The sequence below is a fragment of the Simochromis diagramma genome, unplaced genomic scaffold (genome assembly GCF_900408965.1).
Source record: "Simochromis diagramma unplaced genomic scaffold, fSimDia1.1 OVJJ01000816.1, whole genome shotgun sequence".
Taxonomy (NCBI): Eukaryota; Metazoa; Chordata; class Actinopteri; order Cichliformes; family Cichlidae; genus Simochromis; species Simochromis diagramma.
This window is the reverse complement of record NW_024386908.1, coordinates 11421997-11566175: the sequence shown is the minus strand read 5'-3', so window position 1 is coordinate 11566175 and position 144179 is coordinate 11421997. Positions and strand designations below refer to the sequence as shown.

Here is a 144179-nt window from a genome sequence, read left to right as displayed (position 1 = left end):
TAAAACAGCTAATTAATTGCAGGCATTGCAGTAAATTTCTTTTTTTGGTTTTGTGTGTCTTTATCCATCTACAACTTCTTTAAAGTAAATAATAAGTGCAAATTTATGCTCTATGTATGAGTGTGGTAGGCTGGAAAAGAGTAGGGTGGTCCCAAAAACTCTGAATCACTAAATCTAAATTATATCAGCAATTCTGCATTAAAATCTAAGTTTTTATATATAATTTCTATCAATAACCATCACTTACATAAGGTAAGGGACAGCACCCCTTTATTTTGTTTTGTTTTTTCAATTTTTGCACGCTTGCACTTTATTTAGTCCTCTGCTAATTGTCTGTTACATGTTATATGTAGCACCATGGTCTTGGAGGAATGTTGTCTCGCTTCATTGTGTACTGTACCACTGCATATGGTTGAAATGACAATAAAGGCACTTGACTTGACGACTTGACTAGATTTGACCTTTAAGCCAGTTTAGCACATCGTTTGGTGAAATGGTTCCACTTTTTTTTTAATCTCCATTGACATCTATGGTGTCCAAAGAGAGGATGCTACTCTTGTGCATTACCTTTGGTACAGCATTCCCCAGCTCTTTGCCTCAGTGATCCCCAGGAAGTACCTAAAAATAGGAACAATCTGCCCAGTCCCAGAGCTAGGAAACATAATTTCCTGAACGGTTTCTGAGTAGACCTGCCTGAGATGAAGCCCCATCCCCAGTGTCACCCACCAGCATGGGCAAGAAAGCCTTAATAGCATATCTGACCTTGGCTCTCCTTGCTATTTTTAACCACCTTCACTTTACCCTGGTTTGATCAAAGACCAGTTTCCTTACAAGTACTTACTCTACTTAGAATTGCATTGTTCTATTTTTATATCAAATATATTTTTCTGTACTCTGTTGTTCTGACCTCCTGACCATATACTTTTAGCCTACTGTACTGTGTGTATAATGAACTGACAAAGCAAATGCATCTTCCATGCTAAACTGGACTGAGGAAGAAGAAGCACACTGTATACTGAGTACTAATACACACTTTTGAGATGGGTTCATGTCATACAATCTAATCATTTTGTAAACACTGTAGATGCTAGTGCTATGTAGTGTGCAGTTTAAGGTTTTGCTTCACAGAAATTGTCTGACATTTCTGTTGGACCTTTAAAAGTTGAGGTCAGCATGTTTGAAGTGAATAAGAAGCCAAAATGTTGAATGCATAAGTCCGATCTCTCCTTCAAGTTGATTTTTATACTCTGTCTGGGGCAGCTTTAACAAGCTTGTATGTGCATTCTAACACATAGTTTTTCTTTTTTCAGCCTTTATTCATTCACATTTTTGTGTTGTTGTGTTATATCTCCTTTAAATTCTCTTACATCATGCAAATAAACAGCTTTGACCTCAAAGCAAGACAATAGTAACTAAAAAAAACAACAAAAAAAGAAACTCATTGCAATCAAGGTTTGCAGAAACCATCCTACTTTGGCAAACTGTCCAACAGTTTATGCACATTTCTGCTGTCACACAATAATTCCAGCATAAATTTAAGTATGTAGGATGGTTTGCCACTTAACTTTACCCATCAAAGTATACTTATAGCACATATTAATGAAGGCAGGACGGTTTTCCACTTAGTTTTACCCATCAAAGTATACTTGGAGCTCATACTCACAAAGATATGCGGTTTGCCACCTAATTTTGTGTTGTGCGCATACATAGCACATGCGCAGAAACAACTGGTAGGATGGTTTGTGAGGTAGGATCACATTAAACCTCGAAGCAGATGAATTACATCAGCAGAAGACCACACCTGCACCAGTCCTGTCAGCGAAGAACAGTAAGTCGTGTAGCAATGGTTTAAATTAGTTGTGGTAATGTAAGGGCAGGGAGAATATTTTCTTGGCTCACTTTGGGCCCCTTAGAAACAACCGAGCATTATTTAAATGACACAGTCTGCCTGAGTATTGCTGCTGACCATATCCACCCCTTATCACCACAGTGGATAACACTCCATGTCACAAAGCAAATCTTGACAAATCTGCAGCAACTAAATGAGGTTCTAAAAATGTCAAAATGAACCAGAATCTCCGAGGAATGCTTCTTGAATATAGGGAGTGCAGAATTATTAGGCAAGTTGTATGTTTGAGGAATAATTTTATTATTGAACAACAACCATGTTCTCAATGAACCCAAAAAACTCATTAATATCAAAGCTGAATGTTTTTGGAAGTAGTTTGTAGTTTGTTTTTAGTTTTAGCTATTTTAGGGGGATATCTGTGTGTGCAGGTGACTATTACTGTGCATAATTATTAGGCAACTTAACAAAAAACAAATATATACCCATTTCAATCATTTATTTTTACCAGTGAAACCAATATAACATCTCCACATTCACAAATATACATTTCTGACATTCAAAAACAAAACAAAAACAAATCAGCGACCAATATAGCCACCTTTCTTTGCAAGGACACTCAAAAGCCTGCCATCCATGGATTCTGTCAGTGTTTTGATCTGTTCACCATCAACATTGCGTGCAGCAGCAACCACAGCCTCCCAGACACTGTTCAGAGAGGTGTACTGTTTTCCCTCCTTGTAAATCTCACATTTGATGATGGACCACAGGTTCTCAATGGGGTTCAGATCAGGTGAACAAGGTGGCCATGTCATTAGTTTTTCTTCTTTTATACCCTTTCTTGCCAGCCACGCTGTGGAGTACTTGGACGCGTGTGATGGAGCTCTCTGCCCTTTACCAATCCAGCCACGGGCCCATCCATCTGGCCCATCAAGACTCACTCTCATTTCATCAGTCCATAAAACCTTAGAAAAATCAGTCTCGAGATATTTCTTGGCCCAGTCTTGACGTTTCAGCTTGTGTGTCTTGTTCAGTGGTGGTCGTCTTTCAGCCTTTCTTACCTTGGCCATGTCTCTGAGTATTGCACACCTTGTGCTTTTGGGCACTCCAGTGATGTTGCAGCTCTGAAATATGGCCAAACTGGTGGCAAGTGGCATCTTGGCAGCTGCACGCTTGACTTTTCTCAGTTCATGGGCAGTTATTTTGCGCCTTGGTTTTTCCACACGCTTCTTGCAACCCTGTTGACTATTTTGAATGAAACGCTTGATTGTTCGATGATCACGCTTCAGAAGCTTTGCAATTTTGAGACTGCTGCATCCCTCTGCAAGATATCTCACTATTTTTGACTTTTCTGAGCCCGTCAAGTTCTTCTTTTGACCCATTTTGCCAAAGGAAAGGACGTTGCCTAATAATTATGCACACCTGATATAGGGTGTTGATGTCATTAGACCACACCCCTTCTCATTACAGAGATGCACATCACCTAATATGCTTAATTGGTAGTAGGCTTTTGAGCCTATACAGCTTGGAGTAAGACAACATGCATGAAGAGGATGATGTGGACAAAATACTCATTTGCCTAATAATTCTGCACTCCCTGTATATATGACAAAGAATTATAGCAAGCAAAGGCAAAAGGAGGTCCAACACAAAATTAATATGACCGTAAACCATATTTTGTATAAGACGTGAAGATGTTTCTCTGGCTGCCTGGAAATTTTAAGAGGAATTCTTAACCATACTCTACAATTTTGCTTCTAGTTAACTGTAATCAGAATTTTTTTGTTAAAAGAAATTAATAACAATAAAAATTGTGTAAGCTCAGATTATTCCTACTTTGTCCATTGTTGTTACATCTTTAAGTGTCTGTCAGTATCCCGTTATGATACCGAAATACTCTTCCTTTTCCAATTTAAGATAACCTCTCAGCATCATGTACTTTTACACATATTCCTGTGCTAATGATAGTGACCTTTAGTGTGTTAAAGGGACTGGTTTGTCTCTTTCCAAGCCTAGCTTGTGTCTTAAAAACACTCAAAATTCAGCGTGTTATGCATGTAACTGCAAACCGAGGTCCTCTCCTTGACCAGTCTGCTGGCTCCAGCAGACGGAAAGTGCCGGACAATAGCTATTTGTGAGAGTCAAAGAAAGTTTCTTTGTCTCGTAATAAAAGAAAACAATTGACACTCTGAGTAGTTTAGAGGCTCTGCCATCTGCACGGACCCAGCCCAGGTTCCTTGGTGTGTTTACACGCCAAGATCAAGATCTTAAAGCTCCCTAAACTTTTAGTCACATAAACAATTACTAAATTTAGATTTTTGAACTTGTGCTTATTTTGCTAAAAGAATGTTTTATGTGTATTTTGTTACCATGTTTTTAGCCCGTCTTTGATAATAATGCTTCACATTTTTCTTACTGTGATCTGCAATTCGCTGAAATAAAAAAAAAAAGACAATGTGAGGAACAGCGGGAGTCTTGATGAAGTACAACTTTTGAAATAATCCATAAAGACAATCTGACTGAGGGAAAAGTCCAATATAAAGATGCCCAATATGCAATACAACCTATAATCAAGCTCTCTGTGTGGGTGTGGGTGTGTGTACAATCCTCATGTGTGTTCTTATGATGTTCACAGTTTTTGCTCCAGATTTGATATGGCTGATTAGAGCTGTTAGATGAGCATCGGAGATGACCTTGGCGGACAAATCAACACTCTTTGCTACAAGCCTGTGGGATAAATAATGTGTTATCTTCACTTTTACTGGAGCGCTCACAGAGTTATAATGTATGCCCTTGGCAAAGCATTTGGGACAATCAGAAGAACATCAACAATTTAAAGCTCGCTTAAAGTGAAGCAAATGAAAAACGTATTTATTGTAAACAAATTGGTTGGGACAGACTAGTTAGCAATCAATTTGTGCCAGTGTGATACCTCAATCACATAGATGTCTGCAAAAGACTAATGTAGTCGAAGGATTGGAGGTGAAACCAGTGTAATCAGGTTGATTGGATAGAAGTTTGAAAATACCCCAAGTGCTCATTGCATATATTGCTAAAATCATTATTTTCTTTCTTTTTATTAAGGCCGGTGGCAGCAGGCACGCTCCATTTTGCGTTACTATTTTTAAATCCCGGTAGCACTGCAACCACGTAAGCTAGTGCAATAATTTGTTTTGCATATGAAACCGGAGGAGTTATACTTACATCTTATGCCATCAGCTTGTCCTAGGTCACGGTTTCCTTCCACATATAGCTTTGCAAAAACTGCATAAAATGCACTTGCAGCAACAAAAAAAATAATATTCCAGAAACAGCTTTACCGATCTGATCAGCTGTTTGTAACACTTTCTACGTCCATCAGCGCAAACTATCGCATGTCCGCCATGACCTGCCCGAAACCGGAAGTGACGTCATTTTGTGGAAATGTAGTTTTTTACCATCAGGGCCTTTTGAGCCCTGATGGCCTTTTGAGTTTTTAAAAGTTATGTTTGACTTTATGACTTTCTGTGTCGTTTCTGGGATGCTTAGGACTCATATTGCACTGCTAGAAATAGTTTATTTTGATGCATATGCTGTTTTCTTTGCAAATTTGCATTATAATATTTACTTTCGTTTTTCCTGCAGTATATAAAAATTGGTGTATTTCAAAAATAAAACTATGAAGACACTTAAAATAAATTTCCTGTGGTGGGAAACTATTTTGTGCAACTTTTTTGTATTTACAGTTTTGAGGGTTAAGCCTCTTAAATTCCTCTAACTAGAAATATATGTTTAAAAAAACAAAAACTATTTTCAATTGTTTTGTAGTTTATTGCACTTTTTTGCAATTTATGTAATTATTATGCACTTAATGCATACATATTATTAGAATTTGGACTATAATGGTTGTATTGATGTATATCAACTTGAAATGCTCCCAAAAATGGCACAACAACATGTAAAAATATAATATAAGCTCTGGCGGACTTGGTTCTATGGTTAGTTTGTAACAAGTAAAATAGATAATAATGCAGGCTATGTGTTACTGATTTGTCAGTCAGATTCAGCCTTGCTTGCTCTCTGCATGGTTACAGTTTTCCCATTAAGCAGGGTATGTTTCATTTTTACCAGCCAAAACTTGAATCCCTACTAACGCGACAGCTAGCTAAGCTATCTAGCTTGTGTTAGCATTAGCTAATCAGGTCTACTCTTTCATGCACCATCTGGTTTCAAAAGTGCAAGATGGAAGCAACCAAAGATGCTTACTGTATACTTGAAAACAGTAGTCGCTGTTATCATAGTGTTTTGTACTTCTTTATATACAGTCTGTATTCAGGCTGTTTCCAGAACTTTTAATTCTCCCATTTTAGTGTCATTATCAACCAGACTACTTTTCCTCCTGGAGCCAGATAGCTCCATGCGCCATCTGTTCACAACTTTTAATCTTTTAGAATTCATATGCAGTTGCACCCATTCCAGAATTCAATTTACATTTAATGACAACTGATTTTATGGACACTTGAAGGCACTGCAACAAAGCAAGTGTTAGCAAACACTTAACAACCTGTCTGAAGATAAACAGAGTATTTTTTTAAAATGGTGAAGTAATATAAAGTATAAGCAAACACAAACTGTTTCGTTGCAGCTTGTCTCACAGTATGCCTGCTAGGCAAATGTACAATGGCTGAAAGACAGGACAGGAGGGGAAAGTGAGAGATTACTTTTCAAAGGTAATGGCTGCTGATAGGGGTCAAGTTTAGCTTCATGTAACTCACTATCATTAGCAACTGCCTCACACTAGGTATTAGGTAGTATCAAGTATTTGGAAGATTTCCTGTTAATGTTTTGACTTTATAGTTTTTCAGCAGATAAATTAACAGTATAGTCTACAGATTTAAAAAAGAAAACACACACACAAGCAAAAACCTTTAAATGGATAATTTTTTTTTGCTGTACTCAGTGTTTGCTGGGTATCTGTAATCAGTGACTGTATGGTTGGAGATTTAACATGGTTTCCATACCAGTGAGGAAGACTGATCCCATCAAATGTCCTTGGTTCTTGGTATGTAATTGGTTAATAAGGACAGGTGTCTTACATCGTAACAGTAACCATAACATCCTTTGGGCATGGCGTGAATGCAAATCACAGTCTTCAAGAATCTTGAAAGCTGGAAAGGCCTGGGTGGGAGAGTGAGACTGATGGAAATTAAGGAATGGGAAATAAAGGTTCATATTGTTTAACACGGCTTTCTTGGCATAATTAATCATGGATTAAGTAACACAACTTGCACCATAAAAGTAGCAACAAATATGATCATTACACCAGTCCCCTCAGGCCTATAGAAAATTTTAGCATCTTTCAGCTCATTGGTTCTGTTGACCATAACTTTAATGTTTGTTTCACCCTTATTACTCATTGACTCATTACCCTGCAGCACGCGTGTGTGTGTGCGTGTGTGAAAAATACAGGTTTCCCTATAAGTATTCAGTTTGCTTAACTCTGCGTTGTTTTTCTATTGTGATTGTTTAGCTTTGAATGATGTTGCCACGTGTTCATACCTACTACGAGTAAAAGTGCTCCTGGGTTATCCTCAGATAACGCTTTGCGTTAAAATCTGGACGTTCCACAAAGCCAAAAACAACCCATGACAGCGATGACTGAGTGAGGGGACTAAAAGGAAAGGGCTTGGAGAGAAAGCAGGAAGCTGCAACGGAATTTCCACACCCTGATGTGGGTGGACGCCTCCAACCCAAAGAATAGAGAGGGCACATTTTCCCCTCTCTTCACTCTCTTTCTTCCTCCCAACTTTCTGTCTTTGCTCGGACAATAGAGCCCATGGTGAAACAATTCAGAAAGGGAAGGCCAGGAATCTGTATGGCTGCAATAGGGGGTGGTCCTTGCAAACTTCTTTTTATGTGTAGGGAGAGTTTTGGGGAGGGGGAACATATAGAAAATGAGCAGGAATGGGGGGGGGTCCTAAGAGGATGTCATTAGATGGGAATGAGAGGTGTAGGGTAGATGGAGGCCAGCTAGTGATGAGAATACCACAGACACATGGCCTGGGGGGTGAGGGTTATGTTTTTGTGGGACTCAAACATTTTTCTGCCTGACTGAGCCTGAAAGTGATCGTGCTGAGGCAGGAAAAGCAATGCAGCCTTTTTCTGTTGCACACAAGTTTTCACAAACAGAGCAGAAATTAAAACTGCATTAATCAATATTTTTATATTAACTATTGAGTGCGAGTCATTTGAAGTCAGTGCAGTTAATTGAGTAGAGAATTATAAGTCCAATTTGTTGTTCCTGACGACTCCTGAAGGTAATTTCTTTCTTATATACTGGAATTTAAATATATATTTCAGCTCATTGACCTTTGGGGCCTACAGCTTCACTGTTTTGGTTTCAACTCCAGTCACAGCAGGCAGCTTTCGTTTCAACAAACAAACTCTAATGAAACCACGTGCTGCAGGAATAAAGAGTCTATTGGGAAAATTAGGGACTAGCTTCTGATCACAGGCATATATTTAGCAAAATGAAACTAATGTTGCTCCATGTTTGCCTTCTGTATAAGCAGACAACTGTTTGCTTACTTGTTTGCCAAAAACAAGAGAGCAGTCTGTAAAAGTGAACAAAAATCTTAAATATTATATTATTATTTTGCCATCAGATGAGAAACTCAAGTATTTAGTTGAGTGTGTTTATATTTTTGATATTGAATAGATTTCTGGTGTTTCTGCCATTCTGGAAGTTATTCCAGTCGTTGAGGATGAATGAATTTGTTTTCTATTTACATGGACTATATTTACCACCCTGCTCTGACTGGTTACAGTTATGTTAAGGCAGCATTTTCTCACATTGTTTGTTACATGCCATTCATAGCCACTTAGCTCAAAGGGACAATAATGATCGGAATATTAGAGTAATCCACAAGTAAACACACCCAAACCAGGGTTTCAAACATAAGCAGATATCCTGGAAAATTTAAAGGTGTTGTAGCGGTGTGTGTGTGTGTGTGTGTGTGTGTATGTGTGTGTTAATGGGGCAATAACTGTAGGAAATTACCTAAAACTCACTCTGCTGCCTAACAGAATGGAAATATTTGATCATAAATGTGACATTTTAAAATTACCTACATATAAAGCACTGTCAGAGGACAGCCATGGCTCACTTTCTCTGGAATCCCCATTGAGACGATCTCAAATGTAAACTTAAAGTTAAGAACATAGACTCAGATTCTTGAACTCTACATAATTTTGAATTCAGGCATTTATGCCTGAGTTTGGTATATCTGTTATATTTTGTGTAGATAAAACATATTTAATACTGTCTTATTGTGCAGGATGTAACAATTTTAATCTGGAAGCTTCTTAAAGGATGAATTACATCAACATGTTGCTGACATAGCTTTCTAGATTCTGGAATTCCCCACTGTCTAAAATAGCTCTACACAATTAGATTTTGCTGTAAGAACAATTTGTCGTAAAGAAAGGCAAAGACGACAACACATAATAAACATATATAGCAGGTTATTCTGAGAAACATGGAGGAAGAGGATGGAAATGCAGGGCACACAGAGAACAGAGTTAAAGTTTAACGTCGAAATAATTATAATTAAAAAAACAAAAACAAAAAGCAGGCAAAGGTTATACATGGGGAATCATATAATGTAGCAAACAATCAAAATGATGAGCAGGCAAAAGCTAAAGTCCCTGACATAGTCCAGAGGTCACACTCACACACAAATTAACACACGGGAGGGGACTTTCCACAGTAAACAAATTAAAACTGGGAGTACATTTATTCCCAAGTGAGCAATCAGCTGATAGGGAACAGGTGAGGGAGACTAAACTCAGGTGACAGGTATTGAGGACAAACGATCAGAAAAGGTGGAAAAAACAACAAATACAGGAAGCAAAACTGGCAAGCGTGTAAACGGACTAAGAATTGCAAAATTAAACATGAAAAATCCCTAACAGGAAACTAACATCATGACACACACTTACAACTAACTGTGCACAACATGGAGCTACCGGGAATATTTAATATACTATAATACAACCTTTTTGCCGTGTCAGTGCCACCCACTGCATCAGCACAAAGCTGTTTCTCTGAAATCTATGTGGCTCTCTGGCTCCATCTCGTGGCCCCTCAGACGTTTTGGAGTTAACTGGTTGGTATGTCAGAACAAATAACCTTGTGGATTTCTGTGCTTCCCTATTTAGCCGCATGAAACCTGTCTGGTCAGTGTGACCAGGGCATGCGTTATCGCCACGGGATCCAGGTGCACTGAGCCCTTGACGCTATAAATACCTTCGTGTTCCGATGTTAAAGGGTCAAACAAGAATTTTTATTGAACGCCTCGTCTTATATTATTCATCACTTATAGTTGTTGCTTTCACATTGTGTCTTATCCGTTAGGCGATCTTTTATGCGCTTTGTTTCCGCTCGTTTGATGGGACCGAGCAGACGTACTGCAGCACGCGGACAAGAAACCGCTCACGGAGGACTGCGGGAGTTAAAGGGGCGGCAAGAGCCGGTGGAAGAGAGGCGGACTTTTGACTGTCAGTCAAACATCCGGGGTTATCCGTTGCTACGTTATAACGCCTTAGCAGATCTAAACGACTCTCAGAAGTAATTTTTTTCAGAATACCAGGAGGAGACGGACACACCTAAGTCTCTCAGAATGGGAAACCTGCTGTTCTCCACAGGGTAAAATATAAATATATACATATGTGTCTATCTATATATATGTAGACAGATACATCATGTTGTTTTGGCATTACTTGTGCATGCCCTGCTTACTGCTCTTTGCACGAATATCCACTGAAACAAAGGTAGACAAAAGATGTGACGTGTCCTCGCGTGACCCAGTAATGCTCTGAAATTATCCCCCAGGATTCACTTCACTCAGTGCATGCGTTGGTAAAAGCAGCAGAGATATAAAGCAAGCTGTAAAGCTATGTGTGGATCATTTTTCCTTAAGTCTGTTAATCACATGTTCAAACAATACGGTAATCAGTGGATCGGCGTGGAGCTCTATGTGTGCGTCAAGAACGCAGTAAAAATATTAACAACCAAGGTCACGCATTCGTTTTGCCAGCGTGTCGCTATAGAGCACCACCAGTAAAGAGCCAAGAAAGATGGTGCAAAATTGACTTAAACTACGGTTTATAAAAGTCTAAGGTGTTAAAAAAGTACAATTACAAGGAGGTGACACAATAAAGCCAAACATATAGCTAAATGCCATGCGTGAAGTTTTTGTGATCACGGAAATGGATCCATCGATGAAATGAAGGGGTGAATGTGTCACTTTAATCAGGTGTTTTCTGTGTAGGTCAAATTAACAACCTGGTAAAGTTACACTGATTCAGGTGAGGCGAGAAGATGGTTTACAGCTGACTTTTCCTTTCCGTCATCCATAGTAGCGAACAACCTCCAATTTGTTATTTGATTTCTTGTATTATTTCCTTTAAAACGACATAATTTTACACATAAAATGGGCCAGACTCAAATAGGAAGTGCACACTGACATGCAAAAACCTTGGCCTGCTATGCATCTCAGTTGCATGTAGTCCACTAATGATGATTACATGGCTTCAGCATCATCATCTAGAAATAAAACTTAACACAGTAAACCCGTTTCCAATATAAATTAAGTCTTTTAAAAACGCATGTAAATAAACAGTCTGTTGAGTCTAATGCATGGAAAATTGATCATGTGAACCACTGCACTCACAGGCTATGTAAGATAATGTCATTAAAATGGAAATGATGGCATTAAATACGGTAAAATGATTTTACATTGAAGTTAAACAAATGGCCATCTGGCACAATAAATAAACTTCCTTCCAAATTTAAAACCATACTGATGACTTTATTATAGTCATTTTGTTTGTCCATAATTTCAGTCCTACGATGGGAATTAAAGTTAATTTAACCTCAAAGAATTCTCCATGAATTACTGTTTGTGGTGACAGTCACAACAGATAATGACAATAATCAGTCTTTAAGTTCTCTGGGTCCTCTGAGGATATGTTTGCAAATCCTTAGCCAAGTGAATGTTATAGTCTGTTGTTCTGTGCTGTTTCTCTGGTGAACTGTGGAAAGTATTCATGTTTCAATCTGGCCTCTTTTTCAGCCTCATAAGGACTGATGCAACCAAGTCGGATAAAGTTAACGGACGACATTTAATAGCCAAAACGATCTGCAATGGCATAACCTATTATTACACTCCACTCACTGGTACAGGTTGCGAGACAGAATGTCTTGCCAAAAAATTTCAAGATTCTGCAGCTGTTTGCCCCACGTTCCCTGTTTCACCATCTGCAGAAGCCTCCTCTACACTCCTCTCAGATTCACCGTCAAACACATCTGTCTCCTACCAAAAACAATCATATTCTTCGTCCACTTCTCGTCCACTTCTGGTTTTCTTCTCCTGGCTTGGAGCCCAACCAGGGGGAATGGCTAAGTACCGGGACCTTTATCTGGACCGTGGCATGGATGTCCTCCTGGTTCAGAGCAGTGTGATGCACTTCCTGTGGCCTCGATGGGGGCTCGAGTATGGATTGGAGGTTCTGAAAATTCTGGAGAACCCTCCCTTCGCAGGGAGGGTGATGCTGGTTCATGCTTCTTCCATCGGTGGCTACACTTTCACTCAAATCCTCACCCACATTGTCCAAGAACCAAAAAAACATGGAGGCCTGGCACAGAGGATGATGGGACACATCTATGACAGCTTGGTGGTCGGCACACTGGACCACATGGCGATAGGTGAGTGAGAGTGATCTAGTATATTGGGTTGCAGTTCACTTTTGTGTTGGATACGTGTGTCAGATCTTTACATAATTTATTAGCCGATCGACCCACTGCTCCAGTTTGTCAGGAGTTCTCTCTAGCTGCTTGTTTTAATCTGCTTTAGGGCTGTGTCTGCAAGCAGTTTATCCATTTAACATCTGGGATTTTTATCAGGTTCTAACTAAACCGCTAGTTCTGTCTAGTTTTCTAAAAAAAATAAACTGGCATTCACACTGTGTAGTTACTGTACTACCATCTAAAACCTAATTTATTTAAATTAAAATAAATTCAAACATGTGCACCCAATTCTTTTCTTTTGTTTTTTTGAAGTCCTTAAAGATTCCAAAGAGGAAAAAGAACATTTTGAAGAAATCAAAAGTCTGTTAGAAGTGCAAAATTTCCATCAAATTCATGCCCATGATGCATGTAAACTTCTGACAACATGGACACAAAGCACCTGGTAATTAGAGTTAGGTTAGGTTACAAAGAAAAAGGCTAGAATTGCAATCAGAAGAACTGCAGCACAGACTTGTTGGTGTGTTTCACTACAGGGTAAGCCATGACATTACTTGTCAGGTACTGGATTGGATCATCAACACAACAAAAGCACTAAAAAGGAGGTAATAATATTTGATTTTGCCCTACAGCTGGCCATTTTAGGACTTAGCTATATAGGTCTAGGTTATTTTTGATACACGGCCTACATAAGAGTGTGTACATGTAAAGCTTTAAAACCCTAAACTATTTACTCTCTTGTGTTTTTTTTTTATTCAGGCATTGGTAGAACTCTGGTGCCACGTTTTGAGAGCTTCGTCAAAAACACTGCCATGCTTTACTTCTGGCTTTTCAAAACCCACACGGCAGACTTCTACGAGACCAGCATCCAAGTGTTCCACAACAGCCCAGTTACCGCTCCCGCTCTCTTCTTCTTCAGTGAAAACGATGCAATGTGCAACACTGCAGTGATGGAAAAGCTGATTGACGTCTGGAGACAGAGAGGAGTGGACGTGCACAGCAGAAAGTGGAAGAAGTCGATACATGCGGCCCACTTGCGCTGCCACCCAGATGATTACCTCTCCACCCTGCAACACTTTTTGAACTCGCTGCCCATTTCCTCCTGTAAAAAAACAATCTAAGTGGGGGAGGTAAAAATACACCACCACCAAATATTAAAAAACAAAATAAGTTTTATGATTTAAAAAAGAATGCACTTTGATTTTTTTTTTCCTTTAGCTTTGTTATTAATTAAAATGAGAAGTATTTTTTCTCTCTTTGTTACGACCCCCTCTGCTAGGCGACAGGTGGGGAGAAACATACACAAGCCCACTCACAAAATCAGAGTAAATAAGGGGTTTTATTGCAAACGTTAAACTAAAAACCGACGGGGCTGTTCAACAGACCACCGGGCAAATAATTAATACACAAAGAAAAGAACAGGCAAGAATAAAAACTAAGGGCTAACTAAGCTGAGCCAGCAAACACAAGACTCTAACAAAACTAAGGTCAGCTGTATATCAGAGTTTACAAACGGAGTTCAAATGCTAGGCAGACGAGGAGGACACTGCATGTTCACGTCAGCGCAGCAGTTCCCCTCAGTGTGAATCTTCAGCGTTTTTATACTCCCAGGTGCAGACAATCAGCCAGTCAGTTGGTCTTGGAGTGTCATTGGATCTCCAGGCAGCCAATCGTCCACGCAGTCTGGCACACTTTGATCTGCATAAAAGAAGGCTGGCACAGGACTCCCAGCAGCCAGTCACCCACGAGTCCTAGCACACTTAGATTTGCATAAGCAAAAGGGCAGTCTCACTTCCTCCAAGGCCCAGGGCCGTAACACTCTTTTGCATATTCATTGTTTCAATTTTTGTTGCTTGCTGTTAAGTAAAGTTGTATTTTAAGTTATTTAAAAAAAACTAACTGATGTTATTTACCTGTGTGCTTATGTTATGGATTATTTTGCACTTTAAACAATTCAAAAGCTTTAGTTGATAAACTGTTGGTAGGGGAGACCGGGGATAGTTGTAACGTGGGTCAGTTGTAACACTTCCAATTTCTCCAATCAGGGCTAAGTTTCAAATGATGTGACTCATCCTGTGCATGCCCAATTCAGTTCTGCTATCACATGTGAAAAATCAGCACATTTCGTCAAACACAGACAATTTAACATGAAAAAAAGTAATTTGTATGCCAAAAAGTAAGTTTTTCTACTTTATTTCAATTTCTAATAGCATTATCTGCTTTGCAGTTAAACTCATCAAACTTAAATTATGTTATTTGTATGTCTATGGGGATATATTCTGTGTAGGTCTTTAGTGCTAATGTTTTAGCCGTTGGCTGTAATGTTAGCTAGTTCATGGCTATAGGAGTCTGGGTCAGTTGTAACAGCAACAGTCTGGGTTAGTTGTAACAATAATGCAGATGTTACAACTTACCACACTATTACTTTAACTTATATTAAACAAGTTGGGGCAACGACATCAGCAGAGAGAGGTTCACTGGTCGCATTTGTATATGCGGTTAATGCCATTAGCAACACAATTACTTCACTGTTTGTGTTCCCACACATACATTATGCAGACCACTGTGTCAGAGATGGACCAGTAGGAAGTACTGGTAGTGGAAATAAATCAGGATGGGTGCAAGAAACAGATTTCCTCATCTTTCTGAAGCACTTTGCAAACCACACCAAGGTAAGCCATGATAAAAAGTAATGGAATTGCGATGCTGGTGAACAACTACATTTTTTCAGCTTCATTGTTATGTTCAAAATTGGTGCAAGAGTTGTAGGTTATAATGCCCACTGATCCAATGAGGCCAAACTCAAGGAAGACCAACCAAAATTAATGAAATATTCAGTTGCAGAAAATTCCATAATTTGTCTTTTTTGGGGGGTTGGAATATGTTCAAAAGTTAGATTTCTGCATTCTGTCACACACACACACAGCTACATAAATGGATGTAAGTGCATTCATGTGTTGAATAAACAAAGATTACATGTTAATGTTTTGTCAGTACCCTTATTTCATTGTGTTACATTTTACCCCTGGATATGTTACAACTAACCCAGACTAGGGAGTTAATTGTAACATTTCACTCTTCGTGTTTGAGACCATCAGTGTTGGGTAAGTTACTTTAAATTAGTAACTTAGTTACATTACTAGTTACTTCTATCAAAAGTAACTCAGTTACTTCAAGTTACTCGTTACTTTCAAAGTAACTAGTTACTAGGGAAAGTAACTTTGGTTTTACTCAGAATTCTCTTGTTAATGTGTTGCTTCCATAACTTTGCCAGTCTTCTAGCTTGCTTACTTGCCACAAGTGCACTGTGCCACCTACCAATAGAAAGGAAAAGATAATGTGCATATTTCCACGAGACAAATCCCACGCCTGGACCGTCATTGACTACTGCCATGATTCTAGCCTACGTCACAGCGTCATGTGCGCCTTTTACATCCAACACAAAAACCGCAATCGTAGTGCTTTCGATTGTACTCAGAACTCTGAAATTCTGCCTTCTGAATAGGAAGATGTAGGTAACACCAGACTGCAGATGAGCTGCATACAGGGCTGGACTGGGACAAAAAATTGGCCCGGGCATTTTGACTAGAGACCGGCCCACCATTATAGGAAAAATCTTAAAGCTTTTGAATGAAAACAAACGCTGTTGTGACAGTCATGTACACTGACTTGATGGTATATATGTATCAATTTATCAATCGTTTGTTGTAAGATTCAGATAATTATTTTTTAAAAGCTAGACATTTTAAATGAGAATAAGAAAGAAAAGTATTTCCTTGTGCCCACCTCTCCCTGTTAATGCCCTACCTGGCCCCCCTGGCAAAACTTTGCTAGATCCGCACCTGCACAGTTACCAGCTGTCAGCTCCCTAAAAAAAGGATCCTGGTGTTATTTGTCTCTCAGAAACAGTTCATAACTTCCCTTCAACTCATTCATGTCACCTAAAAGGTAAACCTGTTTCTCCATCACCTGTTCAGCTCTGATGATTCAGTAAGGACATCTCCTGGTTTCATCTTCATGTTTCCCTCTCACCAGATAACCAAACGATATCATGACCAGCAGCTTTTTTGCAGCTGTGGCTCCAGCAAACATCAGCTGATAGTAGAAATTAATATTAAATAAATTCTAACAACAGCTGATCAAGCTTAAACGTGCTGCTGTTGTTTACCGCGACATCGGCTGGTTTCCTCTTTCTGGCGCAAAGTGGGCGATAAACAAACAAGAGAGAAAAGACGATCAGCTGATCACTGATCAATTTCAGGATTGAAGTAGAAACAGGAGAGGGAGGGGGGAGAATGAAAGAAGAAGAGGCAGCTGTGCAGCAAAGACACAGAATAACTCCAGCTTTGTGCCTTTTTCATTGTAGCTGAATTACGGGACAAACTGTTCCTTTTCACCTCAATAAGAAACGCGTAATATTTTCTCTGAATACCAGACGGGACGGTTGGCAACTCTAATAACTTATGAACAAAATAAAGTTCAACATCAGTATCATAGCACCCACCCAGCTGTATAGAAACTCCGTCATGCTAGCTAGTACGCAGTACGGAAAAAGTCAGAATAGCGAAAATAAACTCCACCTAAACTTGGTTCATATCTGACCCAGAGAGACTGCAGGTCATAACTTCTTACCTGAAGTTCAGTTCACACTTGGACCAGCGGTCGCCTCGGGTCTCTTTTCCTCCTGCGTCCCCTTTCCCTCCTCCACCTGCTGGCCTCCACCACTTGCTAATGTTACTGAATCTGTGGAAGCTCCGCAATAGCCACCACACGAAGTAACGAGTAACGACCCTATCTAAATCCCAGTAACGACTAACGCGTTCCTGATTTTGGAATAATAACTAGTTACCGTGCTCGTTACCACAATAATAACGTAGTTACTGTAACGCGTTACTTAATAACGCGTTAGTCCCAACACTGGAGACCATACCATGCAATGGGTAATTGTGCTGCAGAGAAAATAGCTGCACTATTTAATAGCAGAGACATGTAAATACTTTGCATTACATTTTGAATCCACTACCTTAAAAGAGCTCCAATTTACAGACAGAAATGTCAAAAATGTTACAACTATCCCCGGTCTCCCCTACTCTTACCAGAGATGTGGTTGCTGCACATTGAGTGAAATAAAATATTTCAATTGCGCTGCTTGGAACAGGACTTTTACTTGTGAGTTTTTTCCATATAAAAAAATTGCCAACATGGTCTCACTTCTATTAAGAACTTCTTGAAAGTTGGCGCTGGTTTAGCTCAGTGCGTTGAGCGAGCGACCACATGCCATACGGCTGAGAACGGCCGGCCTGGGTTTGAGTAGCACCCGCGGCCCTTTGCCGCGTGCCTTCTCCTCTCTCTCTGCCCCCACCTCCCTGTTGTCTATACTGTGTCCATCTAATAAAGTTAAAAAAGGCCAAAAAAAGAATTACTTGGAAGTCTTGTAACTGGTTTATCATTTAAGTCATTTTAATTACTTTTATACACATATACATTTGTTTATTTTATTATTATTATTATTATTATGATATTTAGTCTATCTGATATTTCTTTTCCAAATTTTTCATTTTAATGATGAAACTGGGTACTTCATAATGTGGAAAAAGGATAGTTTTCTTTGAATGTGAATGGGTGGACCTGCAAGTTAGTGGGAAATGTATTCCAAGTTGAAAAAAATACAATATATAAATGGGTTTATAATGTGTGTATAAGTGCAACCAAAGGCTTACTGTTAGTCTTTAACTAAAGGAGGGTAGCAAAGTTAAATCTAATACTAAAGAAATGCTGAAAATATATGTGCTAAAGCAAAAATATTTTTCTTACCCCAAGCATATCATCTTAGCTAGTTTAGCTTATCTACACATGTTTATTCCAACCATATCTTTTAATCTATTTTAGCAATTTGGACTTACAATAACGTTTGCTTAGGATTAGACCTGTTTTCTAGTCTTTTCTGTTTTATTTTCAGTGTAATTCAAACATTCACATGAACTCATGTTATGAAAGCACAATCACTCTTGGTAAGTAAAACATAAACTCCATAAAACCTGTGTCATTTAACTTCTTTCCAACCATCGTTGAAGTCGGTATGTCTGTTTTCAACCCTTGCTGTTTATTTTAGGAAAACACAAAGATAAACATTTTGAAAACTTTAATATTTTTAGTTGAATTTCTTTTTTAAAATTTCAGTCTGCAACCCTCTCTGTGTGAAAAGGAGCTTATGATGGTGTTTTGAGGTCTCTTCATTCACTTCTGTGTGAGTTACATTTGAGGAATGATATGTACTGCAGTTACTCAGAGTTGTTCATATATATTAGGACCACTCTCACAAGAAGTGAACCAGAAGTGCTTGATTATTCCCTGGCATTGTTCATAAAACTATGTTCTACATCATCCCAGATGTTCTCTGATAAAAAGCCATACTGTTATTCACTCTTATTGTAGTATGATCTTAATAGCTTACAGTTGTTGCCGTTGTTGTGTAGCAAAGGCACATTAGACCAGATAACTAAGAAACTTCAATGTAACGTTAAGAATGCCTAATAATTCTAAGCACTAAAAAAGAGGTCCACAGAAGTATATACGTCTTTTCAGTACAGCTGTTAGTAGTAACCCACTGTTTCCTCCCTGCCACTGTTATCTAACACAAAAATAACCCTGCATTTCCTCTCTAATTACAGAAGCTTCTCTCACGCCAGGAAATAACAATTAAACGCTCTATTAGCACGGGCTAATGTATGATTCATAAAAGAGAATTTTACTAAGTAATCAATGGAAATTTAATAAATAAGTTAATAGAATAAACATGCTTTCAAACTGCTCTCAAACACCTCCATATCACACAGATATTTCTGGCAGTCATTCGTCTTTCAGAGGAAGGCCAAGTGTAGATAACTGTAAAGGCGAGGAACACCAATAAGTCTATATTAAAAAAAAAAATCTTAATCCTATTGTGTTATCGTTAGACTTTCTTTGGACTCTCATGTAACTCAGCTGGAATACACAAAAAGCAGACTTACCATAAAGTGCTTACAAGCACCACCTCTTGTGTGTTTAGTCACTTTAGGTATGTAGTAATATTTTATTGCATGTCTGAGTAGTATGAAGAATTGACTCCCTACTGTATATTACTGTATACTACTATTCTTATTGTATATATTGTATATCTTATTCATCTGTTCCTCTGTCTCTCCTGCTGCTTTGAGCATGTACATGACAAAAGAATTTCCCTCGGGATAAATAAAGTTATTCTTATTCTTATTCTTAGAATGTAAAAGAGTGGATCTGTAAGAATTTACTGTTGATTTACCTTGTAAAACCTTATCAAGGTTCTTGAATTTCAACTCTGTTTACTTTTTTATGTTAGCGTTTCACACACACATACACTCGTGCTGTGATTATTCATCATCGATTTGTGGTGACTTGTGTTACATTTCCATTATAAGGTACAGAGTTTTTAACATTTTCAAAATGTGTAGCATACTCTGCTTAGTTTTGTTTAATGGCCGTAAAATTAGAGGGTTAAATTTTGTTTTTCTGTTTGTTTCTTCGAAAGTGGCTTTTGGATGAGAAGTGAAAAATCTTCAAAAGCCTAAAAGAAGTCCTGCTGACTTCAACTCACACACTTCAGACAGTCGTACTAAGAGGCTGCTCTGTAGTTCCTCATTGCTGAACAGCTGCATGTTATTAAAGTGTCTTCTATTGCTTTTGTAGTTCACGGGTAATCAGTAATGAGTAAGTTAGTTTCTGTTTTTGTGCAGTTTGGTGTTTAGATTGGAATGTGTCTCATGAAGAAAGTGAATCATTAGATTGAATTTTGGGTAATTGTGAACTAATTATTGCCTAATGATATATGTTTTGTTTTTTTTTTAAATTCAGTTTAGTAGAAATTCTTATATAAGAATAATCATTTTTTCTTTAAAGTTTAAGCAAAGGATTGTTGTTGGTTTTTTGTAAATATATTATTATCATCCGAGTAGTCAGCTTGATGTGATAAAATAAAATAAAATAAAATAAAGCCATGATAGCTGAAAACTACATTTTATAATAAAAAACAAACTTAATTCTTTATGCTGGTTAAAATGCTGCTCCCAGCATATGATATACATTAATGCCATTATTGTAGATTATTATATATGAAATTTAAATTTATTATATCTATTGGCTTGTTTTATTTTATAAAACTGTATCATTGTACCATTAAGTTTAGCTGTATTTTATGTCATACATAATATTTTTATAAAGATTTTAACACAAGTGAAAAAAGTCTTAAATGCATGACTTAAATCTTTGAAATTTTAGAAGAGCATCAGTCATGACAGAATTTGTTATTGCAAACTTTATTACAAAAAAATTACACATTTCATTTTTAAACACATCCTAATAACCTTTTGCTTAATGGTTCTGCTCAATAGACCACTGAGACAAGCATCCACTAAAAAACAGTTAAGATTGCACAGTCATCAAAAGGTCTTATATGCTTTCTCTGGCAATAGTTTCATAGCACCATGCAATTCTTTGCATTAGTTTTATTTACTGGCAGAAATGACCACAATCATGCTTATTCACACAACCTCCAAGTACTATGTAGTGTCTCAGTTTTCCCATCCTGACCCTCAAAACACACACCATGTCAAACATGTGTAAAACAGTTTGCCATATAAAATATAAAACCCTATAAAACATTTGTTGTATGAAATAAAAGATGCCCTTTATAGGTTTTTTCAATTTTTTGCAAATCGCTGAATTATTGGAATTAATTGCATGCTTTTAACGACTGACAGTTGTCCACGTAGTAATTCTATGTATAGAAAATATGCATCACAAAGACAAATTAACCTTTGCCTACACTGGGTTATTTGTCCCGATACATATAGCAAGTCCTGGCTTACTATATATGCATCAAGCTTAAATTTGTTAGCAGAGCTTGAGTTTGCCCTTGTTGAGAAGAAGTTCCTCTAGGTAGTGCTGCACCTTTGTCACTGTCATGTAAAGGTGGCTGTCTGGGAACACACTCTCATCCATCTGTACTGCTGGTTTGGGCTTAAGGGGACACTCCATTGATAAGGCGAGGGAGCGCACCCTTCCTTCCAAGCTGGAGACATCAGCCTGAATCTGGATGAGGAAAGGGTGCTGCTGCAGTTCATTATCCAAAACTCCAAGCTCATGGCTTATATTACTTAGTCCTACAATGGAAGGAGGGGGAACACCTATCGGTGAAGCCAGCAACTAAGAATAAAAAAAATAATACGTAAGCTTAGTTTAATATTGAATAAAAACATTCCCCAATGAGAAAATTTAGGCAGAAAACAGTATACGTTATGAAAACAAACAGCAAATCGCATTAACATAAAAATAATCAATATATTGGTACCTTTAGTTTCTTAATGTGGACAAGGGTTATCTGAGCAATGTTTACAATGTTGTGTATGGTGTTTCTGATTGATTCTCCCTTTGTGAGAAGACTAGTGCTCTGATGAGCTGCCATAAGAAAGACGCAGAGAAGGGCCAGAATGTTACGCATCCTAAAAAAGAAAAACGAATTCATTAAATAGACAAAAAGAAAAAAGACATATAAACAAAGACATAATAAAAACATGCAGAAAAAAAATAAAGTATAAACTTAATAGCGTCTTCCTCTGGATATTTTTTGCATTTACTGTGGGGGAAAAGAATCCAATCTCTTACCTGTATTTCTTGAAATGTGCTCCTCTAACTGGCTTCGTTGCAGGTTTCCAACATTTAAATAGTCTGCCCTGAACTTGAGTCTTGCCTCGGTCTGTTCTCCTCCTCTATCCCCCCCACGATACATCTTAAACCTAAGTCTGACCCTTGTAGGTCAACTTCTTAACATGCACTGATTAAAAAGGAAATTCCCATTAAATATCAATAAGAAAACAGATCACTCTGACTCAGACACACGTGTTCTTATTTTTTTTCCCCCCTAAGATGATCATTAACAATGTTAGTATAAGCCAGTTGTTAATGTAACACTTTAATCTTAACTTTGAGTTACTGGAAAATGTGTAGGCAGACTGGCACAGTGCAGAGTGCATGCAGTACAGCTGTTTAAAAGAAAATGTGTATGTAGTGCTATTTGAACTCTTCTTGTTTAGTATAAGTGAGTCATCCTATCAGCTCTTGTTCTAATATTTCTGATAAACAGTTGTGAGTTGCAAAATGTCTGCTGGAAAAAAAATTTGATGCAGTATGGAAACAAATAACGGTATATCGGTATGATTTTGAATTTTGAATGTTGTCTTGGTGTTACTGTGACTCATCTGCGTGTATGAAAGGGAGTATATTCTGTTCATTCTTTTTATTTTACCATTATTTGTCTTCAGTCAGAGCTTCACTTCATTGAGAGTTCACTAGCCGTGATCAGGAATGGAATCAGTAATAAAACCAGTGACGGCATGAGAGTTAAGTGGAACAGTGTGGAAGATCCTTGAACACTGAAACCTTTGAATCTGCCGATGACTGGAAAACCACTAAAATCTTGGACTTCAAACCTTTACAGGGTACCGTCGAGGTAAATAGACCGTTTTACCTGATTGCTTCCGTGTTTGTTTTCTTTTTTGATAGCTAGTTTACATGTTGACAAGCTATTTTCTGGGTTGTCTGTTTAGGTTCTCAGTTAAGTTCTCAGGTCATGGCAGAACGTCTTTTTGTAAGGCAGGGATAACATGTCTGTAACTAATTTAATTCACAATAAATCGGGTTCTCTATACATGTAAATATACCTATACCTATACTTCTTTTTATGTACCACACAACAGAAGCTTAAAACCGAAAAAGCAAGAAAATGCAACAGAACACACTTTTTGTAAGTCAGATGCGTCATTGCAGGGATAGCATGTCTGTAACTAATTTAATTCACAATGAATCATTTTCTCTGTACCTGTAAACAATCTTCATAACATACATATGACTTATTCCTAATGCACTGAAAACTTCTCTGGCTGACCAGTAAATTTGTGTACGGGGGTATAGAAAAAGAACTGAGCAATAGAGTGTTTCAGATATTTTTTTAAAAAGCATTTGATATCTGCTTTAGTCTAAATATTTAAGTTGCGAGTTGGAGCAGAACTTCCCGGGTTTGCAGGTTTAGGAAAATGTGGGTAATAACAATATCTTTATTCACCCCTGTCCTAATAAAACCCTGCTAAACCTGCACATTCACTTTAGCTTACTTCTTAAAACATCCTTAAATCATCCTTTGTTGGTAGAAACTTTCTCTGTCAACAAGAAGAAAAATATTACAGTGAAGAAAATTACAAAGAAAATAACAAAAAGGGACTTTTTTCACTGGACTTCTTATATTTATATATATGTATATATATGTATATATATCTATATCTATATCTATATATATATAGATATAGATATATATACATATAAATTATAAAATTACAAAGAAAATAACAAAAAGGGACTCTTTTCAGTGGACTTCTTATCTATCTATCTATCTATCTATCTATCTATCTATCTATCTATCTATCTATATATATATATATATATATATATATATACATACATACGTGTGTATATTTATATGGAATATCTTTGTGAAGAAGGTAATCAGTCCTTAAGCTGATCATGTTGACAGCTTATAATAATAAATATACTATAGTAATTATGTTTATTATAATAATAACAACCACAATTAATCTGAGCTGGTCTTCAAATTAAAGAGACTGAGTTCTTTGGAAAGATGACAGTCACAGATAATGAAAGCTGAAAATAAAAAGAAAACACAATGCTCCATAATTAAGCTGTATTTATGCAACTTTCTGTCTTACTATCTAACAAATTTGTGATATATAAAGGCAATTTTTCCCATCTTTTCCTGACAGAAAAGTGTATAATTTATATGACATATTCCACTAAACAGATTCTTCTTTTTTGCTTTGTTCACTTTTCTTTTCTTTTCACAAGCACAGCTTGGTTGGATTTGTCATCATGCATCAATCTCCCCTTAAACTCAGAGGTCATACCAAGCCGATCCTATAGTTGCTGATGCCCATAATTTTAATTTTTGTAGGTAATATATTGAGATGGTACGTATCATAATATGTACTCCACGTTGCTCCTTTGTATTACAGAAATAACATAGTGCAGATGGAAATACTTTGTTTTTGAAGTAGATGATACATTGAGGCAAAAATGGGCAAGTGGGAGGAGAAAACTGGAAAGTGTATTCAGGTCACTTCCAGTAAGTTAACATGACAGAGCACCAAGTGAATTTGACCTTTACCACCCATACTTGGCTTTTTGAAACCAAGTGACTCGTCTACAAAGGAAATAGTTGTGGTTTAATACACATGACTAAAGCATTATTGTATGATTGCAGAGGATTTAAACCTCCCAAAAGATTAGTCATCGCAGACAGGATTCACAGGACTGACATTTAAAAAGAAATCAGCTATTAAAATGAAATGTTCTGGCCTCCTTTTGTCAGCTTTATATGTGATATCACTTACCTCACTTAGCTCACTTTCAACCTGCTCTTTGTAAATCACTTTTCCCACAGTTTTATATACATTTAATATCATGGTCCTGGGTCTTTGACCCAGCGTTTTGAGTTTTGGGATGTTTTGAGTTTTGTTGCGATCTTGTGATTATTTCTTCTGCATTAAAAGATGATTCAAGTTTATACTTTGTACTCTTTAGTTAGTTCTTCATAAGTGCCTCTGAGTTTGTTATCTAGATTCCTTTATCATAGTTTCTTGTGTTATAATGTTAGTTTTGTGTCTCAGCTTTGTCTCTGTGTCTTGTCCTCTGCGTCTGCTATGGAACATTACCTCTCTGTCTAACCAGTCGTGTCCCTATTTGGTTTCTTAGTCCTTGTCTCAGTGTTTGTTACTTCCTGTTTTATTTTGATAGGCTCTTGTCTTGTATGAATTCTTAGTTTTGCTTCCCTCGTGGTGTTAGTCAGATTCCGTTCATCTGTGTTCCCCGCTGTTTCCCATCTCCCTAATTACCTGGTGTTTACATATAGTCTTACTCTCCATTTGTTCTTTGCTGTGTTGTCCCTCTTAGTTGTGTCTCTCCGTGTTTTGTGTTTTTAAGCAAGTATTATTGTTTTGTGTTTTGTTAGGGCTTACAATAAAGCTGTTTTTGAGTTTTACGCCTCGACTTCCAAGTCTTGCAGTTGGAAAGCAAATGTTAGTTCCATCAGCCTCAGCTATGCTTTGTGTTGGTTCCAACACCATGTAGTAGTCAATGTTAGCATGCTAAACATCATCACATGTTAGCATATTAGCATACTAAACATCATCACATGAGTGCAGTGCAACTGCTGTGGTTACTAAACCTCCTTTAGTATGAGTTCCTGCAACATACTAAAATTTACTTCAATTTGTTTTAAAAAGCTAAAGCTTCACTTAACTTTACCTCTATTAATAGATAAAAATAAATGATCAAAGATCAGTAGGAAAAATTGGCCTTGTCATTTAAATTTGAATATTTCTCTGAAGTATAGAGTCACGAGAAAGTACCCCCACTTTCAATTGTAATGTTTTATGTATCAGGACATAATAAAGATAACCTGGTCCTTAGAAGGTCATGTAATTAGTGAAATACAATCTCAGATTGTGCTCTATAAAAGCACAAGTTTTGCTAGTTTGGTCAGTAGCATTCAGGTGTATGGTAGCACAATGCCAACGAGGAAAGACACCAGTAAAGATCTTAGAGAAGCAATTGTTGCTACAGTAAGAAAGAATATTCATGAGTGGAACACATTCAAGACAGTTGGCAATCTGCCCAGGAGTGGAAATCCTTGCAAATTCGGCCTTGACTCAAGGTCAGCTTGTCCAATGCTCAGAAAAACTGCAAAAAACCCAAGAGCTAAATCATGGACCCTACAGGCCTCTGTTAGCATGTTAATGTTAAAGTTCATGACAATAACATTAGAAGGTTTGGAAGCGTTGCCAGAAGAGAACCCTCTCCTTTAAAAAGAATATGGCAGCACAGGTTAAGTTTGCAAAGCTGCCTTCGACCAAACCACAGGACTTATGGAGCAATGTCCTTTGGACTGATGAGACCAAAGTGGAGATATTTGGCCAGAACGCACCACACCACATTTGCAGAAAATCGAACACAGCACGGGTCATCATAAGGACACTGATTTCAAAACAGCAAATCATACAAAAGAATAAGTGAAAAAGAAAATATTTAAGATGTCTCAATGGCCCAATCAAAGTCCAAATCTTAACCAGATTGAATGAAAGAATAAATGAATGACTGCAAACCTCAATGAATGGAAGCAACATAGTAAAGAAGAGTGGGACAAAATTGCTCCACAATGATGTGAGCTACTGATGAAGTCATTACTTTAAGTTATTGTTGCTCAGAGTGCTTCTACTTCCTATTGTATCATGCAATCCCCTTAGTTTTTCACACATTTCTGCATTCTTCATTCTTAGATTCGTTTTTGTTGACTACATTATGACAGAGTAATACATGATGTGATGTTGTTCATCTGAGGTTGTATTTACCTACTTTTAAGACCTGAAAGAAAGCTGTATATGTAAATATTTTTTAATTTTGTTCTCCCATTTAGAACAAAAGAAATATCTCTTTTTTTCGTACCTTGATAATATGTAGCTCTCAGTTTCAGATATTATACCAAAGTTACAAAGTTGTGATCCACTGGCGTGTAATTTTCTTGTCTGAAAACAAGATCACACCTGTGTACTCTATGCATACATTTCTTCCTAACTCTACCTGTGGTATGTGTCATGGTCCCTGTGCCTCCCGGGCCAGCCCAGTGTGGCCACAAGTGTTTGTTGTTTTTCTCTCTCTCTCCTACCTGTCTGCCTGGGTGGAGCTCTGATTGGGCTCCCGCCCTTGGCCCACGCACCTGCAGCTGATCTCGAGTGAATTGCAGTTGATCTCTGGCTCTTCTTAAGGCTGGGGCTCTGAGCTATTCGTCGCTGGAATATTGAGTAACCCTCGTCAGTATTGCCTGGCTTCATTGTGAATCAGTTTTATAGGTTTATCTGGACCTGCCCGTTTTGACTCCTCGACCCCGTGAGTGTGAGTGGGTTGCTCGTGTGAGGAGTGTTTGGACAAGGAGCGGAGCAAGTGTGAAAAAGTGTGTTTCCCCGGCCTATTGATCCCCGGGACCCTGGTGGCCCCCCCCCCTTCACGTGTACATAGCGCACCGGAGTGATTAATAAAGTCTGTGCCTGAGTCCGCCCACCACCGTGACAGTATGCACATTTTAATTACATTTCATGTAACTACATTTGTGTGTTCTGATTTCAGAAATCCTAAACTACAGAAAGATAATGATTAAACTGCTAAAGACAACTAACAGATGTGCATGATTCTTTCTTTTGCGTCATTTCCAGAGGTTGGAATAACAATAATTTTTCCACTCCTGCCAGCAGCACAAATACATGGATTTCTTTTCTGCTGAGCCAACTCACAATAAATGAATAGTACTTGGCAAGATTGAGAATAAAAACACAGACATGATCTTTGAAAGTATGTTTTGGTAAATTAAACAAGGCATGAAAGTGTTCACATTTACAGCCTTTTACCGTAATCTTGTGTTGAATACCTCATAGGGAGGAGACTGCCAGTATGCATTTGGACATTTAACTGAGTAAGGTTGCTATCAACCCTTAATCCCTGTGAAAACATTTCAGGAAGAAACTTTACTGTTAAGAATTATTCTGTGCTTTTTAAAATTCTTCCGTTAGTCTTTGTAACAGAGATCCATGTCTTGCAGTTCTCAATCCATCCTCTGGATGGCTATACTCACCCAGAGATGAGCGGTTTCCCCGTTTGTTTTGACTCTCGGCACAGTGTAAAATTCTTCCCCTGTTATGAATTTTCTTTCGAGCTTTAAATCTTCTATGAAACACAACATCGCAGCATTTAAGGCCTTGAATTTTTAAAGGGTCTTATTTGTGAATTACAATAAACTACATTTCAAACAACTGTGTGGTGTTTTCCAGGTATTTACTTTAGTTAGTTTGAATGTATTTCACTTTAACCTGGTATTGGGGTTTTTTACCTTTTATGCACACTATTCCTATGTTATGCTATAAAATAAATCAATTATCTCTGCAAGAGGATATACATTTTAAACAAAAAAATGTAACAACTATGTAACAACCTAGCAATTTACTATTCCTAGATAAATCTCACTTTTTATACTTATCAGGTCCAACTAATCCCAGCTACATAGGATACATTTTATCCCAAACTAGAGTTCATGTGTCACCAGGTTAACTTTTCTATGGCACTCGTTTCTAAACATCTATGTTAACATCTTTTTGTAATTGTGCAAGTTTAGGAACTAATTTCAGTGTCTAATGTATTGAAACTTAAATCTTTACATGTAACTTTTAGTCTTTATTGAAGGCAAGAGTAAAATTACTTTATGGTTCACTATTGTAAAGACAAGAATAATGCCACACATTTACTTTCCAGGCATTTTCTTCTGTATATGATTATCCAAAGCTACTGATATAAAGAAATATGTGTAATACCAGACAATAAATAAATAAATAAATAAATAAATCCCTATCTACCATCTCTTGCCTGTGGTTACCAATTCAATTTACTCCATTACAACTGAAAGGAGCCAAAGTGCATCCACCAACCTACATCCCTATCATGGATGAGGCACTGCTCTATTTCCCAAGGCTATGCGTGACACACAAATTTAACTGTGAATCTCTAGCTCCAATCAGAAGGTCAGTCAGAGACTTGTTTGGTCATTTAGTAGTTGCAGAGGCCCTTGTGCAAAAGCACGTCACTCCTATTAGTCTTTTTGATACTGTAACAACCCACAAGGCAGGACGAGTGGATGACTTCATCTGGAATTTGCTGGCGTTGTTCTTTCAGGCTTAAAAATAGAAATAAAATGAAATTCTTGATATTTTTAGGAGCTGGATTCTTAAACATCACTGATACACCTTGTGAAACAAGAGTTAGAAATCACAACCCATTCATTCATCAATCACCAACAGAGAAACAAGTGTAGTTTAATATCCTGCACATATGAATATGTTGCTGAAATAACTAATCAAAACTACGCAATGCTTACAGTTTGGACACTGGATTGACAAAAACACAACACAATACTCCATCAAAATTTTATTTCAGCTTTATTTAACAAGGCACAACATTTAACAGGGAACATTCACGTTACTACAAGGAAGCTTCTAGAGGTTTTGAAGGGAAGAGAAAGAGAGAGAAATAGAAAAGTGTCAAAGGAGTAGAAGGGTGCAAAAAGTTGATCACTGCCATAACCATAAGGGACAAGCTCATCAGCATAACATCACTTAACATGTGCTCCTAATTGTAATTGCTCATGATACCGTAAAGAATGCCTCATGCACCCTCGTGTGCTATATGCAGGCATAAAAACGCTCCCCAAGCGATGAAGTCACATGGCCAGTGAAGTGCACAGAAAGTGCCTCGGGTTTTGATGTATAAAAAGTACATTGTGAAGGCTTGTGGCATTGGCAGGATAAATAATCATGTTTATGTAACACATAGAACGTCAAAGCCTTGGAGCTACACAACAATTTCCTCTTAGCTTATTTAGTCACTATTTACATCCTGTTAATGCAGTTTCTGGGGTTACATTTTAAAATGTATGTCTCAATGAGAAAATGCCATCCTATTAGTTCCTTCTACGATAGTACACCACTATACGGTAGCATCAAAATATGAGGATGGCATAGATGCACTTGGAATACACTGAAAGTGTACAAAGGATCAGACAGTCATAAATGCCTTACCCAATCATGTTGTATTTCTCTATGCACTTTCATAAACAACTGACTGGGCAGAGACGATACAAAATCATGGAACGTGTACAACACAGTCTACATAGGAATGTATGAAGACAGCATCTGTTGTAAGATTTTTCTAGTAACATCCTATAAGTGCCAACATATGTAAAAGAAATAATGCATTATTTGCATTGCATGACAAAGAAAAAGCAAAAGTGTTCCACATTAATGAGATATGACAGATCTAAGTGGGAATTTTTTGGGGTTTTTTGTCAAATCTGACAAAGTAAGACAAGTTGCTACGTGGATTACACTGCCTGGTGTGTCTAAACTGGCACACTATAAGATTTTTCCCAGAGAGAAATTTGATATTAAAGCTCACTTTGGAAAGTGGAGCTTTACCAGACTGATGAATAAAGCTGGTGTCTCTTTCTTGCTGTTTCTTACTGTAATAAGATTCTTTCCGATCTGATTTTTCTCAGGTTGCAGACATGTGTTGTGCCACATCCTGCATTAAGCTTCTAAAATTCTTCCAATTTAAAAAGGTAAGTTCTTCTGTTTCGAACCAATCAAAAGCCACACCTTGCTTAGGTTCTTAAAGCAACTCAATGCAATCAATATATAGTGTCCTCATTTCAAAACTCACAGGGAAGATATGCAATGATTTATCAGAAAGAAAAAAGGGTGATTTCTGCTTCAGATGCCAGAATCCAGTGCAGATACTTTTTGGGGTAAGGGCTTCCTGGCTACTGCCTTAGGAACAGCAAGCCCAGACCGCAAAAAGACCCACAAAGGACAGTTTTGATCCTTTGTTCCCTATGAGAATGTCCACAGCACCTAGAGAAAGACATAAAAACCCAAATATGAGAGAAGACTATAAGACACATCTCCCTCAAAAAGTGCAGTTTCTGCATAGTAACCAAAAAATCTTTCTAATTGTTCTTTTAATTGTCTTGGAATATTGTGCAGAAAGCAGAACAACTGTGGGTTTGTGTCCACTAACAATAAACTGTGAATTGTTGATTTTAGACTTGCATTTCAGAAATGACTTTAACACTCCACGGTGTGGCTAAGCAAACAGCAGTTAGCAGTTTCAGTCATCATGGTCGGGAAGACCACTGCTCGCACGCTCTCTGTTTAACAAGTCTTGGTCAGAACGCAGACTGACGAAGAAGTGGTTTGGATGTCGTGAATTTATAAAACATGTGTTCGTGTTTTTAAAGGTGGTTGAAGTAAAAAGCCCTGAATGATGGAAAATGACAAAGAATATGACAAAATGTAGAGTCGATGTCTTCCACATTAGTAAAGCATACAGGGAGATAGAGCTGAAATAAGCCATTCTAGTCTAGCTCTACATTTCTGTATCAGCTTGATCAAATGTTAAACTACTAGCTGAATTTGCCTATTGGTCAGTTCTTAATCTAATCTCTTCTGCTTTGGTAGCAACACAGTGTACAACCAACACTAACATGACTACATTTAAGAGGGTAAGATTCAGTGTATAACTGGACATTTAATGTATGATTTCTTTTTAAATAGGTAGCTGGAGATCTTGATAGATGCAGAATCCTAAGCATGCAAAGGTTATGGATGTCCACTGTGGAAATTTTATACTGCCAGGTTTAGAGTTTAATAGAGTTTAATTTAAAGAAAATTAAGTAGCCATCTTTTTTTTAATTTTAACATAAACAAGGGGGCCAGGGCGCACTGGTAAAAAAAATACAAGTTCTATATATATCCTCCTCTATAGATAGATAGATAGATAGATAGATAGATAGATAGATAGATAGATAGATAGATAGATAGATAGATAGATAGATAGATAGATAGATAGATAGATACACGCACACACATAAGTTAAAACTATATGCATGTATTTATGTACAACCAGAAGCTTTATATGGCTTTAGGAATGAAACAAAAGGGTTGATCACAAGAATCTTCTTCTAATAACACACAGTCTCTCCCTTATTCTATCAGCAAAAGATCAAAAAGAAGTAGCTGTAATTTTTCCTCAGATGGAGATGACAGATGGAGAAAGGTTCAATATTATGCAGACTTTAAGTTGAGAATTCCTGATGGCACTGCAAGAGACGAAAAATTAAATGAGCTTTTGACACCACCCCTTCACTTCAGTGCAAGCAGGGCAACGTGGCACCCCAGTGGCTGAAAATTAGGTTGTCATTCACACAGATGTCGCAAGGGACAGGAACTGTAACTGTGGACCTGGCGTGGTCTTTGATGTTCTTGGTGCATTTTCAAAGAGCAACATTGTCACCGCTTAGTGATGATGAAACTGGTGTGCAACCATCTTGTACTCCACTAATTCTTTAGCCCTCTGGCCAAAAAGGACACGGGTCGGCATATTTGCTTGGTTCTTTCACCTGATAAGTCAAGTCTTCATTGTTGGCCTTCAGCGCCACATAACTTTTGACTAATCTCAGCTGGACACTAGTGAGCTTACATAGTCCCGTCCTTCAGGGAACAATGGGATCTCTTTTTCCTCAAACGAATCCCACTATCTCCACATTCAAGATCTTCAGCTTTCGATAATCCCGCACATGCCTTTCCAGGAAATGAAAACATTCACGTTTTCCTTATATTTAGAGCAAAAAGTTCAGTGAACATCGCTTTCTTTTGAGTTTGGTTTCTCAAAACGAAGGTCAGCGTTTATATAGCCGCCCACTAACAGAATGTCTGAAGTGAACATTGTTATGTAGCCTGATCATAAAGACTACAGTCTAGTTTTGAGAAAAGTTTATTGTTTAACATTACATTTCTGTCACACGCAGAAACAATAATAGCTCTTTTCTATCCCATGTGACTCACAGAAAAATGACCATCACTAATAAATCTCTGATTCAGCTTCAATCAGCTGCAAATGTGTCAAACCTCTCAGACCAAACTACCTTAACAAACTATCAAAAAGCTCTAAAAGGCTAAATTAGACAAATAAACCTCAGAGATATAAAAAACCTATATGAAATATAATACAGCAGCCACCATATTATATCAGTATGCCTTACGATGTGAAGGCGACAGTGGTAAAAGTAATAATTTAGCTGCATTTTTTGTACAGTGGTATTCAGCTACACAGGTAGCTGATTTAAATATGCCACACTCTTTTTGAAACTAAACAACTACCTGCAGAGCCACCACCTGCTGAAACTCATAACTGCTCCTGCTGAAGGCTACAGATAACGTGGTGCAACAGGGCTAATCGCATAAACTTTTTATATACAGTCTCTTGGTCAACGTTTGGTTTGATCCTCTGGTTTTCAACATTTACTAACAACAAAACACAATGAAATGCTGTTTCACACCATTTTTGTTTAACACTAGTCTTGAAAAAAAAGCTTCATGCTGTAGTCAATTTCATTACCTATAAACACAGTGAGACTTTAGTTTGAAAAAGTAAGAAATAATATAAACACAATATGAACAATTCACACAGCTCAAATTATGCAGACAGCATTGCCAGTTTCATGAATGTAGCAACAATAATAAGAGTAATAATAATAATAATAATAATAATAATAATAATAATGATGATGATGATGATGATGATGATAATAATAGTAGTAGTAATAATAATAATAGTCATAATAATGCATATTCATCAAAGACTATGGGAAATATTTTGAAGATGTGCATGCAATGATCGGTACAGGAAATATTCTTGGATGTGCAGCATGAAAAAATGATCTGAAATAAAGATCCACCTCAAATCTAGAAAAAACAAAGAGAAAGTCTAGTGAGACAGTCCACACAAGCTAAACTATGAGTCTAACTCCATAGACCATAAAATTTCACGCTCCAGTAAAGAACAAGTTCATAAAAAGGGGGTGGGGGTGCTTTAAAAACGGCTTTTGTGGTGTGTACTGAGAAGGCACGAACAGCACACGACCACATCTGGACGACAGGGCCTTTGCCTATGGGTGTTACATCAAGCCCAGGGCGGATAGGGACCAGCACACTGGACCATCTGCACACGTAGGCATCTGCCACACTTACCTCACCACATGCGTCATATGTGAGGGGGGGAAAAAGTGTCACAGTTTCTGCTCTTCTCTAAATATATCTTACGTTCTCCCAACTAATCTCATATACGATTGAAAGCGATGGAAGATAGGGCGTTCTGATCGTTTACTTACTTAATGAATGCAACGATGATGGCTTCACTGGGCTCCATTCATCTCATTTTCGTAGTGTCGGTTGCGCAGGCCCTCAGCCACTTTAGGATCTCCTTCTTAACAAAAGTTGCAGAGGCAAGCCGACCTTTACAGCAAAGAATGACTAGTCCAGTGTTCACAGAAACGACAACAAAACCCCACAGCGCCTAAAAACGATGGGTGAAAGAAGAGCGCTCTCCATGGTCCTGAAATGTACAAGTGATCTGTCCATGGTGCTGAAACCAGCTCTTCCCCGCGTGGTGAACGCCCTGCACCGGAGCTCAATTTGTGGAAAGACTGGAAAGTGGAGTTGGTTAAAAACGAGGCTGAAAAACACCCCACACACACCAAGGATCAAAACTAAAAAAAAAAAAAAAAGAAAAAGAAAAAGAAAGAGAGAAAGAAAAAAGAAAGAAAGAAAGAAGAAGAGAAAAATAAATTTAAAAAGGCAGGCAAACAAGAGCCAACATGTCGATTTGTAATCTGCGGGACGAACTGATCGTGCATGAACTGGCACTTGTTGCCATAACGCATTTGAAAGCCGGCAAAGTGGGCAATATTTGTATGCGTGCGCGAGCGCGTGCATCGGCGGAAAGGGAATCTTTGCTATTCCGAGCCAAAAAAAGAAGTAACGTTACTTATTCTAGGTTCCACGCGCACGACTGCCCCCCCTTCCCCCCACCTACACACACACGCGCGCGGCTATGAAAAGTAGCCTCTTGGTAAACGACGATCAGCCAGCTCAATTTCTATAGATAGCTCGATCTTAATGAAATTCGCCGGAATCGTTTACATTCACTCTCCAAAACTGATGCAAGATGTTGGGTGACTGGCATTGCAATTAGACCGCTTGCAAGTATCGCATTGATCCTTTTAATGGTGTTTCCAGTGTTTGAAAGATTACGGCCAGTCGTCGGAATTGTAATTATAGATAGTAAAATGTATTTCCTCCCGGTGCACGCTCTCTGTCAGCGGTGAATATGTGCAGAATTGCTGTTGCATCGGAATAGCAGGACTGTAGACAGAGCACGTCCACCGTTGCGGTTAATGATAAAGAATTGCAATCAACTCGGTGGAAGTCAACACGAAGACACTTTTAGTTTAATATCTTTTCCACCACCCCCCAAGCCAACCCCCCACCTCTCGCTCCTATCATCACACATCAACACGTCTCCCCTCCGGAGGAAGCACCGGCCACTCACGCTTCACCATCAAACTCTAGGGAGGGGGTGGTGGTGGTGTAAATTTCTCAATGGCTCTGTACACAGCAACACAGTCGATAACCACGAAAACAGAACGGCAGGTTGTTGTTTTACTCACTTCAACAATAAGCAAAGAGGATATAATAAAAATAGAATGGGCTCACCCAGTCATCACCGATCCGAGGAAGCGTGCATCATTTTTCTCTCGCCCTCCCGCCCCCCTTCTTTTTTCCCTCCAATAATCCCTGGGAATTTGAACGGCACCCATTGATATGCAGCAGTAGCCCCCCCCCCTCCCTCCATCCTTCCTCCTCCTCCTCCTCCCTCCACCCCCCTCTCGCCCTCCCTCCGTCATTTCTCTCGCCAGACGTCAGTCGCATTGCCTCCCATTCATTTTCGCTCTACATTTATTTTTATTTCTGTGCATTTCTTAATCTTAATCCATTTTGGTCCTCCTCCCTCCTCTCCGGAAAATGCTGCAAAACCTCTAATGGAAGCCACTCAATTCCTCCAGTCTGCTTCTTGCTGGTGACCTGCATTGACGTCATTGCGTCATTAGGTTTCCCCTGGAAACACGGGAGAACCAAAAATAGAAGCACATTAATTCAGACCCCAAGCTGGGGGAGGGAGGAGGTTGGGGTAAGGGGTAGTTGGAAGGGGCTGTTTTCGACGACTATTTCGTTCAAATAATCCATATTCTGACCCTCGCTGGACACACACACACACACTCACACTCACACACACACACACTCTTTTCTTGGCTTTCTTGTGGAGTCCCAAGATAAGAAATTAAGATTTTTTTTTTTTTTAAAAATGTATTTGGTCAATGCCCACCTTTTGGAAGCAACGCACTGTTTGCAGCCTTTGTCGCATTTCCAGGACACAATGTGATACACTGGGGTTATTTTCCTTTTTGATACAACCTCTGTTTTTTCTGTATAATCTTCTGCAGTGAACCTGAGAAGCTACAATAAGTAAATAAAGAGGTCTTTACATCTACATAACGTTAAAAATCGTGTTTGTTTTATATATTTGAGGATTTGAGGATTATATATTTGCTTAAATTTTCTCTCTCTCTCTCTCTCTCTCTCTCTCTCTCTCTATATATATATATATATATATATATATATATATGTAATTGAAATTAATATTTTTCATATTTCTGTTTTTGTATTCTACCGGTTGAAATATATTCATATGCTACATTTGTTTTAATTTGTCTGTTTTTTCCAACTGGTATTTCAATGAGAGATGCCACAAATATTGCTTGAGTGACAATAACAATTATTATGAACATGAAGATTGTATGTTTGTTTTTCAGTCACATTTACATCACATGGGTGGATGCCCGTATCACAGCAAAAATGGTCAAAATTTAATCTAAAGCTCTGGTGTCAGATCCCTCTAAACGTTCGCTTTATATGGTTTATTCTACTCTTGGCTCTGTATGATGTCATTGAGAGGGAATATCCCATAAATGACCATTTCTGACACATAGCTCTAGCTGTGAGCACAGCGGCCCCACCCATAAAGGGAGGGTGGCCTTAAAGGGGGCTTTTTATGCTGATTTCCAGCTCTGTCTTTTTATTCTTAGGTTGTACTAGAGTAGCTGTGGACAGTTTATCCGCTTTATGAAACAATTCATTTTATCTCCAAACCAGTGTTGTTCTAATTCAATGAGCCTCACAAATAGAAGGCAGGTGGGGCTTGTGTACTCAAAGTCAGCTGAAATGATCATATTAAAAACACCCCCTCCCATCCCTTGGCTCTTTATGGGATCATAAAGAGCAAAAGACAGAAAAAAAAACCTCCTCTGAAATTGAGCTGAACTTTGGTTTGCAGGGGTTGCTTGTAAGACCCACTGACATAACCCCAACCTTATGTTTTGGTGAGAGCCAACACCAGCAAAGGGAGACCTAAATGTACAGTATATGCAAAACATACATTCACTGGCCACTTTATTAAGTACAACTTGCTGAATGAACCCGCCTTCATTCTTAATAACATATATTCAACAATGTACTGGAAATATTTTTGTCCATACTGACATGATAGCATCACACAGTTGCTGCAGATTTGCGGCTGCACATCCATGACAAGAAGCGCTTGTTGCACCACATCCCAAAGGTGCTCTATTAGACTGGAATCAGGTGACTGTAGAGGCCATTTGAGTGCAGTGAGTTCATTACTATATTCAAGAAACTAGTATGAGATCATCTGAGCTTTGTGACATGCCATATTAATCAGTTGGAAGCTTTCATCAGCAGACACTCTATTTAGCAACAATCCTCAGGTAGGCTATGGTATTTAAATGATGCTTAATTTATAATAAGGGGTCCAAAGAAAATATCCTCCACACCATTACACCCCCAGCAGCTGTGTGGGGAAATCAGTGGATCAGTAGTTTCTGAAATATCCAGGCCAGCCCGTATGGCACTAACAATGATTTCATGTTCAACATCACCTTTCTTCCACATTCTGATTCTCAGTTTGAACTTCACCACATCTACATGCCTAAATGCTTTGAGCTTTTGCCACGTGATTGGCTTTAGATATTTACCGTAATGGGCAGCTGATGAGCACGTGCTCACATATCTAACAAAGTAGCTGGTGACTGTAGATGTACAGTAGGTGTGACAAAAAATTAGGAAAATCATAATAACTCAATTTAAATATTGGAGGAGCAAAAATGACTTGATTCAGTGCATGAACTGGACTCCAAACGACCTCTATTTTTAAAAAAGAAAGACATAAAAAACACACAGTCAGAAAGAAATGTGAATGAACAAATACTGGTCCCATTAACCATCACTTCTCCCACCATAAGAAAGAAATGTTTAAAGCCCCAAAACCAGAAATGCTTTAACAGTACGACACAAACTCACTAATCTCAAGTCAGGCTGTAAACCTTGAGGTCTGCAGGGATCTGGGTTTTGGTTAGTCATCAAAATTTTGGCGACTCGCTCTGTATGAATGATCCATACAGTAGATCATTTCTTTGACATCTTGTACTCTGAGCCCAGAGCGCTGCTGCTTTTAATTTAAACTTTATAATCAGGATTCTACTTTTAATGTCAGGGAGTCTGGGGGACTGCAAAAAGAACATTGAATATCTTCATATCAGTTTGAGGGTACTCTGTGCGTACTGGAAGATTTAGATTTATTAAAGAGGGAATAAAATTTTGTGATATTCATTCATTGTCCATTCATGCACTCAAGTTCCCTTCTTAATCCATTCACATATCCAGGGCAGCCACCTTGCCAGTGACGCAAGGCGCTCCTCTCATTTAATCGCTTTAGTTATATCTATCTGCTCTGATGTTCGAGATCAAGTGACATGCAGCGCTGCGTGCACCCCTCCCCCCTTTTCAATGCGGACCCACCGTGCACCACCGCTCACATACAGGCACGTGTTCACGTGCACTCTCCAACCTCGTGAGATCTGGCTGCTTCCATGCACACTGGCACACTGGCACATGGGTGGTGATGCTGCATTCATGTTATAGCTTTAATGAAAGAGAAAAAAATCACAAAGAAATAATTGAATGCACAAAACAAATTTGTTAAAACATACACTCTAAGACTACAAACAGTGGTAAATGTTTGTACTTTGGCCAAAATCCAAAGCAGTTACAGCCATTATTGCCAAACTCAATGCAACACCCCCTGGAAAAGAAGACAATGCTGTGTTAGTTACTGCTGTGATGCTCTAGCTAATCTTCTTATTTTACCATGTCAAATTAAATGTCTTGATGCGTGCTAAATAATCCAAGTAAAGAAATCCCAGAAATGTTGATTTTGTTCATATGGATGCAGTGTTTTCACTGTGTCATCACTCATCCAAGTGACTTCTTGAGTCTCAGCTGACTGCAGGTTTTCCCGGCCTTATAAAGAAATCACTTGGATGAGTGATGAAATATATTTTCCCACTGGAAACGCTGCACCCACAGACAAACAAAATCTACTTTCCGGGATCCCAAATTAAACTTTATTCACACTTGAAGGGGTGTACACAAACCCGGCAAGTCATCATCATAACCCTAAAATGACAAATTTCCCTCAGAACAATTTGGCTGCTGTTATTTAAGCTCATTTGTCCAGTTTTGTCATTCCCAATGCAAAACTGTCATTGTTTGAGATGTGTTTGTCATGTGATTACATAACTTGTCACAAAATTAGACAGAAGACCTAATGATCAAACCTTTACTATTTAGCACTGCCTGATCTCATATGTGGTCAGCAATGTTCCCTCTAATTTTTCATGTGTCTGAGCGAACACACAAACTCCCCGAGCAACCCCTTGGTCTACTGCGAGCAACAGCAGACGTGTGCACTGTGGTCACACCAGCATTGAACCCATCCAGGTTACATGGTTTATTAAAATAATCAAATTACAGCATTTACATTTATGTTAGACTACTTTTAATTAACTGTTCATGACCTGTACAGCATGTTAACACTATTAGAAGTAAAAAATAATTTGAACTTCAATTTTGAAAACACAACTTTCTTTCTTTTTCTTTTTCTTTTTTTTTATAAAAAGCTCTGACTTGTATTATGAGTATGAGTCTGTGGTCTGGGAGAGAGTCCTGTAACTCTCTGTTTGCAAAATACAGTATATAATGACCAATGTTGGGCAATTAATGATATAGTTACTTCTTCAAAAAAGTAACTGAGTTATGCAAACGGCAAAGTTTTTTGCAGCTGTTTACCTAAAAATGCAGCCAAGGCGTTTTTTTTAAATAAACATTTCAAACTATTTACAGAACAATCAGCTGTTCTGCATCAAATTTGATGCCACACAAATTATTTGTGCCACTCCAAAAATAATTTCTGTCCACTATGAGATAAAGGAGAACGACAGTCTGATACCTGCAGGCCTGACAACAGGAGACGTATCACTGCTGTAACACCTGTAACATTCAGCAGTCGCCTCATTGTTCTGACACACACAACAAAATTATTGACTACACTACACACTAACTACACAAGAACGTCGCAAATCTCTCACATCTCAAAACAACCGCCGTCACTCCTAAAACTTCCCCCCTTCCTAAACAACTAAATACCATGTCGCCATATCATTTTTTTGATTGGTCGACATGGTACATTTTTCGAAGAATAGGAAAGGGTGGGGCTTTTTGGTTTTGCTCACTTTCGAGCGTTTTCCTTATAAAACGCCGTTTTTACCGTTTCTTCCCGCAGTAAATATAAACAAGGATAGTACTCAGGAAGAAAACCAAACATTGCATATATTTTTATCATAACTCTGGTTTTACGTGGCCTATCAACACAATTTAAAAACTGGTATAACGTCCACAGTTCTTCCGTTAATTGTTCCGTCTGTCCTGCTCACATCTCCAATGGTTGTGCACGTTGTCATTAACGTGCCTTCACTCCACATCAGCCACTCCGCTTTGCTAGCTAAAACACCGGTGTCAGCACATAAGGACGCTGTCATAGCCTGTAAACGACTTTGATTAGCTGCGTATATACGAATGTGAATGGCATTATTGGCTGGACTATAGGATAAGGTGGCATCGTTCTAATCCCATACGGGAGCAGCCCAATTCAGGTTGGATTTTTTTTTTGTGCGCAACGCAGATTTTCTGTGCGCAGAGACAGTGCCAGCAGTGCGCAATTGCGCACGCGCACAGCTTAGAGGGAACATTGGTGGTCAGCTTTTTTTCATAAGATTTCAGCTTGACTTTTCCTTCAAATTAGCCATATAGCCTTTCAAATCCTGGGTCTATATCTACCATGTGGCCAGACTCTTTCTGTGTAGAGTTTGCACATTCTCTTCATGTTTACTGGGTTTTCTCTGGGCACTCCAGCTTCATCCTGCAGTTCAAAGACATATAGATAATGAGGTTAGGTTAACTGACGACTCTAAATTGGCTGTAGGTGTGAATGCGAGTGTGAATGGTTGTCTGTCTCTCTGTCCAGGATGTACTTTCCCTACAGCAGCTGAGATAGTCTCCAACGCCCTGCACCAGTGAATTAAATAAGCAAAAGAGGATGGATGACACCTTGGCTCATGTGATTAGGTAGAGGATCATCAGGGGGTCCTTTGTCCATCTTTGGGTGGAAACTCCCACTTGGTTTAAATCTGGGACTCCCCACCATTTGACCTTAGAACTGAAGAAGCTTCTCGGATGAGAGGTGAAACGTCTTCAAGCAACTCAAAGAAGTCCAGACGCTTTTCTTTCCAAGCTCCTTAGTCATGGATGAATGAATTTCATTGCTTATAAATAAAGCTTTAACAAGCCCAAACCCTTCCTGTATTGTGTTTTTTATGAAAGCTTGTGTTCGTTTTCAGATACGTTTACTTTTGTGTTTTCAAGGTAGGTACTACTCCCCTAGGGCACCTCTTTATTTTTCTATCTAATACAAGTGATTTCTACAAAGTTAATACTCATTACCACTTACAGATAAATTGATGCTTTGAACAGCATATCCGTATCCAGTCTCTAGCAAGTCACCATTTTTGTCTTGGATTATTTTCCTTAATGGACGTGGACACACATTTGTTTCTTGCTTTGGTCAAATACATTGCTAAGACAGTGTTCAAGCTAATCTGCGTTTCTCAATGTCTCCATGTTTCAACCACCCTGTTTTAGCTGTTGTTAAAACGCCTCCTCTGTACTTCCCTCAGACCATTTTGTGATGGACATCACAGCAATAGGCTTCTGAAACATTTAACCAATTTTATGAGTTAGTCATTCCACCAAGAAGACTGTGATTATTCCACCAGTCTACACTTTAAAGTCACTTCTAACTTTGACTGGCTTCAGATGTAGCGTACCTCTTTCTTTCTTTGATTAGTTTGCCAAACAGTTTCTCAAAGTTTGTTGTGGTATTCCTTTGATCCGGTTTCCTCCTATAAATCCTTCCTTTCTCAAGGTGACCTCAGTGTCAATCCTACACTTGATGGGATTCACATGAACTGAAGCTCTTTCCTCTCAGCAGTGCTACAGTTTTCTCTTGACTGTTTCTAAAAGAGATGGGATTAGCTAGACTGTTGAAAAAACCCTAATAGACTGATGCATGATGTTCTCTATTCTAATTTAATTGCTTAATTGTGTGATGTACCACACCTGTTGTTTCTCCAGTTCCATTATCATAAAGTCTACGTAGTGAGCTACTGAGAAAGATTGCAAACAAGGAGTAAATGGTAAAAATGCTACGAATTAATTTGCGAATAGGTCGTCATGAAACGTTAACTTACACTAGCTTAACCTAACTTTAAATGCTTTTTAAATAGCGTACTTGTCGGGTTTTTTGTTTTTTGTTTTTTTTTAGCTCGCATTGGCTGATGTCAATGCACTAGCTATAAGCTAACGTCACTCCTACCAAAATAAAAGCTTGCTGTAGCTGCATGTTGTGTCATGGAACAATCATTCACTGCAAGTTAGAAATGTTTTGTACGTTTTCGCAGAACAGAGGTCAGTTCAGTATTATGTAAGCGATTGTCACGAATGTTTGCCTTTTTTGTATTTATTTATAATTGTTACGTGACTGGCAGTGTCATACTTCCTTTTCCACCTTGCAAACGTTTCCTTCCTAGTCAGGATATGTAAATTTCAGGTATGTTAACAGACTTGGCAGTAAAGGGTCAGCATTATGGAAAACATAAAGGAAATGTACTATTTACTCTAGCCATACGTGCTACCTTTGTGATATTGTAAAGCTTTGCATTACTCAATGACTAGTATTATACTGTATGTGTGGTCATATAGGTTTGTTGTACATTTAAAGATGTAATATTGTGGGAGAGCAACATGGTACTATAGTAAATTGTTTCCATGGCCTTGAATTTGTTTTTAGAACTATGGTATGTGGACTTTCAACAGGCCTAAAATTGGTTTGCAGGTATGTTTTTCTACCCTAGGCTGGCCTCTGTAGTACATGGCAATTGAAAACCTCAATTCTGATGTTCATATTGAAACAACACAATGGATTGGGAAGCCTGTAGTGCTTGCTGGCTGTGGTCTGTGAAGCTATTATTTATATATATATATATATACACATACATACATACGTACGTGTATATATGCAGTTTTCATATAATCATTATGAAATGCATAGCTTTTTCCTCTTGAACTGTTTTGTCTTTCGAATTCCTTGAGTTTCCTGTGTGTGAACAGGACAACCAGTTGGTGGTACATGTGTTAAGCAGGTGTTTTCCTAGCTCAGAATGAGCCTTTGGGGAGTGACTACCCATGTAAGCACAATTGGTTTGCATGTAGTTAAGACAAACACTCAGTGTTACTTTAACTAACACTGTTTTATTTATTTTTAATTTTTGGCCATTTGCTAAACAAAACTGAATTAAAGCCTGGGTAAATTAAAAGCCAAATTAGAAAAAAAAAACCTAAAAATATCAAAGTCCTGGTAATTTTCCTTTCATGAAAGGACGAAACAATATTACATCAGCAGAACACTGATATGGGTTGATATCAACCTAATTGACTGTGTTTGGCATATTATACGGCCGTTTATTGATAGCAGGGTCACATCAATTTTGCACTCGAAGTTAATGTGATGAGCTTTACAACTTTAAAATGGTTCAGTTGTTTTTATGATTTTCTTTGTGGAATAAATGACACATTGTTATTGTTACTGTAAACAACAGTTTTGGCTCAGAAATTGTGTTCCTGTGACTTAATAGTGTTTTCGATTCACTGGTGTTACTCGTGAATTCACTTCATAACTGAACCCAGAATCATAGATTGAGCTTATTAAATATAAACATTTACATGTAAATCCCAAAACCTATAATTAATCAAGGAAATGAGAGCTTGTCCTTAGTGCTCTGAAGAAACCCCAACAGATTGTGTTTAACCAACGTGGTGAATTAGGTGTTAAACCACCAGATTTATGCTTATAATGTTAAACCTCTATAAACCCATTTTATACGGTACTTGTAATTCTGTCACACGTAATATTTCCTAGTCTCCTAATTCCCACAGTGACACTCTATGTACATTAAATGGATATTAACAGATAAAAGTTTCTCACCCATTTAGACAGGCCATATTAGAGCTGCAAGATGAAAACACCAGTTGGCTAACTGCAATTTTTTTTCTCACCTCACCCCATTACCTCAGTCAATATCTAATCATCCTCTTCCTCCTCCTGATGTTTCTATTGATTCTCCAGACAAGTTTTACCATGCTCCTTAGCATGTGTATTAATGATCTACTGCTTTCTTTCTTTGTCTGTTTCACATGAAAACATCTGCCGTGCTGCTGGGTCAAAGGCACTTTGAAAGGGGTAAGTATTCGTGTGTGTGTGTATGCCAGCGTGTGGGAGGGTGTACAGTTCAACGGGGCTTAAATATCGAGCAGAATTTGGTGAAAACGTGAGAGGAGTGAGGCCAGCAGTGCAAAAGTGCTAGAAATTGTAGCGTATTCTACAAATCTAGACCCCCGGGGTGTCTGATCAAAATAAGGAAGAAAGCTATTTGCTGCAACCAGATTGCCAAATTGTAGTTGCTTCACTGCAGCCGCTGCCCTAAAGGACAGAAAACGGGGGTGGTTGTACTGCGCCACAGCACACTGCACTAACTGCTGATGCCATCTGCTGGCCAAATAGATAAACTACAGATGCAGGGTTCAGTCACATTCATCAGATCAAACGCCTGTCTGCAGGCTTGTCTAGCTTTTCTGTGCAATTATAATCCGTTCCTTGTTAACTCTGCTTTTTGGACCTCAAGAATCATCAATCAAATTTATGTGCTCACAACTTAAAGTGCACAGCCGTTTCTGCAGGATTAAACAGATTTGTCTAACACGATGCTAATAAGACCTGGTGCGTCTGTGTAGTTCAGAATTGTACTTAATTATCTGTGCTAGTGGCAAATAAAACCACCACAGTGAAGGCTGTATTCAAAGTCTGAAATGAGTGTTTAAAATATCCAGTAAATGAAATGCAATTCGCTTGAAGAGTATTATGAAATGATGTCTGCTCTTTCTGTAATTCCAGATCTAATCCCAGTAGCTGCATTTATGAATGAATGAGCTCTATCATGCCTCGGTATTTTTTGCCTCTTTGGAATTTAAATGTATGCAAAGATCAAAGCCACCCTTCGGGAGGCAGAGGTGGTGCAATAAGCAGAAACCCCTAGACTATTTTCGCAGAAGTCCCCCTTCTACTGTAACTCTCTTACAGCCTTCTTTACATAGTACAGCAAGATGCTACTGCAAACTACCACCAGGGGGCAGAAGTGCTCAGGAATGTTTTTTCCTTCCTTCCGTCTTTTTCCTAATCACTCTCTCTTCAGTCTCTTCAGACTGCGCATGCATATGCATGTGCGTGCAGTTTCACTCTGATCACAAATCCACATTACGCTTGAATGTAGCTCTAAAGTGACTTCACAAGGTCACGACCTCCCCAGTTCTCCCCCTACTGATGGCTCCATTGCTGCGCTGCATTATCAAGGTTCAGCTACATCACCCATCTCTTCACAGCCGCACGTGTAACAACTTCCTATTTCTACCAGATTGTTAATGGCTGTTCTTATTAATTTCACAGGGAGGCGATCAAACAAAGTCTTATCTGGGTGGAGCAGCAGATGTCTGGTGTAACCTTTGCAATATTTTCAAATGGACACTTAGCAGGCATACTGCAACCTTGTTGTTGAGAGGGAGAGTGAAATCATGGGTGCGTAGGGTTGGGGTTTTATGCCAGCACAATCAAGCAAACAAGAAAAGAGTGTATTAGATGCAGAGAGAGTATAAAATTGAGTGAGAGAGGGTGGGCAGATATCAAAGAGGCCTTTGTTCCAGTCTCTCCCAGTAGCTGTATAAGGATCACAGCCAGAGAGCAGTGGACCTTGAGGACCTTGAGAGGGGGGATTGAATGCTTACGGTGCAGAACTCTATCTTCAAGGCTCTCTGCCCTCAACTTTTTCATTTTTTATCATTAATTATTTCTCGCTAATTGCCAGGATTAAAAAAAAGAGGGAGCAAGAAAGGGCATTCTGGGTCTCTGGAGCCTCACACTATGAGTCTGTGAGCGTGCCGGTGTGCGGCGTATACACCTCTGGCTCACATATAAAGAAAAATAAGAAGAAGAAGCACAAATTGGACATTCTTGGTCAGCAATGTAGTTACAGTTGATAGTGCTTCTTGACCTATGAAACTGTTTCCATTAAATTTAAGATGTTTGCCATGTCCTTGCACAGCATTTAACACTGAATGTGAGGTTATATTTTTCTTTGCTGGTTCTGTTATGTCCAGCAAACTTTAAAAGCATATAGTGAAGATTTGTCCTTTTCCATCTGATTTCATTTTACAGGTTAGTCAAGTTATTTACAGCCTCAGAGCTGAATGTTTACTTTCCCTCACATTTTTGCAGTTTCGCAACAGCTAAAATAGGAATGTGAAACTTTTCCTGTTGATCCCAAGATAACACCTTTATTTATGCTGCCGTAAAAAGGATAATTCAAATAAGTAACATTTTTTAAAAATTATTTTTATGACTATTTTCTCCTTTTAAAAACTGCTTTTAAAGGTTGTTAAATTGTATTTTCTTTGACCAAAAGTGTATTTGGGATTTTTATATCTGGCAGGAATAATTCCCTCTTCTTTTCAGTACAGTAGAAGGTCTCACTTGAAAACATACGCTTTGTCTATTCCATTACAGAGAATTTTTGTTTTTTTTTTTCTTTTTTGTCCATGTTGGTAATGGCTTTAAAAATGCACTTTCTTTTGTTTGTTTGCTTGCTTTTACATGATAGTAAAAAAAAGCTGAGGCACGTGTTTTTTGAGGTACAGCAGTAACATTTGCAAAACAGGTTCTCAGAAAGCTAGCAAACTCACAAACATAAAGATGTGCAAATTTCACAGCACTGGGGGGTAAAACAGCTTCTACTGGTATTATTACTTTTGTTACAGACAGGATTTAAGGGATGCAAGTTCTCCTCCCCCCTCCCCTTTTCTTTGGACAGAAGGCTGGGATGTATTTAGCTGAATCATGCTCGGCCTAATGAGTTCTTAATGTTCTTGGGCAAGAAAGACATTTTGTTGGATTTTGATGGACTTATGAGCAGAAAGCTGTTTGAAATGGCAGACAGATCGCACACTCATTGGCAAGATCAAAGCAAGCAGTAGATCTTTATCCGAAAAGCAATGTTTTTCCAGCTTCTATAAAATAACACGGCGGATAGGGTTTTTTTTTCTGTCCAATCACCACACAGCAAGGAGAGTTTTCTGACACATATAGAAGGCAATAAATGTAAGATAATTCCTGAACCTTTGACTTCTGTAATGAGTGGATCTGGTATTGTTCCTGTGCCCCTTGTATCCTTAGAAGAAAGGCTTGGTTTCATGAATACAAAGGCAGTCTGAGTCACCATACCCTTTGAAGTATTTCTGCTCTAATATATAGATACATTATCAACAGTGATGATAATATATAACAGTATGGAAATGAGGTGAATCTGATCTGACATGTATGCAGGACTTTAGACCAACGTGTTTCAAAGAGCTCTGTACCATTATCTTTAAAAATGAAGAAATATCCTTTGGAGGAAGGTGCATTGAAGCTGTTCCGGTGCAACGTTGAGACACAACACCTGACGTATTTCATGGTTGTAATTCAATTAACTGACCACCTGTCTGTTTCACAGTGTGCTCTTTGTGATAATGAAAGCCATCAATAACCTAATGGCTCACCAGCTTCTTTCCCAGTGTGAAATCATAGATTGCACTGTACATCTTTGATAATCTACATTAAATTAGCTTACTCTGACCTATTACTGTGCCGTTCCGAGGGCCGAAGCACTCAGAGGCTGAACCTGCCACTTGCTAGCAACAGTCATTACTAGTATTGAGGAACTTTCTTAGGCTTAGCTGAAAATGCATTACATTACAGCCTTCATTTGTGCCCTTTTTCCTTGTAGCTGGACTTTAAGGAGTCTTTCTCCCTCCAACAAGGCCAGTGAAAATGGTAGCATTTATGTCAATTTCTTGGATCTTTTTGACACTGTAAATCATTTCTCCATACCACAAAGCTCAGGCCGGCATATCAGCTGTGCCAGCTGTGATGTAATGGAATGGAGCAAAAGAAATGTTTGAACATAGCTTGGCTTCAGACCAAGAATCCGCAGTTTGCCATTTTAATTTTGATCCCAGACTGGCCAAAAAAAGAAACAGCCCAACAGAGAATATCTTGTAGCACCAGTTTTTTTTTTTTCATTGTTACACAGTACTTTATGCAAACGGGTTATAATGTCTTGGCCATGTTTCCTATCTTTGCTCTTAGCTTAACATTTTAACAGACAGAGTTGTAGTTGACAGCAATTTACATGGTTTGTATCGTCAAAAAAAATAGTCTAACAGACAACCAGATCATGAATAAATCTTTGGCTGCACTGTAAAACCATTTTTAAGGCAGATTTTGATTTGTGACCCAAGGATTTTTGAGTTAAGCTGAACTTACAGACACAGCATGCAGTCACATAGTATTTATTGGCTTAATTATTTGGGTCACACCTGTGTAAAAGGAGCACAGCACACAGGTGAAAAAACAGCAAGGCTTCACAAAGACGAATGAAACATAATGAAACGAAACATAATCAAATGTGATATCATCATTATTATTGTAAACATAAAGCTATTTTTTTTTAAATTAAAATGTATTTGGGACCTAATAGGGATATTCCTGGCTCAATATGGGCCCTCGGGAGTGGCTACACACATAATTGTGATTATGGATAGTTGTGTGGTTAAAGCAGCAAGGCTGAACAGCAGTCTTTTTGTTTTTCTCTAGTATTATTTGTGGCCTTTTGATAAATGCTACGTCCAGATGAGCAGAATCAACTTTTTGGAGAGCCTTTTGATAATGTTGACATTTGCAGTTGCTTGTTGCATATGTTGCAGCTCCTCACATTGGTGTGGTCATCCAATGCAGGAAGTTGCTTTTACTTCATAAACAAAGTTTATACTGTGCAAGAGATTTCAAGCAAAGAATGTGAAAACTCACCTGCAATTTGTGCTTATTGAACAGATGTATGGGAAACTTAAAAATGGCTTTTCATCTGTGAAGGTGATGCGCATGTGTTTATTAGCTTGGTAAAACTCTATATCTTCTACTTCTTCACGACCTCTTGTACCTGTGTGTAAGAGGCTGTGTGTGTGTGTTTGTGTGTGCTCGGCCCTTCCTTTAGGCAAACACTGACAAAGAGAGCGCAGAAGAGAATGATAGAGAGGAGAAGCCCCTTGTGCAACGACAATTGCACCAAAATCAAGTTTTCCGCTCTACTAATCTCGCTCCCGTCTTCTCAAGTACAGATTAAAAAAAAGTCTTAAAACTTGAAAAAAGCCATGGTTCTTAATAATTTAGATGCATTTCCAAGTCCGTATCTGGTTTAGGGACCATCCCTGTATTAAACTCAGTTAGTTGCACTGGTGCACACCAAAATTTTTTCTCATTCCGATATCAGTTTTCAGTCGCGTATCCAAATAAAATGCTTCCACTCTGGAGCCCTGTCTATTTGAGCTGCCTCCCTACACGGCATAAGGGTGCAAAGCCAATTTGAAACAGAACCTACTTTTTCATTAATGTAAAGCTTGTTCTCATGGTATCACCATTTATCATACTAAGATTGAGATCACCCTGCATAATATTCATCTTCCAGTAAGCTGGGCTTTATTTCTCATCAATTGGAAATAACAGCTCTTGTTGACAGCACGGCGCAGCACATCCATCTGGCACTGGACCAGGTCCTGTGGCTTCTGTGTTTTTTTGTAGTGATGGATGAACCTGCCTTGTTGCTTCTTGTTGTGCCGTACAGTTCACCTGATGCCTTCAATGTATGTTCCAGTTCAGTGCCACCAATAAAACCGCTTGAGCTTGAGCAGCAGAAATGCTAATGTGATTTGACTGGCACCTGCTGACAGTCACTAATGTCACAGTTTGCCACCATAGTTAATTGGTTACATTAGCTTTGGCCACTGACATACAGCAGCGTAAAACATCTTGCATACTTTGAGACAGAAAATAGTTGGAGCAGTTCACAAAGTAAAGTTGAGTTAATCTTACATTCACTGTGGGATATCTGTAGGGAGATTTGGAGTTTTTCTCTTTCATGGTTAATTTCTGCATTTTTAAGGTCAGTAGCTCTGCATACAGTTTTTTTTTTTTTTAAAATACTAATGTTGACAGGGCACTGAAGCGCAGGTGTAAAATTAACCCCCACCTGGTTTTAGAAGGTTTGTGACTTTTAGTTGTCATGTTAACCCTCCCATCTCTTTCTCTTTGTGTCTTTGTCTCTACAGCTTCTTTTTGCCTGCTCTTCCAACAGCGTGCTGACATTTTAGCATTAGTGACTCTGTCAGAGTGTGAAAGAATCAACCCTTACCGTCCCCCCATAACACCCCAGGATAGAACTCTGTCTGCGAGGTATGTGTGTTTTGTGATTTCTCTGCACCAAGCAATGTTGTTTTTCATTCAGTCCTGTAACCTGCTGTGTGGCACTGGGAATGAAAGCACCGTGTAGACTTTCAGCTCCTCTAAATCCACTCAAGATGACTCTGTAACAAGAGTGTCAAAGTTCAGATCAGACAATATTCTTGCTCGATCTTTTCACAAAACCACTGTGCTGTCCAATTGCATCACTTTGCAGCCATCCGTGCTCCATCACCCAGCCTAGTCCCTGCCTAAAATCCTTTGCTAGACCAAGGTCTAAGGCGTTGTAGGTCATATGCAGAACACAGGGCGCTGGCTGCTTATAGCACAGAGCATTCATTATGCAATTCGTATATGGAACAAACAGAGTTCAAATTATGAGTACCCAGATGGACTACCTGAGGGCAAAAAAAGGTCCCTATTTATGTAATCTTACAGTGCGGTGGATAAAATCCGGTTTGTGTGAGGACATTTTCATGTTAGATTAGAGGGTATTGTATCTGTGTCAGGTATGATAAAATTAGCGTGTTTTTGTTTGAGTGTTAGATAGGAAAGAGTATAATGTGTTTGGGCGCATGGCCTAGCCTGCCTGGTGTGCTTAGTGTCAGGATACAGTGTGACTGCATAGAGTAGGCTGACATGGCTGGGCATGCCCTGTGCACCCCCACAGGGCTTTTTGGAAAGTGCACATCTCAACAAAATGTCACTTTAACTACTGTGAGCCACCCTAAACACAAGCAAGTGCTCTTTCTGCTTTGCACTCCTTCCCTCTCTTGTCCTTTTCCACTCATTCTCTCATTCCCATTTCGAACACACCTAAATCATCCTCTTGAGGAAAAGAGGCGACTCAGAATGCCAAACGATATGTTCCGCACCTGACTGTGGCCACTCCTGTACCGTACACAGTATATGCAGATGTGTGTTGGAGATATGACAATGAAAGAATATGTCCACATGTGTCAATAACATTTGTGCATGAGTGAAATTTTGCAATCTTGTTAGACATTAATAAGCAAAAAGGCTATATTGCCTCAGTTCAACAACTCAAATGCTATATGCATAGTTATGCAATTTTAATAATAAGCATTTCACAAGCTGCAAAAGAGGCGCCAGGGACCAAATGGGGAGATGAGGGAAAAGTTACTTAGTCCCTGAAAATAATTTGACGGTAGTTATTACAGGCTTATTGCTGTGGATGACATCTATTTCTCTGGCTTCTGACAGCACATCATCCTGACTTTCCTATAATAGCTTTGGTTGGCAGATCAGGACTGGTGAGAATAAATTAGAAATGATTCCTAGAGCTCAGTATTAGGAGCTTTTTTAAAATAGTGACACTTTCATGGAAAAAAAGGGGCCATGTAATCACTCAGGCTAGACTTTGATTAAGCGGCAAAGTGAGCTGGTAAAAGTGTGGATGTCATGGTAACGGAGCTTATGTGGTTTTGACAGTTCATCCTCCATGTCTTTTCCTAATTCCAATCTTTACTCATCCGTCCTGTTATGCCACACCCCTTTCATGTTACTTCATATTCTTCCTCTGTGTTCCCGTGTCATTTCTGCCTACCCCCTTGCCATTATCACATTCCTTGATTTTGCAATCTATTTTGCAGTCTTCTTCAACATGAAATTAAATATTTAAGAAGGTCTTTTACCGTGGCCACCAAAAAGTGTAGCTCCTTGGAAGTAATATATAAAGAAATTAGCAGTGGCTCAAGACTTTTGCATGGAGGCGTATACTTGGTGGGTAATGCAAATATCTAATCAGCCAATCGCATGGCAGCAACTCAGCACTTTTGGGGATGTAGACATGGTCAAGATGACCAGGTGAAGTTTAAACTAGGAATCAGAATCTGGAAGAAAGATGATCTGTAAAGACTCTGAATAAAACATGGTTGTTGGCGTGAGACTGGCAGGTCTTAGTGCTTCAGAAACTACTGATCTACTGCTATTTTCTGCACATCCATCTCCTAGGGCAGCGGTCCCCAACCTTTTTTGCGCCACGGACCGGTTTATGCCCGAGAATATTTTCACGGACCGGCCTTTCAGGTGTCGCGGATAAATACAACAAAATAAAACTATTACCGGTACCGAAAAAAAGAAGATTTATTCATAACACATGTGAAAGACCAGGAAAACCGAGTTAACGATAAAAACGATAACAAAAGAACGCTGAAAACTGATAAAAACCCTGAAAACCATACATTTCACACCTGAGCCTCAACTCTCGCGGCCTGGTACCAAACGACTCACGGACCGGTACTGGTCTGAGGCCCGGGGGTTGGGGACCACTGTCCTAGGGTTTATAGAGAATAGTCCAAAAAGAGAAACTATCAAGTGAGCACCAGTTTTCTGGGTGAAAATAGCTTGTTGATGTCAGAGATCAGAGGAAAATGGCCAGACTGCTTTGAACTGGTAGGAGCAATAACGGAAATAACAGCTCATTACAACCAAGGCATGCAGAAGAAAATCTGTGAGCACACAGCACACATTGAAGCTGGAAGCAAATGGACTGTAGCAGCAGCAGAAGACTGCATCAGGTACTCCTGTCAGTTAAAAACTGCACTGGCTACAATTTACACTGGCCCACCAAAACTGGACAGTAAAACTACTGAAAACATTAACATGGTAGAGTCATAATTTGGCATAAACATCATAAAAGCATGGAGCCATTCTGCCTTGTATGAACAGTTTAGGCAGGTGTTGGCACATTTCGACTCTCTTGGGCCCCGTAGTACCAACTGAGCATTATTTAAATGGCATGCCCTATCTGACTATTGCTGCTGTCCATCCCTTTATCACTACAGTATATTCATCTTCTGATGGCTGCTTCCAGCACGATAACACACCATGTAACAAAGCTCAAATCATCTCAAATTGGTTATTGTAGATGACAGTGAGTTTCCTGCATTGGCCTCCACACTCACCAGATCTGATATGAAGAGCACTTTGGGATGTGGTGGAACATAGACTGATATCATGGAAGTACAACCAGCAAATTGTCAGCATCTGTGTGATGCTGTCATTGTCAATATGGACCAAAATCTCTGAGGAATGATTTCAGCACCTTTTCAAATCTTTGCCATGAAAAATTAAAGCAGTTCTGAAAACAAAAGGTCGTCTAACATGATAGCAAGGTTTATCCAATGAAGCGGCCAGAGAGTTTGTATCTACTCAGAATACAATTTTCTCTGTGACATGTTTTTTCTTTCACATTGTAACCTATCATTCAGTGATAATAGGGGGAAAAATAAATTATCACTCAAGTTTCCTGTAATTACAATTCTGTTTCCCTCTTCAGCAGATGTGAAAACAAACCCTGCGAATACATCTTCATTGTGAAGCCCAAACTACTTCAAGTTAGAATGAAAATGTTTGCAGAGGAATATCAACAAACAAGTGCATTTAGTGACTGTAATACACAAAGATGAAAAAATAGATCTAGTAAGCTAAAAAGAAGTAAATCAGTTTATTTCTATTTGCTGACTTAAAACCTGTTGTGATGAATGAGAATCACTGACAGCATAAGAGAGAGATGCACATTTACACGTATTTACATGAGAACAAATAAATGTAAAGTATTTATATAATACATAAATATTTGAAAGGCAGATAGTTGATTTAATGCTATGTTTGTCTGCTATGCTATGCTGCTATGTTTCTTTAATGCTATGAATGTTTATCTGAGAGTCGGGTGATAGAAGGCACCTAACTCTAAACATACAACTCGCTTTCTCCTATAGTTGTAAGCAAGTAGGATATTATATAAGATCATATAAAGACATGCACATTTTAATGAATACCCTCTTTGGTTAAGATTTGGCTAGAGGGAAACTATAAATAATGGATGGATGAATAGCCATAGTGTTAAACCTTTGCTATCTCAGCAGAAAAATACCTGTAGAAATTCTGAGTCTGATAAGAAAATATGTATTCAGGGTCACACAGGAGCAGAGTGCTTTGATGTGGTTGAGATATTGAGTTGTTAAAAAGCAAAGTTCTATATTTCTTTATTGAAGAGCTGATACATGTGATGGTATGGTGGGGCTGGTGGAGCATGCTTTAACTGTTCCCAGTAGATATACTGAACTGTGGTAGTGTGAAGTGTGTTCAAGGGCGTATTGGCTGCTGTCAGAGTGCTTAACATTTTTTTACCAGCTTTGGCTCAGAGCGTGCGAGTGAAATGATAATCTTTGCTTGAAGTGATTGATCGCTTGTTTTTTAAATTCAAATCGGCCTTTAGTGTTGCCTTTAAGCATTACTATCTCCTCTTTCCATGTGTCTGTGTACAGTGCAGAAGTTTGCAAGTGAGTGCGATGACTTCATATGGCTTTATCCTGTGTGTGTGTGTGTGTGTGTGTGTGTGTGTGTGTGTGTGTGTGTGTGTGTATTGATCATATTGTTCTAAATGATATAAAATGAGAGAGAGGGAGAGAGAAATAGAGAAGCCATTAATCTACTGGTGTGCTTTTGGAAGAGGTCTAACAATGTGTGCTCATCTTGACTTGATATCTGTATGAGGGATGCCTGTGACCTCCAAGCATAAATTCTCGTGCGTGACAGTGTTTGATCTTTTATCGCTAAAACACAAAGATTGAATAGGACTCTACGTGCGGCCCATGAGGAGATTAGCTCAGAGCCCAGAACTTATTGATCAAGATTACATTCGCAGTGCAGACTTGCAGTAACTAGCAAACCACATTCATTAGTTGAGGCATTTAAATTTTAATTGCTCAACACCCACGAAACGAATGTGGGTCACGAGAGCACACACATACAGACTGTATATAATCAAACATCAGCCTTTATGGGACATACATTAAAACACACTTATTATCACTGTGGCTTCACACATGTGCCACCAAATAGATCCCATTTACGGATATTTAACCACTGTAGGGTTAGAGTTATCACACCAATTATTCTTCTCCCAGCTTCATTTGCATTCATGCTCTCTCCCCTTCTATCTGTCCTCTTTTTTTCTTCCTTACTATATTTAAAAATGTTTTTCCTCTTTTTCTCTTTGAATCTTCATGTCATTTGTAATGCCGTAGAGCTGTTATTTAATGAATTAGAAAATAGACAGTAATCATAACTTCTGCATGATCAACACACCCCAGCGATGACGCTATAGCCACGACGAAAAGGAAGCATTTCCACTGCCTCTATCTCCTCTGTGTGTCTCTTTTCTTCTCTCTCTCCCGAACTCACTTACTAATGATCGATGTGTCCTAATGTTTCAGACTTGCCTAAGTCTCTCTTATCTCTACTATGCAAACAAAATTACACACAGTAGTAGGGCCGTAGTAAGAGAGGAGACAGTTAATTTTCTTTTAGCCGCGGGCAGGCATCTGGAACCAGCATGGAGAAACATGTAGCGAGAAAAGAAAAAAGAGAGAGAGAGAGAGAATGAGAAGAAGTTCGAAGGGATAGAGATGGTGAGAGAAAACAGCTGGTGAGGTCTAGCAGTGCTGTGTTTGCAGAAAACATAGGCAGCTGGTGACCCAGAAACATCCTCGCCTCTTCCCAACACCCAAGCACTGCTGCAATCACCGCAGTGAAACGGAGAGAGTGACTACACGTCCAACCTCCACTCGTAAGATAGCGGTTAATTAGCCAACCATAATGAAACTGAATATAAACAGAAAGAACGGCCAAAAAACACAGAGTTAAACTTGCAGAATGCTTATGCAACTTCTTACCTCTGTTCCAGCACCCACAAAATAAATAAATAAAAATGATGCCCAATGTGAGGCAGTGGAAAAAAAAAACTACGTGGATCTTTCCCCCTTGAGTTGTTTATTCATTGTACTATTTTATTTATGCATGCATTTTTAAATAAAAACAATTCAAGATGGGTTTTGTGTCTCTTTATTATGCTGCTTAATTGCAAAATCAGAGGTAAACAGAAGGATAAATTGTATATCTGAGCCTGTGAGGGATTTACGTAGCATCTCAGCGCCAGAAGATTATATGCCCAGATTGTTTACTTTGCTACTTATGCTTTATCTCTTTTAAAAACAACCTAAGGTAAATGTAGACGATATGATTAGTTAAAAAAAAAAAAGCCATACTTAATGCGGTGCTGTGCGAGCATTTAAAATTTGTTGGCTTCGCTTCACTTTTAAGTCTGCGTTTGGGATAATTCTGCATTAGCGTGTGCACTGATTATGTTATTAGTGCAAATTTGGATGATGATATTGGCCAGTGTACAGCAAACAATTACTTGCCTGATTGCCTGGCCCAAAACAGCATTAGTTGAAGCTTTTGATTTCTTGAATAATCAACACAAATGAAGAGGCTAAGTAGTTAATTCGAAGCTGTATTGCATGATTTAATAAGGTTTTCATAGATCCCCTATGGATTTGCTTACAGTCGAGCTCCTATAATGAATAATGTTTTGCAATCTTTCCCTGTTTAGTCACAGTCAGACATCATAGCGATTCAACTTTTATCTGCGGAGTTTTATTCCATTTCTTATTAATGAATCATAGCCAAAGACTCTGTTAAGCTTTATGAATCTTAAGAGAAACTTTGACTTGATTCATTTTCTATGAAAGCACACATTCGATTTAGCAATTAGATTGCCTTGATGCCGGCTGGGATGCCTGCACACATAATAAGCTTCATGAATGTGGTTGAGAGGTGGGGATTATGATGACAGACCCTGACATTAAAAGCTTAGGTGCGATAAATGAGAAAATTCAATTGAGATATTTATTTATAATAAATAGCAGAAATTCACATCAATTTATATGCACACTTTCACACATAGCCACCAGTGTATCTATTACCATGGCAACACTCTCCAGAAGCAAATTTGCAAATGTCCTCTCTCTCCCCCCTCTCCTCCCTTTTCTTCAACTCTTCATCTGTTTCTTCTTCTGACACTGTTATTCTTTTGCATTTGTCTCTCAGCTGTCTGCCATAGCCAGCGGTGAAGCTCAGCAGGTAGGCATACTGCGATACGCAGGTTAATAATAAAAGGCTGATAGGTGGGATTAAATTACTCTGCACATAAAAGAAGACGTGCATACTTTATATACATGCACCTGCCTCGTTTTTTCCACACCATTTTTTTAAACCTAATTTGTCCAGTCCTCGGTTTCCTGTTTCTCTCTTTCTCTGTCACGTCCTCTTACAAGTTTTCATCTTGAGGTCTTCAGCTACATTGACCACGCTTCTTTGCGTCTCTTCTCCAGACTTCTTTGATGCATTTAATGCCGTTGCTTTTTAACCCTCGCTCCCTACATATTTGTCTCTTATAGCATCTTTTCTATACAGGCAATATCTCTCCCCTACAAAGACAAGTATCTTTCTCTGTTATTCTTTTTTGTATGCTCTTCTTTTCTCACTCCCTCTGTGTAGGAGGAGCGCACTCTTTTTTAGCTGAAGTCCTTATCAAGTGTGACTCACAATTCAACTATTTCTACAGTGAAGCTTGTCCTCTAGAGTCTTGTTCTTTTTCTCTGTCTTCGTACATATTTTATCTCTTTTCGGCATTCCTTCCAATTTTCTTGTCCTGGCTTTTATGCTTCCTAATCTTACCTCTCTTATTATCTCCCCTAGTCGTCTTTTTTTTCTAAAAACTCCCTCGCTCTTTGTTACACCGCCGTCCCTTTCTACTCTCCTCGCAAGTTCTGTAAACATAAACATTTTGGGTGTCTGTTATCAGAGATATCCGGGGCAAGTCTGTCACCAGAATCATTTCAATGCTAATTTCTCTGATAAATAAATTCCCTCTGACAAACACAGTCCTCACTTCAGAGGATTGGACCCGCTCGTTTTTTATCCTTGCCTCCCTCTTTTCCCAGAGCAGGGGTATCAGGGATCTGAAGCCAGCCGTGTTCAGTGAACACACATGGGCACGTGTACACACAGGCACGCACACTTTTTATTCCAGAGCAAACATACAAATATTGTAGGCATACACGATCAAGCATATACTCTACGTGAAACGAATTTTGACACCAATGGAGGCATACACACTCAATAATAAATGCAAATCAAAATATATGCTATATGATATATATATGACTGTAATTACTAATTCATATTCTTCATTTAAAAGCACATATTGGAAAGAGTTGCATCTTTACTTTACGTGTGCTTAGGACAGAGTAGAGGGATTCCAGGGGAATCCTCTGCAATGCAGTATTGTTGTGGGGAGTGAGCTCCTATATCCCTCAGATGCAAATTCATATAGATATCCAGATATAGCGCACTTATATATTCCTACTGCAGCAGCAATGCTCTTCTTGTATCACAGAGATCCAAGGCACAGAAAGAGCCCCAGTTTTTGTGTATGTGTGTGTGTTTGTTTCTCCCTGTGTCACTTCATCTGTGTTCCCTGTGTTCTTCTTTGTGTTGTCCATGTTCTAAATGCTGTCTTCAACAGCCCTGGTTTGTACCTTTTTTTTTGTTGAGCTTCTTTTCAAGGTTTTGCCAGCAGCTCCGTGTTTTAGTGATTAAAGCTCGCCTTTTTTGTTCTGCTCACCACACTCGTGTGTCCTGTGTTTGGTGCATTGTTCTTGAACTCTAAGCTACAACATCAAAAACAAGAATAATGTGTTATGGCAAACCAAGAAAAGATTTATGAGAAGCAAAGGATGAACCTAGCCATTATAACTGTTGATGACTAACTGCAGTATTGCAGTAATTACTTCTTTTATATTAATGCTATGTTGGGTACAAAAGTCTTAAATGAATTTGTACACCACTTCTTCTTTTTACTTTGCTTTATAAGGACTCTACAGTAATTTATAAAAGCTCTAGTGATATGTGTTGTGTCTTGTCATCATCATAACTTCAGGCCATTACCTGAAGGAACAGCTATACACCAAGCACATACACGCTGTCTTTCTTTGAACTTCATCATGATCGGTTTCTCTCACTCCCTCATACGTACTGTTTATCTACCTTTGTCTCACCTCATGGCTATCTCTCCCCCCACCCTTTCTCTGCCTCTTACACAATGCCTCTTAGACTTTTTGTCTTGCCTGTCTCATTCTTTTCCCATCATTACTTCCCCTCTCTATGCTTTTTGCCGTCTCTTGTCTGTCCATCTCCTTGCTTCCTTTTTCTCTCTCCTCCCTAGAGGGTCTGCCTTCAACGCTGGGATCAGGGGGCAGGCACTCAATATCTTCCACCTTGTCATGCCGCGAGGAGGCCATCACCCTGGCTTTGTTGTGTTGACACATTGATTCTCTCTACCATGCTACATAGAATGTGGATAGCAGGTGTGTCTGTGTGTGCGTTTTGTTTTTGATAAGCATGTGTCTAGGTTTTTGATCTGTGTGATTACTAGCAACAATGGTGTGTCTGGTATCATTTTCACCTTGTGAGTCTTTCTGCCTGTCTGTCTTTATTTATGTGACATCTGGGGAAAATATAATCCCGGAGACATCTACAGTTGTTGGAACTACCACAAAGGCGGTGCAGGTGTTTATTTAGCCTTTTCCACACAAACTCAGGAGAAATTCATTTCAAAGTTGCCCTTTCATGCATGTAGCACACAGCAGGAGATAGTACCTCTTCAGAAACATTTTCACCAGTAATAGAAATGCTCTGTTTAGCTTGGATGACGGAGCTGCCTGGGTAGAGCGTGCAGGAGAGAGGCATGACACCCACTCGATCACTGTGAATTCATTGGACGATTATCTATTCTATCTATTTTCACATCGGGTACCTCTCAACCTTTGCACTAGAGAGCTTGCAGGTTAAAGACTTATTCTCACATGAATCTCCGATGGGTTATATAGAGAAAGTTCAGGGCTGCGGTCCATTTTTAAAATCCAACCCCATCAGTCTGCCTGACAGATTTTTGTCAACAATATCATCACAACTGTATAAGACGTGGCTCGGAGACGGTGCGGTCTGAGAAATGAATGTTAATGAGTGCATGAGTGTTCAAGATATGCCCCAGTGAACAACAACAACAACAGTCTTCACAGGCAGTTTATATGGTAAAAGAAAAATCTCTCAGTATTTGAGGTGGAACCCCAATGACCAACTGTCCTTTATGTGCTTGGCGACTCCCTTTTAATAGAACGAGTCATCTGGCAGAACTAGGCCCAGTTAGTGGCAGCCAACTGCACAACCAGTTGTGGGAGAGAGAAGACAGAAAAGAGGAGCGCAGAGAGCCCACAAACAGCAGTAATAATCTAGTAATGACTGCTAAGTAGTCAAGGTCAAGCATGCAGAGCAGCTGGTGCGATTTTGTTGCAAGATGGTCTGTAGTTTGTTTTGATGCCTGCCTGGCGAGAAGCAGTTTTAACTTCTGTAAGGACGGTGGATATTTTTCAAAGATAAAACTTGAAATCTAACAGTCAGTTTGTGTGTTTCACTGCTCACCCCTGAAGTCAGCTTGCTGACCCTTCTCTATCCACAGCTGGTATTGTTTTGCATCGCCATGTGGTACGTTTGTAATAGAAAAGTGTTATATAATGAATATCCTCCAAATAAATATATTTCTTCAAATGTTTGCAAATCTGTGATTTTAAAAAAATAAATTATGTGAAATGCTTGATGTGGTTTTGTGCCATGGTGTTTCAGAGAAGGTAGCAGTTGGTCATTCAGTTACAGTTTGCCTCCATCATGATAAATGCTGTTTATGATATATGCATTCAGCAAGCACTTTATTACAGAGACCTCCACAGGTATTGTATAATCCAATATAGTTAGAAGGTTAGACATTTTCAGTCCTTGAGTTTGTATTAAAAGTGATTAATGTTATTTATGTTTATTATTGAGGTTTTAAGAGCAGGTTAGGGTTGTTGTAATAGGTGTAGGTGGTAGAAACAATACAGGACTGTGTTCCTATTGTTTTGCTAACTTATGGATGTCAGCAGGACAGGCAAAATATATTCAAAGTCACTTTTCTATTTAATTCTAATGTTGAATTTTCACTTAGTGATGACATGACTTGAAAATATAATTCCTTTGATTTCGCTCATTTTATTGGTGTCATATACCCGTAAAGGCAAACATAATTCTTGTTTTTTGGCTTAGTCTTTATTTTTGCATTGTGCACTAGGCTCTGGGCACCTAGTACACAAGAATGTGGGCACCTTACAGTTCCGTACTTATCCAAACACCTCCAATCACACCTCACCTCATCAGTTTTAGGAATTACAGTGTTCCAGGTAAACATTTTTTCATATCAATAATTTAAGAATAGCAGGTGTTTTTAAACACAGTGCTTTGTAAATAGCATTTGTAAAATGGCACCCTGAATGCTGACAACACCTGTACATTTGTAGCAATAGTAAATCATCACACACTTGGAGGCCTGTGCCAGTTTTCCTTATAAATTCATATAATTATTCAGCTATCGCACTTGTGGGAGCAGCGTAATTCATCTTTGTGAGTGAACCTACATTTCTGCTTAGTCAGACTTCAGCGTGTGCTTGTGTGTAACTTTCAATGGCTTTGACCAGGGTATCTGTTTTTTTGCTGCCACTGTCTGCAGCTCCAGAATGTTAATTTAGGATACTGTCTGTGAGGGGAGCTCCGCTGGGAGCTTTGGGCTGCTAGCAAATAAGTAGAGTATGTCTGGACTTACGTGACACAGCAACAATTCCCCGACCCGCTCCAACCCCAAGCTATAACCCCTAATCCGTTACTGACCCTCCGAGAATGCCAGAAAACTTGTCTGTTCAGTTCTTGAATCTACACTCCCACCTTGGATTAGACCTCAGGGATCCACAGTCTGAACAGGAAAGACTAGATAAGGCTGGAGGATGGAGGCTGCTTTCACTTGCAAAATGTCCCTGTTCACAGAATTGGACTAAGAGTATAAACATATAACATTCTGATAGAAAGGGTAAAGGTGAGAAACGAACTGAGAGAAAGAGAAAAATGGATGGGCTGCGGCGGAAATAATCAATGTCTTTGAATGCATCTGTGGGTGAGATGAGTCAGTAAAGTGTGTGCACAATGGACATGAAGGCCACGGAGTCAATACACACTGGCTGTGCTAAAGCCAGTTGTGTGAACATTGACAGAACAAACTGCGTTGTCCCTTCCTACTGAAAGCACACTAGAGAGTGGAGCGTGGGCTAAACTCTGTGAACTTTATCACTTCTCACAGGTTTGCAGTTTGCTGTGCAGCTCTTGAAAAGGGTATATCTTGCCCCTCTTTTCAAACATGCAATTTAATGAAAAAGGAGGAATGCACTACAGAAAGTAATGATGAGAAGAAGCAATGTGTGAAGAAAATTTATTTCTGACAAAATCTGAAGTTAATAGACTTCTACTCACATATTAAAATTGTGTTGACCGCTATTCAGAAGGAAGAGTATTCAGTTTACATCCAGTACAGGGCTTCAAGTACCCAAAACACAAAAAAATGTGTTTTGGTTACTTGAATAAGTTAGCAAAGGTAAAGAATTTCAAAGCGGTACCAACATCAAATAAGCCCAATTCAGTTCAACAGCTGGGATACTGTGTAAAATGTTCATAAGAACCGAATGCAATGATTTGAAAATCTCATGAACCCAGATTCTATTTAGGTTGGGTAGGCGCTGAAAAAAGTAAGTGTTACTAAGAAGATACTGCTGGAGGAGCATTTTGAAAGTAATTAGATTAACTGCCAAGATGTCATCAACATCATTAGGTACAAAACAAGCATTTTGGAGAGTTGAGATTCTTAAATGTACAGATGGCAGAGGTTCACCAACCTACAAGAAAACAAAAAAAACTCCAAAAACCCAGCATCTACAAATTGTTCCTCAACGTAAAATTTTGACTTCACCATCTACAGTGCACAATATCAAAGTATTCACAGAATCTGGAGACATTTCTGTGAAAGGGTCCTAAGGCATTACTGCATAAAACAGACATAATTCTGCTATTTGAAATTGATGCATGGAGTCAGAAATCATTATCTATGAACACAGTTCACTATACCATCCACAAATGCAGGTTAAAGCTCTATAATGCAAAGAAATCCAGAACATGATCAGGAAACATTGTCAAATTCTGTTGGCCAAAGTCCATTTTAAATAAACTTTGACTATTTGTCTGACCACAGTCTGTGTTTTTGTCATCTTAAATTCTTTTGGAAAACATGGACGCTTGGTCCTTTGGACTAAAGAGGACAGGGACCATCCAACATGTTATGATTATTACAGTGGGTGCCTTAGTTCCTACAGTATAGAATGAACAGCTTGCAAAATCTGGAAAGGCACCATCAATGCTTGAAACAGGTTTTAGAGCAACATATGCTCCCTTCCAAATGACTTTTTTTTTTTTTTTCAGGGAAGACTATGCTTTCAGATTCTTAGAAGAGTCCAAATACCGACGTGGCAACCTGCAGTCCAGACCTTTCATGAATTGAAAACATTTTTATGAAACCAAAACGAAAATAAGACAAAGAAGACCCAGGACCGTTGAACAGCTGGTGTCAGACAATATTGCTCTCCCAAAGTTCCAGTGACTGTACGCAGTTCCCAGACATTTATAGGCTGTTGTTAAAATAAAAGGTGATGTTACACAATAGGAAATATGGCCCAGTTCCAACTCTTCTACGATTCGTTGTTGGGAGCAAATGCTTGGTACATTTTCTCAGTTTAAATATTCAACCTGGTTTCTGTTTGAGATTTGCAAAAATTTGCATTCTGTTATTGTTTACATTTTATATGGCATCCTAAAAATTTTGGGGACTGTTCACAACTGTTTCACAAAGAAAATATTGCTCATCTTTCCCCAGTACCATTCATAACTGAAAAACTGAGAAGTTAGAAAGAAAATTTGAGTGGTTTTAATTTTTCATATGTGATGCAATCCTACTCTGCCTGCTTCTGCAAATATAATGACAGATTTATATTCAGGGATACATACACACCAACATCCACCCACTGCCAAACACCTGCCCTGTCTTTACTCAAGGTCGTTTCAGATCAGCTCTTTCTGTATTCTCCCCCTCACTCTTTTTTTCCCTTTTTAATTTTTTAATCAACTGGAATTAATTTAGATATCACTTTAGATTACTTTCCTTAGCCACAAAAGCTTTGAAGGTGGTCAGACATCCATCTCGCCCTAGTCTTATTTTTTTCCCCGTCATTTCTTCCGACATGATTGGTTTTAAAGTGAAGCTTTACTGACACATTTTCAAGGTTGAAGTTGATGTTTGTGCTTTGTTTGGATTTTGCTACCTGATTTACTCACCATTAGCTGTCAGTTTTGCTTCTTTCCTGTTTCTGTCTCCCTCGGTCTCATTGTGACGGCGGTGTGAGGTGTGCCCTTCGATGCTTTTAGCTTTGCTCTGCTCTCCCCAGCTGAGTATGCATCTGTCCTCTACACTTTTAGCACAACTTCCTGTGACAGTGTTTGTACAGTGCTTGTTGTGTGTCCTCTAACTGTGCTCTCTGTGTAGAGAGTGTAGTGATGCAGGATGCTGCTCCAGCAGGGATGTGGCTGCAGGCTTTCAGTGCCATACACTGTAATTGTCAAGATGCCTCAGTGGGTGTGTACAAACAAAACTAGTGTGACACATATACACAAAAGTGTGGTGTGTGTACTTTTTGACTTTTCCTTGTGCTCCTGCAACCAGAACTTTGATCATTTTCATCTCACTCATTCGCTCACTTACATTTTCAAGCATTAAGAATACCTTAAACATCAGGTGAGTGAGATTCGTCATTTAGAGCACTTCTTCTCTGGACAAACACTCCATGTCCTTAAGTTACAGAAAAACAATTTAGTCAGACAGCTCTCATTGAAATTGCTTCTTACAGTAGAAGAATATAGTAAGAATTGTCTGCCTGGTCCATGCCTGATCATATAGCTATCACCTTTGAGCCTCCACGTGGATGCTGGTGTGGTGGAGGGGTTAAAATAGCATGCAACAATGTTGGGCACTTATATGCAAATTGAGAGGTTGTGTTCAGACGAACACATTCTCTTAACTAACTTAAGATTAAAGCTGAGTGTCTCTCTTTCTTTTCTGACAAATGCAGTGGAGATCGCAGAGATTTCTGCAACATCTGTGTGGTCTAATGAGAATTCAAAATAATTTTGAAGCTCTATGCTATTTGATAACCTAGCTCATATGGCTTAACTGGCCCTTGAGTGTTCTGGCAGGATGCCAGCAGACTACACTGGCACCCCGCCATCAGTTGTCAATGCACACAGTCTTAGTAGCTATCTATTCATCATAGAGTATTAAGCTAATGGCATGCTTCAAGGTCTTTTTACCATAAATAACACAATTCTCATGTCTTCAGATGATGGAATCCCCGAGCCATCATAGTTTATTACTATATGAAGTGATTTTCTCCCTCATATGCTTAAGTTGGTTGATCACTCATTTACTCAGCCATCAGTCTTTGAGTGCGCAGAGCTCTGGAAACCAACACAGCTATGAAGAATATCATCACTGTCATACTTAATCTTATCTTAGTAGAGATGGTTATTGTTCTCATAATCTAATTTGACTTTCAGTATCCTTTTATGGTGTGTAAATTTTGCAAATAAACCATCTTGAAAGGGGTAAAGTTCCTATTTATTGTAAAGACAGATTGCTGTGGATATAAAATTGATTCTTTATTTGATAATTAAAACAACTTGAAATGTTGCTCTGACTTCATTTATATGTCATTAGAAGTTGGTTTGTGAGGTCAACAAAAGCAGCAGCCACCCTTTCATTCTTTCTGCTCAGTTCTTCTTGTTGTTTCTTCTTTTAACTTCCTTCATCCAATCGTTTCTAGTGAAAGACTTGTGAGATGAGGCATAATCAGAGAGTTCTTACCCTAACACAGAGAAACCCCTATAAAGGACACTTATCCTAACATCAGCAATCAAGCTAAGGAGTAACACAAAGGTGGTTATCAACTGGATAAGTGCTCTGATCAGTAAGACTGGAGCATTGCTAGATTTATAAAGTTTAGCCTGATGGCAGCCAGGAATTAAAGCTGGTAAAAATACCAGCTTAGCAAACTTATTATTAATACAGTCCTGTCATTTGGACATGGGAGAATCTGGTTGATTATACATGTTATTCCCTAATATTAATATTTAAATGTGAAGACATTTCCCAGCTAAAGCCCTGTATTTAATGTTTTGAGAAAGAACATATATGAAAATAGAATTTGAACGCAGTCTTAGCCTACTTTAAAACATATATACATAAGGTCAACAAATATAAATAGTTGTCCTTTTTTTAGGATCATATATAAATGCTTATCAAACAATAAAACAGTTTAAAGATTCTTTGCATTCAAAAGAAAAAGAAATGAAACAAAGTTGTGTCTAAGAATCAATATTTATTATTACAAGACTTAAAACCGTCTGCGCATCAAGGACGGAGGAATCGTCCGAAATTGGGGATGCTGTTTTTCTGTGAATTGCTTGGTCTTTGGTGATTTCATAGCAGTTCAATTTTATAAGTTTGAATATTGATAAGCTTGTATGTTTAACTGAGTATATCTCCATGGTGTAAAAAGTGAACTGCGCTGATAACACCGAAAACCCAAGGTTGCCCCTGAATTTACCTAGATAAACACAAATCCTGCTTTATAGTGCGGACATCAAGTGGTGTCGTGTTGGTGATTGGGAACAAAAATAAAAATTTCCCCACACAATGTCAGCGTTAAAAAGATCCGTATGTTCCCTGTGGATGGTAGGTAAGAAGCAGTGGTGTTAGCAGCGTGTCAGTCTGATTATACTCTGCTGTTACCAATACAGGGAGTGCAGAATTATTAGGCAAGTTGTATTTTTGAGGAATAATTTTATTATTGAACAACAACCATGTTCTCAATGAACCCAAAACACTCATTAATATCAAAGCTGAATGTTTTTGGAAGTAGTTTTTAGTTTGTTTTTAGTTTTAGCTATTTTAGGGGGATATCTGCGTGTGCAGGTGACTATTACTGTGCATAATTATTAGGCAACTTAACAAAAAACAAATATATACCCAATTCAATCATTTATTTTTACCAGTGAAACCAATATAACATCTCCACATTCACAAATATACATTTCTGACATTCAAAAACAAAACAAAAACAAATCAGCGACCAATATAGCCACCTTTCTTTGCAAGGACACTCAAAAGCCTGCCATCCATGGATTCTGTCAGTGTTTTGATCTGTTCACCATCAACATTGCGTGCAGCAGCAACCACAGCCTCCCAGACACTGTTCAGAGAGGTGTACTGTTTTCCCTCCTTGTAAATCTCACATTTGATGATGGACCACAGGTTCTCAATGGGGTTCAGATCAGGTGAACAAGGTGGCCATGTCATTAGTTTTTCTTCTTTTATACCCTTTCTTGCCAGCCACGCTGTGGAGTACTTGGACGCGTGTGATGGAGCATTGTCCTGCATGAAAATCATGTTTTTCTTGAAGGATGCAGACTTCTTCCTGTACCACTGCTTGAAGAAGGTGTCTTCCAGAAACTGGCAGTAGGACTGGGAGTTGAGCTTGACTCCATCCTCAACCCGAAAAGGCCCCACAAGCTCATCTTTGATGATACCAGCCCAAACCAGTACTCCACCTCCACCTTGCTGGCGTCTGAGTCGGACTGGAGCTCTGCCCATTACCAATCCAGCCACGGGCCCATCAAGACTCACTCTCATTTCATCAGTCCATAAAACCTTAGATAAACCAGTCTTGAGATATTTCTTGGCCCAGTCTTGACGTTTCAGCTTGTGTGTCTTGTTCAGTGGTGGTCGTCTTTCAGCCTTTCTTACCTTGGCCATGTCTCTGAGTATTGCACACCTTGTGCTTTTGGGCACTCCAGTGATGTTGCAGCTCTGAAATATGGCCAGACTGGTGGCAAGTGGCATCTTGGCAGCTGCACGCTTGACTTTTCTCAGTTCATGGGCAGTTATTTTGCGCCTTGGTTTTTCCACACGCTTCTTGCGACCCTGTTGACTATTTTGAATGAAACGCTTGATTGTTCGATGATCACGCTTCAGAAGCTTTGCAATTTTGAGACTGCTGCATCCCTCTGCAAGATATCTCACTATTTTTGACTTTTCTGAGCCTGTCAAGTTCTTCTTTTGACCCATTTTGCCAAAGGAAAGGACGTTGCCTAATAATTATGCACACCTGATATAGGGTGTTGATGTCATTAGACCACACCCCTTCTCATTACAGAGATGCACATCACCTAATATGCTTAATTGGTAGTAGGCTTTTGAGCCTATACAGCTTGGAGTAAGACAACATGCATGAAGAGGATGATGTGGACAAAATACTCATTTGCCTAATAATTCTGCACTCCCTGTAGCTGTCATAGCTTTTTCAATTATTTGTGATACTGACAGATTGTCTTTTTCATTCTCTGTGAAAGCCAAAGGAAAATTATTATTTCTTTTGTCCCAGTGGGCTCTGTGATGATTAATTATTCTTATTACTGTAACATACATTTCAAGGTTATGATTATATGTCTGGTAATTTTCTTTTAACCTCAAGAGCCAGTAATATTATTATTGCATTCGCTTTCTCTGCTCAATAAAGCAGTATGAAAAGTTAAACAAGTGGAAATGAACCAAATGCAGTCACGACTTGCAATCCAAATTTCACACAAGGCTGACCTGAAGGAGCTACAGCTGATAAAGAATGCCTTGTTTTTTCTTACGTATCAAAAGGACGTCTCAAATATTGTTTCTCAAAGTATTTTATCTTGCTTTATTTAAAGTTTTTGTCCATTTTAGTTATTTAATCTGGAAGCATCTATAGTGTCTTACATGGTTTAGGGAGGGTTAGGGAGAGTAGAATTGCAGTTTGAACCAGGTTTTCCTGGTTAGATACTTTTAAAGCCAATCTCTTCTGGGATATGCTTTTATGTTGGTAAACTGTGAACTTAACTAAAAATCTTGACAGTTTATGTAACTATCAAGGCTTTTTCACGTTACTCGTCATGGTGAATGCCAGCAGGATTTTTAGGGTTTAATGTTGCTGAAGTTGGTTTCCAGTGGTTTAAGGGTGATGTCAGTAGCATGAACATGCTGGATATCTCCATATTCCAGCGATAAAGGAAACTGCTGATGTGCATGTGGCCACGGGAGAGCAGAGCTTGATGTCAAGAGAGGCGATGCTCTCAGCCGCTCTCAGCTCTTGTTACGTAAAAGATACATGCTATAAATGTGTATATAATAGGTGTACCTTTACTAATCGAATGTCAAGGGGTACATGAGGGCTGCACTCATGGGCTGTGCTAGCCATTGTGAACAGTACAGCAAAGCTTTTGAATTATGGGTGCCATAATTATGGGCTATGGTTAAAATTCCATCTAATCTTTCTTCAGGAAAAAAAAAGATTAGTGGTTAGTTCACTATCCAGTGTCAAACTGTAATGAGCAAGATGGTTTTATAATTGATCACATGGTATTTGATGTTCCACTGGAATTTAAATTGATATGTCAGTCGACCGGGCACCTGTCCTGGGTTTGACCCCACCACCTGATGTCAGACCAAAGACACATTGTTAGTGGGATTAAGTTAATAGTGATTCTAAATTGCACTTATGTGTGAATGTGAGTGCAAGTTGTTGTCTGTCTCTTTGTGTTGGCCTTGCGACAGGCTAGAGACCTGTCCGGGGTGTGACCTGCTTCTTGCAGTATGGCAGCTGGGATAGCCAGCTTTTTTTTTTTTTTTTTCAAGGGTAATAATTCTAATTCATGTTTATTGAGATGTTAGTGTTCTGGGGCCCAAACTTTTAAAAGTATATTGTGTTTGTGAAAATTTTCTTTATCTACTGTTTTTAAATATGTAGAAGATGTGCTTCGTAAAACACTTCAGATTTATTGGCATTTATTTACTCAAACAGGCACTAAACTGCTTCTCTGCTCCTTTCAATGCCACTTTGTTTTATGCCTCAGTTTAGTTTCTTCACTGACCCTTGACTGAACCTCGATCCTTACTGACCTTGGTATGTCCCTTTCTGTTGAATGAAAGCCTATGATGTCTTTAAGCCCTCAAGAACAGGAGTCAAAACCTTGCTGGTCATTACATCATACAGCCAGTGCAATAACAGTTAAGTGGAAGAAGTGTGCCAGCTAGGTTACTGTGTGGGTGTCAAGGGTCCCGTCTCTGTGTGGAGTCAAGGGTCCCGTCTCTGTGTGTATGTATTTCAGGTGTGTATGCACTTGTACTAATATGTGTTTCTGCACCTGCACGTTTATAGCGGGTAAAGGAGCGGTGAGTGTTTATGTGTGAGAGGATTTAATGAAGCACTCTTAACTCAGCACATTTCCCCGGGCATGGGTAACTCAGAGGAAAGCCTGTCAGAGTTTGCGTGAGTACACTGCCAAAAGATTGCCTTAGCTTCACACTAATGTTGAACCAAAGACTGCAGACATCACTTTACTCACCTATCCTATTCCCATAATCCCATTTTTATTGGATAGCTGATACAGTGTCTTTTCACTACCCACCTTCCTACACATGTGTGCAGACACACTCTCACATGCTCCTCGTGACTTGCTGAGTTCGATTGGCAGGCTCAGCCAAGTGTGGCTGAATGCGTAGTTGGTATTTCACAAAGGCAGATCAATGCCCTCCAGAATTGCCTTTTTTTTTTATCCCACAGCTGAGTACATTTTCATAAAGAGTTTTTCTGCTTTTATTTATATACATAACTATATAGTATATGTGTGTGTGTCCATATAAAATCTGTAACACTGCTGGAACGGGTTGGGTCATGTGCCCTCATTAGAATGGGTCACTCCAAATCAATAGCAAGCTGTGTGAGTAAGTAATCCACCTTATCCTATGATGGAACATTTCCAATGTAATGAGAGTGACCTATTGCAGGACTCATAGGTTACATGGGCACAATGAATGGTGAATTATTTGCTATGGTCTCTAGCGTCACATATGGGATATTTTGTACTCCAGAATCATTAATCATCAGCAAATGAAAGAATATGTTTTGGAGGACTGGTTACAGATACTTGTAGAGTCAATCCCAGTGTGCACTAAAGCTGTTCTGGTGGTATATGGTGGAACCAACATCTTACTAAAACTGTTTACTTTGGATTTTCATCCATTTGTGCATATACAAATATCAATATGAAAGCAGCTTCCCTGTCTCTCCGTGCTATGATATTAGCTACTTTGGTTAGGTTGTACCCTGCATTTTTGCTTATAATCAGCTTAGATATATTATTGTCACCCTATCCTCAGTGTCCTGCTAGACTTATGAGTAGAATGGTGGCTAGATGGTGTACTGGTTAACACATTTGCCGTTTATGCAAAAGATTGTTTGAGTCTAGGAGGCGACAGAAACCCAGCCGAAGGGAGTCAAAGCTACTGTTCTAATGTCAGTGTATAGTATGGACTAATGGGAGGATGTATGGAAGGACCAATGTAAAAACTGTGCCAAGTCTGTTCTGGAAACCACTTGAGAAATAAGGAACTGGCTGGAAGTTGCTCAAAACGGTTTGTAAAACATTGAAAATTTCTCTATTTACAGTTTTTATTTTATTTTACAAATGGTTTAGTTCATCAAGATTAGTCAGTAACTCAAAGTAAACCTGAACGATCTCTTGAATACCAGTAGTTTGACTTCATGCCAAATACAGTACATTTTTGCTTACTTTGCTTATAGAGCAAGTTTTAGGGTCTAACTTCCTGTGGTCAAATGCACTGCGGTTTCTTTGGGGGGAGTTTCAAGACCTTAGGTTAGAGTAAAGGTGAATTTTTCTATGCAGTTTTAATGAGAGTAACAAGTGAATATAGTCAGAAGAATCCCCACAAGCACAGAAAGACAAGTGTTTGTGTGTCTCTCTGTCTGCTTGAATTTGAGTATATCAGTTTGTATATGAGTTCATGAGTATCCACTCATTATGTAGAAATCCTAATCAAACACCGCTGAGCTCTGACCACCTGCACCCAGTTGTCAGCCAGCCGGCATCAATGTGTGTGTCTGCCAGGATCTCTTGAAAAAAAATAATTTCATCACAAGTGCAATTCTGGTTTGTGCTTAATCTATAATTTAACAACCACTTTTATCCAAAGTGATTTACGAAACACAAAGTGCACTGAAAAGCAGCCGTACAAACATGGCGAGTGCAGCTTGGCAGCAGACTAAATCAAATCTTCTTTTTGTTTTTTTTTTGTTCTTTTAAAAAAACAACACAGCCACACACAGCCAGTGCTCAGAGTTTTCTTATTAATCAGTTTATTTTTCTGTCATCCTGGGAGGCGAGTTGATAAAGAAAAAAAGTCCTTGTTAAAATTTAAAAAATCAACTTCTATACCTTTGTCAATATGTCAGAAATGCCTCGAAGAATTTACCTACTGGCTGGCTTCAAGATGAAACACTGAAGGATATTTCACAGTTCCACTTAACAGTGACATTTTGTCGACAGTTTGGCTCACTTTGTCATGTTTCCTTTTGCCACAAGCAGCTAAGACCCCACTTTAATGTTTCATACGTTCAGTTCATCCAAGTAAGTGACAGCCACGTTGTAACCAGCAGCGCTGTCCTGGCAATGTCTAGTTAGCTTGGTAAACATCGGTGGCATAGAATCTATTCTGTCAGATATAATTGGACTCTACAGGGAGAGGAATAATTCATCAAAGTCAAAAGAGGAAGAGTGAGAGAACGGAAGTGTCTCTCATGTGTTGAGGAAAATAATGGTAAGAAAGGGGTGTTGATATGTGGAGGAAAGAAGAGGCGGGAGGTAGCAGACCAGTGAAAATGGCAGAAAATGAGTGACTCTGAATGAGAAATGTAAGAGGGTAAGTACTGAAGAGCAAGGGAGCATTGGGTAGATCTTGTATAACATATATTCAGGTGTGTGTGTGTGTGTGCGCGTATGTGTGTGTGTGTGTGTGTGTGAAAAGCGGGTGCACACACGTACCAACCAGGGAATATCTGGCGTAAAGTGTGTGTGTGCGTCCTAATCGATTCTCTCTGTGCCATTTTCAAGCCCTTCCTCCACTTCAGCCTCAGGGATATTTGTGTTTGCCTGCAGTGTGCTACTTAAAAGAAGCTGTGAAAAAAAACGCAAAAATTTGCAGGAGACACACGCACATAGGCGGCGTACCTCACACAGAATAGAAAATCAGTAGCATTTCTCACATCTTTCATTCTCCCTCTCTCGCCTTCTTCTAGAGATGTTCTTTCAGCAGCCAAAGCACAGTGAGTACCAACTGGCTTAGGAGGAGTCTTCATTTGGCACTGTTCTGGCCCTGAGGCGACGCTTTATCACTGCATTGTCCACTTTTCAACTTGCTTTGAGACTTCCAGTAAAATCATAGGCCTTCACTTCTTATGAAACAGAAGTGGATCAAATAATTGAATTTGAATGAGTCTAACAGTTGTGGGTATCACAAAAAGACTGCCTCAGACTTCATCAGTAAATCTGAGGCAGTGATTCCTATCCTTAGGATTTGAACCCATGACAGGATCCAAAAATAAACTACGCACGGTCACTGGGTGATTAAAAAAGTTTGTTGAATGAAATTGTTTTGTTTTTTGTGCAAAATCTGATTACCTATCCATGCACCTAAAATCCTTTAAATAATTAAAATTGAAATATTAAAATAAAAACATACTTGTTGACGTGTTTATATAATTTCCAAAATAAGCCTGTTGACACAATAGTCTCTGAGAAGTTCTGAAAAATAAATATAAGATTTATAATTTATTTATTAAATATAAATTTTAATTTGACAAAGAAAAACAAAGAAAAAAACGAAATCAGGAGAGAAACGACTGTAGCACCGTCTGGAGTCATTTTTAACCCTCAGTCGTAAGAGGCTGTTGTCATCCCGCCAGGCGGTGGGGAAGCGTGGAAACCTAAGTATGTGACAGTAACTCAAGAATGAGGCAATGTAGGATTGTAAAATTGATACCATAGCTGCGTCTGGTAAAAAACTAAGACTAGTTCCAATCCCGGTGACCTTGACCTCAAGGTCAGAGGTAACTTTTCTGACAACAACCTAGGATTTTCACATTTATACCATGTGTGCATCTACTCGAAAGGGGGAGGGGTAGCACTGATGGCTTTTATTTATTTGTTTATATTTTTAAACTTTTTGATTACTTTCATTTTTGCTGGTCATGTGGTTAGCTCTAGGCAGGAAAACAGCTAGTTCGGTAGTTTGGGAATGGGTTTGGTGAGTTTTTGTCACACATTTGAAAACATATGGAAAATATGCTTCTTATTGGAATAGATTAACCTCACAAATTGGTATATTACATTTTGTCAGTTAAAATACATAGTGACATCATATTTGTACACCTGCCAAGATCTTCATATATACAGATCTTTGTATATGTATCAATAACCCAAAGCTGGATGAAGCCAATACATTTGTAGCCTGCTACTGATTAATTTTCCACTATCTATTAGTGGGTTGTGTATTTTTTTTTAATGTATTGAGGTTGCAGTCATTACTGTGGAGATGTCAGATTCACCATCAGCCCACAGCAGTTGCTCTCTGTGTTAAGCACTGCTGTGGGATGTTTCTGCGGTTTTGTGTTAAAATGGTGTCACTGCACTGCCCCGAGGCATTCGGGGGGGGCTTGTCAAAGTTAAGCCTGTTATCTGTGACGTCACAGCAGTGCGCAGACATCCAGGTTCTCACGCACGCACACACAACCAGACAAACCAGACGTTATGTAACCACAAAACCATGACATGGCACTTGTCCCAAAGAAATCCCCCTCTGGAGAAAAAGGGAAGGAGCAGCGATGGGAGCGGTAGTGAAAAGAAGTGGGTTGAGATAGAGAGAGAGAGGGGAGAAAGAGAGAAGCAAAATTAGTAACAGCAGTGTGTGTTTGTGTGCATCTGTGATAGGATGAAAGGAACATCAAAAAAAAAAGGCAGGAGAACTGCAAGCTGTCAGAGCTGAAGGTATTGACTGACTGGTGATTCTAAAACCATATTTACTGCATCAACCATATAAACAAATGCATATGTCAGTCTCTTGGTTTCCCTCTTTTCTCTTCCATGTGTAAACAGTATATACTCTTATTCACTCGCACGTCTCATTCCTCAGACTTGCCACACAATCCTCCTTGTAGATGTTCTTTGCACTTCCTTAAATATGCCCCACTCCCAAACAAATTTTCCTTCAGACTCATCTGTTTTGTCAACACTTGAAGAAAAAGTGCATCAGATTGTGCTAGCATCTCCCATCAGCATCAAAGTTTTAAGAATAGGGGATTTTGTGCCTCTTCTGCTGCCACTGTTGCTGGTGGTAAGTGTATTGGAGATTTAGAGTCTATCCCAGCGTCTCTCTTCCCGCTCTCTGTCTTTGTGCTGTGCCCAGTGGATGTTTATCCAGGCTCTGCGCTCGCAGCTCTCTGTGGGCTGGGCCTTCCACCAATCATTCTCAACTTGAATACCAACACGTAAACAGACAGCAGCTGCCAAGCTGCTTGTGCTAAACCACACAGGGGAGAGAAAAGGAGTGTGGGTGTGTGTGTCTGTGTTTTATGGAGTTTTGGGTTGTGTTGGATAAAAAAAATAAAAACAGAAAAACAGGAAAATATAGTTCTGTAGGTATGTTTTTGCTTCCCCCTATCAATTTCATATCAATGTCGTTTTCCTCCATCATTACTTCATCGTCCTCATTGTGGTGCCTCTGTGCCTCCTATCACCCTCCAGGTCCGTAGCCAAGAAATAATTGCAGCTGTAGTTTAATTTAAACTGGTCATAACTGCTCAGAAAGATTTTGGCTGCTGATTCTACTCCTGTTGCAGTATTTAATTTTATGTGGAAGGCAGTTTTATAGCCGAATCAAAAAAGGATGTGTTGATTGCACTAACTGCGCAATCTACTCGTTGCTCTCCTTGCAGAATGTGAAAGAACAGTTAGCTCATGTGGTATAGAATCTTGATACTCCGTTTGATCCTCACAAGATGCTGCAGTTCAGACGTTTTGATTGACGGCTTCCTCTGTCACGCGGTTTCCGTTTCTGTTTGATGTTTTCGACGTGTTACATCAGTGTTATCTGACACGTCTTCCCCAACATTGTTCGAGGTCTGTGATGCAAGGTTGCTGTTTTCCTAATCTGTGTTCAGTACACAGGGAGATTGGTATTTGCATGCGAATTGCTTTTCTGTTGCCTCTGATGTCGGGCACGTAAGGATGCTGTATGAGTGCCCGATGGGAGAAAAGCAATTTTTTTTCTTCCTTTCGTGTCTGTCTCCTTTGAGACAAAAAAACAATAGGTGGAAGAGAGGCCGTTCTGCTGCATTGCTGCAGTAAGAATTCAGTGAGTGTCGAAAAAATAGACTAAAAGGTAAGCGAGATTTCGGTATATGAATAGTGTTTGAGTTAGATGCTCAGCTGGGAGAGTTGGGATAGACCTCCTGGAGGTCCCATAGCTCATGGCAGCCTTCACTGCTTCCAACACACCCCCTCTTCTATCTTTAGCTACCTCTCCCTGCCGATTCCTTTGCCCTAGTCTCAACTTCCCTAGTCAGATTTTCTTTCCTATTTTCCTTCCCTCCCTCTGCTTTTCTCTCCGTCTCCCTTGCTCCTCCCTCTTTTTCAGAGCCAGCTATGTAACTCTGCTAATGACGCTGAGAAAGCTTGCTGTCAGCACATCCTCCAAGCCGCCAGGGCACGGTTACATAAGCTGGTTAACCGAGCAAGCCCTCTGCCATGTCAACCCCTCATCATTATAAGGAGGAAAAATGAGAAAAGAAGACAGAAGAAAGAGAAAAGGAAGCAGAGAGGGACAGAAGTAAACTGAGCATGTTCTACAGTTATAGTCTCATTTCTGCTTTTCTTTCTCTTTAATGTATAAACATATTGTTTAAAACTATCTAAATATGTAGACATGCATGCCCCTGAGCCAACTAGGGGTCTTTTTATGACTCTCTGCAGATGATCAGTAGGGCACTTCTTCTAGTATCAAGGGTTCCAATTAGAACCATCAGGTAATTAGGGGCAATTAGTGGATTAACAATTATGTTGGAATAAAAACTAAAGCCCTCCCACCACTTCTAGCTGAAGGCATACAAAGAGGCGAGTGTGAACAGACACCATGCCCTTGCCTCCCCCCCCCCCACCCATCCCTCAATACTGCTATGGCTCAGCTTTAATGTATCCTTTAAGACCTCTCCTTTCTCTTCGGCCTCCCTGCTTGAAACTGCAGATTCTCTTTAACAATCTAAATCCCCCCCAGTTGTATTCTTCCAGCCTAATCTTTAATGTTAAACTCAGCTGCAGTCGTAAGCAAGGTCATGTGGGACACCCCTAAAAGAAAGGCTAGCTATGCAAGAAAGAATACGATGGTAGTGAATTAGAGCCCTCACACCACTCTCTGGTCTAGTAAAACCAAATCCTCTGATTTATAATTATTAGCCATGATTAGTCCACTAATTCAGAAAAACGAGTTGCTTACGTGCAACAAATTAGAGCACCTCCTAAAATAAATGAAGCCTAACAAAAACACAAGCTTCAAGAACCAAGGTTTAATAAACACAACAATTCCTCTTTCCTATAAAATGATAGCAATGATGAACACGTTTCCTCTGCACAATGAATAACATGACACATTTGAGGACTGATGTGCTGTTTACTGTTTGTCTGGCCGAGGTCTCTGCACGAGATAATGTAGATTTCTTTCGTGTTTGGCCTTTTTAGCTCAGTTCGAGTTCTGGCAGCAGTAATGGTAAAGTTACTTTGGCAATATGAAGTTTGGGCCCTTTCGTGCGTGTGTTTGCCATCAATTATGAATGCCTACGCTTTACCCACACCCTGGAGCTAGGTACGTAAACTTTGCTTTGATCTTAATCGCACGCTGTGTTGATTTGAATGAGTGTGTGAAACACAACAACAATTTCCATTTGCTTGTGTTGTAGTCGCGGTAATCATGTGTCTGTTTGCATTTTAGTGTGCATCTGTGCATGAATAATAGCATTTGTTTTATTTTTATTGTTTTATTTGCCTTGGCCATGTATATGTGTTTGGGATGGCGATGGGGTAGGGGCACTGAAGTGATAGAGAAGTAGAGACACAAAGAGAGCATGGGTGCACATGCACCAGCCTCTATGTACTTTTTGTCCGCAATATTATGTAATGGAAAAACTGGCACAGAGGGGTATAAGCAAAAAAAACTAAAGGGAAGGAAGGAGAAGGAGGGAGCCAGACCTAAATATTCAGAGATGTATTGCACTAATGGAATATGCTTCACTACAATATAGTGCGCAGCCATTTAGGAATCTGCCTTTGTCATTAGGCAAATTAAATCTTCTTAATGTTCTCTCTGTTTAGTAATGGAAGCTCCTCTGTCACCCCTTCCTTCCCTCCTCCCTCTCTCCCCTCCTTTTCGTCTCCCTCTGTCTTGCTCCCTCTCGTGTCTCCCGTTGGCATCCCTGTGGTGCTCAGTACTCCGTAGTCAGCTTTTGCTGTCTAGCATACACCACTAAAGCTCTAAGTACATCTTCCCAAGACTGTGTACTTAGCTGTGGTGCTGTCACCGCATTGCTGTAAAGCTCCGACTACCCAAGAACAGCACAGCAGCACACCAGCAGACATTTGCTTCCTCACAAATGCTGTGGCACTAAAGAGTCAATTTTGTCATCCGATTGTTGTGACTATACACGAGAAAACCAGAGATTAAAAGCAACACACTGAGATTCATATTTTGTCATGTAGGAAAGTTGTGAGTATGAGATTTGAGCTTGGTAATTCTACACTTTAGTTTTCAGCACAATCGACAGCTCCAAACTCAGTCAGCATGTAGTTTGTTTCAGTACCAAGGACAGCGATGCTGAAACCCCTCTCCTAAAAGCATCATTTTAACATTATTTCAAATCCACAGGAGATCTAAATTCTTAAGACCAAATATGTTTACTTTCTTCAAATACACTTATTCAACTTGTTTCTGTAATTTCCCAACTTTTGGAATAATTAAGGCATTAAGGCATCTTATTGCCATGACCGTCCTCTTTTAAGTACCAAAGGCATGGGTTGTGTAACATTGTTAAACTGTCATAAAAGGTTTCAAAGCACTACACAGATGGTGTTTCAGTGATTTATTTATTTATTCTTCAGTCATACATTTTGTGAAACAAATGTTTTGTAAGACACCAAGGCTTTTAAGGTGACCCTGTTTTGGTACCAGCACTAACCAAAAGCGGGTCAAAGATAATATAATGTGAAGATTTTGGTATTCCCAGGTGGTATTTTTCAGGATGCTCTGGTAAGTTAAGTAGACCTGAAAAAAGGTGTTAGATCTATATACCTTCAAGTCCAATGAGTTGTTTTTCTTTCATGGGTTATTTGAGTTTGTTTGCAAGACGCAGCAAATTTTTCAGTACTGCATGGTTTACATTTGTTGGTCTAATGGTTGCCTTACATCCAATCACTAAGAGGGCTGGCATGGTTTTAATGGATTTGTAATCATGGATTTCTGGAGATACTGCAGTTCTTTAATTTGATGCTGGGCTACACTGAAAACATGCCTATTCTCCAATGGCTTTCAGCATTTAATTAATTTTGTCATTACCAGCGGTCCTTGTTATTGGTCTCTTGTGGACTTCCATGACTTAGCCCAGTAATGTGACTCCAGTTCAATTATGTGAAGTTGTTGGGGAAAAATGAAAGAGAACATTTCAATTTTGTATCCATAGATTCCAGTCTACACAATGGACTGTAGAAGTGCATCACTGCCTTTTTTAAAAATCTTTCCTTAGTCTACTACTTCTTTATTAACTTGTTTCTGCTGACAGGTTATTTGAGCTTGCTTTAACAGGTATGTTTAACCCATGGACATCCATTCCATAGTGCTGCAGCAGAGAGAGGGGGAGGGGAAAGGAGCAGAGGACAAGGACATAGAGATTCGAAGCGCTGAAAGAGACAACATGAAAATGGGTATCCAAAGAAGAGGCATCAACAAATGATGGAGAAATGGCAGAAAGAAACTGCCGGAAGGGAAATATGAGGGGCACGAAGACTGGAGAGTGTGTCTGCAAAACACATTTCAAACTCCCAGAAGAGGGTGTGCAGTTTCACATCATTACCTGAGAGGGGCAGCAGAGATGCAGCTTTCTTACGGCTACTTTCTATGCCTCTATTTACACAGACCAACAAAGACTAATCATCCTTTTCCCCCACACACTCTTTCAAACACATCGTCAAAAGTACAGATACTTCCTCCTTTCCTTTCCTGTTTTTTCCTCACCTTAAATTTGACAAAGAAAATGGAGAAAAGGCAAAAAATTAGTTATAAACTCTGAAAATTGGCGCAGTTGTATCTAACTGGTTGAGTCAAACATGCAGTGAGTGAACAAGCACCACTCCTGAGAGAAAACCTCCTCAACCCACCTCCATGTTCAGTCATCTCGGCCTTTAATAGGCAGTGTTGAACTAGCAGGTGATCTGCACTGACAGTGTGAAGGCAGAGCTTGTAGCAAAGGCTAATTGGTGTGGACTGACTTCAGAGAGAGTGTAGATACTCTGTGGTGGAGTGACTGGGGGAGGTGGCAACACCATAAAGCAGGGTGGGACATACAGTAAAAGTATCGTGCTGCAGTATGTTTTTTTTTTTTTAACCTCCTCATGGGTCTTTTTAATCATTATCAAGGGCACCCCGGTGGTTCAGTGTGCACACTGAGCATTGTACTTGTTGCTTTGAACACTGAATGTGGCTCGAGGTTTCTTCTGTTAGTTTCATTTCCCGATAGGAATGTTTCACAGTCACAAAAGTAATGAACAATTTTGCAAAAATATGCAAAAATATCTCCTTCTGAGACTAGAAGAAGCCTAGACTTTTGCCAGGAAAAAACATGATTAAAAAAAAGTTAGTCCAAGGAACACCTGCGTGAGAAAATTACTGATGACCTGTGAGGCTTTATGCATATTTAAACTGGAGGAGATACACTCATGCAAAAACATTTTTACATACATGCAAATGTAAATACAGATATGTAGAGGAGGTAGCATGCTTGACATTTGGCTGAGATGTCTCTAATGCTGACAAAGCCACTGCCAAGGAGGAGTACTGCCCCAGAGGCAGGACTCAGTGTTCACTCTGACTCATCAGCACTGGTACACACACACACTCAGACACACACATGCACACTCAGTCACTCATAGACATAGACATCAGAGGCTATTCTATGTTGGCATGAGGGGGTCTTCCCCATCTCTGATCCCTGTGGAGATTAGTACGGCTCATCCAGCCGAGTGTGTATCTATCACTGCAGGGCATGCTGTTAGAGGTATTGAAGGGAGGGATTTTAAAGGCAGACTGTGTACACATCTATGGCTTTTTATATATATATATATACATACATACACACATATATAGATATATAGATATATAGATAGATATAGAGAATGATAACCTACCTCCTTTCCTGCTTTGTTTTTATGCCTCTCAGTTACACTTAGCCACCAACTCAGTGCATATTTTTGTTGCAAACCACGGGCTGTGGAGCATCAAAGTCAGACTGAAATCACCTTATACTTTAATGCTTTAACATATCTGCAGAATGTTAGTTCTGAGCATCAATAAAAGTAAAGAGTGGGAGGGTGAGAGAGTAGGAGTAGCGAGATACTGAAAGAGAGAGAGAGAGAGAGAGCAATGGTGGAGGCTTGTTGTGAATCGCACGCAAAACCTACATGAAGTGGGGGGCTCAATTAGGTGAGTGTACACCTACACAGTTTGATAAGGGACTGTTCAGCATGTGAGAACGTTTGATGATAGTATACCTTCCATCAATTGTGTGTGTGTGTGTGTGTCTGTGTGAAGAGAGATTGGGAGAATTAAATATTCACTGGTTAAAAGCAACACTTGATTTGGAGAAACAAAATTAGGTTTAAATTGTTTGGACAAAGTATAGACTTTATTTCACGCCAGAGTTCAATTTTCCTTTCCGTCTCAATTTTCCTACCCTGGGGCAAGCTACTGCCAAACAAATGAGCAAATAGTGAGCTTACTTGCTTTCTTGCTCAGTTAATTAGGCCTTTCGAGCTAAATACCCTCAAGAAGTCCCCTGATCACCTCCCGTACCAGGCCACACTAGGCATCCTCTGTTTGAGCCTCTGTAGGCCCATTTAGAATGAGCTGTCCCTCTGAGGAACGGAGCTTCTGTCTGCCTGAGCTCTTTAGTCTGGTGTTAAAATCTGCCCCAGCCATCCATTGCCAAGCTTGTCATCATAACAAGCTTACACTGTAAATGCCCAAGATTAAACTAGATATTGGCAGTATACTACATTGCCCTTATTTGTTAGCTTCATGCTAATACAATATGCAGGATGATGGACGCCAACAGTTGGATAGCGGCATGTCAATATTTGGTCAATCTTCGTCGTTGCGTAATGCTCCACTTACACTGATATAATTCAGAGAAACAGCAGATTGTAACGACACTAAATGCTGGTATTTGTATTCGTATCTGGGTGGCAGCCAGTCCTGGATTCAGTATCTGTCGAATCGACAAGTAAGCACAGAACAGAGATGAATTCTCAGCTCAGCGAGCAACATAATCTTCATACACTGCTCCTTTTAGCTATATATAGGTAGGTTTATCTTCTGTGTTGTTGCTGAGACCCCAGTGGATTCTCCTGTGTTGTAGAAAAAAACAGCGTGAGCCTATGAATCCTAAAAAGGCTTTTAAAAGCATTTTCATCTTTAGTTCTCATCATTTGTGTAATTATTAATTTGGGCTTCCATATTTTCTCGTGGTCTAACTGGAACAGGACAGGTGCACAGTTGCACATCGTTATATTTCTAAAGGCTCTATCTTATATCTATAACTGGCATATGTGAAGATTCCAAATTTGCCTCCTCAACAAGCCATAAATGGTAATGTAACTTAAATACTTCATTTAAGCCACTTATTCTCTTTGTTGTTGATCAGCTGGGTTGTTGGAGGACATTAAATGGCGCAGAGTGGAGTTTGGCAAAGCTGTTATTTCACTCCTTGGTTCAGAAGAAAAACATATTTTCGCTGCTAAGTTTTAAGTAGCACATTCTTTTCATTTTGATGCATTCCTCTGTCAGCAATGCCTGTAGCCTGTAGCTGCTCCGCAAGACGCTGGTGTGTGTAATAGGGCTGTTTTGGAGGAGCTCTCCCCCAGCTGCCGTGCTAATTGAGGCGCAGAGACGAGCCCCAGCCAGATGGAGGGAAGATGCCGCAAATTGATTCCTCGCATTCGTCTTCATTAAGGTCTCGGCTCTGGGGCTCTGCGAAGCAAAAGAGAGAGGGAAACAGAAAGAGTTGGAGGGGAAAAGAGAGAGGCAAAGGAGGGCAGAGGAGACCCCCCTCAGGCCCTGAGGACGCTGCTCTGATGAGGTAAATTCTCACTCTTCAGAACAGTCTGTGCTCCCGTTGGTGTTTGTGTGATTGCGTTAATATGTGTAGCGGCAGGCAGTGGGAAGGAGGAGGAAAGGAAAGCTTGAGCTCAAATCATTCTCTATCAAAAACAAGTCAGCAAACGTCAGGGAGGTGGATGTCAAACCTGTCTCTCTCGCTTCTCTTCTCTTTCAGGCCTCATTGTGACCTCCCTCAACCTCTGATTAAACCCCACCTTCTCTTAGCCTCCAGCTATGGTTCTCTGCCAATTTCAGTTATGTCTTAGCCATTTCCACTAACTGTGATCCTAAAGGTGCAACGCCAGGAGGGACAGAAGTTTTTTAACAAGTTTCCACACAAAATTCACACCAATAGACACATTACACACCTGCCCTTTTGGCCAAGTCTCTCTTGAAAGAGATTTTTAATCTCATTGAGACTTTTACCTAGATAAGAAAAGGAAGACGTTAACAGCGCCTAGATCTTACACTGTCGACCCCATCCATACCGTATTAGTCTCCCTCGCAGCCCCAGTGATGCAGTGTATGCAATTATCAGACAACACCGAATGATCTGTCACTTGTGCAAATTACATTCCCCATACTTAATGGGCACCATGTTTATGTAAAGATCACTTCAGATTCTCACCATGGGAGCACTAACACTCTGTCTTTCTGCCACATTCCTGCACGCCAAACATTTTTCACTGCATGTTAGCTACCACTACCCTCCAGAGAAGGAAATAAATATACCACCACCTCACATTAAAACAAATAAATTTTAGACATAACAGTGTTATTTTTGTGTCAAAAATCTATGCAATAAAGAGTTCTTCTGTTCTATTTTTCCCAGCATATTGGGGAAAAAAGAGGATTTGTCAACGGTGATAAGCTTTTCGAGCATGCTGCACGGCGGTAACATGAAAGGGGATTGGGATGGGTTGGCTGGCTGGCTGGCTGTCTGACAGGGGTGCAAACGCTATAGTTGGTTAGCTGAAGGTGGTAGGTTGGTAGGATGAAGGGAGGGGGTACTGTTTGATGTTTCATCCATTATTCGTGCCACGTTACCTGGATTATGTGGCGACTGAATCGGAGGGGGGTGGGTTACTTAGGCCTGTCACAAGCTGTCTGGAAGGGCTTTTTCATTTCACTGTCTGTCTACTTCGCTCCCACTCTCTCTCAAACATACACCCATCCCTTTCTTTCCCTGTCATGCCCAACTCTCATACCCATCCTATGACATTCTATCATAAGCCCAAATCCCTGTTTCTTTCTCTTGGTCCATCCATCCATCTATACTCTCCCATTCCTCTATCTTGCTTTCTTTCCTCCGCTGTACTTCCCTCTGTTCTGCAGTGACATTAAGCAGCTTACCACATGTCTTGTTGCAGGCTTACAGTGTGCTGGACGCAGGGTTTTGCTGTCATTCTGTATATACAGGTACTTTGTGAGTCGGAGCCTCTCTGACTGCTTCCACTATGTAAGTTTCTGCGATTTACGTATCTGCCTCAAACTTGGCTATGTCATACAGAGAAGTTTATAGGCATCTCTTCAGTCTTAGAGCTAATTCTTTAAGTTCTTTTTGTCTCTGTGGATGTGTAAGTGACATTCAGACACTTTTTGGGCATCGACTATATACATAATAATTGTCTAATAGAAATGTACTCTTACTGGAAACTTGTTTAACTGCTCGTTAACACAAGGATCTAATCAGCCAATCATACAGCAACAACCCGAGCATTTAGGCTTGTACACATAGTCAAGATGACTTCTTGAAATTCAAACCGAGCAACCTCATCCGAATAGGGAAGAAAGATGAATTGAGTGACTATAAATATGTCATGGTTGTAGGTAGCAGGCAGCTTGGTCTGTTTTAGGAACATTTCAGAAATTGCTGATCTGCTGATGGTTTTTTTTTCTGCTCAACCATCTCTAGAGTTTACACAGAATCATCTAAGAACGTAAAAACTTCCAGTAAGTGCCATTTCTCTACATGAAAGTTGTCAATGCCAGACATCAGAGGAGAATGGCCTGACTGCTTTGAGCTGACGAGAAATACACAGCAACTCAAATAACCACTTGTTACCATCAAGGAATGAAGAAGAGAATCTGAACGGATTGAACCTTAAAGCAAATGGGCTTAAAAAAGCGGAAGACTTCGTTAGGTGCCACTCATACCATTTAAGCACAGGAAAGGCTACAATTCACACAGACTCACCACAACTGGAGAATAGAAGTGTGGAAAAACATCACCTGGTCTGAAAGGGTGGGGTCAGAATTTGGTGTAATCAATATATAAGCATGAATGCATCCTGACAAGTCGCAATTGGATTTTTGTCAACTTTCCAAGTTTGCAGCTCTTTTTCTTTTGTCACCTTTTATATGCATTAATTTAAAGTTAATATATCTCAGTTTCATCACTTTCATAGGTACTAGTTCTCATACACGTTTAGTTTTTACACCCTATAAACCTGTTTGAAGTAACGTTAGCTTCGTCCTTCTCAATTTCTCATCTTTTCATTTTTTTCTGGGGTTGTAAAAGCTCTGAATCTGTGAAGAACTATTTTTTACATCAGCTACTTTATTTTCCCAGTTTTTGTCCTGACCCCTTGACCGCTTCTTGTTTTTTTTTTACACTTTGCTTTCTTTCTCTATGTAGCATTCTACCTTTTGCCTCTTTCACACTGGGGGAAACAACTATTTCAGAGCTGCCTTTTTAGCCTTCCTTCGATCCGTCTTCTTCCTCACCTTACTGAGAGAGGAGGTAAAGGTGAAGTCCTTGAATGCAGCCTGCATTTCTGCCCCATCAGCCTTAGGGGATTGCCCTTCCAAACAAATAAACAAACACACAGACACTTACAGACAAAAGACAAAAAGTGAGAAATGTGAATGAAACTGATTTTTAATGGCTGTGCCGTGAAAATCTCAGTTGAATGAAGTGTTTCCCTGTGGACACTGGGCATAAGCTTGAGCTAGTAAGAAGAAATGCAACATTTCATCAAAGAAAGTGCCACATGGGAGTATGCATTACTTATCGGGAAATACTGAGACATGCGGGGATCACAGCTTTCAGACCTCATTATTTCTTTATCAAGGTAAATAGTTAAAAATAGAGAGCAGAAAGCACACAGTAATACACAAATGACCATGGTCTCTATGTACACACAGAAAGTAATGACCTCAAAGCCAATTTCATTTAATTGTGATCAGTCAAATCAATAAGTATTTGGACAGTGACACATTTTTTTAAATCATTTTGGCTCTATAAACAACTAAAATGAGTCTGAATGAAGCAATGAAGATATTTCAATAAAGTGTAACACTAGATATCAACTGGATATTGATTTACAACCCTTATACTATGATATTGGTTCACAGAAGAAATATTTAAGTAGACTAAACTAAATTAAAGTAACTTTAAATATATGGTTTAAAGGAATTTAAATGAAATAAATTGGAGGGGAAATGAGAATGCTAAGATGGAGAATGTGACTGGACGGGAGGTTTAGAGAATGGCCATGGAAAGTTATTGCTTCATACAGTATGATTTAAATCAAAGCAAACATAGACAGCGTCTCACACCTCAGCAAAACTTAGATGCTTACAGCTGAGATATTAATTAATATTAAGCATCTAACATGGGCCTCATTTATATCTTTAGCGATGCCTATAAGGGATATATTCACCAAAAGCCATTTTCACTTTATTTATGTTTGTAGTCCCTTAAAAAGTAGTAAATCAAGGTCAAATGGGAGAAAGAATCGGATATTACATTGACCATAGAAGACTGGTTCCGCTCTGCTTGGTCAAGAAAAGATACAAAACTAAGCAGCTTCTGAAGGTGGCTGCATTAATGACCTGGCAAAACACTGCACAGAGGGGAACGCAGCATCTGGGAATATTTACTGTGTTCCACAGTTTAGAGCTAAAAGTTACAAAAAGTTATTGTGGTCTGAGGAGGTATGAGTTTTTGTAAGATGTAAGTTGTTGTTTTTTTAACATATGTATGGACAGTTAACTATAACACACCTTTTTTATGCCTTTTTTTTTTTTTCCAAAAGCAAACATGGACATTGAAAAGTGACATAATTAGCAGAGTAATCTATTTGCAATTAACTGGTGGTGTCTCTGTTGGAGAAACAACAGACAGATGTTTCATTAGTGTTGATGAAAAAACTACAAACAGACGCTGAGGGTCACTTGTCTGGGGAGAAATACTTTATGATGATATAATGCACTGTATGGTGCACATGTCATTGTCTGTTTAGGGTAAGGCTTCTTTGTATGAGACATGGCTCTCTGAAAAGTGTTATGCACATGAAATGTAACATTTATATTTCACGGTGTGATGCGTAAGATGTATTTGGAACTGAAATCTGTATTAGTTGGCACATTAATTAGACAAAAAAAATCTGTTAACAATTAGTCTTTACTAATGTCATTGCTTTCCAACGGTAGTAACTAATGGCATCATACATCTGTGACCTTTAAAACTAATTAGTGATCACTCAGGGCAACAATTTTGCATGACTGTAAGGGATTGGATCTTTGTCCTTCTAGCTTTTTGTGTTAAAAAAACAAACAAATAAAAAACAAAAGGAGTACTTTAATAAGTGATGCAAAGCCAACTATGCTAAGATTTTAGTGAGAACATTACATTTAATGAAGGCTACACAGCCATACAACTAACTTATGAGTCTACAAAAACTCAGATATGGTTTCTAAAATTGGCTACTAATTATAGTTTACTTATACCTGGGAAGGAAAACAGTAATAATATGTTACGAGACAGATTGCAAAATCTAGACGCACAAATTCATTTTTGCACGCACACGCACACGCACTTGACAAACGCTGAACACTTCACCCTTAAATGCTATCGAGTGTTCCCACACGGTAAACCCTATACCAACCCACACACATCATTCTGCGCAGCATGCCGCAGAGAGCAAGGCGACTTTGTAAATATCTCCACTAAAGAGGAGGTGTACTTCTTTGCGGTGAGTCACTGACATTATTTAAAAAAAATGTAGAGCTCAGATAATACAACTCATCTTTATGGTTCCCAAAAATGTTGTAAAATGTTTACTATTCACTGGGAACGTTAAGCCCTTCAAAAGTCTGTGCACTGTGGGAGTGAGCAGGTGTAAAAGAAAAGGGAAGAGTTGGCATGAAAAGTGGATGATAAAAATTTTTCAAAGTAAAGATAGGGAGGAAGAGATGGAGAGGAGCAATGTGATAAGAAAAGCCAGTCGGCTGGAGGCAGAAGTCAAGAAAGAAAAAGTGAGAATGCATGAGTAAGTTAACAAAACAGCCCAAAGAGAGAAGACTTGGTGGCGCACAAAGAAATAAGACACACAAAGACTTGATTCTTATCTTTACATTATCTCTGTTTTCTGCTTTTTAATTTGCTTATATTTTTGTTATTTCCTTCATGGGGATGAAATCTATTTGTGTTCAAGTAATATGGCGTCATAGCTGGTACATTACTTAAGCGACTTTCCCAGATTTGATTTTCTTTTATGAGACTATGAGCCATTGTAGCATAAAGAAACAATTGAGGAAGGATATTTGATTCAAAGATACACAGAGAATAGATTAGGAGACAATGATAGATGGATCAAAGGAAGTGATAAACCCACTTTATAATATTTGATTCATTTATTCAGGTAGTTGTAAAAAAAGAAAGTTTCTTTATTTGCCACACTTGGGTTTGGCTGCATTAGATTTAACTGCATGCTATTCTTTACGAGCAACAATATCCCCTTTGATCCCATTTAATTTAGAGCTGAGCGAAGATAATGAAATGCTCTCCATCTGGCTTCTTTGTCCTATTCTATATTGATTATCTGGAGTCCTAATGTTTTGGATTGAAAAGCAGTTTCCCAGTTTACCCTGGCATATGTGGAAACCATGCCCAGCCAAGCACATCATCCAACCTGATCCTGGATTGGGATCCCAGAGGGTCTGCGGTTGTTATGCCACACATCGCCAAGCTGCTGAGTCTGGCTGACAGCCACTGTCTGGAGCATGTTGATGAACTGTAATCGACCTTTCCACTATTCTATCATGCCATCACAACGTGCACCCTGGACCACTAATTTTATATATATTTTATACGCTTGGGAGAATTTCTGTCAGCGCTTTTCCAAAAGTAAAAAAAACTTTAATACTCAAAGACACTGTGGTAGATATTTCTTTTGTCATTCGAAGCGCTGGACTGGACTCATTTGCTGTGCTTACATTTATTTTTTATCAGTCAAGAGTTTTGAAACATCCATCACATTAATTTTCAGACATCAATATTGCCTGTATGAATTCTTTATTGGCGTTTGAAATTAGTTTGGGCTTTGAGCATCTCTTTTGAGTTAATTTCAATATTTAATCTACTAATTCAACCTTGAAATGGAGATATTTCTGTTTAATTGAACTAAAACTCAAAAGATGCAGTGAAAATGAAAAAGCTAGATAATCAATGTTCACAGTCTGTCACAGTCAGTCTGAAACCTGAAAATAATTCTTGCTGGGACAAAAAGAACTTGATTGATTTTCAAAGAAAACTCTTAAAGTAAATGCACAGGGTATCAAATGCTTAATTGTGTGTTTAAACACAGCATAAACACAGCAGTGTATTGAGTGTGACCTACTGTATTCTCCAGTAGCTGCTTGCACCAAATGCTGAATGTTGTAATTAAAACTGGAAGCTGATCCACTTTAAGTCATTGTTCTGATATTTAGTCTGAGATTCTGACTGGGGGAAATAAGCTCGTTTCTTTGGAGAAAATCTCTCACTTTTTAGCTATTACCTCTAGACATAACACTTGGAGTTTGGAGCACAGTTTGTGGTATGTTCGAGACTATTTTCCCATCATTTTGCTAATGATACAGAATCCCAACAACAGCAAAGTTTAGTGTCAAACTGTCATTAAGTTAAATTGCAGAGTTCACTTTACCAACAGCTAACAATCTCATGTTTTCAAATTTAATCAAAAGCACCATTTAGCACCAGCTAAATGTGTGAAACAGCTACCTGAATGTTTTGAGCATTGGTCTTTCCTAATTAGCCTAAGGACTCATTACACACTATTATGTTTAAATGTTTTCTCGCATTAACACACCAGAGGTTTTATGGAAAAATCTTACCTACTGATTATCTTGAGACTGTTTGCTATTCTAAAAACCCAGTTTGACATTTGCAGACAACAAGACTGGCACTCATATTTTAAGCTCAGAGTTATGAGGCAGAAAGTACATGAAAGTCTTTGCAGGAGGGGCATGAGACCAACATGAAACCCTCCCAGCCTGAACATGACAGGGATTGATCAATGTTTGCTGCTTTTCATTAAGCATAATTTAATCAATTACAAAATTAATGCAGATATTGTTTGAGATTTTTTAAATGACAACTCAACATTGGCTAATGACATAGCAGGCAGAATTGTCATATTACTGAAAATGGCATAGAGCAGCAGGAAGGTGAACTAAATATGTTGTGTTCAACTTGTTGGATTTGTGTTTTAGACTGACTATTGTCAGTACTTATAATGTATTTAAGCACACATTATAAGTGAATATTTATAATGTGTGCTTTTAATTTAGCTTCAGGACTGTAAGTTGTGTTTAGTGAAATCATACTACACTGGGAACATTTCAGAAGCAGAGTGTTTTCAGAGTTGAACAGATACTCTATTACGTTCATCTGTCTGACCCACTGTCTACCTAGAAGTGGCTTTGGTATAAAATAAACTTTTGAACTGGAGTTCAAAAGGAGTTGCTAAGAGTGGTTGTATAATAAGCCTGCTCCATGATGTTGGAGCTCCCAGTTGGACATTCTTGAGGTGCCACAGACCTAACTCTGCAACTAGGTTGTTAAAATGATGTCTACTTCTGCATAGCTCAATATTTGGAAATGGCTCGCTTGTGCTCAGCAGAGGTCCTCGTGTGTTACCAAATAGCTTTATAGTTGTAGTGTGTATAAATAAGATTGTAAACTTAAATTAGGTAATATCAAAGGCCAAAACATCTTCATCTTACAAAGTAACATTATGCAACATTGCCTATGACCAATGTTGACCATCAACCTGACAAACTGGATAGTGGCCATGTAGAAGAATAGTTTCTCCCTTCTTTCCCCCCCTCAGAAAGATGTTTGTCAAAGTTGAATTGCAGTGGAGTTCGGGAGGATTGCAGTTCACCGTAAATAGGACAGCTGAACAATGAAGCCATGTTCTAATTGGCCAGAAAACAACTTAGAAAACTTCTTCTTGGTGACTTTATTGAACAGTTCAAGAGCAAAATTCAATCTTCTGTGTTACTTTCACAATTCTTCAGAAAACAACTTTTCTGTGTCTTCCTCACACTCACACAGATGCGCACAGGGGACAAACACACCAGGGGACTACAAAAACCACCTCTGTGTAAATATCTCCTCATGCTCCCTGCCATAAACCTGCATACGAGAGGTGGACACATTGCACATACTTCATTGAAAGTAAATGTTACACTATTCGAATAAAGTCAATTTAATGAGGTATCTCAAGCCCTCCAAGTTCACAAAGTGTAATCTATTATAATAATTCACTGTGTTTAAAATTCTATACTTACCATCAGTTTATTGTATTATAGCCAACAAACTTTTCTATGTTTTTTGTGTGTCTTTGGTCATTAGAAAGAAAGAAATAACAGTAAGCAGTTAGTAGAAGATTTAATTGCTAGTACAATTAAGCTAATCATTAGAAAATAGTTCATTTCTCCCACAAAAGTTTTATGGTGTGGAGTCCCAAACTGCATGAAACCATGTGATAAATGTGATAAAAGCACCGACCACATCTGGCTTGCTGGCTCCTCCAGTACAAATTACACCTAACTTTTCCGCTTCGTCATTGTGTGGAGTTTTATTGAAGCTTCTCCCATTTATCTCAAAGCTGACTTTTAAGCACATACACCATGCGTGTGCATGCTTCTGTGCATGGACACACGCGTGCCTTGCATCGCTGAGATGAGAGCAAGGGGTGGGGATGAGGCGTCTGATGGAAACAGGACACACTCATTCGGAATACTGATGAGATGTGGCGCAGACTCCACAGATGCGAAAGTCAGAGACACATCCACGGTCACACATATATAAATACACACCCTTCACCTTTGTTCACCTGTCATGACTTGCATTCTCTTGTGTTTATTACTAATATACATTAACAAGCCCATTGTGGCATTTAAATGCCAAATACGTGTAGATATCTGGAATAGCAGTCTCACATGCTGAAATAAGAGTGAACAGTTTTACTCTCTCTATTCAGTATGTAGTAATAGAGCTTTCACTGCTGAAGTCTTGTTGGGTGTGATTTGAATTGGGGCAGTAATGTTTTACAAGCCATCAGAATTGAGCCTCACTAGATATCTTTTGTAAATCCCTATAAGATCCCTTAGCTAAGAAACCAGTGATTTAAAGTGGATGGCTCATATAGATCCATTGATAATATTTCAGTGGTACAGGAGTGCGGGAGTTGGACTACACACAATAAGATAAATGGGCTCAGGGTGTTGTGAATGCTGTAATTAGAGATTTGTATTCCTCATTCTGTATTCACTTTGTCTCACAGGAGAATTAGTTGAATTGAGTTTCTTTATTTAGTTCCTGTGTCATAGTTACTGCTCCAAAGAGTCCCTGGCTGTGACACTTTCTGATTATCCAAAAGCTATTGGGATGTAATTTGCAGCATCACTGGGCGGTCAAAACTCGTAGCTAAACCTTGTGTGTCTAACAGGCCATTAGTTCAGTCTGTGACCTCATGTTTGACTCTGCGATGTTGGTGTTTTTTTATTTCATAGTTAATTTGTCACAGTCATCACGTTACTTTGACCTCTGCATTGACATGGCTTCCCAGCAGACACCGTGTTACTGACACACTCACCATACTTACCATAATGAGGACAAGTAAACATTCCCTCACGTGTTTTGCATACTAGATAGATATAATATGTGTGTGTGTGTCTCTAGAGTTACATCGAGATAGATCCTTAAGTATTTGGACAATGACCATTATATATATATATATATATATATATATATATATATATATATATATATATATATATATAATTTTGCCACAGCACAGTAGATTTTAATCAGTCAACATGTGTTTGAAGTGCAGACTTTTCGCTTTAACTGACTTTTTTTTTTTTTAACAAAATAAAAACTCAGAAGTAATTAGACAGTTGATGGACCAGCAGCTTCCCGGACAGTTGAGGCCTCCTTTTTAAAAGACTTTAAATAATGTGATTGCAAAGTTTTCCCACTGATGATACTACACATTTGCTCGCGATTTATGGCTTACAGAAAGTACCCTGACCAATTTTTTTAGCATACCTTCTTAACTGTTCTTTCTCTTTATGGCTAGGCTATCCCCATTATCACGTTGCAAAGCTTGAATTCTGGTCAGGCACACGGATCTTACCAATTTAACAATCTCACCTGAAACTGAGGATTCACTCTGTGAGCTTTGCCTTCAAGAATCGGCAGCTAACAATGCATGCTCACAAGGCATGACACGGGCTGTCATTGGTGATGGCCAATTAAACTAGCCTCCTTTTCACCATTTGAACACAGTTTTATGATTTGTCCTTGTGTATCAGTTTCACACATAAGTATGCATAACTCACAAGAGTGGATTTTATAGACATGGTTTGCATTTGCCCTCTTGTGAAGAACAAAATAGGTATTTCAGATCGGTTATACAGAAAGATCTTGATTTCCACTATCTATTGTATAAAATCCAAATAAAAGATACTTCAAACTTACTTTGGAAAATGTAATTAAGATTCAGCGTGAAGATCTTGTTTTTATTTGATGTAAGACTGTAAGATCTCTGCGTTTGAAAGCAGAAAGCGTGATTAAGCGTTCACACGCTTTATATGTTGCAGAAAATCACACTGAAACTCAAAGAACGGGTAAATATTATGTTGTGAAACGGGTAATATCTCACCGGAAGCTCCCTTTATTAAATATCTTGTCTCAGATAAACACGGTCGACTGGCACAGTAGCAGAATAGTTCCTTAATTAGGTTGTCTTGGAAACCAAGAAACATTGAAACATGTTATGGCATATAAAGGAGTTAGTCTATATTAAATGTAAACCCCATGTGACAGTTCTCCTGCTTGATGTTATTTAGCATATCACAATCAAAACAGCCATCATAAGAACTATAAATCTCTGTACTGTAAATCTCTTCGTACATGAAAGATTTAGTAGTGTCATAAAAAGAGCACTCAATAGGAATGCAAGTAAAAGCACAAATGCCCCTCTTTCTTGATTTCAAACTCTAATAAATTCATAATGGTAAATTCATCTAGATGTTTCTACCATTGATCATAATGGATTGTTACAAAAATACCCATGTGGCATACTGCAATTTGAGGTCTGCCTTTCTTTTTCACCAGTGCACTGCTGGGTTTGATGAGTTTTACATTTCCACCCACTTCTATTAATCTGCTCTTTATACCCCTTTACTTTATTCCTCTCAGATTTATACCACCTTCTACTCTCTTCTTCTCTGCTGAACTCAGATGTTCAATTCAATTTCCTCATCTATATCTCTCTCTTTTGTTGCCTCACATTAAGAGGTGGGAAGAAATTAAAAATCTATCTTTCCTTTGCCCAGTTCATGCAGGTCTTTTTCCCCCCATTTCTCACTGCAGGTAGCATCAGAAACAATGACATTTTGGGGAAATACCACAGTGTCTTTGAGTCTGCGCTTTCTTGAATCGTATGACCTCTTCAAATCTCTTTGAACCCCCTCAAACCCTGAATGGCAGGTAGCACTTCTTCACCATGCAATTGCAAAAAACATTGTGGGGGAACTCTGACATGTCTATATTTTTACCAAAAGATAACCAGAAACATTATCTGCTATTAAAATGATACATTACAAGGTAGTTACCCCTGTCACCTCACAGGAAGAAGGTACTGGCTTTGAATTGTGTCTAGTCTAGGTAATTCAAATCACCAGTTAATCTAAGTGGAAAAAGATTGATGGATGGTACTGGTATTTATTTAATGAGGAAAAGACCAGATTTTACGCATCTGTACCTCTGTAGTAAGTGGTAATTCTGATGGTCCTGTCCACAATCGAGGTAACGATCTTAATGCAACAGAAATTTTGGATAGTCTGAAATAAGCAATTCATTTGAGGAAACACACCTCAACTCACAGTTGAAGCTTTTCTGTATAAAGAAATAAGTTAAAGCTCCTCCAAGATAATGTACAAAGAAAGATCAGCACTTATTGCTAATGTGTAGCTCTTTGTCCTCACGATATCAATGACAAAGTTCAGTATTGCAAGTTCATGTGTTTAACTGGAATTTTTTCACTGCTTTGAAGTCAGAGTATGCAGTCATTTTTATTTTTTGTTTTGTTTTATTTATTTATTTTTTTTAAATGAGAGGTTAAACTAGATTTTCAAAGATGTGCCAATAAAAACTAAAATATTTATGATTTTTTTTTTTTTTTTTGCATGTGTTTTCTTGAATCTTGTAACACATCAAGTACAGTATGGGTCCTGGAGTGAAATTTCTAGATTGAGAGAATATAAGATTGCTCTAGTAGCGATAATAAGAAAATAATGATCTTTTTGGAGACTGTGGCTGGAGTTCTGAATCTTTCACTGAGTTTCATCTTCCTGCTGATGAATGCTCAGTATAATCAGTAGGTGAGAAGCTCAGACCAAAGTGCAACTGGAAACTTTGCACCCTAATAGCTGTCATTTGTCCTTGCCATATTGGGTGGCTATTGAATAACTTCACTGGGTGGATGAGGAAGAGCCAATTTCAGGGCATTTAAAGCGATATCCTCTATACCTTTGTGAGTTATAAATCATCAGTGGTAAAGAGTAGAACACGTCAACAGCCAAAAACACCCCCAAAAAACCAAATACAAATAACACCCCCCTCGGATCTCTTTCTAAATGATTCTGAAATTGTGTTTTTGTTTGTGTTTTACATTAATTTCCATACTTGTGTAAGCCAAAAGTGCCATATCAGAGGTACTGCTTTAGAGATGGCACTGTCACTTGCTCACTCCTGATTTTTTTCTAAGTAGTCATGACTGAAATATTTAACATCTATTGGACCATAATAATTTTGGTTATTCCCTGTGTCAAACATGTCATTATTTAATAAAATATTTTACATACATACATAGAGGAAATTTATGTTCCCAGGAAATGTGCTGTAATTGTCATGTTCATTTTTCAGACTTTTCTGGTAGTGCCAGTTTGAGTTAGTACTTTTGCCATCAAATTTGATGAATATAACCATGGTGCTCACTACACACAGCACGTGTGATGTAGAAGGTTTGCAGCATGTGTTAGAGTAGATGGAAACGCACGAACACACATTATGCGAGCAAATACTGTACCCGCTTCAGATCAATAATCACAAATATTGTGTATTTGCTGATGGTCTTAGAAAAAGGACATATTTGAAGTGCAATAAATGGAGGGTAATGATCATGGGTTCCTCGACTGGTGTAGATTTTATGTCTATGACATGCCTAGTGGGGCTGTCTGCTCTAAATGCTGTCACTCAATATTCTTGGCAGCTTCTGTTATGGCTACTGTTGAATAAGAGTCAGCTAACCCTACCTATCCGCTTGACCTTCACCATTTCTGACATCCACACACCAGCCTGGGCAGTGTAAACACACACAGTGTGCAGCACATGTTGTACACTCACACTGGGGTGTTTTGCACACTTGCACACTTAAGTGTGCAGTGTATATGAGTGCAGAACCCTGTCTTTTGAATGATGGGTTGTCTGCTTCAGGGAGTAATGAATTTATATCCTCCGTCAGCATCACTGAAGGACAGCTGCAATGGCTCTGCCATATAACAAAATGGAGACACACAGCACACGCCACCATCAACATGAGATGTCCTTGCTCTGATATAGCAAGGACATCTCATGATATAGTTTCCTTTTTTGTGAAAACACATATAACATCTACCTGAGAAATGTTTTCATGAATATGATGTACTAGAGGTAAGAGATATGGAAATTATTCTAAGGTTTTGCAAGTAAATTGTATTGCTTGCATGAGGGGAACATGTAACACACATCTGTTTTTGTTGGTGGGCCTTTTCTGTATGTACAGTGCTTCTGGTTCTTTTCCTATTTCAGCATCTTTAAAAGTAGAATAACTCCAAAAAAGTATGTTTTACCATCTATATAATTTGTAGCTTTAAAATGAAATCTCAGTTCATATTTTGTAGCTCCAGTAATACGCTAGTAGTTGCAGCACCAAGCCTGTCAATCATCTTGAGAGCGCAAAATGTGTTTATTGATTCAAAACCCAAAAATCAGTAGTGAAGTGCTCCGCTGCAAACTGAGAAGTACGCTTGGAGTAAGTTTTCATGTGTGGGAAAGATGCTAAATGAAGATGCGATGGCACTCGTTTCATGGGCTTTCTTAATGAATGTTATTCTCTAATATTAACTAATTGTTAATATTAGACTAATTGATATAAGCTAGAGTCATGTGTATAATTAATTCCATACATAACTATAGTCTAAGTTGACTTCATTAAATGTAACTTTAATGTTAACTAGTTGAAGGGGTTTTTTGTTGGGTTTTTATAGTCAGCAGTTATTTTTAAAAAGCCTTCAAAAACATTGCAGTCGGTAACATAACACTAAATAACTAGGGGGGCATCCAAATAAATAAACAATAAAAATCCATATAATGATATAAGCCTCTTTAATTTTAGTGGTATTGTATGATAACTGCATTTTTCTACTGTTCATTTTTTTGACACATCATTTTGAAGGAGGCCCGGTTAAAACTTCGCTTAGCAACAGTTTGTGCAATTATGTGAACAATTACTGTTAAAGTCAGACACATTCTTTTAAAAGTTGCTCTTACCTTGCTCTTGCCTCTTATGCCATCATTACATGATTTGTGTTTCATTGTACCCCATTGTCTTAAAAGCAGACAGGACTGGTATTCATTTAAAAAAATGAAAGACAAAGTGAAATGTCAACCAGCTAAAGTGGCTATTTTATTCAAAGTTCACCTGTTCATAGCAGGCACATTGGTGCTTCAGTTGGCAAGGATTGTTATTTTTAGTTTAGTATTAGTCATGAAGGTAATTTTCTTTAACCTGGTTTAGTTAGAAAGAGTTTTCTGGTTGCACCTCGGTGAGTCCAGACAGAAGTCACCTGACCAACCCTTTATGGATGTTCTTTTAAAACAAGGTCTATTTTTCCTAAAGCATCATTGTGTTTTCTGAAGTCTATGTAAATTTCTACAGCAGTGTTGAGAGATGGCACATCAACATAAGTGCAGTGTTGTGACACTCTGCCACTGCAGGAGTTAAGGTAGCGTGCAAAACCTTTGGCAGCTACCCTGAGTGGAGAATTACATGCTTGGACGCACAGCACATACTGCAAACACAGGCTGAACAAAGCCCACCAAGGAAACAACTAGTGTGATGGAATATGCATAGAGTACATGGTCACCTACGTCCCATCCTGCTGCGGTGTATAACACACCAACTTACGACAAAAGTTAATTCAATCACAGGCCTGTGGATTTGAAATGCCTCCTAAATTCTTGCACAAAAACATCAGGTCTGTAACAATGTAATCCAATTGCATATTATAATTACAAAAGAGGCTTTGTCTTTAACCACTGTATACACACAGTCACAAACATGTGCATGCATGAATTTGTGCAAGTGAGGCAGGCTGTTCTCTCCTGCACACAAAGCCATTTTTGTGACCCAAACCATCTATTTTCTTTGTCTGTGATGGAAGAGAAGAGGCAGTAATAGTACAGAGAAGCAAAAGGAAGGAGGGCAAGAGAGGAAGAACAAGTGTCAGCAGCTGGTGAGAAATGCTGGTATTAGGTGGTGTTAGCAAGCAGTGCTTGTGGCTGATATGGTTGCGTGAACTAAAGCATTTTTTTTTTCAGTGAAGGGTTTGCAGTGTTTGTGACTTTCCTCTCACCACGCTCCCAGAAGTGTGCAGCCAAACCCCTGCTCTCACTCTGAACTTTAAAGCTGCTCTCAAATTCTCCTGATGAGACACTGTGGGTCCAACAGTGAACATTAACTTAGAGTTCTGATTATAACTGTATGTGTGGAAACAAATGACAACACAGTGATCATTCTCTTCAAAGCCATCATATCCCATTAACAAAAACAGCCATTTTTATCCCACAGAATATAAGAAATGCCCGTCACGATTGTGACTTTTGTGTCTTAACACACCAGTTTGAACGTGGACTTACTCATTAAGGCACCCAAGCTCTCAAATTAAGGCAGCAGGAGCCGAACACCATCTCTGTTTTGTGGGTAAAATGACTATTTTTGTAAATGAAATGTGATAGCGTAGTTTAATGGCTTCATCACTGTCGAAAAGCCCGACTGCTTTTACATATGACCTATTAAATGACACATTTTTGTTGCTGATAAAAGCGCTCGTGACAGTTCCCTTTCATAGAAAATATTGCGTGTTTTTGTTTTCTTTTTTGTCTATTTTTTCTCGTAACCCTAATTCTGTTTTTCTTTGAAGGATTTCTGGTAATTAAAGATGACACACAAGTACCTTAAACCAGTATTTGTTCTGCTCACTTGCTGCATAACCTCAGTAAAGAGTGTCAATCTCTACTTTCAAAATCTTGCTTAAAACTGCATGAAATAAACATGGGATAAAGCAAGGTATATTTTGGAAATGCTTTGAGAGAATGTCCGTCGATTCCCCAAAAAAGTTCACTCAGACAAAAGGGTTAACTGATTTGAATTTTAGGGTCAACATTAAAGGTCACTGCAACCGCAGAAAACAAATCTTTGGCCATAAGCTCAATAATTCATATGGTAATTGGAACAATATCATACAGACTGCTAAGGTGTTCAGAGGTCAAGTCTATACAGAAAGTTTCCACAGCTTTACTGGCTGGTGATGGCATTTCAACCAGTAGGCAGAATATTTGTCGTATTATCTTTTCTGATTTAGTATGCATTCAGTATGCATGTGATATGCATTTGTTTTTTTCTGCATTTTTGGCAGTTTAAACTACTAAAGAGTGAAGCTGCACGGATACTTACCTTAAGCTGCTATTGCTGCTAGCAGTTTCCCAGGCTCAATCAGAAGAATCCTTGTAGGTGTAGTGCTAAATGTGACTAATGGCATGATCTCTGTGAAAACTTGCATAAATGTGGAAAATAAAGCTTTATGGACATGCTGATATTGACCTTCGGCAGTCAGGAGATATTCTAGAACTATTTGCTTCATTTCGTCCAGACCTTTTCAGTTTTGATAATGGAAAAGCAGTGCAGTAATAGCTTTAACCTAGGGTCACCACTTAGAGAGGTTTCTTGTATTCAAGTCTCGATCATAAGATTTTATCTTCTATGTGCCTCTCCACATGTGATTGGGCCAAGTCATATGTTTGGGAAAGCAAACCAACGATATACACTGATGGAAGAAAACAGAGAAATAAAGACACTAACGCATCTCATGCCTGCCGCTGGGGGGAAATGGAATCAGGGGCTGATGGTCAGCACGGGTGTAGGAGTTTCACAGGAACTCTGAGTGATGCCTCAGGGATCAAGTCTTTATTATTTTCCCTGGCTGCTCCTGCAACTAATGTGTTTACATATGCGTGCATGTGGATGGTGCGATTCAGTACCAAGATAACACAAAATACGTCTGATACAAAAAAAGGTTTGCGATACACTTAAAGTTCAAGATGAAGGGAATGAGTAGAGAGCGAGTGTGCTCAACAAAACTGGGGGAGACAGAAGGATAAACTGGAACATTTACAAAAAGGATTGCACAAGTAATTTTACCATTTCCCTTGGCTCTATCACCAGGAGCTGTACACAATCAAGCACGATGTCTCGCATTTGTGCAAACAGATTTCATTTCACAGAGCTTGTTTGCCCAACCAAATCCTGCTTAGAGCACCCTGCTTAGTTTTCTGGTCTGAACATGGACAGATTTACAACATGCCGATTCCTCATATATACTCGCGGTTATAAACATGAATATGCAGATTTAGAAAGGTCTGAATACCCTGACAACATTCTTAAGTTGCCAACTACTCACTGCTGCTGCCCAAGAACATGAGGTGAGTTTGAACTGACCTGTAACGCTCACCGATGAGTGTGAAGCAGACTACTGGCAATGCCTGAGGCCAAAGGTTGAGCCAAGGTGATGTCCTAACTATAATGAGGTGTCATGTTTTCCAAGCACACGCTAGAGGACGAGACACACATGCACGCACACAGAGTCGGTTTCTCAATTTCATGACAGATACGGCAGGTGACAGTACAGGCTTTGGGAGCGAAGAGCGTTCATTCTGACAGAGGTTTTCAAATCTCGCATATTTGAGTATCTCACGCTCAGTGTCTTATCAATAATAAAGTGTAGAGCTGGGAAAAGTTCACGTAAAGAGACAACCCACTGAATCATTTAATGGCTGTCTGAAGCAGTGACAAGACTAAATGAAGGACACGGAGGGTATATTGGGTAGCTGGTCTCTTGTGGATGTACAGTGACTGTAACTGTAATATTAAACAGAGTGCTGCTCTTTCTTAGAAGTAGAAACATAAATAGAAATGTGGTACACTAGGTGGTCTATACAGTTGTGCCTTCACAGTTCTACCCGTCGCTTATTAGCTGGCGTTTTATGCCTTCATGCCTTGCTCAGATATCTTCTGTACATTTACACTGACTGTCATCCTCATAGCATGATACTGTATTTGCAATTTGTGAAAATGTTCTGCTTACTAGTTTCTTGAGTTTTAAACAGAGTTTATCTTATCCACAGGTTTCCACTTGAGATAGCTTCGCCAAACTTATTCCCCCACCTGTCTCTCAGTGGATCAAGTTTTTGATGAGTTGGCCCTCGTGGGGTGCTGTGCAATCAAATGCATCACTGCGTAAGCCAGCGTAAAATGTCCTAGAAGAGGGGGAGGTACGCGGGGAGAGGCAGGGTGTGTGGATCGATCACATCACTGCGCTTTGAGAGGCCAGAGTGACCAGCCATGAAATGGTTGCTGTCCCAAGAGTAGGTACCACTGTTGCCCACAGTTCCCTTGCCTTGCCTTGCTTTGGCTTGTATGCTGTAGATTCGGACACACAGTGCACACAATGCATAATACTTTCAGTGTGTCATGATGAGAGGAGAAGCGTGAGTGTGTCTGTGCAGATCTGTGTTATTGTACTAGAAAGACCTAAGTTGAACTCGAGTCTATGTGTGATACTCGTACTGTCTCAGGAAGCCGAGCCCTGTTGGCTTCAATTATGACAGGATCTAATTTATTCTAATCAGGATTTGTTTTACACCTGGTGTTTCCAGGTGAACACAATTAATGGCAATTAACTGTATCACCTCGTAACTGTCAAATGGATGATACTGCGTAGTTGTCTCCTTCGCTGCAACTGCGTATGTATTCACCTCCAGAAAGGGGGGGCACAATCTGCCATTTGAAATTTAGATCTGAGCTGCACTAATGCCTATGTATTCAGGCCTAAGACTGTGAAAACTTTAGGTATACCTTCAAAACTTCTTTCATGTCTTGACCTGACATTGAATAGGCACTGAATATGATTTTTGGGTTTATATCATAGAGTTGGACCATGGTGTGAATCCCTTGTTCTCCATAGTAATCAGACTCACTGTGTATGTTGGAATGTCAAGATTGGATAATTAAGCCCCTTGTACAATTTCCAGAGTTGTTTTAAGCTGCGATTCATGACAATCATCAGTTTTTCATACTTAGTGACACTGAATACCCCCCCCCCCCCCCCCCCCAAAAAAAAAAAAACCCCCAAAAAACTTAACTTGTATCCTTTTTCAAAAGACATACAAATTCTTACTCAGCCTGTAGATTCATGCAGTTCTCTTGTGAGGGAATCTTTAGGTTTTCAAAAGTGGAAATTTAGTTATTTAACAAGCAAAGGGGCCCTAACAAAACTTGCTACTGCTTGATTTTAACTGGCCTGCAGTTCTATTTTGGACCATGTGTTATGTATCTTCATAATGTTAATCAGCTTTTCTGTAACCTCACAGGTTTACATTTGGGATTGTGAGTTAATTGCACCAACAATTATTGGATGATCTTCCAGTATATTTTTGCAAAGATTCCTGTCTTCAGAATACTTTCAGTAACTTTAATCTCCTTCAGCAAGTAAAAAAAAGAGTCTATTTTTCAGAAACTTAATATATATATTGTAATGGCATTACCATATTGCCATTACCTTATGTTATTATACTAACCTAATGTGTCTATTTTTTGAGGGTATTTTCTGTGCTGGAATGTAAGACATATCTAAATATTTAATTGCTGGTGTACCCTTTTAATTTTTCTTATAACCACTTTGCTGTGCTGTGTTATTTCACTGTTTGGTATTAATGTGCTGGTGTTGTTTCAACAAAGTAGTAATAATGTTGCTCCAGCAAGTGGGATGAATATTTAAGTATAATGTTAACACTGGAAAGTTTTGGTATATCAATGGGTACCAGTCTCTAGACCTCCATGACTGAGGCATTAGGAAAAGATTATGGTTTCACTTGTAGTATACTCTTTCAAATAGTCAAAATATTACTAGATGTTACAGTAGAAAGCCCAAAATGTGGATATTTCTTCTGTTTTCTTTTTCCCTAACATTATAGCAATATCATTATTCAGCTGCAATGATGATCCTGGCTCAATAGATAATTTAGATGTTGGAGAAACACTAACATCACAGCAATATCAGATTGTGAGTCATTCCCTACTATGAATGAGTAACTTGCTTTGATAAAACCAGCTTTAAATAACTTTATGCCTTCTGAAAATCCTGTAATATTTCTTTCTCTTGTTTCATTGAACAGAAACGTCAGGCAACGCATAAAGTGCTATACCACAGGTTAACATTTCTTTAGAATGCCCTTCGTAGGAGGGTGGGCCCCATGGGTAGATAATCATCCCCTGGAACATACACTGTGCTATGAATAAGTCATCTCTCACCAGAACACAACTCTCAAGTTCAAATGATTTAGATTTCTCTTGGCTGCTGAGGCACAGGAACGACCACCTAGTAGCAATTCCGATGCATATTATAGCAGTGAGGTTTAATGGCATGAAGGAGAAGCCTTAGTGGTGGGAGTATTTTAAATGTCACCCCACCCACCCACAATCATTCACTCACTATCAATAATCTTCCCGCAGCAGAGCTGTATTAGAAGATTCTCAACCCTGATGGGAACATTTGTGTTCCCTTCTGTTCGCTTCTTTTAAATGCAGTCATTTTGCTTATTTCTCTCTCAAGCTTTTCTCTCATTGTTTGATGTTATTGTAATGAACATTTCATTTTTCAATCATTTTATATGATTTGTTGGTTGAGGCTCCGAGGGACAATGTGGGGCCACAAAGGAAGAGGGATATTGTCCTTTATTCTCCTGTGTTTTGCTAACGTTTTTAATCTGGTAGCTGTCAGTGTCTTTAGCACCATCAGCTCATACTCATTCACTTGACTAAGTTGTGGAGATTGCAACACCACCGACTGCCTGAGTGATTCAGCGTCACACTTTTCATTAAAATAAGCCCACAGAAAAGAATAAGGGCCACAAAGAAAAGACGAGATGGGGAGAGGGCACAGCGAAATAGTCTTTCCATCAGCAGGAGTTCTCATAAATATTGTAATTGTGTGGTTATAGAAAAGAAGCAATTGTGAGCAACTGTGCTGTGATTGACTTTGACTGAATGCTTTACCTTTTGAAAGAATTGAACATGAACACTGGTGTCAAAAAGAAAAAAAAAAAATAATAGCCTTTGTGAATATGACTTGGGATTATCTGATTCCTGCTGGCTGCATGGGAAGAAACACAAAAATTGCATCTACATTTTCTGTCCTGTCCAGTCTTAAATTCTCAGCATCATTACTTGCTGATATCTGCTGACTCATTCCATTTCTTCTCAGGTTTAACAACATGAACTGTGTGAACCCCATGAGATAGCTATTCGTATAATGGGATGTGGTAATGTACTGTACCTTGAGGCAAATTAATTGGACCAGCACAGCTGGGTTTCCAATGAGTCCAGTTGCTCCTCGCTGGAACTCTTGTCACCTAACATGAGTTAAATTTATACAGGGAGCTGTTCTTGTGTCAAGTGGTGTACGGCACGAGAAATTGCGTGAATGGGGCACCAATCACCCAATTTCTCTGCTCTCCTGCAAGACTCTGATTTCACTCCTCTGGCATGTTATCATCCCATTTAACACCAAAGCAAAGCCCTGGTGAGTTATAGACACACAGCAAGAGACAAAGAAAATTCTTGACTCATAACCTTTTCAGAACAGCTGATATTGCTCTTCCATGTCATACTGTCAAGGAGTTGTTTTGTACATTTTTTTCACCAGTGCCTCAAGAGTTTAAGACATTAATGGTTGTCTGGAGGGCAGGAAAAGCACATGAAAAATTGAACCACTGCAGTGTGCACTGTGGAAAATATTGAGCAGCAATGTAAAATCTGTTGTGTTACATATTCCATTAAAACGTGATTTTTCATGTTTTCCCTGGAAAGTCCAATGAACACTTTAGCAGTCTCGTTTCTCCTCTGTGATTCCTGTTATCTGTGTCAGACATAGTAGGCCTTAAAGCATCACTGATTAATGAAACCCATTAATAAACCAATTAACCTCCTAACATTCATCCTCTTTTTAAAATAAAAAAACAAAAGAAAATCTTAAAACACCCTAAAAGCTTCAAATATTTAAACCAACTAAATTAAAAATTATGCGATTTAATTATAATGGGAATCATTAAAATAAACAATGGAAAAACAAGTGAAGAAGTAACTTCCTGGAAATGAAAACTTGATTCTGAAGAAAATGATGTCATTGCTTGTTAGGCAGAGCTTGGCAGGCTGTCTCACAATGACAAAAGACACAAGAATACCCAAACTCCACTACTAATGCTCCTATTGATAATTATTATTATTATTATATTAAAAATTACTTAGTAGTTAGTAGCTGATTCATAGAAAACACATGGAAAAGATGGAGCAGTACAAATTCCTATAATATTCAGCTTCTTGGGAGGGTAGAATTTCTTTTTATCAACTATAGTAGTATTGCAAAACAGCAATTCATCTCTCATAAATGTTCCTTTTTTCTTTTTCTTTTGCTTCCCATTTGCGGTTTTAGTGTTGTAGTGGCATCCAGTTAAAAAAGCAGATTATCCTAGAGGATGACAAGGCCAGCATATATTTTTTCTAAAATTGGATATCAGATGATCAAGTAAGTGAGGGGCAGTATTGCTCATAATTGTGTTGGGTCTTAGAAGTCCTAACGAACATAGGCTGAAAATTGCCCAAGAAACTTCTCATATAAAATTGATTATATTTCTTGTTGAAACTCATTTCTTTATGCTCTTTGATATTTTTCATCCATATTTAAATCTCTGTTCTTAAATTATTCTTTGATATTATGACAGGAGTCATTTGAAAGCTCAAACTCCAAAAAGGTTCAGAACCGTATGATTTTAGCCAAATTACTTCATCTAACTAAAGACACATTTGGAGAGCACAGTCCTCCTCAGAGGTTAATCCCTTATCTCACAACTAAAAACAAAAGAAAAGAGTATTTGCATGAACATTTCCTGTCATTGGTCTTGGGCCACCTCTTCCAGGTTTCATAAGATTCTGCTCCATAGTTTTTATGTAATCCTCCAGACTTATAATTGGCAAATAAACACGGACAAACAAAAATAAGAAGCAAAACCAAACCTAACATTGCTCATTGTGTTACAGTTTACAATGTTCTGCTGGCCAGTCTTGGGTCGTAGCATTCATGTAGAAGTTATTTTGACACGTTCCACCCACACGTACACCAAGCACTCCCTCAGTGGCAGTGCTGATGACAGCGGCCTCCTGTAGCATTGCTGTACAATCCTCAGGAATTGCTTGGGTTCACTACATAGAGTCCAAGGCATTGACCCACCCTCTAAACCCCTCAACTAGATCGAGAATCTGCTGAGACAAGCCTGATCCATAGAGGACCCACCCCGTGGCCTACATGCCCTAAGGGATACAAACCCAACTTCACAGTGGCAGACATCACAACACACCTCCAAAAGTCTTATCCGATTGTTAAGTGATGACGTGACGAATCCTACTTCCGGGCCTAAAGTAGTCTGCATTTAATATGGCTTTTGTGTTGTTAACATGTTTAATGTTTTGTATTTTCTTCTATTTAATCTCAAAAAGCTCCTAAAACAGTCAGTGATCACTGTTGACCTCCCTCGGCTTTTATTACTGCTAATCATTTATTTAAGCTCAGTTTTTAAAACCTTAGGATGTAACTACAGCCCAGCCCATGCATATGAATGACTAACCTCGTATTGTGGATGGATTATCTCAGTTGTTCTCCTGGCTGAAGTTTGGTCCTTTTACAGCATCCTGCCATGCGATTACATTTGTTCCTGACCACCGAGAACACTCACGTTAACTTTTATCGAGCGAAAAAAAAGTTAGCTTGTTTATATTATGCTAACATAGCTGTGTCGTTAGCGGTCACGTAGCGCATCATTATATACCAGCTAGCCAAACTTCAGTAACCCTACAAACGTCACTGCTGTTTAGTTTTCTGTCTTCATTTATGTTGGAAGTGATAACAGAGCTGTACGTTTTAATTTGTTTCCAAAACCCCGCAGTCAGGACATGCTGCTATATTGTATTTAGATAGAAGCTAGCGAGCTAACTTCCTGCTAACTTCTAACTCCGTTAAATGTCATAAATTCCGTTTTCATGGATGCCTTGATGTTAAACTCAATTGTTACACCTGGTAGAGCAGAACACTGATCATTTTATTAAAGATGAAAGACTTTAGACAGTTTTTCAACTCTCAGTAATGCCATAGTGATCATTTGATATATGGACCTGCAGCGGAGTTTAGGTCCAGACACGGCTAATGACGTCAGACTTAACAACCGGATATTGATGACAAAAAGGGTGAGAGTGTTGGGTGGCATTAGGACATGAACTCTGGTTTTAATACTGTAGCTGTTCAATTTAGGTGTACAAACACAAAAATCTGCTTTCACACATAAAAGAGACACATTAAAGCATATCATGCAAACATTATACTCACAAGTGCACAGCTTTATACGCAAGATAAAATAAACATAGAGCCATACTTAAGAATTAGCAGATATAAGCAGGCAGAAATTGTTTTGATGATCTCCCTTGGATCTGCACTTACATTATTTAGAATTAGTTTAAAATTCATCGCTGTGGGCTTGCAGAAAGCTTCATGTCTGTGGTTAGTGTCTGCACCTTGCGCACTGCATGACAATTAGTGCCTTACATAACCACTAGCCAGCCACACACCCACATATGTGCGGACACACACAAGCAAAAGCAAGCACATGCACTCACACACTCACATGGAGTAATGCAGATCCCAAATGTGCACAAACAGATAAAAACATAAACATACAAACTACAAACCCACTTGACGCCTTCTTTTATCCTGTGGGGACATTTCAGTCAAATTACTTCATACTCTTCCGCCTTCAAATTGTGTATTCATCCCTTTAATCTATTTTTTTGTGTTCATGTTTGTGTGTTCTATCTTGGTAAACGACTACCAGTGATGCAGCTTTACTGCATATGTCAATATATGCTTCTTTTAAACACCTTTGCCCTCCTGTACTCATAGTCCTACCTCTCTGTGGTGGCTGCTGCAGGAATAGTTAACGTGATGACAGATTCAGCTTTCTAAACACAAACAGTTTAGCCTACCTCACAAACAAATAAAAACTAAGCTGTAAATGCAGAGACTGATTTCACCATCGCCCCAGGCAAACCTTCAGCATATTAGCACAAGTGCCTGTGTGTATACTGTATGTGTGGCTCTCTGTTTACGCATGGGTGCATGTAGGAATCTGTGTGTTTTCCTTGTCCCTTAAGCATCGGCTTGCATCCTATCCCTAGGATTTCAATCAGTTTCCCTTGATGAGGAGAAAGAATTTGAGCTTGATGACTTGAGACAGAGAGAAGATGGGGGTTTTTCTGAGGGCTGGAAAAGGGGGCTGGGATAAAGAAAAGAGGGGAAAATGGAGGTGAGGATAAGAAAAAGCCCGTCAGAGACAGTCAGTCAGAGAGGTGAAGAGACAGACTGAGAAAAGATGAGAGAAAAAATAAGAAATAGCATAAAAGGAATCGTCTCTGTTCCCTTGGTGATCTGAGTCATCTTTGTTGGCTGGATATGCTGCTATGTTAGGACTGAATTAGTCTCACTATGAGACTATGAGGTTTGCATTTGAAATAGCAGGAAACCAATATTAGATATGCAAAAATCCTCTGAAACTACTTCAGGAACTGTTGCATATTTTTTTTCACTACCTCAAAAGTTGCACAAGGTGTGTTTGTGTGCATGTTTAAAGCCTACATGCACATACAGAATATAGTACTCTATCAAGGGACTGTCTTACCTTCTAACCAGGAGATCAGCAAAAAAAAAAAAGGGCTCCGTTGCTATTTTGGTTCCCCAATAAGTTTTCTGAAAATTGGATCCAGGGCTAAAGAATTGAATGTGATGAGCGCCACAGCTGAAGCAATCCACGGGCCTTGAATGAACACATTTATGGTAAAGTGACAGATCAAATCCAATTGCCTCTTCTCTGACTTTAGACAGTCCCTTATTCACGTCAAAGAGGTAGGAGTTTAATGAGGTTTTTGACTGCCGGATGAGTCTTCATGGATGAATGACTTACAAAATGTAGAGGCACAGTGGTATGAAACTCAAAAGTGTGGAGCTGATGATTTTGTCTGTATACATAATAAAACACACTGAGACAGAGAGAAGAGAAGTTTCGCCCTGATTTGTGTTTTAGAATGTGAACTGACTCACTCCTGTCTCAAAAAATAGAAATACTGTCATGTGAAAAACTGAGTTTTTGCAGGATTTTATGCAGTCCAGGGAAAACTGAACACGCCTCATGAGTCAGTAGCTTGTAGACCACCATTAGCAGCAATACCTTGAAGTAACCGTCTTCTGTGTGACTGTTTATCAGTTTCACACATTGTTATGGACTCCCTTTTCTTTACAACGTTGCCTCGGATCATTGAGGTTTGTGGACATTCATTTATGTACAGCTCTTTTAATGTCAAGCCACAGTCTTTCAATTTGACGGAGGCGATTGACTCTTTTCATTCTCAGCCATTTTGTTGTAGATTTGTTGCTGTGCTCTGGATTGTTGGCTATTGCATGATCCAATGTTGGTCAAGTTTCAGTTGTCAGATATTTGACTCTAGAATACTTCGATCATGATCTCTGAATACCATGTCTGCTACATGCCCAGGTCCTGTGGCTGCAAAACAAGCCCAAATCATGACCCCTCCATCACCATGCTTGTCAGTTGGTTTGAGGTATTTGTACTGATATGCTGTATTTGGTTTTTACCGAATGTGGCGCTATGGATTATGGCCATATATCTCCACATTCTCGTATGTCCAAGGCGAAGAGATAACCCATTATTGTTTAGTCTTTTTCTAATTGCACTGTCATGAAATTTAGCACTTAACGTGCCGTGTAGAAATGCACCTCTTCAGTTTTTTGCAAGTTCTCTGAACATTGCAGGGTCTGACCCTCATTGTAATTTGCTGGGACATCCACTCAAGGGAAAATTGTGACATTGCATTAATACACACCTGAATGCTCCAGACCAGCAAACTGCCAAGATGTCTAATTTTATAGAGGTGCTGAAAATTGCACGTGATCGATTAATCAAGTGTATTTGATTAGCAGCACATGCCTGCTACCTACTCGTTTAAGTCCTATGGAAGCAGTATAAGTGTACTTAAGTTTTCATGGCTCCCAGTTGACTGTATGTTTTATATGGTCCAAATAAGGTATATAAATCTGGGTAAATTTTAGCTTTGATTTTTTTTTTTTTTAAGCTTTGAATTTCTGCAATAGCTATCTTGGTAAACAATGTTTTAGTCTTTTCTCCACATCTTTGCACCTCCAAAATCACACTGGCATCCAATTATCCCCAAAAAAGGATTATTATGGTCTGAAAAAACAGACGTAATGGAAATTTGCACAGTAACTTTCGATATATGGAACAGCAAAGCATAAAAGAAATAAACTTTAGAAAAGATCTTTTGATGCCCACCTCTTCTCTTCTCTTCAGACCTACTTTATGCTCAGCTTAGAAGAGAAGAGATTCTTCTAAGCTAGGTCTAATAGAAAATCTGCTCAACCCCTTTTGATGTTTAATCTACATCAATGCCGGAGAAGAAATATAGTAATCTTTGTCATCTAATAGGTCCTGACATTTTAATTCTTTTACATATATTGCAGAGCTGACTGTTGTGTTTCTGGCTTGGGAAAAAAAAAAACTTTTGAAATGCTAATCAATCTTCCAAATGAAGCAGGCCCTTTCATATTTAACACACACATTATCTAATCGCTATTTGATTTCACATGCAGAGACATATCTAAGTGAAATCAAATAATCCACCACTACCTCAAACATTAGCCAGTGGATTTAAAGGCAGGGGGCTGAGTAGACTACTAATGTGCTGGCAATTGAGATCTTAAGTGTCCTTTCACACTTTAATCAAATTGATATGGTGGACCAACTGCAAGGGCAATCTCGCCGTCCTTTACTTTGAAAAATCCTTAGCCTTTAGTTTCTGTCTTTGCTCTGTCTCTGTGTCAGTTCAGTTTCAGTTGGAGTCATTTCAGTTAGATTTTGAGTGCATCAATGGATAGTAGCCTTTGATTCAAATATCAAAGAGTACTCCCCAATTATGAATAGTAACATAATATTGAAGTATAACAACAAACAGAAAATATAATATCAGAAAAGTGCAGAAAAATAAAAGATGAAAATGTACATACCCTACCAGAAAGGGCAGGATTGTTGCTTGTGACTGTTACTTCTCAATTTTCTTGTGTTCTTTCTTTCTGATGTTACTCTCATCTGGGATTTTACCATCTAGATCAGGGGTAGGCAACTCCAGGCCTCGAGTGCCGGTGTCCTGCAGGTTTTAGATCGCACCCTGGGTTAACACACCTGAATCAAATGATTAGTTCATTACCAGACCTCTGGAGAACTTCAAGAAATGCTCAGGAGTCATTTAGCCCTTTAAATCAGCTGTGATGGATCATGGACACATCTAAAACCTCCAGGACACCGGCACTCGAGGCCTGGAGTTGCCTACCCCTGATCTAGAGTATGATTACTGCCATTTTCTGCTCACTATTAACCATCACTGCGTCTGGTTGGAACTTGAAATCCCAAATGATCTTGGCTTTGTTGTTCTCAACCACCTTCAGAGGTGAATCCCATTGAAACTGTGCTACTTCTCAATCAAGTAAAGCACCTATCTTTCTGTGCATTACACTTGTCCTTTGGTTGTGCCTCCTAGATTGTATGCTGGACTGTCTTGAATAGCATCTTCGCACAGCCTGCACCCTGGGTCTGGTTAACACTGAGGACACTTGGTTGTGACCTGAAATCTCCATCCAGTGTTATTTTCCACAGGATTTCAAAGAGAAGGTTCTTAATCTAACTCACATCTCTGTAGCTGTTGAGCATTAAGGGTCTGTCCTGGAGATGCTTTCTAAAGGCTTTCCCTGAATGGTAACAGGCAATACTACTACTACTGTCCCCACCAGCTCCTTGCATAGTCAGTCCTAAATAAGCTCAGTGTTTTACTGCGATTTCAAATAATTTTGTGAGTTAAATGAGTCATGTCTCATTTCATGGTGTTTTCATTTATATTTTACACAGCTCCCCATTTTGGGGGTTAAATTCTCATCCTGAGGTCTTTGTCTCTGATCATCTGCTTTCTCTGTTGTTTCCAGATAATGCTACCTTTCAGGGTTCAAGATCAAAGAGGGAATTTTCATAATGGAAAGAGGAGATAGTGAGACTGGTAGAGTAAGGCAGAAACAGAGAGAGCCGTGGATTCGGTTGAATAATCTAAAATGGAATGCTGACACTTTTCGTGAACTGTGGGTTTTAAAACTCTTTTTATACAACATCCCAACCATGACCGAGTTGAAGGCAGTTACGACTTTTATATTAATTCATGTCTTCCAGTATTTAGCGGAAAAACCCTAAAATAGAGTTGTATATGTCATCACATATTGTGTACTATACCGTTCAGAGTATTTGTATAAGGCTATTCTTGCGTTGCTCCCATCTTATTTACAGACTTACATTAATCAAAAAAGTGTGGGAAGTTATTGTCTGTGGCTCCAAGAATTATTCCTTCTATCAGTTTCAAAGCTTCATACTGAATTTGGAAAAAGAGCATTTCAATTTGCAGCTCCTTCCTCCTGGAATCACCTGCAGAATCAAGTAATCACCTGGTCTCACTTAAAGAATTTAAGGCAATTTTAAATAATTTGAGTTTAGTTAATTCAGGCCTCAAATGTTTTGCCTGAATATTACTCCTTTGCTTCTGGCATTAGAGAAGTACTTTTACCAAGGTATGCATTCTTTATTGATATTGAAGTTTATAGATCTTGATCGTTTCTGTGTTTTATTTTTCACTCTTTGGCTGCACTTTACTGGTGTACGGATTTGTATGTGTATGTGCTATTAATTTATGTAACTTTTCGTACTGCTGTCCTTCTTGGCCAGGGCACTGTTGCAGAAGAGATTTTTATTCTCAAGAATTAATAATAATAATAATAATAATAATAATAATAATAATAATTTGTCAGTTGCTGGCATATTTATTTGTTTATGATCCACGATGGTAACAATTTCTATATCATAACATGCTTAGAGCAGATGAAACATTTGGTTAAATAATCTACTGCCTTGAGTGCTTCACGGTTCATTGCAAAGTCTGATGATTTCATCATATACCAGTTTTATGGCATAAAATAAAATTATTTTTGTGTTATTGTTTTCCTTTTTGTGAGATGTAAACAATTCAAACTCTGACTGTTCGCAAATAGCACTGTTAAACCGATCAATGGCAACTGCAGCTTTAGATATTGTTGTTTGTTTGTTTTTTTTAACATAACAGATGTCTCAGGGATCCAAAAAATGACTCTCACAGCAATAAACTAGGAGGTCATTGCTTTGGAGAGAAACTGCTGTGATGCTGGAATTGCAAATTATAGTTGATTCAATCAAAGCACAAATCACATATAAACATAGGTTAACAGGTTTTATCCTGCCTCTGTGTTGTCTATTTGAGGTCTTTGGCAGGCATTCACAGCATTCTGAAAATATTAGAATATATGTGGCTGAATGAGTGCTTTGTACTTGGAGGACTCACAAGCAGCACAAAGCTTTAACACATAACAGATTGCATAAAAATACAGGAGGAAATCTTTTCTTTTAAGAACTTACAGCATCGTGGTCGGTCAAATATTGCAGATTTTCGGTGCGTTAAGCATTAAGTTCAAAGAAAGGGATTTTTGTTAGTGATACCTTTTCAACTACTCATTCATGCAAATATCTGAGGATCAGAAAATCGCAATCACACAACTTCTGAAAGCAGTTGTGTGAATATTGAAAAGTCAAGTCATTTTATTTCCAAGCCAATTTAAAAACAACATGGGCTGGAAAAATGCTATATAACCAAATGGAATAAAACAGAGCAGGAAAATACAGAAAAATAGAAGACAGACGAGAAACACAAAGAAAAGAACAATGTCAAAACTCAGTCACTTTTAAACGCTAGGGAGTAAAGATCTGTCTTCAAGCAGGCTTTAAAGATGTTGAGTGTAGGAGGTAAAGGCCCGGTCTTCTCTGTGCTTTAGTCTGCTTCTCGGAACAACCAGAAACATCTGGTCAGCTGACTTAAAAGATGCATTAGGAATATGCATAGTTAAAATTCTAGAAACTTAAAAACTAAAAATAAAATATTAAAATCAATTCTAAAACGTACTGGAAGCTTCTGTAAAGAAGCCAAAACAGAGGAACCTGTCTACCTGTACTGAAGTCACAGATGAGAAAACAGAGCCTGGCTGATTCCAAAATAAAGCATATTGCAATAATAAAGCCTGGATAAAATAAGGCATGTATTACTTTCTCAAAGTTGGCAGATGAGAGAGAACATTCTTAATCTTTGCAAGGACCCTCAGCTGGCGGAAACTGGCTTTAATAACAGAATTTTATTTTATTTTTCAAATTTGAAACTGCTATCAACCCCCAGAAAAGTCAGTGAGCTTAAGAAAAAAGGTAAACGGTTTAGGGTTTTAGATACTGTTTGAATGGTCTAAGGAGCTTGGAAAGTAAAGCGTCTGGACTTCTTTAAGTTGCTTGAACACGTTTCACACTCTCATCCGAGAAGCTTCTTCAGTTCTAGGGTCAAATGGTGGAGAGTCACAGATTTAAGCCCTATGGGAGTGTCCGCCCGAGAGGGATATGGACTCCCCTAATGATCCTCTGCCTCAGGGGTAGGCAACTCCAGGCCTCGAGTGCCAGTGTCCTGGAGGTTTTAGATGTGTCCATGATCCATCACAGCTGATTTAAAGGGCTAAATGACTCCTGAGCATTTCTTGAAGTTCTCCAGAGGTCTGGTAATGAACTAATCATTTGATTCAGGTGTGTTAACCCAGGGTGGGATCTAAAACCTGCAGGACACCGGCACCTGAGGCCTGGAGTTGCCTACCCCTGCTCTACCTAATCACACAAGCCAAGGTGTGAAAACGGGTGTAGGTCAACAATCAGCCAAGGTTTTGGGTGAACTCACTGTGGAACCTAGCCCCACCCTATCATGTAATTTCCTGAGGTCAAAAAGCCCAGGATGTGTGATTAAGAAGAGGATTATTAGGGGGTCCATGTCTGTCTTGGGACACTCCCATCGGATGAGAGGTGAAACGTCTTTAAGCAACTTAAAGAAGTCCAGATGCTTTTCTTTCCAAGCTCCTTAGACTACGATGACCTGGATGACTGAGAACATTCACAGACACTGTTTGAATGGAAAAAAAAATACACTTTCTATCTTACCATAAAAAATGAATACAACATTTCACCCATGGGTATGCTATATTCGAATGCTTTTTTTTTTATTCTGCCCCTAAATCAAGTAACGGATTTGTCACTTTAATATTTGTTGTCAGCTTAATTATACAGTAAAAAACCCTAAAGGTGTTCAAGGCAGTCAAGTATCACAGATAAACATATTGGACAGGGAAGGACACAGGTCAATTCACTGGCCAATGAAAACTACAGTGCAGCAAGAGTAAAACATGTGGAGGGTACTGCAGTGTGCTATGTAAACAAATATGCAATATATATATATATATATATATATATATATATATATATATATGGCAAATCAGTAAGACAACACCAATATGTTAATTTATCCATAAATAGAGGTATGAATGACATATTGTAAAAAGTATCAAAACTCAAAACCTATTTCAGTCTCTTCAGTTCAGTGTTTAGTGGTAAAAGTGGTATCCATTAACTTGAAAATCTGATACCAAATTAATACCTGCAGTACTGTGCATATTGCAGGTTTAGTTTGTCTTTCTATGCCATTTGAAGGGCTGTGAGCTGTGTTTCTTAATTGTTAATGGGCTACTGTCAGACTGTTCAGAAAGCGGAAAGTAACGAGTCTCTCAGGGCAACATGCAGTGGGATGATTAAGAAAGCAATGTCTCAAGACACACTTCTGTCCTTGACCAAGGCCTGCAGCTTCCAGTACGAGGTCAAAAAGCAAAACTATATACAAACTCCAACTGAGTAAATCTTTCATTTAAATTTTTCCATCTATGCACTCGTTGTCCATTTTTTTAAAGTTTCATGTTGCTTGTGCTGGACTGGAGTGCCTCTTGCCTTCAGGACGGCCTTGTTTCTGCAAGGATTCAACAAGGTGATGCTAACATTCTGGTCCATATTGACATGATAGTCAATATGGAGTCAATATCTCCCATTCCACCACATCCCAAAGGTGCTCTGTTGTGGAGGCCATAAAGGAATTGACACAGTGGACATAATTTCTCAGGAAGGGTGTAAAGTGTGCAAAGAGAAATATCCCACTATCCTTACACAACCTCCATCAGTCTGAACCACTGATACAAAACAGGATGGATCTTTAGTGTTCTTAACAGCAAATTCTGACTCTATCGATTGAGTGTCACAGCAGAAATTGGGACTCATCAGTACAGACAACATTTTTCCAATCTCCTATTGTCCACTTCTGGTGAGTCAGCGGAAGGTGATGCAAACCTGAATGAATTTTGTGTCTCTGGCTAGAATCAAACCAGCAATCTTTTGCTTGAGGTTTACACACGTGAATGTGTAAACCACTACACTTATGTCCAGTTTCAGTGAGACCATGTGAACTGTAGCCTTAATATGCAATTAGACCCAGTGTGATGTTCTACTGCTGTAGCCTGTCTGCTTCGAGGTTTGATGTGCTGGGTGTTCAGAGATGCTCTTCTGCATGCCTTGGTTGTAATGAAGGGTTATCTGAGTTACTGCTGCTGTTCTATCAGCTGGAATGATAGAACAGAGGTCTCTTCTGACCTCTGACATAAATAAAGCATTACTGCCACGTACCAGCTCATCTGAAACCAATAAGCATGTCACATTCAAAGTCACTTAAATCCCCTTTCCTCTCTTTTTTGATGCTTTTGTGTTTTGACCATATCTACATGCCCAAATGCACAGAGTTGCTGCCATGTGACTGGCTGATTAGATATTTGCATAAATGAGTAGTAGAAGAAGTATCCCTAACAAAGTTAGGCTGAGTGTGTTCCTCAGATTCACCTTCAGATTCTTTTTTCTTTCTAAAACTTAGAACTTAATGCATTAATACATCATTATCCATCCATTCTGATGCTTGTCTCTCAAATTTATCTAATCTCTCTGTACTTTAATGGATCTTCATCTTAAAATGGAATTCTGTATTACTGTTTTTCATTAATCATGGATGAGATTAAACCCAGCTGTGGAACTACGGCTAATAAATCTGCAAATAAACACTGGCTTCCCGTAGATCATGCTCAGCACTTTCCATATGGTAAGCTAAAGCTGTTACAAGATGTACTACTATGCAGTATTAATGAAACTTTAGGAGCTCCCTTGCATCAATTTCTCGGAGCTAGCTAGCGCTACTCATTAGGATAGCTAGCAATTACAGGAAATACTTGGCTTTTATAGTTTGCTTGTTTGTTTATTTTTGTTTGTTTTTTGCAGTCTGCATACTTCCACACACAAACCCTTTGATCTGTTTTGTTGCCAACCAAACACTCCAGTATGAATACTTGTAAGGAGCAAGCTACCAACAACCTCCCACACAAAAACAAATCATTGTACATGGACGTATATTCTGGTGATTAGACTTCCCAGCAGGCTGCCCCAGCACTGTGTGAATCATTTTGAGCCACGATAGACAGTTTTTATGGAGAACATACCAGGTTGAATTAACCCAGAATCCTTCTTTTAAACGTCACTCTGGCTGAACTCTGTGGCTGCTGATGAACAGATGCTGAGTTGTGTTTAACTCAGCATTCATTTGTTTATTGTTCATTGGCACCAAGGCAAAAGGAATTGTCAAAGTGTTACCTGTTAGTCTCACACTGAAGTGACAGATGTCAGCTGCCCTCTGAGAGTCCTACTGGCACAGAGTGTTTAAGAATGGGAGAGAAAATACTGCTGATGCTATTGTGAATGAAGCCTGATAAAATAAAATAAAAAACCCAACATCTAGATGCTTCATTCAAATGAGCATGAGCAGGGGAAATTACTTATTTTGCACTCTGTAGTATTCTGACATCAAGACAGGTTTATGTGGAAGGGGAAAAGATTGCAATAAGTGGGCTGTAACTGGCTTTCTACATTTCAAACGATCCCCCAATTCCCTTCTTCCCCTATTCTCATCCTCCCTCACTTATCTCTTTTTTTCTTTCTCAGCCTCCATTCTCATATATTTTTCCCTTTCTTTCGCTTTACTCTCTTATGATCATCCTTTTGGTTTTTATTGGCTATTCCCTCAACCGCAGTAGCTTAATGAGCTTCTCCCTCACTTTCATTTGTCAGCGTGTCTGCATCCCTTCTTCCTGCTTTCAATTCCCATCTCTCTACCCTATCTCTACAGGCTTTGATTTTAAAGCACTAATAACTAGGCTTGCTGGTACAGCAACCAACCCCAATAATATCTGCCCCAACAAATCTCAGCTCTTCCTTTACTGTTAGGGTGATACAAATAAATCATCAACAATATTTTCTGCTGTTTGTTTGTTCCTCTTTGGCGGTATTCTTCATGCATTCAGATGTTTGAAGTAGAGAACTTTTGATCATGTGTGTAAATCCTCACGTGTCAGCCTAGTTGCTCTTCGTGATGCTACTGGAGCAGTTTACGACTTCAGTGGGAAAAGATGTCGAGGAGGTGATGCCAGTGGGGAAAAAAAGCTGAAGGAGGGGAGGTCAACAGTAGTGGAGACAATACCCGGCTTCCTATCAGTGAGGTAGAGTTATAGCCTGTGTAGATGCTCCTGACACTTACAGCCAGAGCCCGAGGGGCCACACATCACTGCAGCAGGTGTTTGTGAATGTCGTCATCCTCTGCACTGGTGCAAACATGGCTCTGCTTTTGTGTGTGTGTGCTTGACAAAAGTGATTTTTTCCTTTATCAGAACCAGTATTATATTTGTGTGTGTATTTCTGCATAATTATACACATTGAAGTTTTGCCTTCACCAAAATCGTTGCAAAGTACAGAGGCAAAGGAAAACCTTTACTTTGAGCATGCCCATATGGAAAAGATATATATAAATCTTATAAAGTTTGTATCTGTCTTGTGTGAAACTTGTATGAAAAGCATATAAGAGTGAAAACAGATATAAGATCCCTTGAAAAATTATATAATGAAACTTGTATGTTTTGGATACTTACTAAAACAATGTATGAAAGTAATGAGAAAGTGGCCACTTTCATGAGTAAATCATGTAAGCCTTATATGATTTACTCATGAAAGTGGCCACTTTCATGAGTAATCACATATAAGTTTTTACTATTTCTTTTCCATATGGGTGATATCAGTACAAACAGTGTTGGGAATGTTACTTTTAAAATGTATTCCACTACAGATTACAGAATACATGCCCCAAAATGTATTTTGTAATTTATTCCGTTACGTTACTCAATGAAAGTAACATATTCTAAATACTTTGGATTACTTAATATATTATCAAGCTTTTTACAACTACATGAATGTACTATTGCTGTGTGATTTATTACTATTACTGAAGAATACTCGCCATACCAATACCAACTGGATTTTTAAATCTTAATATAAAATGAGTAACAGTAGGGTGGGCATTAGGCGAGGCTGCACTTTTTGCAGCAATCTCGTATAGAAAACTATTCCGTGCGTATATAAAACAGGTCCGCGTCTCCGAACTGTAGTAAAGGGACCTCTGGCTAATACGTCGGGTTCCGTTTTGGGCTTGTAGCCGAAAACTAGCTTTACTTTGTTGTGTGGGTCAACTTTTCTAGCGAGAGACAGAGAGAGGCGTTGAAAGGCTGCTCCAACGGAACTTATTGTTTCGGAGGAAAACACTTATTTACTTACAACTGGGCTACACTGCCCATGAGGGCTATGCCGGTAACACTCTGCCTATTGTATGGAGCCCCGCAGGGGACATGGGAGAAAAAAAAATTAAGACGGACAAAACAAACTCGGGATCTCGCAAAACTTTTGCGAGATCTCGCAAAAGTTTCATACATCTCCGAAAACGTTGGAGCACTTTTGCAAATATGTGATGTCTTGTAAACCGAGCAGATATCTGACGTTTACACAACTGCATTCACGCCTCAAAATATCTTAAAAGTGTATTTTGTGACCCAGAAAGAGTAATATTACAATTAACTCATTCACTGCCATTGACGTCTATAGCCGTCAATTGCAGTGAATGAGTCAATGGGTTTAACTCATTCACTGCCAATGGCTGGCAGTGAATGAGTTAAGTAGCTGCCGCCATTGTTGGAATTCAACTTTTGCAAGATCTCGCAAAACTTTTGCGAGATCCCGAGTTAGTTTTGCGAGGTCTCACAAAGGTCCGTCTTAATTTTTTTTTCTCCCATGTCCCCTGCGGGGCTCCGTACTATTGCCTTCATATTAAATAATTTTTTGAACAATGATAAAAAAAAAAAAAAAAATTTGTCACGTCATTATGCAAGCTGCAAATAGAGCTGACATGGGCCGCGAGATTGAGACCCAGGCATTAGAGCCTTTTAGTGCATGTTTTGTTTGGGTTTCCACCAGTGTGGAATTACCAAAAACAGAGAGGGCATAGCCTAACATATGAAACAGGAAAACACCGCAGTGTAATCCATTTATTTCAACAAAGTAACTGTATTCTGAATACCACCTTTTTAAAAGGTAACTGTAACGGAATACAGTTACTCATATTTTGTATTTTAAATACATAACGCCGGTCCATGTATTCCATTACTCCCCGACACTGAGTACAAAGCGCTACATTCATCGGATTCCACGTCTTCCACTTATGCTGGAAAAAGGTGAGTATAGAGTTTTATTGTATCAGTCTTATTTTTATCTAGTTCCACTGTTCTCTCTCTTTTTGTATTTCAATAATTTCAGTCAAAGTAAAAATTGTTCAACTTGTACTGGATTCATCAACAACATAATCTGCCCAGCTCAGTCATCATTTCTGGGGCTTTGCTAAGCAGTAGATATATAAACTGAAAGGCCACATGCCTCTCTTAGAGGCCTTTGGTTGATTTTTTTCCCCCCATTTCAGATATTGGCTTTCAGCTACTGTTCAACTTTTCAGTCATAAGTAGTTTTTAGGCCTGCCAGGTCTTTTGTCCTTCACTTGTCCAGTTTCCTCCTTTTTTTCAAATCAACACTGTAAATCACCCTGTTGGTGCAAAAATACTATTTTATGCCTGTCAAATTGTGTTATATTTGCCATTTTTCTTATATTTCTTATAGTTTCTTCAACTAAAGAAACTATGTGGTTTTGAAACAGGCTAATAGTAAAGTTTCTAAAGATATATTTTAAAGTTAGCTCTCTTCTGTTTTCTGTTATGGTTAGACACAACACTTGTTCGTCCCTGGAGTTAGGTTCACTTTTTCATGTTTGCATGATTCATGCTGTAGGTCAATGTTTAGTGGCTTAACAAATAAAATAGTTGTCCTCTGTAAAATGTAAGTACAAAGACTGAACTAAAAATGAACAAAAAAGTAGCCAGTGTCTAAAGAAAAACTTTGAAAGAACTTCAGAAAGGCTTTCTGCTCAAAAAAGCTTAGCAGAAAGTATTACCGTGGTGTACAGTAGTACTCATTCAGAGTTACAGTTGGAGCAGTATTGCAAGTAAGCAGTGAACATTAATTTCAATACACCAATATTTTAACTTAATTCTTTGATGTCGCTGAACAATATGCTGTACTAAGTTACAGTAAAACTCCCACTGAACTTATAAATTATGCCATGTCTGAATTTTTCCATAGCTGTAACAACAAGCTGGGTTCCACCTTATTTTCACGCTTCATTTTTGACAGCCAATGAAGTGCAATGCACCAACATTGACCAGGCTGAAATCTAAAATGCCAGTAACCTCTGCTTCTCTAGACATTCTGCATTGCTCTCACTGGCGTCATGCAGTTAGTGCTTCCATTTCAAGTCGAAACCTACAACCTCCTTTGAGGCGTCGTCACTTATCAAGAGGTATATGAGAGGAAGCAGTGCCAGATCTGATTAGAGCACCTTTTAACTGTTCACCTTTAGGATTTGATAAGCTCCCTTTTATGTTTATCCAGTTCCCAACCTATAGATAAAAGATCTATTATTTACTTGACACAATTTTTTAAAAAGGGAGCCCATTTGGGTTTAACAGACTCTTAAGGGGATCAGATGGATGGGGTGGAGTGTCATTGATGGTAATCAGAGCTCTCCAGCGGCTTCCTGTGGCTTGAAAAAGAGGTGTGAGATTTGAAGACGGGGTTTAATCACCTGCCTCTCTGACTCTGAGAGGCTTTGGCTTTTAGCTTCTCATCGAACCCTGCAGTTAAATGATCTAGATTGTTCTTTTTTGTCCCTCCTTCACAATCACTTACCTCTTTACCGATTTAAGCTGATTGTGTTATGGCCTTTTAAACAAATGTCTGTGAAGCAAGCCAAAGGTCAGCAAGTTTGTATGGGAGTTTGGTATAGTAATGGCACATAATGTTCACATTGTGACCGTGGTTGTATCAGCAGTACTGTTGAGCACAGACGCGGCTACGAGCACATAGACACACCAAACAGTGTGGAGACAATGACACAATCAGATGAAGACGGAGACAAACAGTGTTTTATGGGGACCGTGGGGCTAAAAGTGTCTGACAGGAAAATCAAAGACTTCAGCTCTTCTGAGTTCATGCTGCTTGTCTGTCTGACTCAGGATTCCCTTGGGAGAAGCTTGCTTCTGAGTGTCAGAGGAAAAAGTCACTCTCTTTCAACACGTGAGTGGGCGGTAAGTACGACTGTGTTCCTGTATATGTGATATAGTGCATGTAGCTGTTCTAGTGGCACTGCGGTGTGATTTTTGACAGTAATGATGTGGGGCTTTCACAAATTGACAGACGGGGAAGGAGAGAATGAGGACAAGAATGGGAGATGAGGCGAGTCTAGGAAAATGAAACCAGGAGAGCTAAGAGAAGAATTTTTGTCACACAGTGAGGCAGCATTGGACTACAACCTTAGACTGCAGATAACGAGACTTCTTTTGTCTCGCTTTTCCCCTTGTCAGCCTGTCATCATCTCCTTTTTTTGGATCCCTTCCATATCTTAATCCAGGGTCACAGGCTGATGTTGTTTAACACAGCGGTCCCCAACCTTTTTTGCGCCACGGACCGGTTTATGCCTGACAATATTTTCACGGACCGGCCTTTAAGGTGTCGCGGATAAATACAACAAAATAAAACTAGTACCGGTACCGAAAAAAAGTTTATTCATAACACACGTGAAAAGACCCAGGAAAACCGAGTTAACGATAATAACAAAATAACAAAATAACGCTGAAAACCGATAAAAACCCTGAAAACCATACATTTCACACCTGAGCTTCAACTCTCATGGCCCGGTACCAGACGACTCACGGACCGGTACCGGTCCGAGGCCCGGGGGTTGGGGACCGCTGGTTTAACACATAGCTCAGCAGATTACTGAAACAATCTTTCAAAAGTGGATACAAGTGCCAAAATTGTGCATTTCATGTATTAGATGTACACTTTACCATTCGCTAAGCTCTCTAATTTGTACATCCTGTCATCATTTTTCTTAAATAATACATAATAATAATGATTATTTCTAACAACAGAGTGACAGATAACAATTTACCATCACACCAGCAGCCAAAGGTGCTGTTTTCAGGTTTCAGCTATAGGTTAAATCTGGTTAACCATGGAGGAATGTATGCGGAGGTGTGACTGAAAAATAATACTGAAACAAATATTATTTTTTTATACTATTACAGCCCATAATAATTTCAGAGTGATTTCAGACTTCTACAGTCAGGTCAACTTGTATGATTTTACTGCCAAATCATTCAAAAAGGCAGGTCTAGTTATTTAATCTGAAAATCCTATATATTGTCTCGTTCTTTTCAACAGCCATCTTGAGTTTTCAAGTGCCTAATGGGCTTAATAAAAAAAAAAGTAATCATAAATGAGTTTATGATTTTGCTACTTCACCTGTGAACAATTTCCCTACAGTTTTAAGTTAAATGCTGCACTAAAAGCAGGTCAGACAGCTTGACTCTCATTGGGGAAATGGCATTAGTTACCTTACAGCCTACTTGCAGACAATTATTACCCCACAATTGTGTCCTTGGGCAAGACACTTCACCCGTTGCCTACTGGTGGTGGTCAGAGGGCCTGGTGGCGCCGGTGTCCGGCAGCCTCGCCTCTGTCAGTGCGCCCCAGGGCGGCTGTGGCTACAATGTAGCTTGCCATCACCAGTGTGTGAATGTGCGTGTGAATGGGTGAATGACTGAATGTAGTGTAAAGCGCTTTGGGGTCCTTAGGGACTAAGTAAAGCACTATACAAATACAGGCCATTTACCATTCACAATTACAAATGAATTTTTGTAAATTCCACAGCCATCTTTTCATACGTTCAACACATTTTGAAATGCACAGATTAGAAAGACATTTTGTCGTCTTTCCTTCTTCGTGACTGTCTGCAAGGTGCACCACCATCACAGCCATTGTAGTCTAGATGGTATGGTTTAATGGGGAATTTTGCACAATGGCACCATTGACTTGACTGAGATTAATAGGAGAGCCAGGGAAGACCATAGAGTGACTTTACCATAACAATGGCTGCTATCTGTCAGCAATGCAGCCCAATCACATGTTTGCATGAAATAATTCATTACAGGCAACAAAAGAAAAGCTACAGGCTGCTCTCATCCCCAAGTGTGTCCCTGGTGATCTAAATGCGTCCCCGTTTTGGTAAGTAAGAAATATGTTTCATACAACGACTATTGTATACCGTTGCCTCTTCTCACACTCAGATTACAGGACTGCATCGGTTTTAACAACCATAGGTGTAAAGGATTAGCTTGTTGCAACAGATCATCTGGCTTGTCTATGCACCTTAAATTTCCCCATATAATCTTTTATGATCATAGATTAGGTTTACAATGAGTAAGTGTCATATTTTTTGTTGCATCATCCAGATGCAGTATCCCGAAGTGAATCAGGGTTTTCAAGGTACACCAGTATTTTCTGAAGGGCTAGGATGTATGATTTTCCATCAGTCGACTGGTTTTTGTAGCAATGGTTAATACAGTATTAAACAAGATTAGAAGAATTTGATTAATTAAAAAAGGTAGGGCAATATAATCTTGTGCCATTATAAAACTACAAATAGAATTGTGGGATTCTTCTAAAATGCAGAAGTTATTCTGCATACTGAAAGTAATAACATGAATACTGAATATTTGAATTTTCCCAGGCTCATATGATGAGGAGAAAAATCAAACTTCCAACAAATTAAATTTTTATTACTTTTCTAAGTGGGCGGGCAAAACTGTGTGACAATTTTTTTTTTTTTTTTGGATTACATTTTGTATAAATTCCTTGCCAGTGCTTTAAGTGGATGCCAGTTTGTTTACACTGAAGAAATGGCTTACAGGCCGGAAGCCGTGTGTGTTTACTGGGTTCGGGGGCTGTCTTTTGGAGAAGGTTTCTGTCTGTGAGGTGCATGGGCTTTGGAGAGCGCTTAATGAGTGCTGATCGTGTTAGGCATGGCATCAGGAGAAAAATACACTTCCGTTGCTATATTCTCACACACAGACCCAGACCGATACAAAAATATTCAAGCAGGATACACTGCGCATATATGCAAAGATTGACAGTGCACATGCTCATGTAGCTCTAGTAGCTGCTCTACAAAGTAAAGCAAAACTCTTCATCGTTGTGTCCTCAAAATAATGACTTTTTTTAGCCTCTTTTCATGAGTGTGTATCTTAAAGGAGAATACTGAAGCTTTCATATCCCTACAAATTCCTCATATCACCTTTTCCCCTTTCTCCTCATATCTCTTACCAACCTTCTTCAAACAGACTGTCGATCTCTATCTGTGTTCATTTTGCTTCATCTCCCTCCTCATGCTCATCTTTCTTGTGCTTCTGCTTTTTTTCTTCTTCTTCCAACCTCTTTCCCTTCTTGCTGTCTCTGTCTCCTTCTCTCATTATCTGACTACTTTCCTTATCTCTATGCATCTTCAATTGTTTCATCAATTTCACAAATATGAGATGGGAGGGAGGGAAAGGCTCAAGCTGTTACAGAAGGTCCAGAATGACTCTGTTTCCTTAAACAGCGTTGCCGAAAGTAATTAAAATGTTGCTAGAACAAGAGAAGTCCTTGAACCTCCGCCCTTCTCAATCTTTTGCTCTCCCTGTTGCCATGGTGCTTCAGGCAGCAGCGTGCAGCAAGGCTTCCATTACACAGTGAGAGATGTCGCTTATGCGCTTCCTTGGTTTTGTCTCTCATTCCTCTCTGTACTGGTCTTAAAAAAAGTGCGCTGTAATTTTCTCTCAGTAGCTCCCACCTCCTTGACCTCAGTGACAGCAGAACTGTTGTTTATTTAAGACCTCATTCTGAGCACCAACATTGTCTTAACCTTATCATGGCTAAAAGGTTAGCACACTCTCTGTCTCTCTCTCTTTGTCTCGCTGTCTCTCTTCGGGGTGAAATAACAAATGTATATGTGAAAGTGGTCTGAATGGGGGTTTTACGTTAATATTAAAAAGCCCTATATAACCACACTGCCCTATTCTCACCTGTTGAATAGTGACTGCATATTCTGTTCTCTTTAGGTTGCCATGTCTGTGTTTTTTGTAATCATTCTTATTTAATTACCAGCTTCTGGTCAGTGAGCCTCCTCTTTGGCTCTTTCTCTGATGTTTTACTCTCACCTTTTAGGGCCGGATAACATTTTTGAGCTAGTCTGGCTTTAAGTTTCATCTTCACAGTGCTCCAGATAAGTTTATCTACTTCATCTTATTTACTGGATTTCTTTAATGCTGATACAACTTTTCAGCTATAGTGATAAATATTTCAGCAGTCCTTGTTCAGGAGCACAAAAGAGCAGAACTTCATCTCTCTCTACTTAGAAAGGAGAATCCAGGAGAAGCACTGAACAGCAGTTATATACACAATAAATAGTTACAACTTCTTCTTCTTAACTTTGTGGGTAAAGAATTTAGTTTTTTGCCTCTACTTTGATTTAATCATATATTTTGTATGGAGGGTTTGTATTCATTAATTTTATAAAAGCCGTCTTTCGTCATTAAAAGAAATGTGCATGTTGTAAGTTTTCGTTTGTATAGTCTGATGGGTAAAACCATATCGCTGATTGTCTGTAAAGACCAACAAATATTTGTCTCAGTGACCTCAACCTCCAGGTTAAGGTTAGAGGTCAGGTTTTCTGAAAATCTTGTAAACACAATAACTTGAGAATGAGGCAATGCAGGATTCATAACATAAGTCCAGCTACTAAAAATCTCAGACAAGTTCAAACCCCATTGATCTTGACCTCGAGGTCAAAAGTCAACTTTTGTGAAACTCACATATGATTTACAAATTTATTCCATTGGTGCATCTATTTGGAAGCTATGAGGTAGCACAGCTTCCAAATAGATAATCATTAGAACTAAACTAAACTAATTTAGTTTAGTTCTAATTTATATGTATTGATTGAGTATTTTTTTTATGTATGTCTGCACACATTTCCAAATTGCATTCTGCAGGTGTCTCTAAATGTTATGTCTGCACAAATTTCCAAAGTGCATTCTGCAGGTGTCTCTAAGTGATGGCATTTGATTTAAGTGAGGCATATTTTCCCTTTTATGTGACACAGAAGTCTAACTACTGCAGCTGTGTGGCACATTGGTGACATTTCTCAGGTTGCTTTCCATACGAAAGATCATTTGGCTTGCAACAGAACTGGCTTTTTTTAGGTTTATTAACATTATTGTATCATTATTCATGAACTGCTCAACTAACCCCAGACACATTACATCTGAGAAGTATATGCCATTTTATCACTCATATGTGATACATCATCCAGACGACAGCTTCAAAGTGAATGCAGTTCCACCTCATTAAAACATTTCCTCACGGCTAAGAGTATAAGAGTAATGGATTTATAAGAGTAAAAGAGTAACTTTATGAGAGTAAAGCGTTTATGTATTAAGAGCATGTCAACATTAATCACCATTAAATCTACCTAAGTTTAAAAAATATATGGTGTGTGTGATTTTTTTACATTCTTTTTTTAAACCAATATTTAATGCCGGTCAATAGGAGAGTGAACTGTCTCTGTGCTCAGAAAATCACGTTACCTTTTATTGACATACATTGATCCAGGTCAGCTCGTGCTTATTTAAAGCTATTTGGTTTTGTGGTTTTGCACTTTTTTACTACAGTAGTAAAATTAGCCCCAAGCTTCGTATTTTTATTTAAAGGTTTAAGAACAGAGCCCCAGTAAGCTGCCAGAATTGCTTCAGATCTCTTTGGTACAGATTCTGCAAGTCTAACAAATTATTCCTGGTGATTTGATGGTGATGCTGTCTAGCATCTTAGTTCAAAATCTTCTAAAGGTGTTAAACTGGATTGAGATCTGGCGAGAGAAAATGCAAGAACATATGTTATTTTTATTCTCATCAGACGATTTATGGAAGCCTTAGAGCAGAAGCATTCCAACTCGTCTTGTTTTCTTCCACTTATTAAGTTAACTTTTTAAATATAATTTTCACTTGTCTCTTCAGTATACCTAACAACAGGGCGATCCCATTTAGAGGGAAAAAACTGTAGTTATGATTTAATTTCCTGCTACACGGAAGAATACAATGCAGATAATGCGCTACAGTTGTAGGTACATTTTAGCACTTCATCCCCATTTTCTCACATCATTGTCTTCTGTTCTACTCCCTGTTAAATCACTGAGCACTGCTATACCTACATGGACTGATGACTTTGCAAAGGTAGCACCACTAATGAGCTGACATCAGCAATCTATCAGCATATAGCCACATAAGGGATTTAGCCCTAATACCCATAAGATAAAATGCACAGCCATTTACCCTGTGACCTAGTTTGACCTAAGAACAACTCTTCAAACACCCGCAAAGCACATGACTCATTCTGCCCTGCGGAGCAGCATCTGATTAACACCAATACAGCACCTGTGACGTGTGTGAATACTGGCAATGAGTAAAGCCCGTAACTCTCATTGCCCTGGGCATGCTTTCTACTTTCTAGAGTTAGATTTATAAGCGCTCGCCAAGTCAGGTTCTGTGGTATTTAATGGCAGAGTTTGGCCCTATAATCGTGGACTGGGTGCAGCTGAGCAGCCTGCCAAAGGCCCACGTACAACGCCCGGAGCTTGCAATCTACACATGGAGCACCACTTGGCAATATTCAGTTGAAAGGAGTAAACATTTTCTCCTGCTAGTCCCCTTTAACTATCTGAAGGAGATCCAGTACTTCAGGACAGATTGTAAACTTGCAAACTGAAATCGTTTTGAGTAGGATGCTTGTATCTCTGCAGTGGTCGGCAAGTATTTGGTTAATCTTTCACTTGCATCTCGATTTGGTAGTGCCACTTTAATCAGTCCCTTAAGAGGTACTGTGTCTATCATTTTAACGTCAATAACATCAATACCACATTAATTAGGAGAAATTTCTGCCATCACTGTGAACATATATCAGTAGAAATATCAGTAAAGACAAACTGGTAAACTTTGCAGTGCACTGTACTTACAATCTGACAAGACAATGGTGGAATTGCAGTCTGTTTGTAAGAGCACTTCTTAGCTTCTACCTTCCAAACAACTGCACACACACAATATACCAGAAGCTACATCGCCTTTGCTGCACATTTGCGACCTTTAGACAGCAAAGTAAACGGGCGCCCATCTCATCACAAGTTTCTTTATACTTTCTTGCTGCTGCTGTCAGATGTTTTGTGAGTATGTGTCAGCCATTTTCACCACAGGGTCAGAGGTTGATGCTGGTACAAAGACATAGCTGTCTCGTTTTGGACTGCGTGGCCCGATCTGTCTCCTCATGTTTTATTCACCGTGCCGGTGCTTCACCTCTTACTTTCTTCTATTCAAATGGCAGTCATCCTGGCCACGTTATCTGCAGTCCAATATAGCTGTATGTCTGGTTTCAACACATGTAATCTATTCTTGTCAGAGAAGAATACTTAAAATTTGCACAGTATAAAGGGCAAAGTGTCTGAAGGATGATTTGCTAAAGGTGGTTAAAATGTACATTAATGCAGGCATCAGATTGGATTCTATAGATATTGTCTCCGAATATCTGCTAAACTCAGTGGAATATTCTCTTCGGGTTCATTGAATTCTCACCAAGGGGAAGAAAGCAAGGTATGCTAAGCTAGGAGAAGAATGCGAGGTGGTGGGCGAGGTGCAAATCCATTAAGGTGGTATGCAGACATATTGTAAGCTGGTCCTTCTGCAGAGCGTTCTAAATGTGGCCCCATGAAAAATAGTTTTCACTCTTGACTTCCACACTGGTCTCATTTGTCCAAAGTTCATCATTCTAGAATTCCTGTGTTTGCAAACATAAGCCGTGCTGCTTTAGAAAGAAGAGGCTTTTTTTTCTGGCAACTCTTCCAAACACGGCATACTTGATCAAGGTTTTTCTAATTGTCTTCACAAACTTTAACATGTTAGCATTCTAAATAAGACCTGTAGAGTCTGAAATGTAGTTCTTTAACACAATGCTCTGGTGGGGAAAGTGTTCATTCTTATAGAAGAAGAATGTTGGAAAATATGCTTCATATTTTACAGGACTGCAAAGACTCCTGTGAAAACCTTCTTTTTCACAACTGTATGTCAAAACCATGAACAGATTCAGGGGAACAGTGCCTCAAGGGCCAAGACCCATTACACTCAAATGCAGATTTGGTCCTCGCTAATGTTGACTGTGCTTATAGCCTTGTCTTTTGCAATAAAATTTCAGACCAGTCGTCAAAATCCCTGACAGAATAGTTTTTTTATGACCGGATGGAGTTTGCATCCTGACAGAAAGATTTTATGGCAGCTCTGGTATCTATATGTGCTGCCCAGATACGAGTCCTAGTGCACAATGATTCTCCTTCTTGTCCCCCTTGCTTTCCACCAGCCAAACCAATACAGTCATAAACCGCAGCCTCCCAATTTACTTTCCCTTTATGAACCATTACCATGTCACCATATCAGTAAAGAAAAAGTTTTAGTAGCTTCGGTTGTTTTATTTCGTGTGTGCTCCCCGAGTATCTGGCACAAATCAAATATCTGCCTTCCTGCATGCCTGCCCACTAAAGCAGCCTCCGATCTCCTCGTTCTACCCTTTTCTTCGATGTATGAAGGGAAGCTTCCGTGCATTCATATTTTACTGAAAACACGGTGATTTCTTAAGGAAAGCAAATGTACTGTACAATTGTATTGCATGACAGTCACAAAGAGGCCCCGAGACACAATGTAAGAAAAAGAAAGTCTCAAACATAAACTTCACTTGTCATTAAGAAGTCACACAGGGGAGTGTTTGCCTCAATATGTGTGGTCTGCTTTTTTTGTAGCTTACGTACTGAAGAGGGTTTTTTTCTTTCTTTCTTTTGGGCATTGCCTTTCAATCATGTCTCCTTTCTTTTGTGTGAGGTTTTTAAGAAATGTTTTTTGCTGCACAGTGCGACTGTGGTGGTGCTTGGGGGGGGGGGCATTATTATATAATCTCAACGGCTGAATAGAACCTTTCTGTGTGAAGATGTAGCAGAGGTTATTATTAAAGTACAGTGCAAACACCTCTCACCTCTTGTTTCTAATCTGCAATATTTAACTTGCATGGCTGTTAATTTCTACCAAAGAACATCCAGCACCTGGCTTTAATTTTATTCCCATATAATATTTCTCTGTATTTCCAAGCTTTTGCCTTTCTTTGTTTTTTAGCCCATCTTTTCTTTTGAGCATAGCCACCTCTGCCATGGTCCAGGTCCACGCCTGCAATGACTCGTACATCGATTTAATTATAATAAACAGGTAGGGGAGCTTGCCAGTGACAAATCTTAGTCAGCTTGATTAATGATGTTTGTGTAGCAAGACTCTCAAATTAGCCAGAGATATAGAAGAGTGGTTCCCTCTCTTTCTCTGTGTATGTGTGCGTACATACGTGTCTGGTTTACTACGAGGAGTGCGTTTCAAAAATCTGTGCCCTCTGGTTGAGTATAAGGGCAGGTTTCCTCCCCAGTCACTATACAATTTGTGTGCATCAGTGATCTCTGAAAAACAACTCATGAATCATCATTAGTTATTATAATTATGTGCATTCTCCACCAAAAAACATTTGTAGCTTTCCATTTTTTTTGTTGTTGCATAAATTCCAGCAGCTGTGTTGATTTAATCCTTTTTTACTTTGCTCTCATGTAGCAGTCTCACCTCTGATACTACTGCAGTCTTGGAACATTAATGTTTTAGGAAATGTCTAGATATGTATTCAAGTCAAAATCTATTCACTTTATTACTCATCTGCCTCTTTAAATGCAGCACATAAATGTTTTTATTTCAGTAATTCGTGTATAGATTCAATACTGAGCAATAATCACTTTCATTTTTTTGGATAATGAATTATAAGGTGTCATACTTCAAGCAGGTTAAGCATTTATAGCAGGAACATCAATGAGTACTCCTTCATTGCAAATGGCTCCACATGTGCTCATGCCCGGCAGTCTGCATACGTCTGTGCTGTTTCTGTGCACTTTTAGTAACACTCGAATTATCCTCCCAGGGCGGTTAATGGAGGAAGAATGTCAAAAAGAGGACAACGCATCCCATCTCCCCCCCCACCCCTCTCGTGTCCCACACACAAGATAAGGAGATGCTGTATGCCAGGCTAATGTAAGCCCTCAAGACATACTCACCATTTCCCCCTAATGTTCCACCTATTAGTTATTAATGGAGTAGCTACAGACACTGAAAGTGACCTAGTGAACCTTGGGACTTGCTGCTGTGCCTGGCATGTTTTCACTTTTGTAAAGCAGGAACAGCAGACATTATCCCCGATCCTGACTTCCTAACTTTAAAAGACATTGTTGGTAATAGGTTTGCATCTGTCTTTCTTTGACATAGCACACGATGCATACTTTATTCTTTACACCATCTCTTGCTTAAAAAATCGGCCTTGCTGAGTAGAAAAGATTACAGCTATGTGGTGTAGCTATGCGGAATAGTCCTTTTTGTTTCCTTACCCCGGGAGCACTTCATCTGCGTACAGTATTATGAGGGAAGGTCAGGCTCAGGCCACAACGGACCTCTATATCTCTTTGCCATCCTCTGCCCTGCCTCTCACCCAGTGCGTCCTCTCCTAGCCTGCTTTTTCTTATCTGCAGCCCTCACACCTGTGGATGGCTAGCCACTCTCTCCAACTCTCGCCAGAGGCACCAGACAGGATGGTTGCAGATAACCTTTAAATCCAAGAAAAAGGATGGTTGGGACAGAGGAGGAGGTAGAAAGCTCTCCACCCTTTGCCAGACATTGTGGGTCCTGCTGACAAGAAGCTAGGCAGAGGATATGGTCAGGCTTAGCTTCATCCCTGAAACCTGGGCCATGGGCCAACGCTGTAGCTTGACCTACCAGTTTAAGGATGGGCAGAAAATATAGTGGTGACTTTTAGAGTGCAGTTTCAGAGAACCTCAGTTAACATATTAAGGTTGCGTTTTGACGACGGGGCAGTGTATGAATTTCTTCTAGACATTGTCTGGGGTAGGGCCCCCTGTAGTTCATTATCCAGTACATAAGAATCTGTTTCAGTTGACAGCAACCACTTAGTCTACATCTGGTCATGCAGGTGGAGGAAACAAATGAGAGCCAAAGAGCAAAAAGCAAGGAAAGAAGGATTCAAGGAATGCAAAGAGCAGATTCTGTGCCCCCTATGGGTTGAAATTTCTTAGCGCTTGCTGTAGGAGGTGCCAGCAGAACATAATACATTTTGGTAGAAGGGGGGTTGCTATGATGACAGCCCCAGGGTGAAAAGTCCAATAGAAACAACAGCCTAGTGTGTTTACTTCCTCCACCTCTCAATTTGGCGTCATTACTCATCCTTCACAGCATGTGCCTGCCAGCCTTACCACCTCCAAACTTGCACAAAAAAATGCAGATGCTCTAGAAATTTCAAACAGTAATTTATCTGGCCCACCAAAAACATCTCTATATGCTGCAGCTGTTATTTAACTTGAATGAGACAAATTGATTAGGACGTTTGAAGGGCACGGTCACGTGTTACTGCAGATATGGTAGATGCAAACATTGTATCTCTGTCTATGTTAGCTGCTGAATTAAGCACGGACTGTGAGCATCAAAGGAAAAGCCAACAGTGTACTACAGGTTTCAATATACAGAAATATTCACTGTGGCTTCATGCCAAAACCTTTCACCTTGTATTGATTAATGACAAATAAATCAAGTCAGTGACAACTTGCTTGCCAAGTGCTTTTTAATAATCCGTTTTATTAAAACCTCAGCATAGATTAGCTTCTCAAAAATAATTAATGCATGTGTGTGTCCATATTAACCATCACTCATTTCCCTGTCTTTCCACATTTATCATATGCATGTGGGAACCCATTGGCTATTGGCTGATGACAGGCTCTGAGGGGAATGGCCAGGGCTTATGGGTTTCTGATGTAGCGAGTGGAAAGCCGAATAATGGATAACTGATAAGCGAAATGTGGGTCAAGACTTCCTGTAACCTGTGCTGGTAATCTTTGGCACTTTGATTAAAATCGTTAATAAAAAGCAACATTATCATCAGCACAGGTTAGCAAATGTTTGGTCAGTGTCTTGCTCTTTTATTTTTCCACACAGCCTTAATTTTTCCCACATATTGAATTTATTTTGATATATTTAACAGCCACCTACTAGCTACTCTTGTGTTTCTCTCCTGCAGAGAGGGCCAGGTCACAGCTTTTACAGTTTTCAGTATAATTTAGCTGCCTCTAAAGCTCAGACGACATTGTCCCTGGACTGTGGCTGTTAATAGTAGTCCTGCTCTGGAGATCGAGGTTACTGTAAGCAGGTTGAGAGCAGGTTCATGTTCACTGCACCAAGAGCAGAACCAAGAGTAATATTGGCAGCTGCGCTTCAAGACCTTGGAGTTGTAATCCATCCACAGACCAACATACTCAGTGTGGAAATGGCTAATAATATGAATTATTTTTGCAGTTTAATGGATAGAATAGAGAAAATTAACAGTTCTAAAACCGCAGCTTCATATATCAGCTGTCGTGTCTCAGAAAGATGATGGTGACGAAAGGAAAAGATTAATTTAATATAATGTAGCATTTTGACAGAGACTGTCTCTCTTGGACTAAGCGTAGTTTTGCATCAGAAAAAGCAAAAACTCTTCTAACTGTTATTGTTCTTGTTCTAGTTAAATTTGGAGTTTGTTGACATTATTGTAGTCACGCTGGGCCTGGTCTTTGGTAGAGCCTTGGCTGCTGTTGCAGCCAGAGACATTTAATTAGCGTTCTTGCTCAGCTAATGTAGTGAAGCTCCTGAAAATGCGTGTTTGATACTTAGAGTTTCAATGAATGAGGTCTGTGTCTAACAACTGATGCTCTCAGGTAGTGCTGTTTAATAGAAAACCAAGCAAAACAAGTATTCTGATATTATACACAGTTGCTTATATCTCCAAGTGCCCTTATGTGGGTGAGAGCATGCAACCATGATTCATCAGTTGGGGGGGGGGGGGGGGGAAAAAAGGAGAGGGCCATAAATTTGAGTGTAAGGGCATTTTAGTGGCTTTACTCATCATTTGAATATGTCGCAACATAATGGAAAAACATACTGCAAAAGAAATCATTTAAAGAGTGAGCAGAGATGACGGCATAATCTTTGTTATAAAGTTTTAAGACGTAGAAAGATTCAGTGAACAAATTAGACATAACATAAGAGATCCCAATTAGGACAGGACACATGCATGATAGACTACATGTTCACAGATAAAACAAAGTCCCCACACTCTGGTGCCAAATATATTCTGTATTATGTACCTGAACCTAGAAGTTATTCAAGCATGATGTGCGTCAGTTTATATGGTTCTTTTTTGTGCTCAACTAAAGAAAGGGTACAACATGCAACCTCAGTTTTACCCACATACGATTCACCCACTTATGGGGTTTATAGGCTTTCTAGGGCAATGCTTACACTTGCTTTCCTTGCTGACTTGACTCTAACATTGGATTTAAAAATGCTGTGTTCATTCTCAGGAGCTCTGTGATAGAGGAAGAGCTAAATCCATCTTTGTTCCTCTGCACCTGACAAAGAGCCAGTGTGGGATTAAAATGTTGTACTTTAAATCAAAGACTCATCAAACTGAAGCCTGTGGCGGAAACATTGATATCTTCAAATATCATAGAGCACGGGGAATCCCCTCAATGGCCTTAAATAGCTCACGGGTGAAAGTCCTGAGAGACAGTTGTGGGTTTTATAGAAGCAAAGATAGACTGTTGGTCTAGATGGTGTTCTGCCTGCTGATAGGCTGCCATTTCCAAGCTAAGAGCCAAACCTTCTAAGTGAAATCTTTGATGTTTGACTAGTATTCAAACAGTTTTTGTAAGTTTAGCCTATGGAAAATTCTGCTTGTTTGACAAAATGCTGCCTTGAGGTGACTGTTGTTGTGATTTGGTGCTATAAAAAATAACTTTGATTTGAATTGAATTGAATATCACTGGCCTGCTGTCAACTAACATCCTAATTTGGGCCTTGATGGAGAACCATTAGTATAGGTATCAGCCTGGGACACAGGCTGTGATAATGATTTAGACAAATTTCATCCTCAGAACTGGGTTGATATTAAACAGGTTTGCCTAGAAGAGCTAATTATAAAAATATAACTGATATGGCCATTCACCGGATTATTTCGTTCATATCCAGCCTTGTTTGTCCTTTACTGTTTTATACCTCAGAGCTACTCAGTTTCCTGACAATGCCAACACAACGAGGAAGAAAAGTTTGGGCCAAAACAATCTGAATCCTCATAGGATTAATTTTCAGCAAATCATGTCTCTAGCTTGGCAAATGGTCACATAATCCTCTGAGTTTCTAATAAGCAACAAACATAATTGACTTTGCTGTCTTGGCACCAAAAGAACATATTGGATCATGCTTTGCATTTACTGGCTACGTTTGAAAGAGGACAGGGGAGAGAAAGGAAAACGGTCAACGACAACCACAAATAAAACTATAAACAGACGGTAGTTGTCAAACCGTAGTGGCCACTGTTAATGGACACTCTTGTGCACCATTGGGGCTGTTGGTTAATATTAATGAAAAGCACATGCTATATAAAAAGGCCATATTTATTCTCATATTTGCTCACTGAACCAGGGAACTGCAGACGAGCTTCCATCAATATCACTTTGCCCCACCCGCAGGGCTCGGCTCTTTTCTTATTGGATGTTAACGATGTCGACACCTGCGCCTGTGGCGGCAGACCCCCACTTTGGATGGCGTCCATCGCTCATGATGGTGCTGGCCCACAGGCCGGGACGCAACTGGCAGTCCAAACCAGCCGGCATCTGTTGGGGGTCAGCTGGGCCATGGCTCTGAAGAGCCTGGCTGCCTGCAGCGATTTATTACTGGCCACAAGTCGTTTCTTTCCCTCCCCCCCCCCCCCCCCCCCAACCAAGAACTCTATTCTACAGGCTGAGTGCAGGCTTAATCAGAGCTGACATGCTGAATGTCCTTGGGTGGGCTGACGTAGCTATTGCAGGTGTGTGTGTCTTCTTGTTGTGGCAGTCTGGAGGCAGTGGGTGACGCGTTGTGTATTATAAGCAGCATGGTGATGGGATACAGAAACACATTTATGCAATCTTCACCAAGTTTCTTGACTGAGACAGAAATACAGCAAGTTGAGCAATGACAAGAGGATGATAAAGTAATGCAAACGAGGTTGCTTTCTCCATCCGTGTTTATATGTGCAGCCCATGTTTGCTCCCATACATATAAATGTGTTTACATCTGCAAGCTAAATTAACATAAATGTCTGAACTTCATTGATAGCTGGTGCACTGGCTTCGCTGGAGTATTTTGTGCTTGTGTGTGTCATTGTTACGCTTTCTGTCTTTCTCTTCTTGGTGTGAGAGAATTGTAGCAAAGAGAATACTTCTGGGACATCTTCTAACATCTGCCTGTATTTCCCTGACCTTCCCTTCAGTGCTCTAGGACTTTCTCTCTTCCTCTGTCTCTATTTCACTCCATTTTTTCTCCTATAATAGATACAATGTTGTTCCATCAGTTAATTAATTTAAAAAATTCATTTTCCATCCAATTTATCTGTATTTTCCATCCAGTTTAACTCTGAGATCATTTGTTTTCTCAAACAAGAAGAAAAATCGAAATGTAGTCAGAAAGCTGTTATTCTCTCATTTCTGCATCATTATTTATTTATTTTTTTATTGGCGTTTTTTTTGGTCTTCAGCATCTCTTCCAAAACTGTTTCCAAAAAGGTGATCACTGTTATGAGCCATTCATAGTTTATATGCACTAAGAAACAGACACATCTGGCATTAAGTCAAGTCATGCGCAGTATCATCAGGCTCTAATAAGGTTCTGCCCCGGTCACGTCTGTGTTGGTAATATTTATGGACAAAAAATCTAAATCAAGCCAAGGCCTGGGTAGTGTCCAGTTGGATGACACAAAAGGTGCCATTTCCATGTTACTTGCTGATGATGTTGTTCTTCTGGCTTTGTTAGATCATTACCTCCATTTTGCCCACGGGTGGTTTACAAGATCATGGTTTCTTTATTCAAAAAGGTGGAACACTCTCAGAGGGAAGCATCTTCCCCAGAGAGAGAAAGTATCATCTCTTTTGAATTATCTAGTTGTAGGGTATTGCTATCTGGGACGTGTTCCTTGATTCTTCTGTTCAATCAAACTGTCCAGTGTTTCTACTGAGGTCCTTGGGGATTATTACTCGTGTTGAGCAGGAGATGATTCGAGTTTGCGCAGAGACGTATGTTTAACACTGTGAATCAAAATGTATTTTGTCTCTCTATTAGAAGAATTGTTACAACCAGAATGCGTTCATTTTCACACAACAGCCAGAAAACAAGTTTTTGAACAACTAATGTTCCACCATGTTTCCATGACAGTAACTTGAAAGAGTTGAGTGGGAGATTGTTTTTATACATCGATTTCCATATTTATTTATTCGTTCATTTATAAATATATATTGATTTCCGACTATTATGTCCACAATGTTGCAAAGTGAGAGTAAATCCAGTGCAGTTTTGGGTAAATGTGTCCTTGCTTTTGCTTTGAATTGCCAAATCTCATATGCAGCTGTTTCTAAATGACACGGGATTAACTGCTCTAACGTGGCTCCCTCACTTTTGTAGAAAGACCAGCTTTGATTTGAAGGTAACTCCTTGGGAGCATTATTCACTAGCTCTGCTTCTAGGGAGGGATCGAAGGAGGACAGAAAATAAGTAACCGAGCAATGGTGACAGGGGGTTGTGCTTTGAGATTTTTGCCACATCATTCCACTGGTTGTTAGTTCCATGTTCCCACTGTAATAAGGCAGCAAAAACCTCTGCTGCCATTCCGACTATAATTAACATGTATGAGCATGCGAGTGCTGGATGTGATGGGTGTCAAACTGAGAGACGCTAATTGGCTCTCTGGCGTAATAGAAAAGCATCCTGCAAGCAAATGGAGAAACACACCGAGTGTCACTAACAATAATGCACATTTGCAGGCCTATGGGTGACCCCCTCAGTTTGTCCTGGAGAGTTATAGATGAATGCTCATAGTTACACTGTATGTGTGTTTTATCTATACCCCAGCTGGTTTATTTGGGGTTGGTGTTTTTTTCTTGGTGTTTATACATTTATATGCAACAATTTAGGGAGACTCCTTCATCTGAGTTCACTCTTTGTATGGCATCAGGCAACCCTTCAATAATTAGAGTGTATTAATACTACAGATAAAGAACTTAAGTTGATGGGTGTATGTGCAAGTAAAGCAACGTGGGTTTACACATGACTTGAACTACACCCATGAGATAAATGGGTATTACCAGGACTAAGATCTTAAGATGCCTGCAGTAACAAATCAAGGCAATTCTTATTTAGCTTATTTTGGGAGCTTACTGAATCAGGGGAAAAGCGGAAACGGCTTCAACTGTGATGAAAAGCTTTGGTGTGACATGAAACCAGCTGCCTCAGGTTAATATGACATTCCTTTAAGTCCATGAAGATATTGTGGATGTTTGAACTTAATTCTCTGTCATATAGTCGGCTGATTTAAAAAAAAAAAAACATATTTGAGATTTTTTTTTTTTTGCTAAAATATTTTCAAATGGTGTTTCCAGTTTGAGTTGCAGAGCAGGGCATTTTCATGAAAAGTTAGGCGAGTAAACAGGCCTGACTCTCAATTTGCCTTCCGTTTTTTTTTTTTTTTTTCGTTTTGTTCATTTTTATTCTAAGCATTGTCGGGTTCTCACATTTTTTGCTCATTCTCGAGAATTTTATGGTCAGTGCAGTTATGTGGTAAATAGATTATGCTCGCAATTTATGCGAGTGAATGCTCGTGCACATCCATGTTTGAAGCAAAACCCGAGCTGCAGTGAATACAGTGTCTGTGTACAGCGAGCGTGTGCTTTTACATCCATAAAAGAGACAGATGGCGGGGTAAAGTGAGTTGAGGAAATGAAAAGTGGTCTATCAAATGTTCCAGTCATCCATTTCCAATGCTCCATGCTTTGATGCTTCATCCGAAAAAAGACAGGTAGTTTCCACAAAAATCCAACATTTACTTTTATGAAAACCATTACAAGAAGATGCATTTGTGTGACTTAGCAAGACAATAACTTGCCTTCAAAGCTGTGCTGCTTTGTGATATATTGTTTTATTTCCTATTGTGCTTCTCGGCTGCCCAACAACCCTGCACTTATCTGATCTCTACTCTCCTGCACATTTATCTCACATCTTTCTCTCTTCTTGTTCCCTGCTGAAGCCGGGTGACCTCTTCCCCACTTCTGTCTCTGTGGAGTTTTAAACAGATAGCTAAGGAAAAGTTTAACGTGCCTTTGAGGGATAATTATCAAACAGTAAAACTCCCACACAGATCTTGCTGGGTAATTACATTCCCCCCCATCTCTGTTTGTTTTTTTTTTTCCTTCAAATGAAACCATCAGTTTTTAAAACCTTGACAATCGACAATTCCCTAGTGTTGTAGCCGCTCAGGCTTCTGAATGAAAACTCTGAAGAGTAAGCGTTGCCCATTATTCTGTCGCTTCGTGATTTTCCTCAGCGAGCACTTTTTGTTTTTCTGTCTCATTGTCTCTCACACTTCTTTCTTTCTTGTTCTCACATTCACACAAACAGCAGCCCAGGCCATTTGCATTCTGGGCAATTACATTCAATTTGTAAACCGGCGCTGAACTTTAGTAGAATTAGATTTTGCTAACAGGCGTAATGACATTTAATGGAGCATGATTTATTCATTTCTGTTTCATCAGGTCAAGATATGCCACAACTGGGAATTGAATAATAGCAGATGTTTTTGTTTACGGTATCCTCCCTGCTGTCAAACGCTCGTTCTGCTGTCCGTGGACCAGAAGACTTGTAGCCACGACTTCACCCCGGCTCTGCCCTTTTAACCTGAATCAGAATCAGAATACTTTATTAATCCCGAGGGAAATTAGGGTTACAGCAGGCAGCACGCTAATGGCGCATGCGCACTTACAAAGGAACCTTCTGACCAACTTTACACAAACATCACATTGGGGAGACATGTCAGAAAGGTAGGCTCATAGGAAAAAACAACGAAAATACACTGCATGAGGTAAGAGGAGGAGAAAAAAAACTCCACTCAGACTGAGCTCCTAGTGGGAGAACAGTTTGATAACAGAAAAAACACCTCAGCACAAAAGCACATGACTATCAATACACCATAGAAACACAAGACAAGCAACAGGCGCGGGTAAAGGGTAAGAGAGAGCCGGTGTAGACAGCGCATCCGGTCCTGCAGCATATCTGCGCTGGTCCAGTTGACTGCCATCCTCCCCGGTAGGGCACAAGCATCGAAGGCGTTGGAAGGGAGGGGGGGATGAGTGAGTGCTTATCAGTGTAAGTGTATGTGTGTGCCATACCTCCTGTTGTTTATTGATGTTACAATACTGTGTGATGATTAATTCTCTGCACAATGAATTTCATTGGTAGGCATCTAATATGGCACTGAAGGCTTGAGGGAAACACTCGATATTTGCTGTGGCTCATGT

At 39.1% G+C, this 144179-nt stretch overlaps 2 protein-coding genes and 1 long non-coding RNA gene across 3 annotated transcripts; 2 read left to right on the top strand and 1 right to left on the bottom strand.

Moving 5' to 3' along the window:
* Positions 1-10039: 10039 nt before the first annotated feature.
* On the top strand, positions 10040-14540 carry LOC120736131. The gene is made up of 3 exons (XM_040036118.1): positions 10040-10532; positions 11962-12593; positions 13392-14540. Exons 1-3 carry the CDS (start codon positions 10507-10509, stop codon positions 13751-13753), a joined length of 1020 nt encoding a protein of 339 aa, XP_039892052.1. The 5' UTR covers positions 10040-10506; the 3' UTR covers positions 13754-14540.
* Positions 14541-21012: 6472 nt separating this feature from the next.
* LOC120736124 (leptin-B-like) lies at positions 21013-23056 on the bottom strand. Its single transcript, XM_040036107.1, has 2 exons — positions 21997-23056; positions 21013-21851 (listed from the first exon to the last, which is right to left on the bottom strand). The coding sequence occupies exons 1-2, from the start codon at positions 22219-22221 to the stop codon at positions 21540-21542; spliced, it is 537 nt and encodes a 178-aa protein (XP_039892041.1). The 5' UTR covers positions 22222-23056; the 3' UTR covers positions 21013-21539.
* A 21945-nt stretch (positions 23057-45001) lies between these two features.
* On the top strand, positions 45002-126838 carry LOC120736114. The gene is made up of 4 exons (XR_005696414.1): positions 45002-45032; positions 51041-51164; positions 124786-124857; positions 126765-126838. It is a non-coding gene; the product is annotated as an uncharacterized LOC120736114 (long non-coding RNA).
* Positions 126839-144179: the final 17341 nt, after the last annotated feature.

Bases quoted from the DNA above. Each gene is read 5' to 3' on its own strand.
- LOC120736131 (XM_040036118.1), top strand. From the start codon at position 10,507: ATGGGAAACCTGCTGTTCTCCACAGG. The intron at 10,533-11,961 runs GTAAAATATAAA...CCTCTTTTTCAG, and splicing joins AACCTGCTGTTCTCCACAGG to CCTCATAAGGACTGATGCAA. The intron at 12,594-13,391 runs GTGAGTGAGAGT...TTTTTTATTCAG, and splicing joins ACTGGACCACATGGCGATAG to GCATTGGTAGAACTCTGGTG.
- LOC120736124 (XM_040036107.1), bottom strand. From the start codon at position 22,221: ATGTTTTTATTATGTCTTTGTTTATATGTCTTTTTTCTTTTTGTCTAT. The intron at 21,852-21,996 runs GTACCAATATAT...TTTTATTCTTAG, and splicing joins TCCACATTAAGAAACTAAAG to TTGCTGGCTTCACCGATAGG.